Source organism: Chamaea fasciata, unplaced genomic scaffold, assembly GCF_029207755.1.
Source record: "Chamaea fasciata isolate MVZ Bird 193981 ecotype frontalis unplaced genomic scaffold, bChaFas1.0.hap1 SCAF_8, whole genome shotgun sequence".
NCBI lineage: Eukaryota > Metazoa > Chordata > Aves > Passeriformes > Sylviidae > Chamaea > Chamaea fasciata.
In genome coordinates, this window is record NW_027094093.1 from 6,942,803 (window position 1) to 7,086,981 (window position 144,179).

Here is a 144,179-nt window from a genome sequence, read left to right on the forward strand (position 1 = left end):
CCTGCTCTAATACATCTGTGATTAAATAGTGTTTAGGCACATCTTCCGAATTTGTTAACAGCTTCTCAGGAAGCTTTTCAGAGAGCAAAGGTTAATACACACTTGGAATTACCCCGTTGATTTGTCATCCCATCTTCTTGTGGTTAAGCCCATCACAGGAGCCAATATAAATTAGACACCATTTCAGGAAAAGCTTAACAATATCCTGTGTCACATCGTTTAGAGGAGGTCATGTAAGTTCCAAAGGCAGCCTTTCACATCCACTGCATGGCACTATTAAATCCAAGTGTTTCAAACAAGATCTTATTAAGATTACCCAGCTAGACTGGGGATACACAGTATTTTACCTACAAAGCAGTCTAAAATGTCTTGAAGATATGGCTTCACACTGACACCAATTCCAAAGATTTGCTGTTTGAGGGTCCTAATTAGGCAGCTGTATTCTAATAGACCGTTTAGCCTCCTCTGAACTAATATTTCCTAAGCAGCTTGCCAATTCAAAATACTTTGTTCCTAAGACGTTGTCACTTTTGGCTACTTTGCTCTACTAAATCACCCTCAAATGATTTCTGTCAGCAGAATGTCAGCTGAGTAGACTCTTGAGCTTCAGCTTCCCACTCAGGTGAAAAAGCAAACAGGAAATCTTGTATATTTTGACTATTAAAACTGAAAAAAAAAAAAAAAAAGGATTATTTGTTGTAGAGAATGTAAATATTAAGCATTAGTAAAATGCAAATACATTACCACCTGTAGCAATCTGAGGTTTCCCCATTAGCACCAATCATTAGGCTGTAATCAAGATTATCTTGTTCTCTCTAGAATAAGTACACAAGGAGTTTCCTTCACTGCTTGTCATAATTTATTTATTCATTTGTAGTAGTTTGAAGGCAAAACAAATGAGAGGCTCCAAGTCAGAGATACAATTTAATAGGAAAAAAAGAAAAAAGGAAAGAAAGTAAAATAAAATCGATGCAATAATACAAAAGACCACTGACAGAGTCAGAATACAACCTGAGCGTAGTGATGGAAGCAGTCCAGATGAGGTGGTCTTCCTGAAGCAGTGATCCTGTAGAAAGGTCTGGTAGCTCGGGTCCTCTGGGAATCCAGTGGGTAAGCGCCCCTCTGGTGTTCAGAGTCTCAGCTTATATCCAGGCTGGAATGCTTGGTTTCTCCCTCTGGGCGGAGCATCCCACAATGGGATGGTGAGTCATGTGATAAGGCCTGATGGGCCCATTAACAGGAGGTAGTCCAGGAGTGGGTTATCTGTGAGCTGTGTAGCAAAGGTGCTGATGGCCCATTAACAGAAGATAAGCCAGAGTGGAGGAGGCAGGGAGCACTGCCTCACCTGGTTTCAACAGTTCATGAAGATGGTGATAGAATATACTTCAACCCAGGACATTATCCACCCCTTATTCTATTACCATCTACATCATCCCAAATCAATACCTTCCTTAAACTACACACACACACACACATATATATATAATGAAATCCTACACACGGTTCTCACTTAAAATAAGGTCTCCTTGTGGTACACAGTGGGTGTCCCCATCCTTTTGCATCACCCACCAAGTGTAACCAGGTCCTTGTGCAAAGACAACCCCACGGACGGGTTTGCCTTTGCCTGAGGTGGGATTAATCCAAACAGTCTTTCCTAACATACCTCTCATGTGTACCACAGGGACCCTATCTCCATCCACTGTATGCAAGGATTCAGACTGGGCAGGACCAGCTCGATTGATGGACCCTCGGGTATTGACCATCCAGGTGGCCTTCGCTAAGTTCTGTTCCCAATTTTTGAAGGTCCCTCCACCAAGTGCCTTAAGGGTAGTTTTAAGCAGTCCATTGCAGCGTTCCACCTTCCCAGCAGCTGGTGCATGGTATGGGATATGGTATATCCATTCGATTCCGTGTTCTCTGGCCCAAGTGCTTATGAGGCCATTCTTGAAATGAGTCCGGTTGTCTGACTCAATTCTCTCAGGGGTGCCATGTCTCCACAGGACCTGCTTTTCCAGGCCCAAGATGGTGTTCCGGGCAGTAGCATGAGGCACAGGGTAGGTCTCCAGCCATCCAGTGGTTGCTTCCACCATGGTGAGCACGTAGCGCTTGCCTTGGCGGGTTTGGGGAAGGGTGATGTAGTCAATTTGCCAGGCTTCCCCATACCTATACTTTGACCATCGTCCGCCATACCACAGAGGCTTCACTCGCTTGGCCTGTTTGATCGCAGCACAGGTCTCGCAGTCATGGATAGCCTGGGAGATGCTGTCCATAGTAATGTCCACCCCTCGGTCACGAGCCCATCGATATGTTGCATCTCTCCCTTGATGACCAGAGGCATCATGAGCCCAACGAGCTAGGAATAATTCTCCTTTGTGCTGCCAGTCTAGATCAACCTGAGATACTTTCACCTTGGCAGCTCGATCCACCTGCTCGTTGTTGTGATGTTCTTCATTAGCCCAACTCTTGGGTACGTGCGCATCCACGTGTCGAACCTTCACGGTCAGCCTTTCTACTCGGGTGGCGATGTCCTGCCAAATCTCAGCAGCCCAGATGGGTTTCCCTCTGCGCTGCCAGTTGGCCTTTCTCCAGCGGTCCAGCCATCCCCACAGAGCATTAGCTACCATCCATGAGTCAGTGTAGAGATAGAGCCTCGGCCACTTCTCTCGTTCAGCAATATCCAAAGCCAGCTGGACAGCTTTAAGCTCTGAGACCTGACTCGATCCACCTTCTCCCTCGGTAGCTTGTGCAACTCGTCGTGTGGGGCTCCATACAGCAGCTTTCCACTTCCGGTTAGTACCTACAATTCGGCAGGAACCATCGGTGAAAAGGGCATATCGTCTCTCACTCTCTGGTAGCTCGTTATATGGTGGGGCTTCCTCGGCCCGTGTCACTTGCTCCTCCTCTTCTTCAGAGGATAATCCAAAGGTCTCACCTTCAGGCCAGTTTGTTATAATTTCCAGAATCCCAGGGCGATTCAGGTTTCCAATACGGGCGCGCTGCGTGATCAGGGCGATCCATTTGCTCCACGTGGTGTCGGTGGCGTGATGTGTGGTAGGAACCTTTCCCTTGAACATCCACCCCAGCACCGGTAGTCGAGGTGCCAGAAGCAGCTGTGCTTCAGTACCAATCACCTCTGAGGCAGCTTGGACTCCTTCATAGGCGGCTAAGATTTCCTTCTCTGTGGGAGTGTAGTTGGCTTCGGATCCTCTGTAGCTTCGGCTCCAGAATCCCAGTGGTCGTCCCCGAGTCTCACCCGGCACCTTCTGCCAAAGGCTCCATGACAGACCATGGCTCCCGGCTGCCGAGTAAAGCACATTCTTCACCTCTGATCCCGTCCTGACTGGGCCAAGGGCTACCGCATGAGCGATTTCCTGCTTGATCTGGGCGAAAGCTTGCTGCTGTTCTGGGCCCCAGTGGAAATCGTTCTTCTTGCGGGTAACCAGGTAGAGAGGGCTCACGATTTGGCTATACTCGGGAATGTGCATCCTCCAGAAGCCTATGGCACCTAGGAAAGCTTGTGTTTCCTTCTTGTTGGTCGGTGGAGACATTGCAGTGATCTTATTGATGACTTCAGTGGGAATCTGACGCCGTCCATCTTGCCACTTCACTCCCAGAAACTGGATCTCTCGAGCAGGTCCCTTGACTTTGCTCCTCTTGATGGCGAAGCCGGCCTTCAGGAGAATCTGAATGATCTTCTCTCCCTTCTCAAAGACTTCTGTTGCAGTGTTTCCCCACACGACAATGTCGTCAATGTATTGCAGGTGTTCTGGAGCCTCACCCTTTTCCAGTGCAGCCTGGATCAGTCCATGGCAAATGGTGGGACTGTGCTTCCACCCCTGGGGCAGTCGGTTCCAGGTGTACTGTACGCCCCTCCAGGTGAAGGCAAACTGAGGCCTGCATTCTGCTGCCAGAGGAATGGAGAAAAAGGCATTTGCAATATCAATGGTCGCATACCATTTTGCTGCCTTGGATTCCAGCTCATACTGAAGCTCCAACATGTCTGGTACGGCAGCGCTCAGTGGTGGTGTGACTTCATTCAGGCCACGGTAATCCACTGTCAGTCTCCATTCTCCGCTGGACTTACGCACGGGCCATATAGGGCTATTAAAGGGTGAACGAGTCTTGCTTACCACCCCTTGGCTCTCCAGCTCACGAATCATCTTATGGATGGGGACCACAGAGTCTCTGTCGGTGCGATATTGCCTACGGTGCACTGTTGCTCGGGCGATTGGCACCTGTTGTTCTTCAACTTTCAGTAGTCCCACAGCAGAAGGGTCGTCTGAGAGTCCAGGCAAGGTACTCAGTTGTCTGATGCCTTCTGTCTCTAGAGCAGCTATGCCAAAAACCCAGCGGTATCCTCTTGGGTCTTTGAAATACCCATTTCTGAGATAGTCTATGCCCAAAATGCATGGGGCCTCTGGACCAGTCACAATGGGGTGTTTCTGCCATTCTTTCCCAGTTAGACTTACTTCAGCTTCCAGTACAGTCAGCTCCTGGGATCCTCCTGTCACCCCAGAAATGGAAATGGGTTCTGCTCCCACGTACCTTGATGGCATCAGAGTACACTGAGCACCGGTATCAACCAGAGCCGTATATCTTTGTGGGTCAGATGTTCCAGGCCATCGGATCCACACAGTCCAGTAGATCCGATTGTCCCTTTCCTCTACCTGGCTAGAGGCAGGGCCCCCCTATTCCTGGTCATGGCATACATTGCTCTCTTCTTGTAAATATGTTTCTGAGGTTCCTTCAAGAGGATCAGTCATATCATCATTCCTGTACCGTCTGGAGTTCTGTGCACGAGAGACCGGAGCAACATTGATTCTAGATGGGCTCTTTGTGGTAGGTGTTTCTCTTTTCAGTTCACGTACCCGGGCTGCTAAGGAGGAGGTGGGTTTTCCATCCCACTTCCTCATGTCTTCTCCATGCTCCCGAAGAAAAGACCAGAGGTTACCTCGGGGTGTGTATCCTCTCTCCCTGGCTGGGGAGCGCCTGCTCCTAATGGCAGAGACTCTCATTGGCTCTGGCTGGATATGGTAAATTTCTTCCTTAAGTTCTTTTTTCAGTTTCTGATGGCCTTCTTCAATCAAGTTCCGGACTTGCTCAGCCAGTCTTGTTTCCACAGACGAGACATGGGTACGAACTGGGGCAGTGACAGTGTCCTCGTAAATTCTTAGTTTATTAGCCAAGACACCTACCCTGTCCTCACCTTCCCTCCATTGCAGTGTTGCCAGGTAACGTGAGTACATCTCGGGTCCAAGCCGTGCAAATCTCAACCACATCCGTGATGTGCACTGGACACCATCTGGGTTTTTAGGAAATCTCTCATCTTCTGAAAAAAGGATTTCCAACACAGCCAATTCCCTCAGGCATCGGATACCTTGTTCTATTGTGTTCCATTTTCCTTGGTGCACTTGGAGGTCTTCTTTACAAAGGTACCTATCCTTCACACTTGTTAGCAGTCGCTGCCAGAGGCTGAGAGGTTCTTGGCTTTTCCCAATCCCCTGGTCAATGACCACATCCCGGGACAACGATCCCAGTTGCCTGGCCTCACTTCCATCCAGAATGGTGTCATTGGCTGCAGCGTCCCAGATGCGGAGCAGCCAGGTCAGGATGGACTCGTTGGTCTGGCGGGTGAATTCCCTTCGTAGGTCACGCAGCTCACCCAGAGATAGAGAGCGAGTGATGATTTCTGGCTCTGTCTCTTCTGCTGATTGTGAAGGTCCTGCTGCACTCTCATCAGTCACTATGCGGACTGATTTGGTCTTTGATTTCTTCTTCTGAACGGGGGCAACTGCTACTGGTTTAGGCTGTTCCGGTTCAGTGATGGTTTGTGTGGAGATGCTGATGGCACCCTTAGTCCCTTTCTCCTCTGTGACAGTCTGCATAGATGTGGACACTGTTGCCTCACTTTTGGCTTCTTTCTCCTCTGTGACGGTCTGTGTAGATGAGGACACTGTTGCCTTGCCTTTGGTTCCTTTCACCTCTGTGACACTCTGTGTAGACACTGATATCGTTGCTCTGCTTCTTTTTCCCTCTTCCTCTTCCTTCAGAACACGCTGTATCACACCATGTAGTGTTTTGATTCTAAGCATGGTGCGGGCCGTGCAGAGAAGACAAAGCAGGACTAACAACAACATCATGCTGTCCTTGGCATCCAGAGGGTATTCCATATTTTCAAAAACTGCTGTGTCATGCCTGAAAAGCTGGAAAAAATCATTCTTCACCCCTCCCCACAGGGGCTGGGTGAGATTGTTGAGGCCCCAGATGTAGCATCCTAGACCAGAACAAGAAAACAAAAGTGGGTGTATATTCTGAATAATGTTCATTGCCTCAGAGTTTATCAAGCAATGGACATAATAGACTACTAAAGCAATTTTAGTACCATACCCTGGTCTAAGCAGGAGCATTAAGACTGGCAGATAGTACCCCAGTTGTGGAAAAATATAGAGAGATAGATATAAGACACATGTAAGCATGTTGAGCATCATAGCGAACAGGTGTCTTCTTCAATACAAAATTGTAATTCTGACTTTTCTCAGTGCCTCGTGCCCCACGTTGGGCGCCAAAAATGTAGTAGTTTGAAGGCAAAACAAATGAGAGGCTCCAAGTCAGAGATACAATTTAATAGGAAAAAAAGAAAAAAGGAAAGAAAGTAAAATAAAATCGATGCAATAATACAAAAGACCACTGACAGAGTCAGAATACAACCTGAGCGTAGTGATGGAAGCAGTCCAGATGAGGTGGTCTTCCTGAAGCAGTGATCCTGTAGAAAGGTCTGGTAGCTCGGGTCCTCTGGGAATCCAGTGGGTAAGCGCCCCTCTGGTGTTCAGAGTCTCAGCTTATATCCAGGCTGGAATGCTTGGTTTCTCCCTCTGGGCGGAGCATCCCACAATGGGATGGTGAGTCATGTGATAAGGCCTGATGGGCCCATTAACAGGAGGTAGTCCAGGAGGGGGTTATCTGTGAGCTGTGTAGCAAAGGTGCTGATGGCCCATTAACAGAAGATAAGCCAGAGTGGAGGAGGCAGGGAGCACTGCCTCACCTGGTTTCAACAGTTCATGAAGATGGTGATAGAATATACTTCAACCCAGGACATCATTTTTGTCAGATCTACAATCAACCTTAAGTTCTGGGACAAAGACTAACCCCACTTTCCTAAGTGGGCTAATCCCACATGGGGTTTAAACAAAAAACAAACCCACAAAAAAACCAACCCCACACATTTTCTGTGTAAATCAGATTTCTAGATAGGAGATGAAATAAAAACCAAAATGAGTCAAAACCAGGTGCAACACACCCACAGAACCCTTCTGCTTCTAACTGCAAAGCCAAAGATAGGTGCAGCTTCATTATTTGAAATTAAATTCCTAGTGCTGCACAGCTGAATGAATTAACAGGCACAGGAAAGAGCTTTTCCACTTGAATTTCAGAGTTCATTTTACCAGGGTTCACCGTGAGATCTACAGGAAAGTTCACTCACACATGTTTGCTTGAAAATGTCATCTCACCAAAACCCTAATTTCTAACTGTGCCTTGTTCATCCATCTTAAAAGATTTTGCCAAGATATTTGCTGTTAAACATTTTTGTTGACTCGCAACTTTTGTGACTTGAGCCACCAAAAACACTTAATGCAAAATGCACCAGGTGAGACAGGCAAAGCCAAAGCGTGCCTTTTTAAAAATCCATAACCCTGTGGTTAAGTACTATGTCTTGAAATGAAACTCTCAGAACTTTTGCATCCTCCCAGGGTTTCCATCTGCAAGAGCAATGCTCTGATTTCCATTCCCTACAATACCCTGGTGAGAAGTATTCTCAATGTTGTCTGTTTAGGGTTTTCATGGTTGTCTATTAATCACCAACAGGAATACAGACTGGATCTCAAGGTCCCACTTGGCGAGGACCTACTCCTAGGGCTCCATTTCCCCTCATCAGTGCATCACATTATTAGAATTCTGCCCAACAGAGTGGATATTTGCATTTCTTCTGGAAACCCATGGGGTTAGCAAAGCTTCATTAGAATGGATTAAAAAAATGCTTTTCCTTCTAGCCTAAAGTAGATCAACTCGGAAAAGGAGAACTAATTGCCTACAGAGATGGGCCATGTGGAAGTGGAAATCTTTTTTCCAAGTGGAAAGTGAACAGCTCACTCATACCCCACGTAACTACCACAATTACTCAGTTACTGGAGAAAAGTGTGGAAGGCAGCATAAAAGTCCTCTTGCAGATGTTCTTAGAGCTTAATCTTCCACAGTCCTGGTTTTGATATTAAAAAAAAACCACAAAAACCTAAACAACAAGCAAGACATCCCCCCACCACAACCACTGTTTTCTAATGAAAGAAAGAAACAATTCCACATTATCCTTTTCACAAGAGTAAAAGAACAGAAGATACTAACATGATCATTCCTGCCCTTGGCAGGGGGGTTGCACTGAATGACCTTTGAAGGTCCTTTCTGACCCAAACCATCCTGGGATGCTCTGCTCCATTATCGGAAAGAAACAAGGTCAAAAATAAAGGCAGCTGCATAAGTGACAAAAAACATTACACACAGATTGTAACAAGCTATGAAACTCCTCTTAGAGGGCAAGTTATTTGTGTTCTGTACTGGACAATTAATGTCATTAGAGAACACAGAATTAATAGCCCTCATTAAAAGCATCTAGAGAATTTCACTGCTACAGTGGCTGTGACCAACCCAGAATGCCCAAGAACAAATCAAGGTTGCATCCTTCACTCCTCCATGTAACTTCTGCTGAATATAAATTTATTTATTTTACATATGGCTGCTCTAAATCTCTCTGAGTAGTTATTTTCACTGAAAAAGCGTTGCTTTACTCTTGTTCTAACAACATCCATTGGCTGCTAATACAAGATTTCTATTTTAGCACTGAAGAGGAGCAGGTACCCTGTTCAGAAGCTTTGAAATCTAGAGAGCATTTTAAGCGGACTGATAAGATTTAAATAAAAAAGAATCTCCAATATTAAAAAAGAGCAAGTTTTCAACTCTGGAGAGACACCTTTAAAATGGAAAATCTTTAAAGTAGGAAATCTTTAAAAATAATTCTAAAACAACCAGTAAGCTGCTTCCACATCAAGTCTTTCGTAATCCAGCTTGATAGTGGAACCCAAAAATGGCTCTAAGCAATTTTCAGGACACATATGAAGAATACATATTCAGCTTTCTATGTCTACATATGTGCTACCTGAACCAATTAGGCAAATAACTGATTTCAGAGAGATGATAACAGACAATGAAGATTACCAGAAGACAAAAATCCTACGCTACAGCGAACCACTACAGAATCATCAACTATGACATACCAATTCACAGTATCTCTTCAATGGAATACCAAGATAAATTTAAGGAAACTGAAATTATGAGTCCTTCAGGTAAGGATATGTTGTACCCCACTTGAGTGTGGGTTAAAGCAGTTTTTTGCAAACCACTACTCATGTACCTTAATACCTACTTTTTTTTAACCTAACATTTTGAAGGAGGAATTTCCAGGGGATTTGAAAGAGTCACAGAAATATTAGCAGAGAAACAAACCACTGGGAATAGATACATAACTTTATAAAAAATATATTAAATCGAGATTAATTCTCTAAAATAAGCCTTCATTAATACATGGTAGCACAGTGAATTTTATCATATATTAAGTCATCTGGGAGTCCTGTCTAAAATGTTTCCCCAGGATAACTTCGAGAGAGCCAGAATTGCTTATGGAATTTGCATTATAATTCTTTTATTTAATGCTGTGTTTCAGAGATTATTCTCAGACAGTCTGATAGGAAGGTGCATGATTGATCCCAATTAGCTCTAGTTCATAAGCCATTCCCTTTCCTAAAAACCCTTAGGTGATAGGCAAAGCACAAACTTTGGAGAAAGCCCTGACAAACCTCACTGGACCAGGCAGCTTCTCTATCACAGCTCAAGTGTCTGGAGCAGCAGGATTTGGTCAGAACTGTAGGTCTTAAAAGAGAAAACTTAGAGAAGTACTTGTGTGTTGAGAAATCCCACATAAGTCAGGTTATTTTCAAGTAATTAAATATATCACTATATAAATAACTTATTATATTAAGTTGTATTATTGCTATCATTAACAGTGAAGTTATTCCCTGCTGGAAAACAAGCCCAGCAGCCCACCCGAGGGGCAAAGGTGCCTGTGAGCTCTGCCACAGCTCTGCCACCTTCTCCCAGGTGCCTGAGACACTGCTGAAGGGTGAGACACACCTGGCAAAGAGCAGGCAGAATGAGTACATTAACCAGCAAAAAATGGCAGGCAGAGGTGAGGCTGCGGAGGCCGGGATGGTGTCTCCTGAATCCATAAGGAAAAGGCAGCAGCATGAGAAGGCATAAAACTAATGGGGGGAAATCACCCTGCCAAAGTGGGGTCTCAACCATGAGATTCAGCCAGTTCTGAGAAACACTGTGACCAGCTCCTCCAGGTGACTGACGGCAGCAGTCTGGCAGCAGCTCCCCAGCAGTCTCACTGGGACGGGCAGTGCAGCTGCAGGTTAGTTCCAGCTTTCCACTGTGTGTAGGCAACAAATAATTGCTTTAGGCTTGCAAACATTTCCTGTTTGCAGAACCTCTGTGCACAATGTAGAAGCTGCTTGAGCAAGGCAACCCCCTGAGGAAGGACACTGTGAGCATGAAGCAGGAAAAAGCTTGCCTTTAAAGAATTTTTTTTTTTTTAAACGACAAGGAAAAAGAAAATGCTGCTCCTCTTATATATGATACTGCTGCAATAGTCTGGAGCCTTTCTGTCTATAGCCAGAAGAATGGATGAAGCCACATTGCATACTTTGGAAATAAACTTTCGTATGATGAGTTGCCAAGGGAAGGCCAGCTTTGGATTAAAACAAAAATTCCATGCCGCTATTTCGAAGTGGAGGAGCAGAACTATAACTTAGCCTCAATTAGAACAAAATCCCCAAATATCATGACCTATACACACACCTGACAACCATAACTCCACCACAACCATACTTAACCAAAATCTGTGCACCACCTTCCATCTGTTATCCTGACAGGCCAGTGCTGAGAAATGCCAGGAAAAAGCTAACATGATGCTTCTAACAGCTTCCATTACTGATCCAATAAAGGAACACAAATCTGAACTCCTGGGTTTCGTTTCCACTGCTGGGGAAGTGTCTGGATTTCCTGCCACTCTTCTTGGTGCTTTTCTTTGCCAAATCACTGCCTGCTTTCTCCGGGCCAACAATAACAATTTCCATACTCAACACCAACCAACACACCCATGTTGAAGAAAGGAGGGTGAAGGGGATAGGGAATGCCCATGGGAAGTACCCAGGAAAAGAGCTGCTGAATTGTAAGAAAAACACTCTTTTACTTTAGGCCTTAATGCCATTTAGATCAAGCCTGCAGTTTACAGCACAAATTCAGCTGTTATTACAGCATTTAACTTAGGCCATGACTAACGTAATTAAAAGGGGAGAAGTTGCAATGAGCTCATTTGCTCACTGAGGAATTATCTTTGCAAGAGAGGTCTCCTGATATGAATAACAGGGCACAACTCACTCAGTTCTTCATGACAGTATAGCAGCTGATGTGAACTCAAGCACTGCACTCCCATCACCCCCCACTATGGATTTATGAACAAGTCTTAGGACACTGTTTTCAGTTTAAGAAGCCAAAAGTACACAATGAGTTTAAATCTGAGGCTCCTGGAAGCTCGAGTTGATACATTACACACACTGATCAGAGGGAAGTGCTTGTGAACAGCTGTAACTTTTAGTTACACATTTCAGTTAAAATGGGCCAATTAGGATCTGCAGGATCTGTGTGCTCTTTCTTTCACTCCACTGTACTAATTTATGTCAATTATATCACATTTTGATAGGCTTAAAAAAAAAAAAAGAGCATTCCAAATTACTTATATAAAACCGGTTGTTCTCCAGTTTTAATTTAACTTGCTTCCTGTACCATCAATAAATTTGACAGAAGGTTACATGTATTGGAGCTAGAATTTTGTTGAAAACAAAGCTGCAGCCAGCTTTCCTGGATGTGTTTACATGCATTATTATAGTTTGATCTGCTTCCTAATTTCTGAAGCAATGCATTTTTTTCTCCTCTCTCATTTATTTTGAATGCAGCATGTTCACAAACGCTGATTACTTTTCTGCTAGGGATTTTAGCCATCTGTGCTAACACAGTTGCTGAGAGAGTCACACACAATAGGAATAAGAGATAATAGTCATTAACATGAAACAACAATAAAAGACCTAAATTTGCAAACTCCAACTTTGCCTACAGTTTATGATTAATGAAAACTAGTGCTTACTGAAAGCTGATTATGTGTTTCATTCTGTGTGAAGCCTGAGGGGCTGAAGCTTAGAACACTAAAATCCTTCAAATTCCACCCAATTTAATGAATCTCTTCAATTAACTTTGCAGATTGAATCACCGAGTCAGCACAATCAGTGCAGCAAAACCCATTAGAATAGATTTTCCCCTGTCTTGCTAAAAAAGCATCAGTTGGTGATCACAGCTGATTAAGCAATACAAGACAGCACAGCACACCCAGAAAATTACTTTGCCTTTGAAGTCACAGTTTCACAAGTTTCAGAGTACCGCTTGCCTACTTACCTAAGGTTAGTTTAGAGCTAGAGTTTAGACAAAGGCCGTGTTTCAGCTCAGGGGTAGCGAGGCAACCAAAATATTGTGTGTTCTGTAGCCATTACCGTTATAGGAGGAGTTGTGGTACAGGCAAAGAGTTACTGGGGAACAAAGACTCCAAGAGCTAAGGAAAATATAAACAAAGCAAACCAAGAAACCACAGTTCGTATTTTTTTCTCAATATTTTCCTCAACTATGTTTTTCTTTTCTTGAATTATCAGTGAGCCAAGATTAATGCCAGATAAATTATCAGATGAAACTGAAACACTACTGGTCATTCTGTCAAGGCCACAAGTGAGATAGCACCCTGTTTTAAAATATCCTGTGTAATATTCTCGTTATTATAGTGGCATCAGCCCAGCCTGGCTCCTTGCAGCTCACCTAAAAGGCTCATGGGGAGGTTGGCGTGTTCCTTTGTTCAAACAAAGTAAAAAATGCACATTGTCTAAATTCCTACTTATCTACCAGGTCCTTAAGGAAGGGCTGATGACAAGTGTGTGACTGGCAATCCCACTGGCAACCCCACAGAAGATCCATTTCTCAGTAATTTATGCAAATACATACGCTTTCTCCTTCCTCCAGTATTCCACAGAACAGAAGAAAGTACTTTTGAGATGTCTATTCTAAGGAAAAACTTACTAATCCTGAAAGATATTCCTTTGCTGATACTCTGCAAGAAATGACAGACTATAATCCCCAACAATAAAGGGATCTAAATTGGAGTTAAAATAAAACCTCTATGTTATTTAGTGATTAGGGCATTTAATTTACTTATTTTCAAACTGCAGAAAGAATCAGAATGTTCAAAACTATCTATAAAGTTAATTACATCACATGTAATTAAATTATTAAATGCACGAATTATATCACATAAATTTAATTAAATATCAGAGTACAATCACAGTTGTGCAACAACTATATTTGGAGACAACAGAAAAAAGACAAAAAAGTCTGTTTTTGTGAAGTCCTATCACCCCTCCTCTTTAAACCAAACAAACAAATTGTCTGCTTCTGATTAACTAGAATAGGCATAGAACAAATACTCTACGAAAGAAAAATGTTTGATCTCCACTTTTTCTTGCTTGATGGTGTTTAATGAAAAGTTGCTTTTTAAAAATCATTCCCCTGTATCCTACCCATCAACAGTCAGTGCATTCATATGGTCCTTCTCCACACCTCATCTGTATCCTAAGAGAACACAAACCATCTACTATGTATGCAAACTCCCTGCTTTCCACAATGTTTTTTTTTTTTTAAAAAAAAACACAGTCTTGGCTTAAGTTATACAGCCAGACGCTTCAATTCTAGTGATGTTCCGCATAAGCACTGAAGGGGAGTCTGATACTCCTCTCTTGCCTGACAAAAGAAAACCTGAGCTATTAAAACCAGTGTGTGTTCTGTTTTATTTATTACCCTATTTTACCTGAAATGCATTCTCAGATCAACTCAGGTGGTTTTGTGGACGAGGTTAATTCCATCAGTTCCGTCACAGTGAGAGACGAATTTTTAGTGTCTGTAAGCAAAAAAAAAAAAAAAAAAAAGTCACAATGAGAGACTGTTTTATCTCCTCTGTATAAACCTCCAGGAGTGCTTTACCACTGTCCAGCAATAGCAAAGCAAATATTCGTGTTTGAAAGACTCAGGTGTAATTCAGTTGAGGGTTCTACAACCCATGGACTGCTCTGACACAAGTCCTACAATTTTCTACTTCCCAAGTATTGGGAATTCTATATTGCATCAGTGCGGGACCAAGTTTTTCACTAATTCTCAAGGAATGACTCAAATTCAAACTATTACATCATTGTCCCAGAATTCCTGATGCTTCATTAAAAAAAAAAACCCACTCCTGCAGATAAAAAAGAAATTCAGATTTTGAGGAACCCATTGCCCACTTAAAGGTCAGGAAACAGCAAACAAACTACTGTGGGTTTTTGGTAAGAAAAGTTAACATTCTGAGAAAATTTAATTTGTAGTAGAAGTATTTACACTATATATTTTGAAGTCTTTAGTTAAAAAAGTAATCACACACACCAAACAGTTTTGTTTATTTGGTTTTAGTGTCCCATAAAAACCACATACAGACCATTCAAAAGTCAGTTGGTTCTCAGAGCAAGACAAGGTCAAATCTGTGTTTCATCATTTGCTTTTAGATTGGGGTTTTTTAAAGCTTTTTTCTGGGGTGAGGGGGATGTGCTGGATTTTTGGTTGGTTGAGGGTTTTTTTAACAGTTCATTCACTGTTGCACAGCACTACCTGCAACAGCTCCTAACTATTTAACCAACACATGGAAGGGAAAAAAGATAATATATATATACTGTCCATCACAGTGCCTTCAGTTTTGTTACTGCAGTTCCCATTGTGCCACTATCACTATTTGCTTTACAGCATACTGTCAGATTAATGCAATTTTATTAAAAACTAATGCAGCTGTGAGGCTGCAATTATTAAAATTTTAAATATGGAGCAGTGTTTTGCTCTGATAAGTTTTTATTCCAGAAATTAAATAAAATCAATCCTCTTACCTTCCTTAAAACGTACGCTAACATTCAAGCACAATATCATCTCATTTATTTCTATCAATTGGAAAACTGTTCTTGGTAATAATATTTTTTACAATTTGATTCTCAAATGTGCAGTGGTGTTGAAGCAGCACGAGCAGGGGGTGCAGGGGACGGGGAGGGCTTCTCTGCAGTGGTTTTTTGATGTGTGTGGGTTTGGGGTGGCTTCTCTCAAACCTAAGGAACCCATGAACTAAAGTTTGCAGAATACATTCTCCTGTAAATTTTGGGAGATACCAACAGGCTGTGTGACAGACAGGTCTTGATGTTAAGCTAGTTTCATATCTGAAGGTCACAATTTTGAACATAATCTGTTTTTATTTAAAAAAAGCTCGCTGGTACGAAAAGGAATTGAGATTTCCAAGTTGCAAAATGGAAGCACTTAGTTTTTACTGTTTGCCTGGCTTCTACTTAGACACAGATTTTTATGAAAAGTGGGGAGAAAAGACAACCAGAATAGCATGTAAGAATCAAAAATACGAGATCCAAGATACCCCAGGACCAACCTCTGATAAAAATGTCTGCCAAACAACAATAATAATAGTACATAAGGACATGTCTACAATCTTATTAGGAGGAGCTAACAGCCAAAAGTGTTTCTAGCTTGCATTTGGAAAAGAAATGAAAAAGACTAATCATACCACAAGGCTGATACAACCCTTTCTCTCTCCTATCCTGAATTAGAAAGCTCTTATTAAAACAAAATCTTTAGGGTACAAATTAAGAGAGTCATCTGAAGAGACAGAACTGATGTTCAATAATTCCTCTGAGCCTGGATGGACTCCAAAAAGCTGTGGCTATGTTTAAAACCAGTAAGTGAGATGAATCAAGCAACCTCTGCCCCACCAGTCTGAGTTCCAAATAAAGTAATGGGACTCTGCCATTCAGAAAGCTTTTAGTGAGATTGTATAAATCAGGTATAATATAACATATATATCACATAACATAAGATAACATAACATATATATAACATAACATACATATAACATATATATAACATAACATAAACATAACATAATATAACATATGTATAACATAACATATATATAACATATATAGCATAACATATATATAACATAACATATAACATATCCTACATATACATAACATAGCATAACACAACATAGCATAACACAACATAGCATAATGTGTAATATAATATATTATAAATATATTTTTGATTGGTTGAGGTTTTTTAACAGTTCATTCACTGTTGCACAGCACAACTTGCAAGAGCTCTTGACCATTCAAACCAACACACAGTGGGGAAAAAAAGATAATTTAATATATATACTGTCCATCACAGTGCCTTCAGGTTTTTTACTCCAGTTCCATTGTGCTGCTATCACTATTTATATTATTACAAATTATTAGATAATATCATTACATTATTATCAATATTATAATATAGAGTATTATTATAATTAAATATAAATATAAATATAAATATAAATATAAATATAAATATAAATATAAATATAAATATAAATATAAATATAAATATAAATATAAATATAAATATAAATATAAATATAAATATTTATTTGGACTACACAAACGGTTTTAAAACTTACGACTAGCATACCTAGGGTCAGACGTGGATTCCAAGGTTTTGCACAGAAAGGGGCAGAGCTGCATTAATTAGAAATACAGAAGAAAGCCATGTTAAAGGAGTTTCAGGTAATTACTCATCAGGCGGACCAACCTGGTCCAAGCCATACCCAACACCTTCAGACTGCAGCCACAGGAACTGAAGATGTTCAGCAGGTCAGTAAGACCTCTCAGGGTGTGCTCCAAATTATGTATACTGGGACACTCCTGAAATGGCCAAGGAAGTTTAAAGTTGTCATTTGAGATGGGCTCAACTTAATTTCCCCCAGTTCCTCATTTGAGGTTGCAATATTTTACTGCAAATTCTGCACCAAACCTCATTACAACAAGAAGCAAAGTTGATATGTTCTTCTGTTATGCCTCAAAGTGCTAAGCAGTCACATCGAAGAAAAGCCACTTTTCCAAGAGCTACTCTGTTGAAGATACACCAAGTAAGAAAAACAGTTGTTGTAGGATTTTTAAGTGCCATTTTCCAGCTTCTCTCTTTCTGTTTTTGTCAGAAACGCTGACAAGCACTTCTGAACTTGCCCCGAAAGAAGAGTTAATCAGAAATTTTCAAACAGCATTAAGGTTCCACTAAAGTAATTTCAGCTTCAGTTTAAGGAGGGTTCACTCATCATTAATCTAATATGTCAAGGAGCTGTTTGGCCGAATGGTTCCGCATACGAAAAGGCACAATGCTTGCACAGTGAGTCCAGAGCAGGCAAACATTTCCAACAGCCTCACAGTCAGGAGACCAGACTGAATTCTTTAGTGAATGGCTGTAGCAGGCTGTCCTTGTCATAATCATATTTATTAGGATGCAGTTTGGAGAGGAGGTCGGCCTCCCCACACCACAGCCCTGTGTCAGCTCAGGAGGCCCCAGAGCTGCGCCCGACAGAGGAAAAGCAGTGCAGGGAACACCCGGAGAAGGGCTGTGGATTAGTGTCTTCATCCCTCCGGCCTGATCAGAGTTTGGCTCAGGATTTACACATCCACAGCTGCACACCCACCCTCGCCTGTGTGACCCCGGGGGAGATCTCCGTGCCCTGCCCCTCCTGCCCGCTCGAACCCCGGAGCACACAGCTTGCCCTCCCCGCCACCTTCCCTCTTGGAACACCACCCCGCACACGCCCCACAGAACAGGGATCTATCTCCCACCAAATCTTCCATCAAAGCCCACATCTTCCTCTAATCAGTACAGTTGGGGGCTCACAAGTCAGGTGATGAATCTGTCTTTTCCACCAGAGCTGGTTTTCATCCCAGTGCAGGAATCCAGACTCTTAAGCTAGATTTGATGAGGATGGTGTGACTGTGGCACCTTTTCTCATCATCAGCTACTCAACATTCTTACTGATGCTAGCAAATACACCTGTCCTTGTGGACAACCACTCTGGTACTATTTTTACCCCAATCTTCAGGCACCGTGAAGGTGACTGAGCTTGCTGCAAGACTGGCAATGGCAGGGGAAGGCAGGCAGGAGGAAGGCAGCAAGGCTCCAGGAATCAGCTTTCCAACAATAAAGGAGCGAATGCCATTTTAAACAGAGTCTCAGCAACTTCAGGATGAAGATTTGCAAAGTCTCACTCACGTTTTTAACAAAGGGAAAGCAGGTCCAATGCACCAGCTTCACTTTGCTTTCTAAAACAGGCATTATTTGTGTAAACAGATGAAAAGGCAGATTAGAAATACAAGTGCATTTGTACTTAGGACCCTCAATCTGCAATTAAAAAAAAAAAACTATAGACCTTCATTCCATTTAAACTCAGGTCAGAGGAAAACACAGATGAAGAAAAACAGTTAAACATGCAAATTTTGAGAACCCAAGGTGACAGAGTATCTAGGTATTATCTTTAAAAAATGAAGATAAATATGGTCTACCTGGGGAAACTGTATCTTCATAGATTATGTCAAAGCTTAAGACATGCATAATTGATTTATCTAGCCCAAGACAAATGAGACACATGGAAAGCCAAGCCAGTAATAGTTTTAAGGAACATTCATTAAGCTTAACGAAGTGAAATACAGTTTGTAACATGCAGAGGATCTTCCATAATTTATATGTATTCCGGTTTTTTGCATTTTTATTAATGTATACATTTAAGACCCTACTGACAAATGAAAAGTTCTAGTATAAGAAAATGAATCCACAGGATAAATACAGTCTACAAGGCCAGATCAATATGAGCACAGGGACCTGCTCACAATAAAATATTGCTGATGAATGTAAATTTGGTTCTTTGCTTAAAGCATGGAACTTCAGATCTCTGAAAAAGAGTAAAACGAGTCAGATAAAATCAGATCTGTCTCTGGGCTCACAGTTTGGAAGGCATAGGGCTGGGTTTTGCTTTGTTAAAAAGGAAAGAATAAGCATTTTTGTTACAGCAGATAAGGGTCAGCTGGAAGACAGTGATTCTCCCACAATTTACACAGCCCACCACTATGTGTGTTCACATTCTTAAAAACCTCTCCACCTCCCTCGCTTTTTTTTTTTTTTTCCCTCATAAACTAATAACCTTTCCTTCTATTACAGCTGTAGAAACTTTTAAAAAGTTTGTTGACTGGGATTATGGTGATACTCACTCCTTGCCGGCCCAGTTTCACAGTTTAGTTCTGACTCACTCATCGTACACTGATAATTCAAGGAGGAGGAAAGATCTTTGGGTGGCACGAACTTTTCCCTGCCATTACCTGCACTCATTCAAGCACTCACTGTTTAGTGAAAAACATAACTCAGGCACTGGAACAGAACAAAAGACACCCAGCAACAGACCTACCCCGTGTCCCAAACTAGAAAGAAACATCCCAAGTTTGGGCATTTCCAAACTACAATCATACAGGTTGCAGGGAACTTGAAGAGAGGAACAGAGACGTTGTCACACTCAGCATTATTATGAAGTTGCAACAAAACCAGGTGGAGATGAATTCTGTTATTTCTCCAGTGGTTTTTACTCTAAGCTTATGTGGTGGTTTTGCCAGGAAGTGACTTTTCTAGAAAGTTATAGCAAGTTCAGCATTACCTGAATTAAAAACCTTAGGCTGAGGGTGTGGACAGATTTCCCTTAGCCTTGACTTTAGTGACAGACACAAGGACTCTGAAGCTCCTGCACGAAGTTTATTGTGCAACAGAGAGCTGAATAAGTGATTTCTGAATATTGCATTAAGAGAAATGTGATCTGCTCACAATTAACAGATATAATTTTTCATGGCAGTGCACAGCTCCTGTATTTTGAAATATACAGCACATTTGGGCCGGTGGTTTTCTTCTCGTATTTTTCATTTAGATGCATTTTTATTTCAATGAATTCTGATGGTTTCTGTACATTTTTAGAAGGGAAGTAAGATACAGAGTGATTTTTGGAAGAATGTAAGGTAAGATAAGAATAAGTTTTGTAAAGATGTGACACAGCACTGTCACAAACTCAGACTGACTGCTGATCCCAGTGAGGTCAAGAAAATAACCCTGTGACTGAGCCTCATAATCTGAGTTATCTGGGTTCAAGGTAGTTAACTTAATGACTTTAATGAAAGCAAGCGGAGATGCACTGCCCCATGAATTTTTTCTAAAAAATGCTGGAGAAGAGTACCAGCATGTTTCAAGCCTCCCAGCTTGCTGCATTCAGTGGTGCAGAGGGGAGATTTCTTCAGTTCAATCTGCATGGGAAAGGGTGGGGAAGGAAAAAAGCTGCAATTCAGGTACAATATAATGCTTGGGAAGAGATTATAGACTCAGTCAGGACCAACAGGAGCCTTAAAAAGTAACATTTTTGCTGAGTACTACAATTGCGTGTTCTAACACCATTTTTCTAATTCCCAGGCAGGATCGAATCCTAAACAGGATGAGTTTTCTTCTACAGTTCTGCTCTATTGAAAGCTATCAAATAAATTTTATTCCTGAGAAATTTAATCTAATTATTGTGGCTACTGGCCACACGTTATTAATAACATTAATTAGCTTAAGCACTACTATATCAGTCAGATCTTGTCCCAGCCTCCCCATGAAACAGTAAATGATCATTCAGAACAGAGATTTTAGACTTCCCTTCAGGCAGAACTAGCCATAGCAGTTGGAAAACTCTTCAAGGATCTCTTTTCTTCCTTTACCAGCATAATGTTAAAATGACCAACAAAAAAGTGGCTCACATACTGTGTTCAGAGGGCTTGCTAAATACCAATTTAGGAGCAAGACAAATGTCTTCTGTCCTGCAAGACAACCTTACTTTACTTAGACATAATTATTTAGCCTGTTTTCCTCAAAATGTTCTTTACCCAAACAAATATTTTCATATAAAATACCTAATTTAGTAGCTGCATAAGAAGAGAGCTTAAAAAAAAAAAAAAGTGAAGTACTTATTGGATTTGAAATAATTCTTCATTTTGCTCAGCATGACAATTTACTTCATGTTTTCTAAATTAGAAGCTCAGTGTTCACTCAGTTCCACTCAGTTTCATGGAATACAACCTTTTTTTCTGTACAAGTGGTTTTGTTCCTCAAGATGATCTAACAAAGCCAAAGAGCGTGCTGCACGAACACACACAGAGGCAAAGTATGTAAACAGCTCTCCCAAATCCTGAAGTGATAAATTTCCACTTCATTAAAATACTGTAAATAACAGAGAAAGCAAGTGGTATTCACAGATGAGCAGTTTAATACCTGAGCACCCTCTAAATTTCTATAAACAACTCAGAGCAAATGTGATGCTGCAGACACTGATGCACCAATCCTACCTGTCTCACCTTCAGGACATTTTCTGGTCCACTCACAACCAACAGATTCAGTCAATCAAGCCAAGAAATTATTTATCTTGAGCCTCCGACTGATGGGAAATATGTATTTGTGATCATATTACAAAATATGATTCTACTTCCCCTGGATCTAACAGATCAACAGGTCTGGTCAGCTCATCTGTGCAAGTTTTTTATCACATGAGCAGTGTTATCACTCCCCTCAAGTCATGCAAACCCTCACTCATCCAACTTTCCAAGAGTTCTTGCTCTCAGACCTCAACCTGGAAAACATTCGGAACACCCCATCATCTTATCTTGAACTGAACCAGCAAGTTAAATTCATGGATTTAATGACAGAATGGTCAAGTGTCCCTGCTTTTCCTAGCTCCATTTTTCTACTGTGATAAATGCAGAAAATTTGAAAAGTTTGGTTGGTTTTAAATACAGGGGTGTTTGGCACATTGTTGGGTTTTGGTTTTTTTAATAAGATTTTTTTCAGATTTTTAATTTTTTTTAAAAAAAATCTTTTTAAAGCCCAGGGAATACCAAAGAGATATTTTCCATTTAAGTATTGAAATATTTTAAAAGAAAGAAAACACTATAGGAAATCAATTTGACAGAATCCATATCTGTTTCAGCAGAAACACACTATTGGGCACTATAGAAAACTATTTTAAAAGCTGATAGATCCTTAGCACAGCTCCAAACCATTCCACCAGCACAAAAGGAAATGTACAACAGTATCAAGTCACCTGTCAAATTATAACCTCAAATCCTCTGGCAACATTCCCACAAGATGGTGGGTACACAGGAAATCAAGACTTGAGGTACTTTAATGCTTGTTAAATCAGATATTTCTTTGCTTAACAAATCTGAATGCAAATCACGCTTTGGTTTCCTGATTCTTTTTGTTCACAGCATGGTTTTTTGGAAGCTGTTCACACAAATATACTTGTTTGTTTTCGTAAGGCAAACTGTTTTAATATTAATGGTATTTTACAACCAAAATGTCCTTTAGGGTGTTTGAAACAGAATAATCAAAGCCAGGTACCTAAAACGTACACCATTTAGTGACCACAGAATCATACTTTGGTCAAACTTTTAAATATTTCCTCTTAAGAAAACCAAAAAACCCAAAACCCCAAAAGTTTCAGACTTGCATTTTTACCAGTGGGATGTGAGGCACTGTCACCTCCTCTTTACTGCACCTACCTATGTCCAAATTGAACTAGGCTTTAATTTGAGTTTGTGAAGCTAGTGTCTTGTCTATGACAAGCTGGCTCCTAAGAAAATTCATCCCAGAATTATTTTGGTTGCATTTAAAACCAGTTTTATTAAACATTGTTTAAAACCCTGTTGCTCAGTTATAATCTTAATATGGAGAACCTCTGACTTCATTCATTATAAATTACTCTAATTAGTTTCATATAGACACACTGTTCTAAACTGCAACTAAAGACATTTATAACTGGGTGTGGGGGAGAAAACACCACAAAATAGGGGAAAAAGTATTAAAAGCATATTCCTTAATTTAGTAAAACCTAAGGGAGGCAAGTCACTGATTCAAAAGAATAACTCCACATTCAAAGTTTACGTTATACTTCATGAGGAATGATTCATTATATTAGATAAACTTCCTTCATGTAAATGAAAATAAGAGTCTGCATTAATTGAAGGCATTATTTAAAGGAAAAAAACAAACCACTCAACATCAAAAAACAATCCCAATCCCGAATTCTGTATTTCTAGGGATTTTTAACACCTAAAAATCTCTTCTGGGCTGGTATTGCATAGTGCTGGTCATGCCAGTTTTCCCTTACCAGACTGAGGTAACAGGTAGGGAAAGGCACTCTCTCTTTTCATTAGGGAAGCAGTCTAGCAGCACGAATTAGCACAGGCTCTATTGTACATCAAGCTGCAAAATTATTCTGAGATCCAAGAGCCCCTGGCTGATGGCCCAGCAAGTACAGATTTTTCAAACTAGATGGAAGTGACAGTCTCATTTGCTATCAATTTTTATGCTAATAAAGACACGCAAGACCTGTCTTCAGCAGCGTCTTCTGAGTTTTTAATCAGTTTTTGGCCATCCCTGTGCATAACCTAGAGGGAGCATTTCACACAACAGTGACCTCTGGATCCAGTGGGTCTCTGGAAAAGGCTCAGGAACAGCAAGGGATTGGGCAGCACATTGACAGCTGAGATTGACAGCACCATTGATCTTTCTGTGGCTTTGGGGAAGTGAACCACCCCTGCCACCACCTCCTGCACTTGAGGGAACACTTCCCAAGAATTCCCTCAGATCCTCGCCCTCCAAACAGTCAGGAAATTGAATACAAGAAGGAGATGGAAGACACAGGAAGATTGTCAGAAGCTGTTTACAGCCCTACACTGCACAAAACGCCCACACTGCTTCCATCCCTCCCCATGCCGATCAGTGATCCACTGTCACTTTATTTCAGAACTCCTGTGTTTGACCTGGAGCCTCTCAGCCTCATCAGCCCTGCTCCCAGGGGCACTTGGGTTTCAGTTTTTAAACTATTAGGACACAAGCCACATGCCAGAAATTGTCAAAATGGGGAAATGTCATTACAACTCAGAGAACTGATGATACATCCGTTAGTCATGGGATCACCTGCATGTTTACTCTCCTTCTACACACTTTGTAGAAAAGTACAAAGGGAGTACAGACAATGTGATTTCGTAGAGGGAATGGTCAATAGTATTCATAGAAAATTGTTGTAGCAAAACACTGGATTTAATTTGCCCCTAAAGATTCTCTTTTCCTTGTATTATATTTAACATTCACAAACGCATTAAATTAAATTTCAAAGAATGGGTATTTCCATGTTCCAAAGTCAGATCTTACTAAACACGTTGTCAAGTTCCAAAATATTAGGTTTTCTATTATTCTTCCCCAATTTTTCTTTTGTTTAGTATATAACCCACAACTTGTGTCTAAAAGGCTGCAGGCTGCTATTAAAAGGGGAGTTTAGCAGCCTGTAACAACAGGAGCTTCCCATCAGCAGATGACAATAAAGACTACAGAAGAAGGATTTTATTGCTGCCTGATCACTGCACTGACAACACAGAAGCAGGGCAATTGCCACTTGCTGTTTTGCTTTTTTCTAAGGAAGTTTTTTATATGAAGAGTAACTATACAGTTCACCCTTTCTGACTTTTTTCTTTAGGCAAGGAGAAAACACAGCCAAGTGAAAATCATAAAATAAATTCTCCCTCAGCAGAGAAGCTTTTTTTTTTTCCTTTTCTTTTTTTTCCACCAAAACCTTAGATCCCTTGGAGTGCTGGGCTAGTCATCAGCTCACAGAGGAATGTTCCTTCACTGGTTATTTCTCAAAATATTCAACTCTGCCTCATCTTCCCCTCAAAAATTAAAGTCCTCAGCAAATTTAATACTTTCCAGCAGGAAGTAACTTCTGGGACTGCTGTAGAGAATTCCAGAGCTGTCTTCCACAATGAAGTGACCAGAGAACATGGAGACAAATGAAAACATATAGAATATATCATAACACAAGGAAATAAGAACAACTGTATTATCACATAGAACGTGTTAACTGCTGACCTGCAGATTTGGGGTTATAATAAATGAGCAATGGACTGCTTCCTTCATAGGAACCTCAGCATTTCAAGGTATGATTAAGGAATGGAACTATTGCCAGGAGCTAAGCTGAGAAAATAGAACCTCAGTCCTCAAGAAGAATTGAAAGGTCTCCTGCAAGTATTCTGCAGCATGCTGTACATAAAATGGACGGATGCATTTGAATACATACATTTATTGCCTAGATTCTTCACTGGAAGCACCCCAAAAATGTAACCATCCATTAAAAGAGCCAAAACAAATACTGCACCTTGTAGTCTCCCTTAATGCCTTCTTTAACAAAAAGAATTTCCTAAAACGCACTCGGTGCACTTTAACTAAGAAATTCTCTTCTCCTCTAAACAAAACTGAAAGAACATTAAGTTGTGCCAGAGAGACAATATCAAAGAAACTCACAGACACAAAACGTGCCATATGTCTCACTGTAAAATGAGAGTGTCTGTGAACGAGCTCATCAGTTTTGTGAGACACGTGCCAAAACCCTGAAAGGAATTGCTGCAGTTCCCTGTTGGAAGCTGAGAGTTATTGACCAAACCAGACTTGGAGATCTTCCATCTCGTTAAAGGTGCTAATGAGTCATGTATGCAATTTCTGAAGAAAGAAATGGTCTTCAGCAGTGAGTTTGATTTTTCCTGTCAGGAAGTCAAACTGCACTTGAAGTTTTGCAGTGCTGTTATCTTAGTGAACGTGATGAGACACTTCAGAGAAAAATTATAATTTGATATATTCCCTAAACATCTTGCCTTCAGTAAAGACAGATACATATGAGGTTTCTGCCTTCTGTACACCCAACTTTTTAGACCAAGTACTTTCATTAATGTGCTCACCACCACTGAGCCACAACACTGGAAGCACCTCTAAAAAAGCACTTGCAAGGTTTAACACTGTCAAAGTTTAATACTAAAAGCCTTTCCAAGCAGGTAGGCAAGGGATCACTTGTGTTCAGTGATTCTGTATTTATGCATTTGGTATGCAAAGCCATGGAAAAGCTGTGCTGCAGTTGTTTGTTTGTCATATTTCCTGTCATGCTGGAAAAATAAACAGCTTGGAAAAGTATTTTCTGTTTGTTTGCAGAAGTTTCCATTAGAACCAGGGAAAGCAGAGAGGGAGATGGCTGTATCTTATGCAGGGAAACTCAGTATTGTTAAGCAGACACAGGAGGATTAGAACTTTTTGCCTCTGTATGGATCATGACTCTACATTTTAAAAAGATTTTCCTCAATATCATTCATTTTCTGGAGTTTCTAGTTAAGTCACAACAATCAATAATGCTTTCAAAAAGACATACTCAAAGTGGAGAAGATGAAGATGGGAAATTGAGTAAATTACTGGGTGAGGGAAGGGGAAGAGTGAGAAGCAAAAAAATCACCTCTGGGCTGGGATTCAGAATACGGGAATAATCTCAGAAATGCCTCTGGTTTCCAATTCTACAGCTGGAAATTCTCTCTTAGTATCCTGTCTTAAATCACAATCTTGACCTCACACAGGAAAACCTAACATGACCAGCAGTCATCATCAGGAACAATGGATCAGTTAGATTAGCTTAGTCAAGATGAAGTAGTCCCAAAACATAACTTTCTATTCTAAAGCAGAACTACTTTTCAAGAAATAGTTCCACATAGCATACTTTGTGAATTGCAGAAACATGAAAAAAATCAAGAAAGAAATCAGGTTTGCTGTGAAAATTCCTCTTGCAAATCTGGTAGGTGGTTGGTCTAGGCAAACTCTATTTAAAGAAAACAAAATGCATGGAAGATATGCTTTGATCTCAGATACCCTAGCTGGGCATAAATAAAATATGTAAATCATTGCCATGAAGAGAGTACACAGCAAGTGAAGCCTGTTCAAAGATCATACATGTGTAGTCAAAGGAAAATATATTCCTCAAAGAAAGATTTTTTAAATTGACTCCGACAGTAAGCCAAGGTTTAAATCAGGAAGCATTAATTCATGTATTGGACATGCTGGATTTTTCATTTTTCCTGGGCTTTTTGTTTCTCTTTTTCAAACCATACTTCATTGTATAGCCGTGCCCCGGACAGACTAACAGGCTTTTTCATGGTAAAGACACAGAAAATTGCAGAATTATGTTTGATGCAACTGCTACACTGCTAAATTCCGAAAACCTCTTTACCCCACTTAGCCAACCCACCGAATTTATTAGTTCAACCTCTGTCCCACAAAACTTCCTTCAAACTTGAAATGACACGATCCCACTATAAATTCACCAATACAGGGGGGACAGCTACAGCATAAGACTAAGAACAAAACATTGTAATTGAAAACATGAAACCCTGGTGTGCTATGAAAAAACCACAGCAAGAGGCAATGATGCTTGACCTGACCTTCCCACAGTGGCATGCTGCTGTTATGAAACACCAACATTCAAACTCCTGGCAGAATTTTTAAGTAAACCAGGTGCATGTTAAGTTTTGCAAAGGAAATGCTGGAGGCACAGCCAGAACACCACATCAAACCTAAACTGAGCGATGCCACACGAACACATCTCGGGTTTGCCATAAGGAATTCTTGACTACAACCAGCTGCTGACTGTTCCCATGATGGTGCAGCTCCTGAGGAAACACCACAAATTGCTCAGTCCCTGACTGTGAGCAGCACCTGGTTGTAGGGCAGGGGGGAGCAAGTGCACCTCAGGCTGGGCAGCAACAACAGAGTGGTTCTCTCAGTGCACGCACACGCACAGAGCAAAACAGCTGCAGAGCAATTGCAATTAGCAAAAAAATTTTTAATTTCCAAATTATAAAAAAACCCCCCACAAAACAAAAAACAACCAACAACAACAAAAAACCCAATAAAACAAACAAACAAAAAACCCAATAAAACAAACAAACAAAAAACCCAATAAAACAAACAAAAAACCCCAACCCCCCCAAAAACAAACAAAATCCCCCCAAAAACCAACCAACCAAAAACTAAAAAACAAACAAACAAAAACCAAACAAAAATTCCCCCAAAACCCCCAAACAAGCAAAAAAAAAAGCAGCCCAACCAAAAAACAAACCAACCATACCCCCTCTCCCCCCCAAAAAAAAACCCCAACAATCCAACAACTAAAATATTTCATTGGGAAAAAAATTAAAAAGAGAAAAAAGTCACTAAATTAGTAGGACTTATTGATACCCTTCCTGATAATGTGAATGGCATATGTGGGGGGTTTTTTTTCAGCCGTAGCTCTGCTAAGCAAATGGAGAGAAGTTAGTTTTAAATTCACACACTTAAATGAAAAATCCAGTGCCAGTTTGGACTTCTTCATAGGAAAGAAGCACAGCAAGATTTCTATGAAGTCCAAGACACCCTTCTGTTTGTTTTTGAAAGGGAATTTCCAGCCAGATGAATGAGCTAGAGATCCACACGATGAGGCTGTTTCAAAGCAATCACACAATCTAATTAAGTGCCCTGCTGGCAGAGGCTCCAGCATCTCCACGCCTCAAGCCAGTGACACAGGAAAGCCACAGCATTCACAGAGCCATGGAGATTGGGAAAGTCCTCCGAGATCATCCAGTCCAGTCAGCCCCCCAGCATTGCTGTGTTCACTGCTAAACCCCACAGCCACATGATTTGGAACACTTCCAGGGATTGCTGATACCTTTTTCCAAACATTGCTGTGCCCAACTTTACACCAGCAGCACGCTAAGTGCCACTGCTGAATTAAATTCCGTGGTATGGGTTTAATTCCAGCTGCTAATTCCAGCTGACATGAGCTCTGCCACACCCAATCACTTGTGAGAGACCAAGCTTCCACACCTGTTTGACACGTTTCTCCTGATGCAGCACAAAGCGCTCAGATCTGCTGCTATTTCTGATATTCTCTGATTTCTTTCCAAGATGAGTAGGACTTGCATATCCTGAAGCTTAAGGATGCATCAGCCACAGGCATTTAATTAAAGCCAGAAAGAAAGAAAGAGAGGAAGAGAAGATGGGAGAGGAAAAGAAGGGAAAAAGGAGAAAAGAAAGAGGGTGAGGGAGGGGGAAAGAGGGAGAAAGAGGGGAAAGAGAAAAGAAAGAAAAACTGGAGAATGTTGTGGATGTCCCAGCACTCTCCAGCTCCTCTGCTGCTCTCCTCCTCTGCTTGGGAAAGGCAGGAGAAACTGCAGAGGCTTCAGCAAGTGGAATGCACCAGATCAAAGCTGGGAAAAAGCTGAAGTCCCTCTTTTGCAGTGCCTGCTCCTCCCACTGCTCCAGCTTCCCCTGGTGCCCAGGAGCACACCCTGCTCTTCAGGACACCTGCTGAGCTCCCTCCTGTCTGCCTTTGAAAGCTTTCCATCTAGCCTGCTTCAGATAAATGCCCAGGGAAAGACACAGAAAGACAAATGGAAAAGAAAAATCGCGAGCTTCTTTTTAGTAGGAAAGGAGCTCCCTGAGCCACACTGACACCCTTCACAGAAATACAGCTCTTCTGGGGAAACTCCTCTGTTAAGAGCCTTCATCCAGGGAAACAAAATACTTCCAATAAGCTTTGAAGTGGCATTTGTTAATTCTAATCAGGCGGAAGCAATCACTCCGTGGAACTGCCCTGTGCTAGGCTTTGGGGCTCTGAGGGATTTCTGAACACCACACATTATCTGCAATGAAACTTAGAAAACGCCCTCAGAGTAGAAGTCAGAATTCTCAGAAAACAAGGAAAGCACCTCAAGAAGGTTATCTGGAATTAGTGGATTCTCTATGCTAAATAAGAGACCTGTAAAGGATTTAAATTCAGAAACTAATAACTTGCAAAGTATTGGCTGCTTTGAACGATTCCATTTAATCAGGCAAAGCACCTTATCTGTGAGGAATATCTTTGGATGAGTACAGGAGCTACTGAAGTCTGCTGATTTCATGTAAAGCAGAACACACCATACATGTTTGCTTTTAGCATTTTTCAAGAGGAAGAAAAGTATGCAGCAGAACCAGACAAATACGTGCAGCACCTAAAAATGAACAGAGATGAAAATTCTGCTCTCAAGAAATGGTGTAACTAGGAAAAATTTTAATGCAACGATGCATCCATTTAGAGCACAAGTTTGAAGAGGTAATTGATGTTTTTGTTTCAACAGACAAAGAAGAAGCAACCAAGATCCTTCACAATAGTGAAAGATTTAGGCAAATATTTACCTAATCTACTTTTCTAAAGTTGCCATAGTTTTAAATGTTATAAATTGAGATTAAGCCATATTTTAAAGAGAATAATTTCTACTTTGTTCACATAGGAAACATGCTCAGAAATGTTGCAGACTAAAATGAGAAAGCCTCTCTCTAACTCACCTGAGTCAATCTAGGCAGCTGCAGTAAGAACAATAGGGAAGTGCTTCTTTCCTTTTTTTCCACCAGGACACACAAAGTTGGAGCCTAGAAGTTTTCTGTATTTTCATGGTAGGACAAAAATTGAGCTCAATATTTGAACAGCAGAGATGGCTCTGCCATTTGTAGAAGGAGATAAAAAGTACCATGTTGCTCTATAAAAGGCCAGTGCTGTGGGACCACAAATTGCCCTGAGAATAGGAGTGGGTTTATGCAGACATTGTTCTTTTGGTGAATGCCCTTTATCTCCTCTCAGAGTGATGAAGAGATTTTTTTTATCTGGCAGGAGCCGCTTTTGAATAAAAAGGGCTTTCCTATATGTACTGAAATATAGGCCAACACAGTTAACATTTTAAATCTGGAGATGCTGGGCAAGACAAATAAATGAGAAACAAGGATCCATAAACAACTTGGCCTGTCCGGTATTCTTCTCGTTTCCACTGAATTAAACCAAACTCTGCCTAGTCCCTTCTCACTCCTGGCAGACTCATTCCATCACCCCCTTGCAGAGTCCTAATTTGCTCTTGCAAATCATTCAAATCCCTCGTGGACTCCAGAATGGTCTTTCCCTGGCTGTGCTCAGTGGATCCCCAAGGAAAGAAAAAATACCCTCCACTGCTCTTTCCCATGAGCTTTCTCTGCTCCAGCCACCTCTTAGCAGAACTTAGGCTACAATCAGAGCATGTGGGTCCTTCAGAACTAGCATCAACTGAAACTTAGATAAAAAACCTGACACAGAAACTCAGTGAGGGCTGATGGTCATAGAGACACAGACCTAAAAGAGACACAGTTATAGTTTTCTAGAGAAGGATATGATTTGTAAACTGAATATATACCTGGGAGAGATTTGGAGCTGGCAGGCACACCCTTTAGACCATTTCATTAAAATAGATGAAATTAGATCCAGAGCTGATTTAAAGACAACATAACTACCCAGTTTCACATGAAATATAGATGTATAGATTATGATTTCCAGGAATACTTCCAAGGAAATTAATTTTACCTCTTAAAACAGAGCACCCAAGCCTCACATTTCCAGCCTGTTTAAACAATTTGAAGTGACTCAGGAAAGGAGAGGCTTGTGGCATAAACAGAAAAAAATACAAGCTAAGTGGAAGTGCTGGTGCTGGCACAAGAAAAATTAACCCCCAAAGCAGAGAGATTTGTTTCTGTATGTTTGGAACGAACAAACAAAGTCAGTTCTGCACATCACAATTCTCAATCCCACTTCCCTGAAATTCTTTTTGAGGGGATACTTGGCCAAGCATACAATTGCATAGATTTGTTTCCAGTAGGCATACTGTAACTGGAATGAACATCTCTGGCAATAGACTAGAATTTAATGGAAATGGATTTAAGGAATGTTTAATTTCTTATGAGTAACATCACTGTCTCATCAATCTAAGTTCCCAGATGACAGCCATATAGAAATTAATATGGAACTTAAACTGCAGAATTATTTCAGGACAAGCTCGTTTTTTTCATCAGAAAACAAGAAATAAGAATACCTGGATTATTAAGGAACTGATGTCGGAGTTGTTGTTTACTTGCAGGTTCATAAGGCAGAACTAGCACTACCTTGCTTCTTAAAAGTGCTGCTGAGCACATCACAAAGGGGAAAGCACAGCTTTGTGGGGTTTTGTGCCAGGTTGAGCCCCGCATGGCTGTGGGGTCTGGAGCCAGGAAAAAGGCTAGATTTCACAGAAATATGTTGTTTTACCTCCTGGCCACTTGCTAAGTTGAATTCATGTGACATAGAGGCAGGTGGGTTTATCTGAGAATGCAAAGCAGCACAAGCCATCTTTCATGCACTCTCATCCACACATGGGGCTGAGGATTTTCATTTACTGTGCACGCCCTCAAAATAACTTTGCTGAAAGTAACTCAGAATCAATCAATAAATAAATGAGCAAGTCACTTCTGGCCAAAGATGACTTCCTGTAGGTGGAAACTGAGTAATTGTTGGCGCTTTCTGTCAAAAACTTTACAAAGGCTCATCAAAGAGATGGCGCTAAACAGAAGGATGAGAGAAGAAAGACTGGATTCCAGCATGTCGTGACGGAACTCAGCAGGAGCCCCTACAGGAAGAGCTACAAAGCATATATCATTTGAGGCAGTGAACTTTAATAGGAATTTCATTTTACACATGAATGTACCCTGTGTGATAATCTCCAGTCTGTTTATTCATCAGCTGGAGCTCCGGATGTGAATGTGAAGGTGACAGGAGCTTTATGTTCCCCAGTTTTTAGAAAAGGTATTAACCTTTTGGTGGCTCTTCATTCAAACCCAACTTTCCCAGGGAAAAGTAAACCAATCTGTTTTATTTCCTCTGTGATATTAAGCATGAAAGGAAATTCTAGCTCGTAGCTGGAGAAATAGGGAACAGGAAAGATTTTATGCTGTTTACATCAGTTCAGGGGTTGTCTAAGTGACACACAAACAGTGGGATCATCAATGTAGCAAAACAAACCCATATACAGTGATTGAAAATTTAGCCCAAAGGCCTCTCTATTGGTCCTGATCCAGACAAACATCTTCCAAAAGCATCTTTTTTCAAAGTATCTGGGATAGCCTAATTCCAATCGAAAGTAAATGTACTGTGAATTTTTTTAATGTGATTTACTGGGGGGTTGGACAGGCTCAGAGAACTGGTAATGGATGTTATGGAGAAAAACTGTGTGAATTTCTTTTAAATGAAGGGCAAACCAAGGATTTGTCATTTCTTCTAATTTCAGTTTCCTGGGACATGAACCACAGGTAGTTTAAAAACAGAAAATCATTGTGCATAATCCACATGAGACAATTTTTTTACAGTACTTAATTTTAAACCAAAAATCTCAATAGAAAACAGGTAAAAAGTCCTTGAAAATTATTTCTAAAACTTCTAAGGGCTACATCCAAATACGAGTTTTCTACTACCCAGAGAAACATACTGGCAGGCATAGCAAGATATTTTTTCCTGCATTCCACATGCATTTAACAGGGATAATAAATTTATTTCCAGAGAAATATTATTTTGCCAGAGAAAGAATTATATAGATTATCCACCCAAGGCTTTTCCTGCAGCTTGTATTTTCACTGGACTAGTAACATAAAAATTAAGACTCATATCCTTGTATCGCTTGGACTCAACGACCTTAAGGATCTTTTCCAATCTATATGATTCTGTAATTCTGTCTCCTTGGTGGTTAGGTCTCAGCATTGTCTTCCAGAGTGTGGATATTTAAAAACCTTTGCAGATGTGCCTTGTTTGTGCCCATGCACTGACTGCACAGCAGGACAGAATTTGCTGGGATGCTGCAGCACTTCCTGGCCTTACAAGTGAGACTCCCACTGCAGCTGAGCTGACTTCAGTGCAGTTCAGATAAAATTTCAGCTGGTCAGGGATGTCTGAACAGAATCAAAGCAGCCTTTCCATCCTTCCCTGTGGGATTAATGGAAGTACAGGCCCCCTCATCCAGCTCTTGCACAACACCCGTAAAGGGAAATCAAATAACAACACCATTTCCCTGTAGTGCAGAAAGACCTTGTCTTCCTCCTTTACTCTTTTTGATACTAATTAACATTTCTCCTCTTAAAAGCTGCTCTGTAGATCTTGGGAGTAGCAAAGGATGTCACGTTATGCATCAGTTGCTATGGTAACTAATCCTTTCTAAAGGGAAGAAACAGAACAAATTTGTAGGACTCCATATCTTGCTATGAACAAGGGCTGTCACTAAATAGTCTTTATTTTGCAACCCATTGCTTTCTTTTGTTTTACTCTTGTTTCTAAATTATCACAACTGACTTAGCTAGACTTAGACTGTGCATTCTTTTTCTAACGGTCTGAATATTCTGAGCTTCCTGTTTTCATGGAGTGGCAGAAAAGGAAGCTCATTCTAGATCTTGGATTGACGTTTTAAAAAATGTATATTTTTGTGCAGGTGTAATATTACTGAGCAGTCTTGAAGAGACATATTTGGGGTCGGAAACGGTTACATTTCCCAGAAAAATTACATGTACTGAAGAACTTCAGGGAAATTTTAACTTTTTTGTCTATTTCTGGAACCAGAGAGGTTCAACAGGATTGGAGAGGTCCTTCATGTCTCAGTCACTCAGATCCCACTGTAAGCCTCCACCCTGCAGTGGGATGTCAGTGTACTCCTTCCACAATTAGTTTCTGAGAATGTCTTTTACAGGGGTCCCAGGATTTCTGAAATTCTTTCTTCAAAGAAAAGTATAAGCATCCCTTTCCTGGAAGAGACATTTCCTTCTACCTGATCTCTATCAGCCAGTAATCTCCGGGACTTTTGCCCAGAGAGGTGGTAGCAATAGTCTTCATAAAAATACAATAATAAAATAAAATGACAGCAGAGCTACTGCAAGGGGCATCCTCCAAGCACAAAGATAATACAAATATTCTAACTGAGACAGGGCCATTGCCAAGGTTGAAAAATGAGAAAATGTGATGGGGGTGCCTAAATCATCTCAAAAGATTTCTCATTTGCTTTTCTCAGCCCTTTTGCTCTCCTCATCGCTGCTGGACCCCACAAGACAAGAATCATGAAGGGAACAACCTGATTCAAAGAGCTGTGTAACAAAAATATGCTTCATGTTGTTCAGACATACAGGAGAAAAAGCAAACAATTTAGCAGCTTTATTAATTGGGGTTTTTATCAATGTACTGTCAAAGAAAGCTTGTACATTGCCAGGTTTAAAAACACAGAATAAAGTAGTTCCTGCACTCTGCAGCCATTTAATAAGTGGCTCCACTCGGCGTAGCTTTGAGCAATGGATTTACTTTATCAGATTCACCAAATTACTCATCTGCCTCCAGCAGTGACAGGCAGGAGGGAAATGTAGCTCAGCTGTAGCAACACTTTCAAATGGTAGCAAGTCAGAATTAGTGCATTGCAAGGGACAGGAGATTTCTTAACCCTTCTAGTTGCTGACCCTGAGAACTGGAAACAAAAACGAGAAACCTAAAGAAAAATGAGGACCTAAAGTATTCTGTGGACTGCATCATTAAGTCTCTGGATTTAGAACAAATTATGGAACAAACGTGTTTATTTCAGAAAACAGTTCTGTGACCATGACTTCTTTTCCAATATCTATATCAAGAGCTGGATGAAACAGTTTATTCCCTAAGCAAAAATCCTCCATATCCCAAGAGATGCTGCAATGGGGACCAGATTTCTCTGGAGAAGCTCTAATTCTTCCTTGTGGAAGAGAAAAAACTATCATAAGAAGTTTTTTTTTTTTTTAATGTTTGAAAGCTGCAGTGTCAGCAGAGCAGCTTCAAGGGGAGAAGAAAACCAGGTAGAAACTAGCCTTGAAGTGTATTTGACAGGAAATCACCTAAAAGCTGTACATCACTGAAAAAAGTGGCACGGAGAGACCTTAAGGGAAAGGGGAGAGCTGCAAAAAACTTCTAGAAGTTTTGGGGGTTATTTGAGACCAGCTAATTACACAGCTGAGGGAGCTGAGCTCAGGCAAGGCAGGGGACAGGAGCAGAGCAGCTTGATGTAGGTCACAGAACTGCCACGGCTCAGGTTTTTCTGTCTGAGGAGCTTTTATAGCTCCCATCTGCACACTATCTGAGAGCCTTACACAGCTTTAATGTGTTTGTTCTCAAAATGGACCTGTGAGGCAGGAAAGCACTAATTTTGACATTTCACTGATGGTACACTGAAACTGGAGGGTTTAGGGAAGATCCTTAGTTGGCATAAATTTCCAAGGCTCTGTAAAAACCAGGTGTGTCCACTGACTGTCCAGTCAGGGGAGTGGAACTTAGATTATTTAAACCACCTGAGGTTTTTCCCCCTTGGATGATTTGTTCAAGATCACACAGGCACATGACAGTATTAGGAAATGAAACCAGTATTTTGAGGAGCACCAACAACTGGCCCATTGTTTTGTTTTTCATGTCTGATGCAGGCATATGTGACTGAAGAAGAAACCTGAGCCTCGGGACCGTAAAATGCATGAGGGAACAAGTGCTCAGATTTCATTTACTTGGGCCTTTTCCTGGTCCTTTCCAATTGTTTAACATTTGTTGGGTCTGTTGGTTTGTTTGGGGTATTTTTTGGTGTGAATTTTTCGAGGGGGCTTGGCAAACTGCTATTCTACCAGCAGCAGAAAGTACCAGAACTCAATGGAAGATGCTTGCTAGTCATGGAAATGAAGTTGGGATATAAGTATGCAGACCTGAGCTTTTCCCCCCCCCGCCAAAATAATAGTTCTTTTAAAAGTACTTTCACTGGCTTTATAGCAGTTTGAATTTCACAGTCAAACATATGAAATATTTTGCATGGGTTTTTTATGCTTTAGCAGCAAGAGGATAAAACTAAAAAATTCCCTTCCTGTGAGTTGCTGTGCATAGCAACAGCTTTTCTATGACCCATCGTATCTGTTGTTGGTAGCATCAACATCTGGCAGCCTTGAACAACATCCATTACATTTGAATTTTTCAGACAGAGGATTTGAAACAATGAGCAGGGATGACAGATGTCAGTCACCGCCTCTGACAGGTCAAATGCAAATTTCTTCTTGAATGGCTCAGCTTTTGCAGGATTTAAAGCAAAACGAGAATTATTACTACAGTATAAAGTGAATTAAGGCGCACACACTAAATGCCAAAGACAGATATATATCCCAATAATATAAAATTACTGCCAGTCAAGCAAAGTACCAACTAGGGGCAGCACAGGGTGTGTACAACTGTCTGTCAAGGCAAGAGAAGATTTGTGCTCTTCATTGGAAATACTTTTCCAGCAGGCAAAAGAGAAATCTTGAACTTGACAAAGAAGGTCTGCTCTGACTTTGATCCTATCAATCAGGAGTCCAATAGGTCCTAACTCAAATAAGCTATATCTTAGTTTCATCTTTGGACAAATATCAGGTCTTTTTCCCTCCACCATTCTGAAGACTGATTGATTTATGCCCTTTTTTTTTTTTTTTTTTAAGGGCTATAAAAAATGATCTTTGGAAAGTAACTGATACGTTCAGGGTTATTGACAACTGCCTCCCCAAAAAAATATTAAGGTGACAAATGCATTTGAAAATTACTATTTTTAACGCTGGATGGTGTGGCAGAAAACTAATTAAAGATGTCATTTATGTTTTATTTGTGCTAGGAAGACACTGCCAGCACCTCAATAATAGAACAGAGCAGGCCAGATAAATTCTGCTCTCACACTGCACAGAACCCACAGTGAGTCCACCTGAAATGAAAGCTACAGCAGGAGAAAGCCGAAGTCCTGCAATCCGTTGGTAAGCTGTCACACTGCCCATAAGAATTGTCCTTTCTGGCAAACAGGTTTGAGTCTGAATCTCCATCTCCTCTCCTTTCATACTCAAGCCAGGATTTAGAAAGAAGGAAACAGACACAGGATAAAAATACATCAGAAGTACACAAGGCCAGCTGGGAGGAATGAAAGGTGGGAAAAATGCAAGAAATTTTTCTGCAACATTCACTCCAATTTGTCTGTCATCAACTTCACTTCAGTCCATCTTTACTCTTGTGTCGTACCTTAATTCTGTTGATTACCACATTTACCTGAACAGAATAATTTATAAAGTGTCAGACTCCACACCTCAGTTGTAAATCCCAGGAGTAGAGATCTGCAGACAGGTTTGGAGTTTATAATACATCTATATATATATATAGTACACATGACATACCTCCTACTTCTTGATAAATAAAACCCAGAACATTACTGCTCTGGAGTTCTCTTGCTTAAGCAATATGAAAGTCAGTATTATGTTAACAAGAGAGAATAAAAAAGAATGCACAAATCAATTTCTTGGGATTAAGGACAAAAACAAGTAGGAATCCTTTCTAAGTCCAGTTCAGAAGCCTCCTCCAAGACTTAGAAATAAATCACATGGATTAATGACAGTTTAGCGCTTTTTCCCCCCTTTAATTTCTTGCAGAGTTTAATAACGAGGCAATTCCCTATCACAGGAGCAACTGACAGACTTGGAGAAACAGATAAGCTTCCTGTCACAAACTTTTTTTCATATCTCTTCTGCTGCTTAAACCCACAGAATTCTCTCGCTTACATCTATTCAGCACCTTCATTGCAGCCACGTTGGTACCACTTTTCCTTGCCCTTACGTGACAATCTCTATTCAACACCAGTATGAACCCTGCAAACAGCACAAATCCTCCAAATCCTGACTGTCCCTCCCTATTGGGAAGTATCTCCTCATCACCATCAGGTAGATTTTTGCACACTGTTTACCAGCAGCAGAAGAGGAGATGCTAAGAAGTTACATGCTACCCTTGAGCTGAAACACAACTAAGCCCATATGTTTTTGCTACCCCAGCCAGATTTCCAGGATTATTTGGATACATATACTCTGGTCCTTGCAGCCGGACACGCTGGGATTTCACTTGCTGGCTTTTTTTTCCCCTCTTTCCTTTTTTTATGTCTCCACCATCTGTTTTATGAATCCTTGAATTGATAATATAAAGGTCATTGTTTCAGCATGCAGGGAATGGGATTTTATTAATAGGGCAGAAGTTGGCAAGAATGAAATGGATATACACATTTTAACAAATGTATGCATGCATCCATAAGTGCTTTGGACCACATAACTTTTAAAGTATTTGACAAATGGCTGGGAGGGTTCTCAGAGGAAAGTTTTGAATGACTGGCCCTAAAGAAGAGCTTCTAATTAGATCTTGGGGTCTTGGTGTGGATTCTTCCCATGTAAAACAGACACAATTAATCACATTCCTGATTCCCTGTTTGCTGAGTCCCTTGGGTTTAAAATGGAAAGGGGGACACAGACATTCCTGATAATTCCCTTGAGTTCCTTGTGCTAGGATAATGTCTTCCTTCCTCCACTCAAAAAATAGTCTGAGAGCAAGTCAAGCAAAAGGAAAGTTACATGTCATGTCACATTCAGTAATTGATTTTAACAACTGCTTTTGAAATGGGATTATTTTAGAACTGAAAAAGCAACCTTTTTCCTGTTGTATTATGGTCACTACTTCTGGGCATAATTTATCATTGCCTTAACTAGACAATTGAAAAATAAACTTTTAAACAGCATTTGTGATGTGAAAGCTGAAGCTCTGGATAGATATTTCAATAGGGATTGATGGGTTTGGAGTTTTTTGTTACCAACTTTACAGAATGCATACATCGTGCTACATGAAAATGAGGTCACATTTTATGATCCCCTACTCTGACACCTGCAAACAGCTAAGAATCAGTCAGAAGCTCAAGTGTTTCCAGCCACTGACCTTCCACAGAAAAGAGACCGGGCTGGGTTTTAGAAAGACTTTCTTTCCATAATATATGGCATATTCCATCTAAATTAGGCATGGGACTTACAGGATAAACACAAGGTAAAAAACTCCCAAAGATCTCAATTAACAGCATAAAATCCTGGGCATGCTTAATGAATATTCAAACATTTTCTGTGCACACACAGCAGACCATGCACTTTTCTTTGAGCTGTGGTTTCCCCGCCCAGCCTCATTCTGTGTTTGCAGGTCAGACAGGTTCATGTATCCCCACAGCAGCACTGTGCAGCTCCCAAGGAGGGAAGGGCCCCTGTGGCATTGTGGCTGTCTGTCACACTGAGGTGATTAAAATAAAATTTTGCTTTCCCTGGCAGTGATGAGGCTCTGCCAGCCTGGTCCAGCTCCCCACTGAGTGTTGCAGCCAGAGCTGGTGTCTTGGGTTGCAATGCAAGATAGAACCAAAAGTGTTTATTCTATTGCCACCTGCTAAAACCAGGCGGGGCAGTGTTTCTTTATCTCTTCCATGACCCACCCTCCCTCCAGGGGATATCTGCTGTTCATGGGCCATGGAGGCTCATTGCATGGCTGATACAATTACATCATCCCATTGGGAGATGCCCCACCCAGGGGGAGGAGCCAAGCATTCCTACCTGGATAAAAATCTGAGATTCAGAACACCAGGGCAGCCTGTTTGAGCTAGTTTCCCAGAGGAAAACTGGACCCATCTCACCACCACTGGACCTTCAGAGGAAAACTACACCCTTCTACAGGATCATTGCTTCAACAGAACAACATCTGTCATTCCAGGAGGACTTACTTTGGACTTACTTGACCAACAGGCTGTCAGGTTGTATTCTGACTCTGTCAATGTTCTTAGGATATTTTTTTGTTTACTTGCGTTTTTTTGTACTACTACATTTGTATTTTTAATATTCCTAGTAAATAACTGTGATTCCTACACCCATATCTTCACCTGAAAGCCCCCTTAATTGCAAAATTATAATAATTTGGAGGGAGAGGGTTTACATTTTCCATTCCAAGGGAAACTCCAGTTTTTCCCTGGCAGACGCCTGTCTTCCTAAACTAAGACACCCTGATACTGAGGCGATTAGACAAAATCTTGCTTTCCCTGGCAGTAATGAGGCTCTGCCAGCCTGGTCCAGCTCCCCACTGAGTGTTCCAGCCAGAGCTGGGAATTTAGGGATTGCTGTCATCCCTGACAGCATCCGTCAGGTGCTGCCTGTCAGCTCGGAGCAGCTCTGACCCCAGCACTGAGTCAGTCTCTCCAGCTTCCCCGCCTTGCCTGGCTGCATATGGGGATGACAGGAGGATCAAAGGATTGGCCTCTGAAAACTGATTTTTTTTTTCCTCGCTCTGTCTTTGCCATTCAGTATTCCTGAAATAATTTTCAAGAGCGCTAACATCAATCTGCTCCGATGCAATAAAGTCCCAAATCCAGTTATGAAGACATGCAGTCATTAAAATGAAGTGCTCCAGACAGTAACCCCAGTTCCAGCTGGGGAGGTCTGGGGTTATGAATCCTGATCTGTCAGCTATAAACAGGCAGTCACATATTCACTCACAAGAACAATTCTCACTGCTATCAGTGTGAAGCATGTTGTGGGCAAAGGGCAACATTTAACTTTTTTTTGGGAACTTTTCACAGTTGGTATTATGCCTCTGAACTCTTGGGCACTTCATCAAACAGAAACTTCAGCTTAAGCAGAGTCCTTAGGAGACCCTGAAGCTTTAGAATGGGAAAAGAGCAATGCAATCTGATTTAATTTTTGAGATACTTTGAAACTATAAGTAGCAAAAGAGTATTTTTTTTCTCCTTTTATCATTCCCCATCACAACTACTGCTGTTGCCATGAAAAAGCCTTTTTCTTCTTTTTCTTTTTTTCTTTTTCTTTGGTAGCAGAACACTCTTTATGAGTCAGCAGCAGTTTATTGAGTTTATGACTCAAGAAAAAATTTTGACAGGACCTTAAATTAGGTTGGGTCTTCACTCATGTCAGTCAGAGAGTGTTCATTAATTTCACTGTCTACAGCCTGGTGAAGAACAAGCCGTCATTCCCCACTATTTTTGCTTCCCCATCAATATTTTGGTAAAGCACATTTGAAAAGTTTCACTAAACTTCCAAAGATGTGGCAGGCAGTGCCATTAACATCACTGATTTTATTTGCCCTTCTGCATCTTTATCCTTATCTTTGAGAACTGATAGAGAGCTTAATGCCGCAAAACAGCGTTTGCTTTCTTATCATAAATGTGATAATCTCTCCTATGAAACAGGTAGAATTTTAAAGCTGAGATAAACAGATCTTACACCCCAGAGGACACATGATCTTGAAGTACAAAACAGTAAAAAATATTAATATGAGTAGAGGGGAAACCAAAAAGCTTCAGTAGAGACATATCCTGCTGCTGTCCACTACACCTGAAAGGTGTGAGTTACACCTCAATAGACAGCAAAAGAGTTTTCCCCACGAGGTTCAATGTGCATGTGAGGGAACACGTGTGGGACCTCCAGAAACACATACAATTTAAATACGCAGGGACAACATAAACCAACATAACGTTTTTCCAATTCGTAGTCCAATAAAACCATCCAAAATAGTCAACAGTACAAAGGCAGTGCAGGGACAAGAGGCACAGCTGTACACAAGACACTCTCTTTGCTTTCCTAACATAATTTAATACAAAAATAATACTGAAACAGAACTTTTAAAAAAACCTTGAAACTCAGGCAAAAAAAAAAAAAAGGCCCAGAAAGTGTGGACTTTCTGTATTCCTTCAAGTTTTTGACATTAAAAAACCCCCCTGTGAACAAACAACATAGTTTCGGTTTGAGCAGTGCCCAAGGGAAAAGTGGGTGATAAGAACACTTACGGGAGAAGGCTACTGAATGATTGATGATTAGACTTCAATCAGCAAATAGATAAGGGACAACATGCAGCATTACTGGATTTTTAAAACACAGACACACAGTATCTTCCCACATATACACAGCCTAGATCATGACTGCTTAAATACCATGTAAGTCCAGACCAGAGCCAGATTAAAAGGAAATCTTTCCCAGACCTGATGCAGTCATGAATACTCATGGATCAGAAAGCCTGAATATGCAGCTGGGTAAAATAAAGGTACAGCTAACCTGGACTTAAAACACAACCAATAATTAGCTAATGGATGGAATTAATGGAAAATTTCTCCCTGGAGCTCATGAGGATTTGGGCTCGGTGTCACATTGCAACCAAGAAAGTTACAATAATGTATTTAAACAGAGAAATATTCCATACAAGCTGAAATAATACTTAGTTTGACAGATTGACTGCACACTAGAATTCTGAATTTGCATCAGACATCTAAAGATTATTGGGGTGGCTGCAGAAGTCAGATGAAAGTTTCATTTAGCCCAGTATTTGGCATTTAACAATAGCAACTCAGAGGCACAGAAGTATTTTAGCCTTGATGGAGCAATACCTTCCCTGCCTCTGAGCTCCCAGCAGTTCCCAAACTGACAGTTGCCTCAATGCTATCAGCATTATTCAACACTCCATCATTTATTTAATCATTTTGAACCAATCAAAACTTGCAGCAACTTAAAAAAATCAGTGGGTGTGAGTTTCTCAACTTAATTATGCATATAACAAAAAAGTCCCCTTCATTCAATCTCAGCTGTCTACTTGATCATTTCATTTTGTGTGCCTTAGTCTATGTCCTTTGGACTGTGAATAATCATTCCCTCAAGACTTGCCCTGTGTCAGTCAGGATGGTAGAAACCTGTATAATAACCATGTGCACTCATTTAATTTCTAAGCTGTGGAGCCCTTGTTATTTCACTTCCTCTGCATACAGGAGGTATTCTGTACCACTAATTAACATTCTCCGTGTTCTTCTAGGTTATAATACCCTTTTCTAGAGTGAGGTGAGCAGACTTGTACAATATTTTGAAATGTCAGATCCCCCTAACTACATGGAGCTGTCTAGGGATGCTTCATCTCTTCTTTTTCAGTATTTCCTAGCACCTTCACTTTCCTGCCCACCAACTAAGACCAAGCTTAACATTTACAGAAAACTACAGATAAGCTTAAAATTCTCTTTCAGTAACGGCATATTTAGAACTACCATGATATATATGAAGGTGGGTTTTTTTGTTTGTTTGCCTTCCCCTGTGTGCATGGCTTTTTATTGATCAACACTGAACTTCAGCTGCCCCTTGCTTGGCACTGTGAGATGGCAGAACAATGGTCTATGCCTTCCTCAGTTTTGATGCTCTCCATCATCAGAAAGCTTTCTGTTCATCTCTTTTCCATCACGCAGAAATATGTTAAATAGCAATCATTCTGGCATCTAATTTCATTGCAAAAATACATCATTCCTTCTGACCATTTTCTAACCATAAAGTAGCTCTCAGTTTCAGGGAATGCAGCTTCTTTTGTCCTGTGACAGGTCAGTTTCATTTGCAACCATTGGCTAGATCCTTGTCACACCCTTCAGTGTGTTTCAGGGACAGAAAATGCAGCTGGTGCAGAGCGGAGCTATGGAATTAATGAAGAGATATAAATGCCTATAACACTGTAGTGATGGTCAAAATACCCCTAGGATCATGTTAAAAGATGAGATTATTAAAATTAAGTGTACCTTCTTATTGAAAAATATCTTGTAAAAGTGATTACTTAATCTGAAAGAAGCTGTGCTGAAAATTGAAACATGATTTAGACTAGAAATAGAGTGCAGTAGTTTTAAATGTCGAAGGAAATCAATCATTCAAACAAATAACCAGCAGCAGTGGATTCCATAAAAGTATCTTTCCATTAAAATTATTTCTTGCAAGTTCTATGTTTTCTATTATGAAGAAAATTAGATTAGTCTGTTCTAATGGTCTTTTATAAGTTGAAGCTGGAGTCTACTTAATGATGTGCAGCTTTATTAATTCCTTTTTTGGTCCAGTTCCTGGAAAATGTACTAACAATCCACTTTTGTACCAGTGCAGCCTGGAAATCTTACATAGATATTAGTTAATTAGAAATAGCAAGTTAATAGTTTTCCCTCTCTAATCTCAGCTGAACAAATGTGCTCTATTAATAAGCTTTCCCACGGTGGTATTTACAAACACGGTGCCACTCTGTTACAGACTCTTCTTATATGATGACCTGGGCTTAAAATATTCAACTGTTACCAAATCTCCTCCTGCATCCTTTGTGTGATAACCTGCACAGCTGACATCCAGAGGCAGATAGTAGCTGGGCACTTCCTGATTTAAATTTCAAGCTGAAGTGCCATATCCATTTCATATCCATCTAGAGATCCACTGATGGATATGGAATACAACAGCTGCTTAAAGGAGCAATGGATGTCTGCTCTCATCTCCTTGAGTGATGCTGATGTATATAATGCCTTCATTCTCAAATTGCTCTGAGGATCTCCCGTGTGGCCAAGGCAGGCCGCACAGGCAGTGAGAGGGTTTACTGCTTTCGCCTTACGATTATACAATTATCTCTGTCTGATATACTGCTCCAGAATCATCTGAGCTGACAGCCATAAGTCTGTTCAATGCTCTATCAATTTGTGTAATATTTCTCCCTGTAATCAAATGTCATATTTCTGATCTAGCCAACCTGGGCTTATGCTGAGACCACTGGCTCCAGCTTTTCCATGAGCCATGTGATCTCAGTGCCTACAGAGGGAGATTGTCCTTGCTCTGAGCTCCACGAAAAAGAGCAAATGTGTTTATTTAGAAGGCATTGGCTGGATTTTTTTTTCCTGCATTCCTTATATATCTTAAATTCCCAAGCACATCTCAAGCCATGGCTGTAATCTGTAGTTTGCTGCCTACACCGCTGACAGTTTAGAGATCAAACAAGGCCATGTGAGAGGTGTGCTGATCACTGCAGACCTGGTTATCTTACATTTCCAGAGAAGTGCAGCAGACTCCCAGGCATCCAGCACCACTCAGCAGCTCATTAATCAGCAGCCTGCTGCTCTGGTGTCTTTGCTATTCCACACTGTCAGGAGCTGTGTTTACATGAGAGCTCTCAGTGAAGTCGTTCCTGGGAACGACACAAATACCTGTCTGGCTCCTTTCCTGACTGCAGAATGTGCTCATTGACAAGAGCCCACACAGAGCTCTCTGGATAAATGGATGTCACTTCCCTCAAAACCAAAAAAAAACTGTACATGGAAAAGGACATGAACAGATCTCTCTCACAAGTTCACCTGGAGTTCAGCATGATCACTGCAAAAGAAGGAAACAAAACACAGAGGGGCATTTCCAATGTTTCCTAAGATAAGCTTCTTTTTTTTTTTTTTTTGTCTTTTTCCCAAACAAGAAGAAAAAGAAGTTATATTTATATTCAGGGGGAAAAAAGTAAGCAGTCCAAGACCTAGGGTAAACCCTGCTAAAGAGAGGGACAAGAAAATTTGCTTCTAAATAGGGCAGTAATGAATGTGTATCTCTCATGATCTAACTTTGAAAAATAGGTAAGTGACCTCCTGGCTGTTGGAGGAGCACTGTCTGGGGCTTGCTTCTGCAGGCTGCAAATTGGGAAGAACAGAATGAAGAGTGGGAGGCTTTGCCAGGAATGTATGGGGGAAATAAAAATGGGACGACAAAGCAAAGACTCCTGCAAAAAGAGATCAGGGTGGGTAAATGTGATTTGCTTGATAAAGACTTAGTTATGATCCAAGGACTTAGCCTATTGTGTTTATGGAAAACATTGTTCTCCATTAGGACTTTTTGTTAATGAAGCACGGGCACGATGCTGAACTGAATTATGAACTGAAGAGACACCAGTAATTAGCTCTAATTGAATGCAAGGAACAAGATGAGAGAGACCATCCATGAGCATAGAATAGGGGTCTCTTATTAAAAATTCCTCAGCTAAATTTCTTTTGGGCATCTCATATTCTGGCGTTTCCTGCTATGATTTGACATTCTTTAAATAGTTATTTAAGAAAAAAAACCCCAAACCACTCATTTCCATAGAAAGCATCCAGAAGAGTCTTTGTCCATACCTTCAAGAATGCTCATACTGTGAGGTTATGTATATCAGGGTACTACTAACCCAAGAACTGTGGGGGAAAAAAAACACCCCGCATTATAGTGAGAATGAAAAATCACAGCATGAAGAGTTTGTGAGCCACAATGCAGCACACTCCTGAGAACAACAGCACAGAGGTCAGCAACATCACCTTCAGGAGAGCAGCTGTCCCACATGGAACACCTGACCTGCTGTTAACCCTTCCACTCTCAACATTCTGTTAAATTCTCAAGGAAAAGGCATTTTTTCAAGGAAAGCCTCCGGTGTATCATCTGTTTCAAGAGAGAGAAGATGTAGGATGTGGTGGGATGATGGAACAGCTGAGAAGATGCAGGAATTTCACTGTGAAAAATATCATTGACCAAGCAATGTGACAGGGAGCCATATCCAACCTGTTGGTTTTTTTAAACATTACACTTAATTACTTATTTTGCACACTTGATTACATATTTCAGTTAAGGAAAAAAAAAAAGGAATCTTCTATTTTAGAGTTGGAAGAAAAGCGATTATTATCTTGCCTTGCTAAATCTACTGGTGTATAAATGGAAATACTTCAGTGGGTGGCAGTTCATTTGTTAAATGTGGCACAAACAGGGTGGTATACAAAGGAAATAAATTATTTCACTCTGATAGCTTTTTAACATAGTATTTTTAGAACATCTGTGCCCAGAAATCTTAAGTCAAAGTCTGCCATTTCAGATACTGCAAAGTAGTACAAATAACAACCAAAAAAAAAAAAAAAAAAAAAAAGACAAACTTTTAGGATTCTTTTATGTTACATGAGTTTTCAGACTAGTGATGGAAAACACTAGATTAACTCCAGAGAGTAAATGGACAGAACTCTTAGCTCTTATTCGAATTCAGTCAATGGATTATTTTTTTTCTTTCACAATTACTATCTGATTGTCTTTCTAAGACATTTTAATCTCTTTCTTTCACTTCTCAGTGTAGGTCATTGGCAGCTTTATCATTCCGTGCCGGCTGATGTAATAAGAATTTGGATGCTCAATGTTAAATTAACAACATTTCCAAGGTACTCCTGCAGGAAACATCAACAAAGTATCAAAATCTGTTTACTCAGCTAATTGTTTTCTTCTCATTTGTCCTTTGACTAGTGACCAAAACACATTTTATCTTGTGTTTATCCTGTGTTTCCTATAAATTAATGAGTAGCCTCCGTGTTTTGTTTCCTCTTTGGTCAACAACAGTGAGACACACAAAGCCCACCAGACAATCCTGTGCATTTGCCTACATCCACAAAATCTGCTCCCAAAAATCCTGAGAGCCATTTCCAGGCTTGTGCCTTGCAACTCTGTTCTCCTTGCAGGAAAACTACTCAATTCTAAATTCTCATAATCTTCCCGCTGTTACGTATGGACACTCGGAACACACAAAAAAGAGCATTTGCTTCTTCTAAAATTGCATCTGTAGCACCTCTGAGATTTTCAGTGATAACTGGATGCTCTTTTCAGTCTGAAGTCCAGCCACCACAAATCTCAGCTATGGGGGAAGAGAGGGGAGGAGTTTAAGCAGCTCCTCACACTGGTTATTATTACCTGGAGAGTGCAAAGTCCATGTTAAGAAAAGGGGCCACAAGGAACAAGCTGTGATGCAGCTGAGGGCAGGAGAAATTCACTCGCTTCCCAACTCTGAAGAGAGCATCACCTTTATCCTGTCTCATCTGCTGTGCCAGATTGGATTATTTAGTTTTCCACTGCTTTGCTTTTGGGACGTAGAAGGGGTGGAAGAGGCCACACAGATTCAATATGGATTGCTGAAACAGAATTTTTTTTTTATTTTTTTTTTTTTTTTTTTTTTACAAGTTGCTCAAAAGATTGCAATTCCAAGAGGAAATTTTAAAATAAAAATTTAGTCTGTCGGAATATCATTGTCCAAAATGTGAACTAATATTTGGAACACACCTCTACAAAGGACATCAGTTTGTCTGGCACTGATGAGAGGGAAACAAACAAGAGCTTTGATTTCCCTTGGCAGCATCCCAAAGCCTGAATGTGCTGCCAGTGAATGTCCTGGGAGGTCCCCATCTCTGTAACACCTTTGAGGTGATTATCATTGGTAAATATTGCTCAGGTAATACCTGGCAAGGCAGATGCCTGATTTTAACGTGGTACACAAAACTCAGCATGGACATGCACCACATATTTTCTCAAGACAGTGTTAAGCAAACAAAAGAATACTAAATAGAAATATTTTGATTTTGAAGCATTTAAACTCATTGCTGGGTAAAGTGATGCAGCCATGTCATGGCACATACTGCTTCAAACAAAAAACCACAAATCCCTCAGGAAGGCAGAGGATTGCAGAGATTCCAAATTATCATCCCATGACTCTTAGCGCAACGTGTTATGACAGAACATGCAGTTTAGGCAGCAGAATGCTGCTATTTTCAGCAGGCTTGATCAAAAGTCATGAAGCTTCATTTCAACACGAAACATCATCTGTCAGTTCAGAAAGGAGAATGAATGATAATCTTTGTTTAAAAACTGCCAAGGAATGATTCAACGTTCAACAACTCCCTCCATTCTCATTAGCAAAATCTAAATATCCAATTTAGCAACCTTTCACTTTTCCTTTTTAGATGATGGTGTGTTACCAAACTTATTTCACAGAGAATAATTGGTAATAAAACTCCCCTTCTTTCTGTGAAATCCTGAGATGGTTCATGAAATAATTTCCATTTCATCTGGAGCATTTTCCCTTCTGCAGTACCTGTGAATCAACCCAATTGTCTGCCTTTTTGAGGAATCATTACTCTCTAGTGCAAACCACCTCTCAGATGCTTTCATTACTTCTGAAAGCCTTCACCTCCTGATGGATGGAGTGCAATTGAGCACAGATGCTATTTGGAATGAAGAGACAATACAAACTTCCAAACAATTGCACAGTGTTGGGTTCTTCCAAGCGCACAAACAAGCCTCTCACTGCTTTTAATTTTTATCCACTGGACTTGAAAATCGCAACCACGTGAAAACATTACCTGGATTAGGAAAGCAGAGAGAGAGCACTGAATGCCCTGGAACTGCAAAGATGTGATGGTCTTGATTTTACCTGCTTTGAAAATCCTCCTGCTTGGGGAATCCCTTGGGGTTTGGAACGGACCTTCTGCGAGGTACAGAAATAAGATCCACTTTGTGTACACTTGGCATGAGCTGTCTAAACAGAAACTAATTAAAATTTTGACATTTCGGCGTAGTAGTTGGTATTTAAACAGAAATATTTCCAGAGATCATTGCACTTGATATTGAACAATGCAATTACTGACATCAGAAATATGTCATTTCCATTGTGTGGATTAGTGTGCTCAGAGCCATGCACGAGGCATATCAGCACTACTAAAGAGCAAAGGAAAAATCAAACCACGTACAAAAATTCTGCAAATATCAAATACATCCAAAAGGATGACCTTTTATGGACATCCAATAACTTAGATACTTATTCTAAGTTTATCTGAAACAACAAGAAATCAAATTTGGAAGGAAGCAAGCCTGAGGGCAGGATTCTTCTTGGCATTTCTGAATTCTGTTTTTTCTTCTCCTAGAGAATAGAGAGTGGCTCTCTGATTAATTTGCATCCCAACAGAAATTTCCTGCATTTTTCAATTGACCCTCAAAAACTTACTGTTTAAGATTTCAACTCTGCTGTTTTGAGCATTTTTATAAGGAATTACTTGTGGAAAAGATGACTTTCACCAAAGTCAATGGATTTGTGCCGATATTAAACAAGAGTTTCACAGGTGAAGCATCCCTTGCAAGGCCGTTGGTGGGATGTAGATGTAATAACTGACAAACTGCCTCAGAAACGTTCGGCTTCTGACACCTTTTGGCTTTTGCAAAAAATCTTTAAAACAAATAATGTTAAAGCACTTAATTCATTAATTAATTCCTTTCTTCTAGACACTGCAGTGAGAATTCAAATGGAAAAGCAGGACCTGCTAATTGGCTAATACTTGTTAAAATATTGTCACTAATCTACTGGGGGTTTTTTTCCTTAACTTGAGTGTGTCAGAAGAATTTCAGCTGGACTACGAATGCTCATCCTGGGGTTACAAATTTCATCGAACTAACCATTTTTAATCTGCAATTAAAAAGCCTCTGCACAAATGCAAACAATAATCAGTGTTTCTTTTCAAGTTTTAGGTTTCCTCCTCTGTGAGCTGGGATACAAGTCCCAACTCTGAGCTTCTCTTGCTGTCCCTTGCCTACAGAATCACAGCCAAGCCACACTGGTACCTTGTGTGTGCCTCCTCTAGGAAAAATCACACAGGAAATAAAAAAGAAAATTACATAGCATAAGTAAACAATGCCTGTCTGTTCAGAATAAGAGTTTTTAGGTGGGTTTTGCTTTTTTTTTTTTTGCCTTTGCTACTTCTCTTTTAAGAAGGGAAAGAAGAAAAACGTAACTGGCAAGGCTGCCTATAAATCACTTCAAAGAGGTATGGCAACATTTGGAATACATATGCTTTGCAGTTTTAATGTATTCTGCATATTTTAGGTACAGGCAAATAACTTTTTTAAACATAATATAGGGTGCAAAACTAGACTTCTGTGCCCTTCTGAAACTACCATTTTTATCACATTTTTTGTCCTTTTTAAAAAAGCCACGTGATGAGTGAAAGAAAATTAATACACACTGAAGCAACAGTGCTTTATCAGGCAAGAAATACAACTGTGTTATTAACTCTGCTTCTGTCTCCCCACAAACTCAACAGCTGCTCTTAGATTCTGCTTTAGGTAATTTTTGCAGCCCTTCCCCATATCCTTTTCCTTGTGACAAACATTTGACAGTATGTGACCGTCCTCTAGCTATCAGTCAGAAGTCTTGTTCCTCGGGAGACTGACAGCACGTCACATCACTGGAAAGCAATCTGTCTGGCCAGACAAGTATTTTCTCAGGGGTTTTTTCAGGAAATCCTATCAGAACCTTGCATGCAAAACTGCCTGTTAATGTAGGCAAGTTATTCATGTTTGGGGAAAAAAACCTGACAAAACCTCAATTACTGAATGCTGCAGTATCGTGCAATAACCTTTTAACAAGGCACATTTATCATGCAACGGTTTAATGTTTAGATATGGTGGTGAACACGTTTCTGGATGGAGATTTATTTCATTCCAAGTTCATCCCCAAACATCATACTTGGATTTTTCACCCTTTGATAAACCTGTTAGGTCTGACTTTATTCCAGCTGAGTATCATGTATCCACATGTATCTCAGCACCAGCATTAAAAGGTCATTTCCAAATGTTCCTGTGTGAAGTGCCAATCTTTTATTGCCACAAAATGTACACACTCTCACATTTTTTTGGAAGCATAGGGATGCTGTTTGGTGGGCCACAAGCCCTTGGGGCCAGATATTTGAAGGCAGAGATACACGTTTGAGTTTTAGTACTTCCTGATCTTCCTGTAACACTTTCTTTCGCAACAGAAGGTAAGAGCTCAGGCACCTCTGTGCATCTGTAAACAGAATTAGAAGAGCTGCCGAGGCCTTAAAGCAGAATGATTAACAGCAACACTGTAAGCACTGAATGACTTAAGGTTTGCACCCACATAGCAAGAACAGCTCAAAGGAATGAAAATGCAGAAGCATAATAGAGCGGGTCCTGGTTCCTAATGTGTGCTTCTGTCACAGGAGAGTTAACATCTAATCAGTAATTTAAATTAAAATGTCTCAGCATCAAATAAACTAAATGCCTCAAGCAAGGGTATTTAGCCACAAAATGCTAAAATACACATCAAAGAATATTTCAAGCTAAAGGGTATGAACTCAAGGCCCTAAAGGTGAAAAAAAAGCTCTGAGCATTTTAGGTTTCAAAGCTGAAACACACAGAGGAGTTGATACATGCCCGATGCTAAAGGGGTGTAAGGTTGGCTCTTGCCTGTGGCAGAGGCATGATGGATACAGGGACAGAAGCTTCAGCTGCGGCGTGATTAAGCTACACATGGAAAGCACTCGGTGGATGAATTGAGAAGAATTTGCAAACTCAGGACTGATTCATTGATTAAGTCATGTCTTCCCTCTGGTAAACCTTACACCCCAGGAGCAAAAAGAAAAAAAAATCCTTAGCAAAAATGCAAAACCACAAGGAAGTTTGGATCTGAGTTCCGTACAAAACACACATTCAAGAGCTCCTCTATGTGTATTCAGCTCTGCTGAACAAGGGCTGAGGGCATAACGTGAATATGAGGAGTCTTATGGAGAAGGAAGTCTAGCGAAAACACCTGAAATCAGAATTATTACCTCAGAGGGAATTGACTGGGATAAGCAGTCCAGAAAAAGACAAGTTTTTTATACACATGCAAATTTACTGCATACCAGCAAGCCAAGTTAGAGAAGAAGTGAATGACATGGAGGGCTGTAAGGAAAGGGCTGTACGATCACTAGACTGTCATTAACCTCTGGGATTTCTTTACACAGCCATGGAAAACATTCCCATCCAGGCTGCTGCAGTGAGGACTGACAATGGTCTCAACCAGAAGCGATGCTGAATATCTGCCATCATAAGACGGAAAACCAAAGGTAGGTAGAACTCAGTGTCAGAAAAGGGTGCTCCACTGGGGCTAAAGCACAGAGTTAGGCTACAGGACCAAGGAAAAGATTGAGCTGGTTTCCATAAAAGACAAGCTTATGGCATCTGAATAAATCTCAGTCACATGGAACACAGTTCGGCATGTATAAATCCGGGGAAAGCATGAATCTTGTCCCGTTCATCCTGTGTAGCCAGGAGAGTTTTGTAGTATAAAATAAAAAATAGCAAAAAATGGGTATGTTTTCACCTGTCTATCTTCTTTTCTGTCTCAAAGGCAGCAGCACGTGCTGTGAGCTCCTGGGGCAAGGGCAGGAGCACCAGAGCAGCTCTGTGACACCAACAGGGGCTGCAGGGCACTGCAGTCATCTTTAACTCTGCAGACAAGATGAGTTATCTGCACTTCAGCGACGTGGCTTTGTGTGTGTGGAAGCCACAGCTGATAAGCGCATAGGGCTGGAGAAAGCAGCATGTGCAGGGTTAGATATGGCAGAGTTTAATCCTGGTGACCCTTTGTTCTCATGAATGCCAGAGTTTTGCCACCAGATAGACTCTGCATGTCTGCATTAGTGGCAGCTGCATGTTCCAGGGGATTAGAGCGACACAGAAAGGACCTGACAACACACCAATCTCCAACAGAGAGCTCAGACAAATCTTTCTTAAATATGTTCTTCTGGAGGGTCAGTCACAGGCAATACCCAGACTCTAAAGCTCCCCTGAAATAAGAATGGAACAAAATATTATCAAACATCTGTGTTTCATCCAGATTTTTTAGGAGTGAGGTGAATAAATAGTTAAAAACAGTCTGGACAAGTCAATTCCTTTTTTAGATGCTTTCTAGCTCTATGAGCTCTGACAAGAGCAGACCTTCTCCAGTTTTGAGTGGAAAGGATGACAAGAACTCATTCAGATTTAATCTTAAGCCAAGATGGTGAGAGAGCTGTAAAATAAGCTTTTCAAAATCAGCTTGTGTATATCACTCCAAAGAAAGAGTTAAGCCAAAAGAACCTGGCTTGCATCAGTTGTTTCATGAGCTATCTGCTCTCTCCAGCCGACCGTGTATCATTCTCGGGGAAACTGGATCCTTGTTATCCGAAGAGCATTACTCTAAGGAAATGCCAGGACAGGGTTTGCTCATGGAGTGACACAGAGTTCAAGAGTCCCTTACTTTTACTAATGATGTTCTGAAGGAAGTCAGGAGGATTTCAGCCTGCTTGCAACTCCAGACACTGGGAGAAGCAGCAGAACTGAGAGACTCAGTAATGTTAAAGGTAATGTAGAAGAAAGCAACTTCTATTATCTGAAATTAAAAATTAAAATCTTCATAAATATATTTTTCTTCACAAGCTAGGAATGAGACAGGGGTCAACAGGGAGTCAGCCAGTTGCCCAAAGAGATAAGGGACAGAGCTGCTTTCCTCCCTGTCTCTTGTTTCCTGTCTGTTCTGTGGAACTTTCCCTTCATCCTCTTTGTTCTGTGATTAATATAAAGCTGCATGTTTCCTGCAGTAAGTAAGTAGATTAGTTTCTTGTGAACAGAACAGCTGCTTTAAAAAGGCCCTGTATCACTCCTGAAAACAGGAGTTAGGCACCTAAGCAACTTCCTAATCTCTGCTGAAAATTTCACCCTTAGCATACCACACGCTTCTTTTCCCCATCTGCAGACTGGAGATAAGAGCTTTTGAATGTGGCTGCTGCTGTCATCTTGGGAATAAGAGAGGTAAAGGGAAAGAAACCAGCACCCTCAGCAGCGGCGAGCACTCAAGCTGCTATAATGGCAGTGCTGCACTGATAGCATCCTCTTTGCTACACTGTGGAGAAATGTTACTGCTCCTCTTATCAGCTCAAGTACACTGATTCTCACCAGTGCACAGTTTGACCTCCTGTGGCTTGTCTGAACCTTGTGGAAACCTATATATCAAATCATACAAATTAACTGGAGCACATTCCTGCTCCTATCAGTCTTCCTGCGTGCCAATGGAAATGAGAATTTACTTACATGGAAAACAGGCAACCCTGTATCCTACAGGATCTGTCATAAGACAGTCTAAGAAAGAGCTGAGGTCCAAGTTCAGTTCCCTGCTAGGCAGAGCTGATGTTGAGTGCTGTGTTTACCTTTCAAACTTTATCCGTGCAAAGGAAAACAAAAGCAGCAGGCTAAAGTGTCATGCTGAACCTGAAAGTAAGAGTTTCTTTCATGTGCTGAATGAAACACCGAGTCAGCTCTAATTTGGGATGAACTAATGTAAAGCTCTAATAACATTTAGAATTTATGAGCATTTTCTAATCAGTTGTGGTTATTTCAAACTACGCTGAAAGATTTATTTTGTCTGCTGCTAGGTGAAAACTGAACCTCAGAGGCTTGGAGGTCTCAGTACCTGAATTGTGAGGTGAGCCTTGTGGTCTCGTGGTGATGCACAAGTGAAACATTTCATTGTGAAATCTGAAAATACACTTGGCTTTACAAATTTCAAATTGCACTCCTTAATCCTTTATTGTGGAAACCGAGAGAATTTAAAATGCCCTTTTCTTTTAAATTAAATTTTTAATGGGCTTTGTGCTGCAAGAAAAATAAGAGTGCCAAGGTGTTTCCTGTCTAACACTGAACCTACTGGATGAGAACCCCTACTGGGATGGGAGAATTTGGCACCTGTTCCTTGCTTTCAATTTCACACCACCTCAGGTAAAAGTTGTGTCCCTCGAGTTGTAAAACAGACTTTCTACATCTGCGCCGTGCCAATGAGTAAACCCCAGTTTATGAGGGAAAGCAGATTTTTTTTGAAATTTATCTGAAATATAAGTGACCAGCGGATGGATGACCCCGTCATCCATGGCATCCCCTTGGATTTTGCCCTTCATCTTGCTTTGGAGAAGGAACTCCACTGCCTGCACAGCACTTCCCTTATGAGTTTTTACAGCTCCCATGAGGGCACCAGCTGCAGAAAACCTCAAGCTGCTGATCCTTCCTAAAGTGTTTGCATACTGCTTAGCCATACCCCTTGTGACAACACCAAATGTTGTGATGCTGACACCAAACTCCAGCCCTGCAGGGAAGCCGCGCTGCCCTACCCCAATCAATCAAATCCAGAGGCAGCAAGGCTCCCAGCTGCTGGAGGGCACCAGCACTGCAGCCTGAAAGACAGCAGAGACAAAGGGATGATTGTGAGCAGTTCCTAACGAGCAGAGCAAGCAGAAATGCACGGAGCCACTCAAGCTGAAGCTGCAGGAGCAGAGCAGCAGACACACTAATGGGAGTTTGTTTGTTCCCTGTTTCTAAACAAGGAAACTGAGACAGTACTTTAGATCTGATCTTTTAAGCTCAGACTTTCATGCTGAGCAAACCACAAGCATCCGGAGTTGGACTTGAGGAGTTCTGGAATTTTAAAACTCAGGTGTTTGAACGTCAGCGATGCAAATCACACGCCAATATCTCATCTGGGTGAGTATGCACATGCTACCTTCATTTCCCCACAGCTCAACATTTCCACGCTCCGAAGTTCAGCGAGGAATCAGAATTTCTGCCCCAGTGCCATTCCCTGGAGACAATCAGTCCAAGTCCACACATGCTGGGTTTGGCAGAGACAAAGTTCATTTTGTTCACAGTAGACATTATGGGGCTCTGTTGACTTCGCACTGGAAATGATGAACAAAACCAAGCCTATCCCAGCCCCAACCAGCCCACTGCAGATGAGTTAAATGACAAAAATATGGGTACAGGAATAATACCTACCTGGGAATGAGAGGAAGCACCGTTGTTCAGACAGGGTGTTCCCATCTTCTGCCGTGGGAGAATGCAAATGGTGGTTTAATCAGTGCAAGGCCACATTCCATCTGTGGAGCCTCCCTGTATCCTTGTGGCAGTGAAGTTTGCACAGCTGGCAAATTTAGGGGAAAAAAAAAAGGCATTACAAGAGGCATTTTGAAAGTTTGGGAAACTCTGAACAGTATTAAAGGCTAAACATTAATTACAACAAGTATCATTCAAACAACTTATAGGACTCTGAGCTGCTAATGAATTCTGTTAAGAGCAATAATCAGGTTACAAATTAAACTGCTGGATTATATATTAGGCAAGCTTGAGTTTGTTGAAGCTTTCTGTGTAATGAGGTTATTTTTGCCTCTTGATACAATAAATCTAATTTTACATGTTTATTGTGACATTTTATTAAACTGCTTTGTAGGAAAAACTTATATTAGAGACACATTTTGGAACTCCTCAATGTCCAAGCTAATTTTAAAAAGAACATCAAGTGCTCCTTTATAACATCATAATTTTTAAACCATTTGTTAGCAAAAAATATATTAAAAAATTAAAAGGGGAAAAAGGAGAAGTGGAAGTTTATGCTTCATCTACAATAAATTTATACATATTCATGTTAATATTAAGACTTAAAGCCTGAATTCTTTATTTCATATACATATATTTTAAAGTCCTAAAGTCTTTAATATTAGCAAGTCACAAAAAAACACTGATTTTCCTTTTGCTTGTGTGTCTGGCAGTGCTACCCAGAGAAGCTGCTAAACTATTTTGGAACACTTTGATTTAAAGTGAAATGAAAACTGTAAGTGAAAATAAGGACTGTGAACAGTGGGATGAGATGGTTTAGAAGAAGAAAGGAGAAAGGAAAAGAAGCTTTCTATGTAAACACCAGGTAGGGACAATCCACGTGCTGCTCTTGAACAAAACAAATGAAGGCTGAAAAGCATCAAGATGTAGAGTTTTCAGCCAGTAGTAAACACACAGAATGCGACACGTTAAACTCCCTTACTTGAAGTATAAACAAACCAAAAATTGGGGGAAAAAAAAACCCAACCAACAAAACCCCACCCCTAAAAAACCAAACCCAAACACTTGCCCCCCACCAAAAAACCCAAGTTCTATCCTCCAATTAAAAATTGTAAAAGCCTAATCTCAGTGTACAACCAACACAGAAACAATGTTCCATTCTTAGCATGGTTTTCTCTAATGCCATTGATACATTTAGTGTCCAGGTGTCATATGAAACATATAACTTCTTTTCCCACTCCAAGATAAAACAACTTTATTTTGCCAAGTATCAAATAACCAACAGAAATTTTGCCCTCAGTATCTAGTTCTGATTCTTCATGATTCGTGTTGCAGATGATACAAACTCCTGTATCTGCAAGAGGAACTATAAAAAGTTCCCTGTTAAGTAAACACTATGAAATGGTCAATCTGCCTGACTAACTCAGAATAAGTGACATGTTTTCGTATTGTAGGCACTGATTAGTCACTTGAAGTGTTAGGGAGTTTTTTCAGTGTTCGTCCCTTAGAAAAAAAACAAAACAAAACAAAACCAAAAAAAAACCAAAACAAAACAAAACAAAAAAACCAAAAAGTGCTCCATTTGCAATTTTCCAATTTTCCATAAAGAATCTTGCTGTTTGCATAAAGCAGTTTCCAGCAACTGTCATGTCTAAAGCAGCAACATTCCATTTTTACCTTTCATTAACTGAAGTTTAATAGAAAGTAATGCAATATATTATTTTTTTTTTTGCAGTTTAAAATTTATGGATATGAAGTGCTGGGTTTTCTACTCAGAAAATGAACACATTAAAACACAGATAGTGGCATGTGCATAAAACCACATAATTCTGCACAAGCCCTGATGTTCTTTTGTCAAATGAGCTTCAGAGCCTACCTAAAAGCAAAAACACTAAATGAAATACGACCAAAAGGTTAAGTTGTGAAAAATTATCACTATTCTACTTTAAATACAATTGTATATGCAATTTTAAGTTATTTGAGCATCCAAAACAGGAAAAAGGCCCTGAAAATGTTTTTTAGTGGCAGAACACCTGTATTGACAAGCAGAACTCGAACCGTGGGTTGATTTCCTATGTTCCCACCGGCTGTAACAGCAGGTGCATTTCCTTGTAGCCCCCCCAGAATGTCACCTCACATATAAAATCAAATGCTACTCCAAACAAAGTTTTCAGTGGCAAGACTGAATGCTAAAGCATTAATGATAACTGTAACCATGCAAACACCAAAGGATTGGGTGCAGCTTTTGATCTCTCATTTTTCCAGGTACTTATAAAATATATTTAAACGACTGTTAGGCAATCTCAGAAAAATATCCTGTGGATCAAAAGGCTCGCCCAGCTGATGCTGCTGCTGCCAGTGACCTATGGAGCAGCCAGGCACAGCAGCCAGCAAGCTGCCAGCTCCTTTTCCCAGGAGGAGAGGCAGCTCTAGGCTCAGAGGTGTGGGAAGCATGGCCAAAAGGTATCGAGATGTGCTTGGAAATTATCCTTCCATAGCTCTGGGTCATTTCCTTCCCACCTTCCTCCCTTAAAATGCAGTTGAGCAGCTCTGCTGCACACCATGGCCATATGGAAGGATCACTCTACCTCCCACTTTCCCCAGCCTTTCTGATAGAGTGAGGAAATTGCTTGGCATTTGTATTCCAGCTCGGATTCATTAAAACAGAGAGAGTGATGGTGGACAGCTGCTGGAAACAAAGGTTGATCCTCCCTTGCTGCCATTTGTCCTGGCAAACCCTCTGCACCAAAAGATAAAGCACAGATCAGTACACTTTAATTCCCCTCCCTCTTCCTGGGGAGGAGTCACCCAGCACCCACAAACTTCACAAGATATATTCCTGATCCTGGAAGTCTATTACGAGCTTAGGGTTTTTTTGGTTGGTTGGTTTGTTTCTGGTTTTGGGGTTTGGGGCTTTTTGTTTGTTTGTTTTTGTTTTGGGAGTTTTTGTGGGTTTTTCGGTTGGTTGGTTGGTTTTTTTGGTTTCTTTTGTTGTTGTTGGGGTTTTTTTGGTGGTTTTGGGGGGTTTGTGTTGGAGTTTTTTGCAATTATAAAGCATTTTTCAAGGTGCAAAACCATCACCTATAAGGCAGGTGAGGCCTCAGGAAAACCAACCTCCATAACTTCTCCATCCAAATGAACTTTGGACATTCCCGAGCATCTCATCTCAGAACCCCAAACCCACCTAGGCAATACAATGGCAAGAGGACATTTACCCTAAAACATTCCCCTAAGAAGCAGAGAAAAAAAAAATGCGTTTCAAGTGACAATCAACAGAGCTGCAGAGTTCCCTGTTCTTTGTCATTTCTACAAATGACAGATCCTTGAGGGTTTGGGGTTTTTTTTCTGTACCATTTGATTTATTCATTCTATTTCTGTGTGTCATGTTTCTACAAGCCTCATTACATGGCTGTGGAGAAAACACTGCAGAGGGGGAAAACGCTGAAGATGAATTTTTGTTATCTGAAAAATGAGAATGCTTCCCATGCTAAATGGTTCAAGGTTTGTTAGGTAGGGAAGTCATTATGTAAAAAGAACTCTCTTGCAAGAAACTCCAGCTTTTTGACAGCAGGCTCTTGAACTTCTACATCTAATGAAGGACTCTACATAATGATACCGGGTCTGCACATTCTTTTGGTAAAATATAAATAAGCAAGAAAAGGACATGTAAGGAAATTTTCCTTGAAATAGAAATGCATAAAAGTAATTGAATTATTTGACCTTTGAATTTCTTATATTTTTTTTTCCTTCCTCAAAGGATTGCCTTAAAATTAAATCTTTAATGCTGACTGAAGTAAGGATGACTACAGTTTTATAACCCCGAGTGCTCTTGTATATCTGTTTTGAAGCGCTTATGAAGGCCACACCCAGGGTGAAATTTATGGAATGTCCACATGTTATTTCATAGGTGCATTCTCAGATCCTTGCAGCCAGTCTTTGTGTCTGAGGAAATGAGTAAAATTAACTTCTACTTTTGGCTAATTCTGAACATCAAGCAGAGCATACGAAGCACCACACATAACTATTTGCACTCACACAGGCACAGAGACCTGCTTCTATCCCTGCTGCGCCAGTGCACATGCACACACACGCACATGAATATTAACTATTGGCCATTTTAAGCCATTTTAATTTCTACTTTGGCTCTGGAAACAGATTAAAGTTTTCTTTCCAGGAGAAAAACCTCCCCAAATCACCAAAGTTCCTCACTGGTGACCCTTGAGCCAGAGTTGTCAGTACCAAGGGAGGATGAGGACTGAGTCCTGCTCTTGCCTTTTCATCCATGTTACACCTTCTGGTTATTTGGAGAAGTCCTGGATATTTTGGGGCCTACTTAGCTTTTTTTGTATTGCTTCCTGTATTAACAGAGACAAATGTTTTAGTTAAATAAACGTGCACGTGGAAGAAGTTTATCTGAGAACTCCATACATTATTCTGTTATATATGCACGTTTCATTAGAACTTACATTCCTGCTATTCAAGAAGCTATTGCTGGTTTTATTCTGCCTTTGCTTAGTGAGTAGATGTTCTATTAAAATGTTCTTTTTTCACATTCTGCAGATATGACCTTGGTTGTGTCTAATGACTGAGATCTTGCAGGTTAAGAAAAGCCTTTCATTTCAAAACACCGTGTGAAATCTCCTTACCTACAAGGAGAAAATGTTCTGTATTTCTGTATGACAAAAATAACTTCACATCTGAGCTTTGTGAAGCATTAGGAGAGATGAAGTTAGTCAAAATCCCGTATTCAGAGTTCTCCTCAACCTTTCTGAGTCAGAGAGAATGAAAGAGAGATACCCAGGAAGCCAAACCTGGAAATCTGTGCTAGAAATCTGTCACCAGGACTGCAGGCTTTGCTGCAAACAGCACAGCAGCGTGGGCAGCCAAAAGAGCAAGGCAGGTCACTCAAGGAGCTGCCACCACAGACCAAAAGGCTGCTAGGAAAAGACAGAAATTGTAGCAAGCACATTTAAATAACACAGAGGTCACAATGTGCACTGCTACACAGCACCAGGACTGCCACTCCATCAGGGCTCAGTTTAGTCACTGCCCAAGGACTTCAGGAGATTGGTGCATTTGCTTCTTTGCAGATGCAGAGGCTGCTCGTTCACCTGAATGTTAAAAAGTTGAGTTTTATTTTACACTGAGGTCAGCAGGCCATGATTTTAGCCACCACAAAAAAAAAAAAAAAAAAAAAAAAAAAAAAAAAAAAAAAACACAAAACCCAACCAAAAAAAAAAAAAAACCAAACCCACAAAACAAACCCAAAAAAACAAAGCAGTTATTTCTCGTGTCATCTTTATCTTGCCCATAAAAGCAGTGCCTCCTTTGAGAGTGACTTATGGTTGGACTTGGGAGAAAATGAGCAACTGGATCCCTCAGAGAGAAACAGCAGAATGTGAGATGTGGTGACAAAGTTCTTTGTTTTCAGTCCTGCGCATGTTCTGCAGACAAAAGTAAAGGCCATGTGGATGAGGTGGTTTTCTTCCACGACATAAATCCAGCAGTGCCAGGAGAACTGGCAACTCTCCCAGCCACAAGAGATGAATGCAAGCAATTCAACAGATGTGCTTCCTGAAGGACTGTGCATTTCCCTGTTTTGCTTAGACAATTTGATCTCAAAAATCACATCAGCAAAGACCTGCTCCTCACTGATGTACAGAGAACATCAGTTCAGCAGTGGCTCATCCATCTTAGATTAGTTGTTTGAGACTGGAGCTGTAATTAACTTGTTAAAAATGTGGGTTTATTGGACAAAAGAGCTGATTTGAAAGCTCTGTATGATTGATTCTACTGAGGCAGTAATTGTGTTCATTACTCCCTATTCATGAAGAATCTTAAATTCTCTTCCTTACTTGGAAATCACTTTTCCTGGAATTCATTCAGATACCAGGTCCTCACCTACCTATGAGGACAGAGCAACTGAGCAGAGCAGTGGTTGTGAGACCACATTAACTAAAGATAAAGATACTTCAAGATTCTAAGTTGGTAAATGAGAGCTGTCTGATTTGAGATGAACATCTTTTTTTTTTTCCTGAACAGATGGTAATGCCAAAAATCTTTGTAATTTTATTTTTTCTTTAATTTTTAAGTAGCTCTGGAGTCATGAGAGAGAAAGGATCAGAAAAATAGAAAAAAGCTGCAACAAAAGCTAATTTTAATACAGAGGCTCATGACCATCACACTCTCAATCAGTCTTTTCATGACCATTAATAATCAAGTACTAATTGTCTAGATTTTTGCTAATGAAACAGATGTCCAATGGTTTAATCAGATATTACCTGAAATATTTGCTTGCTTTCCTTTCTCAATCATTGACAGAGACACTGAGCTGACAGCTGCTGATAAACCTGCCTGTCAATTTGAATTAATCAAATTTTCACACAGATAACTGAAGGCTACCATACCACAAGGCTGATCAAAAGAGTTTTCAAAACAGAAAACTAGGTTATTTTAATTTGTATAATTCCAGCGAATAATTGCAGTCATGCAGCATTTTTTAAATTTTGATGTTGTGTTCTGATAATAATAACATATTTTCTCTATTTATTGAGCATACATATTTCCTTCAAGTAACTCATCCAGTTTAATGCACTGATATTATATTACCTGTGTATACTTGAATTAATTTACATAGTTTTACTTTGCTGTTTACTGACATTAATTCAGTGTAAGAGATATATTTCAGACAGACTTTTTTAAAAAATGTAACATCATGGTTTTAGTTTAGAGACACAAGAAAAAAAAAAGAGCCATGAAGAAACTGGGGTTTTTTTTCCCCTAAACTCAGAACCTGAAAAAAAAATTAAAATAAAATGTTTTCATTCATAGCATTAAAAAACCAAAAATTCTTTTATTACTTCTGTCACCTCTAAGGCATAATTTGTGCTTTGCACTCTGTCTCTGCTTCAAAATCCTTTCTATCTGACAAGTATTTCAGACAAGTTTAGCTTCTGATTTCTGATCTTGAAATACTTAATACAAATACTCACAAAACCCTGTCTGCAAAGAAGAAAGAATCACTGGAACTGCAAGACCAGAGATTAAAATTTTTGATATTTTAGATCCATTTTCAGATACTGGCCTACCAAGAGGTATTGGCATAACAAATGGTCTGGCAGTTCTGAGATGCAATTTCTTTGCCACAGACCTAGAAGCTGAAACTATTTTTACAAGCTGATACGGGGGATCCTTCTTGGGTGGCACTATTAAATCAGGACACAACTGGAAGAACACTGTGCCTTGTTTTTTTATCTCAACATGTCTCACTGTATAGCTCACTGCTTGAGAAGTAGCTTGGAAACTTTTTCTGCCTCTGGAAAAGTGACCTTCCTTACTACTTCCTTACACTTCCCATTCCTTTAAGCTCATGCCTGAAAAGCCAAATAATCTACTAAAGACAAGAAATTTGGGCCTTTAGCATTTAGTGCTTTTATTTTTTCTTGAGATGCATTCTAAAATCCTACAAGAGGTTTCCTTGCACCCATTCCATTACATCCTGGATGGATCTTGAAGCCTAATTTTGACACTAAACCAGAACAGAATGCATGCTAGCTAGCAGAATTAACACATTCAGTTTCACGTAACAGTTTTGGTCAGATATGACTTTTCTGTGTGAGCAGATGTGTTCACTGGTGTGGTCTAGAAGATGCTGGTGCGGTCAGACATTTCACTGCTCACCAGAAGTATGATTAAGCCTAGTTGCAGTGGGACAACGTACACAATGCTTGTCTAAGGCTCCTGGAAATATTCCCCAGTGACCAAGAGTGCCATGGTGGTGTCACCTGCGTGTGACAGGCAGGACAGTGCCATCAGCATGGGCAGTCGTGGTCAACCTACCAACCCGAGTGGTTGTACAGCTCCACAAAATCAGGGTCTGCTGTTCCAAGGATCCCAACAATGTAATCCAAAAGGAGTACCAACAAAAGTGCTCCATAAAATGGTCCTTAAGTTCTGCCATTCATTTGGTGTGCAGAAAGTTGCACCTTAAATCAACCCATTTAGGGCTAATTGTCATCACGTGTCTTTATGTTAATTTTAAAATAATGGTTTGAGCACAGTGAGTGTGGCCCTCAGCAGAAAGGAGGCTCAGGAGCACAGGAGAGACAAGACCAGTGATAAAAAATCACTGGGTGCTATGACAAGGCTGTCTGAGAGTCTCTGCTTGGTGTGAGAAGAGAGTGATGATACTCCAGAATGTGTCAGAAAACAAGCAAAGAATATAAAAGCAACATTATGGCATTAACTGGTGTTAAATCCAGGGAAACACATGATGGAGAGCAGAGCTCCTCTCTTGATAAAAACATGTTTTGTACAGGTTTTACTCTACCCTATAAGAAAAGGCAAAGATATTGGTAATTTCCTTGACTCAGAACAATATCTTGCCCATTTCCTCATTTCATTTCAGCAACAGATTCTCTTTTTCTCCACCAGCGCCATTATCTCCCTACAGCAGAGATAAAAACATGCAACAAGCAAGTGTACACAAAGTAGCATTACAGCAGCCTGTGTCTGAAGTGGAGCAAATAAAAAAGATGCTTTCAGAACTCAACTGATTTAAGAGACACATGGTATGGAGAGCAGGCTTCAAAAGACAGGGGTTTGCTTTAGAAAAACATCTCACATCTCTGGGTTAGAGAACCAGCTCTGGAGAATTTCAGTCTCCTAAAGATCCAAGCACCATAACTTATCACAAGAAAGTTGGGTTGGATTTTTTCCCTTCTTAACACAGCAACAATCATAACTCAAACAGAACCATTCAATTTTTTCCAATGTCAGCTTGCCAGGTTGGCTTAGAGATTTAGCTTAGTTTTCAAATTAACTATTTCTGTAGCAGAGGTGAATGAATAAGAAGGCAATAATGTCTTTATGTAGCTTATAAGTTGGAAAAAAATAATTGCGGCTTAGCTTTGACTCTTAATTTTTGCATCTGTTGCCATAGCTGGGATAAGAAACAGTGAGGAGGTGTTAAACTATTGCAAAAATTCTTAGCCAAAACAGTTAGGTATCTGATTCCATCATTTTTCTTGTTCATTTGTGCATATTTCCCTGAATGATTTATTTAGCAGGAATAAAGCTTTGGTAATAACTAAATTTTGAATGTTCACCTGAAAGGCACCAGCTGTAATGCACACTGATGTCCTGATCCAAGAGACCACTAATTGGGAAAGCATTTTGGCTACCGCATTTTTCCCCTATATAACTTGCACATTACTTGTTCAAAACCTGTGATTCTGCAGCAAGTGATAAAGCAATATCTTTATATATATATATATATGATATTTATATTTGTATTTATATATTTATATTTATATTCATAATATACACTGACAAGCAATAGGGAAAGCTACCTCACCTGAGCTCTCCCTCCCATGGGAATAGCCAGCCTTCTCCCCAGCAGAATCCTCACAGCTCAGACTCTCCCCTCTGCCAGCACAGATTTTAAGCAAGGACATGAAGTTATGGGTTATGTGGAGATGTAACTTCAAATTTCAGGAGTGAAAGGTCCAAGTTGCTTATGAGATAGTGCTGCAAACAAAAATAGCAACCCTGAATTGTAGCACATACATTAGAGGCATTATTTTCTCTTGAATTTTTAAAATGTCCCGTTTCAGACAAGACCACCCCCAAATGTAAATAAGTTCGTACCATGTATTTTATACTTTCCCACTTGACGAGCACAAATTAAATAAACCAAATTTCTGTTCCAATTTCAGTCAATCTACAGTTATTCCAGTATAAGTAAAACCTGTCAGAAGAATGCTTTTGAGGATATGCACACTGTTAATCTTGAATCAAACTAAAATGTTGTCAGACAACTTCGTTCAGTATTTTATTCCTTCTAGGTCATATTCAGGAAGAATTGTCTTTCGAACAAATGGCAGAATGTGCACTGTACATAGGTAAGATGATCTGGGGATCTGTATCTGTGGACATTTTTCAATATTTTAAAGTTAGAAATGTGCTTTAATTACATATTTTCTTTTCAGGCTGTACACATTTTAAAAGTCCTCTAAAAGAAGATTACACAAAATGAAAAGAACTTTTTGGAAGAAGTCAACACTAAACTGTCCTCAGATTTTTTAAAAAAATAAGTTTATCTACCTTCTTCAGTAAAACATACCATAAATATCCCAATAACATAAATTAGCCATGTAAGTCACACAATTTAGCCCCTAAAGCTCAGTGCTATTCCTGCAACTTCAGAGACATGAGCTACAAAGGCCAAAATGAAACACATTAATGAAGTATAACATGTGTGAACAAAAATACTTGGTTCAAAACTCATTTAGCAGTTGAAGGGAAAATAAGTCACAGATTTCTGCGTGCCTTTGACACTTCTGAGAACAACTCTGGAATTATTTTCAGCCATTTCGGCAGTATGATCAAAAACATCTGGGCCAGCTAAAGGCTACCCCACACGTTTGCATCCACTTGTAATGGCAGCACAATTGCAGGCAGGTGCAGAAACCAAATCCTGCCCCTGGATTTTCAGACAGGATCACTGTGTAATTTTTATTGCACCAACACTTTGTCCAGTCTGTATGGAAAATGCCTCAAAGCGGCCCCTGAGGAGTCAAAAAGTTTAGCCCCAGTTCCCAAAGGCATCTGAACATGTGAATGACTTCCTCAGAGTTTTGCGTTTGCCTTCAGAGGATGTTTCGCCACACTCGTGCCTTTATAGCTCCCTAGTTTTACAAACTTGCTTATTCTAGTGGAACATCAGGGAAAACAGCAGTTTAATTTAACATCTCTGTTTATCACAGACTTTGCTGTGTTACAAGACCTTTCCAATTTCAAACTGAGTGAAACAAATAAAACATAGGTGCCAGGTTCATTAGCATTTAATGAATAACAAATTAACTTGCCTCTGCTAGTAATCTGAACTTGTCTTACTCCTGAGTTTTTCAATTATGTTATCTTCTTTCATGCAAATTAAAGGACTACACAAGCACAATTAGATGTGGCAGCTACAAACAACTGGAAAAGAGCTCAACAAAATAAATTACAAAACTCCTTTTTATTCCAGTCGAGCGTGTATCAATTCAGATAACTGGCAGCTCTCCTCAGCTTTTATCTATTGCAACCCAGACAGGAAACAGGCATTAAGTTTGTCTTTCTATGAAAATAAGCCAGGACTTGTTCCTCCCCTGTTACATTCCCTCCCCTTTCCCACTTCCTATGAATTCAATTTCTTGCTGTTAAACTGAGGCATAGCCTAGTTCCTCTGTTTGACCCAGATCTGCTCACTAGCATCCATAAATATACATCCCTTTGCTGATCTTAATGAATTCTCCTTTTATGACATTATTTGTCTAAAGACATTCAACATTTTTCTTGAATTCCAGTCATGTTTGCCTTTAGCATCTCAAGCTCCCGCTCTTTTCCCAGAAGCCAGGGCAGCAAAAAGCTTCACTATAAAGAAGCTTTAAACTTAGATGTTTTTCCATCCCCCAAAATTTTTAACTGCATTTTTCTCTATAACCTTGTCCTACCATTTCAGACATGTACTGTTGCATAATTTTGGCTGTCATTTTTGAATGATGTTTTAATTATAAATGTCATATTCAAAACAGTTTCCTTGTTCTTAAGAAGCCAGTGAGTATTCTTCACATTTAACTCCCTCTGATAAAGGGAGAAAACAAAATGTCCTGATTTAACAATAAGCATTGCTTCAAAATGACAGTTTTAAAACATTTTAATAATAAAATGCTCATTTAGATTTATCAGCAAACTTTTTCAAAAAAACCAAAGTGATTTAGTCAAAATTCACTGCTTTGCAGGGGAGGTAAAGCATTCGAACCCCCGTCATAAAATTATGCTGCTCATGGATGCTGCTGTTTGGCACCTCTGAAAAGCAGAGTATCCAATAAGCTGAAACCATTAAACACACTAAGGAGCCACCTACTGAACTGACGCTTCTTTTGGTCTTTGTATTTCTTTCCTAGGCAATTCTGCCTATAGAGCTCACGAAAATTTTGTGGGGCAAGGTTTGCCTGACAATATTTGGCAGCTGACACCTACAAAGTTTACATACACAGGAGAACAGCGCAAAGTGGAAGCTCTGAAAAATACCCAGATTTTTATATCAAAAAGCTCAGCTGTTGCACCCCATGACTAACAAAGGCACAGCTGATAAAACACTCCCCCTGAGCAGAAAACGGGAGGTGAAATATGTTAATACGTTGAAATATGTTAATAAGAACAAGGTAGAATAATTCACAGAATTTAGTTGTGGGTGAAAGTATCAGAAAACAGAACAAAGGCCATGAAGTTTCTGGCAGATAGGAGGATCTAAAAGTTTTCTTTGGCAGTTCCATGTTGTGGTAAGAGAGTACACCTTTACTTTGGGGTTAAAAATTAGAATAATCTATCCGACAGATTCAAGAAACTACCCTCAATCCCACCTATTTCACTCTAGTAAACTTTGCCTTTAAAAGGTTGCAAAAATACTTTTGACAGTGCAAAAACTACGCCCAGATACCCTAAAAATAATTTGGGTTCATAGTGTATTCTTTCAAGGAGACTGGTGATTATTCCTAGGCTCTTCTGAGAGCGAGATCTGCAGAGAAGCTGCATATGTCCATATGACCATATGTCCAGCAGGTCTTTGTAATTTTAGGGGATTAATTAGACTTCCAGAACCAAGTAACTTTGGAAGCAAAAGTCAAGATATTTGGTGTCTGGAGTTTAACAGTTTCATATTGAGGCAGTGCTGACCCTCTCCCAAGGCCTTAAAACAGGCCACAGATGAAATGAATGTCTCAGAGAACACTGCAGGCCCCTTCCTTCACCACAGGAATCAAGGAAAATTAATAAATTTGTTTCATAAATTCCTGGAGTATGTCCTAGCTAGGTCAATGACAGACACCGACAGAGCAAGGAAAGCAGGTTGATTCAACACAGAATTAATTCAACATGGAATTATTCTTTAAAAGAAGGGGATATGGAAGTTTTTTCCTTTCCAGGCACCACTTGCCAGCAGCAGCCATTGGTATAACCAGGGGTAACCAGGCCATAAAGAAGCTGTGACTTCTTTGGGAAAGCATTTTTTGCAGACAATCTTCTCAGCAGTTTGTGTCTGCCTTGTACTTAAATACACATTTAGGGCAGTGCTACATCCGTTATAATTTCTAAGCCAGTATGGAAAGTGATTTCACAGCAGGAAGAAAACTGTAGAATCTGCAATCCAGTGCAGCAGCACATTGAGCTGTTGGTTTGGTTTTTGTTTTGTTTTGTTTTTTTCCCCCTGTAATATCTCATTCCCTTTCATGCTCTAAGGTTCAACAAGAACAGATGTGAGATGTTGTGATCACTGCTTTTTCTGCAAGGAGAATAGTTTAATGGTTCTGTATCGCAGGCAACAGCTTCCCACGCTTATTTCTCTGATCTTATCAAGGTTGCAAACTATCTAAGCAGAGGAAAAAAAATAAAAAGCATTTTGATGTTTGCAGCCCTCTTCACAGTTTTTTGTTTTGTGCTGATTAGCAAAAGCAGACAGTTTTTATCTTGATTTTTAAGTGTAAATTGGAGCATTGGTAGCATAGGAAACCATGGGCAGAGAAGTAAGCTATGGGAATTTTTAATATTTATAAAGAAGCCTGCAAGAAGTTGGAGACACCACACAGGATGTAGAAGATTGAAAGTACATTTCATTCAAGGACAATAAGAGAATAAACTCCAAAACTAAGAGAATAAATTAAAACAAATCCTGGAGTGTGTGTGTATGTGGAGGGATGTCTTTTAACCTGTGACTGGAAGGAATCTCTGAAAAGGGAACACAGAGGCATGACACAGAACCAATCAGCACTTTCCTGACGTCATTCACATCAGCTGTGCTGTTTATTGGTTTTCAGAGAGTGAGAACCAGCTCTAAGGACATTCCCCCATGTGTTTGTTAGGAGTTACACGTGTCTTAGCCCACCTTCAGAGACCGGATGACACTCATGGTTCCGAGTATTAAAGTCTCTGGCCCTGCCCACTTCTATAGACAGTACCCAGCACTTTCTAATGTGCTCATAACAACATTAGCTTGAATGTGGAGCCCTTGCACTGTGTCTTGTTTCACCTGGAAAAGCACAAAAGCTCAAATCTAGATTTACGTGTCACATGCCCACTTAAAAATTTGTTTAATTGAGCTTTGGACACATGGATGCAAACAGGAGCCGTGCGCTCACCGAGATGCCCCATGCAGGTAAATTTGTGCGTCCAACAAGGGCAGGAACAGAGATTTCATTTGTTGTAACTCTGCGCAGAAAACATCAAATCTGGGAGTGCAGTGTTACTGCTCAGTGCCTCATTTCAGAGCTGAATTGGGTCAATGACCATCTGTCACATACAAAGCACAAGAGCAGAATAAACTTGGATTTTTTTGCCCTCTTCCTAGTGATGGTTTGTATCACATGTACCTGATTATGGCTCTGCTCATTCCCAAACTGTTATCCTGTTATTTGCACACAGGAATCACACCTACGTGACTGCCTGCTTTATTTTTAAATGTATTTGTCGTTCTCAACAATCAGAACAAAATGGTGAATTATGAAATGTTTCTAACAGCATATTTCAGTTTCAATTTAGTTGATCATGTTGATTTAGCTTTAATTCAGTGCAATTGAAGTTACATTTCAGATTTTCTCTCAGTGACTGAAGCCACACTCTTTTTGCTCTGATTGCCCACCCCTATTCTCTATCACGGCTCTAAGCATTTAGTACATTCTCTTCCCCGTGTCACATTGATTTACAGCTTACTCTGGGAAATGTTCATACTTCAACACTGTGATTAAATTATGGGGTCAATTCAGATGTATTCCTCACCTAGAAATTCTCGTGGCTTCAGTAGGAATTTGCATGTGCAAGGAATGCAAGAGTACACCACGTTCACAGCCAACACAAACAAAGAAATCACAGCTCTTCTACTGGGCACTTCCCTGATTTTCATCCCATTCCAACAGAATAAATTGATAGATAGATAGATAGATATTATTTTTTACCATTTCACTTAAATTCTATTAAGTGCAATCTTGCATATTTGAATAGTTCCATTAACTATTTTGAGAAATGTCATACAAATTTCTTGGGGGGGGGAGGGAAATGTAATCATGGGATGATCTTTCCTGTTTCACTGTTTAGAATTATGATGCATTTCATTTGACTTTTCAGTTCAATGTCATCTCTTGGTTCTCTCTGTGTTCTTTTGAGAAACGTTTCTTCAATTCTGTACTTTTGATTTTTGTATGTAATGAATTTGGTTTATATGTACATTCTTGGCGAACCTTTGGCCTTCATCACTTAGCCTTGAATTTGATGCAGTTTAGTTTTCCTTGGAGACAGATAAAACACAGTCTTTCAGCCAATAATTAGTAAGAAAATTAAAGGCAAGAATAAATAAAAGCTTGCATGAAAATAATTAATGTATTAAAATTGACAGTTAAAATATTAACTATCAAATACTAATAAAGTACTACTCTTAAAAGTCGTATGTTTTCTGGATTTTCTGCATACCAAAAGCACTTTGGAAGCATTTTATCCAAAGAGACACCGGCAGTTAGTCTCCATTCCTTGTACTAAGAAAGATTTAAAAATTCAGTTGGCTATGACCACCATCATTTTGATGAGCAGAATTCGGCTTTGAGGTAGAAATTCCACAAATATTTATGCAACTTATCTGTTTTCTTCTTTTATCTTTCTGTGAAGAATTTGATTCTATTTTCTATTTTTCTACACAATTCCACAGAAAATACTCTGTAATATATCAGCAAAAGCCTCAGAAACACAGAGATTTTAATCACAAAGCCTTAAGAATTATTCCTAAAAAAACCCCATTTCAAAACAGAGTGGGGTTTTTTTAATGTAAAATAATGCAAAAACGGTAAAGCCTATTACATTCCTCTCCTTCCTTTCATCCATTGTACTAGCTGGAGTAATTTACTCAGGGAATTAAGGCAGTGTAAAGTTCAGATGGGAAAAGACCAGACTCAGCTTCTTAGCCTGACTTAAGTTTGTGGTTTGGTGAACAAAGTGGCACCACTTACTACAGTCCAACCCTCCGAGCTGCTCAGGGCTCATTTCGAAGATGGTTTTTTTCTTTCCTTCCAATTGTTTCAAAATTTATTTCCCCATTCATTCCTTGCTGATGAAAGGCTCTGCAAAGCAACAGCACTAAAATGCCTCTGAAATACTCACAGGGTTTTATATATAAACAGCTGGAAAATGAGCTAAAAGGAGAATTGCATATGCACTCTGCAGAGACTGAAATTTTAAAGTGACAACTGATGCAGTTCAGGGAAAACAGGAAAGTAGCCATGGATAATGGAATTAGATGAGATACAGTCAAACCTCTCATTCAATTTCTATCTTTAAATCACTAAAATTATTTCTAGCAGTAATAGTATAGGAAGTCATATGCTGTTTCAGCAATCCATTTGTATTTAATTAAACTTATAAAGTATAAGTCCCAAGTTATCATTTTTGCCTTTTTGATTCATGCTATGGCTCATTTATTCTAATGCCTTTGGGAGTTTTGCCAGTTAATAATGGAAGAGGTCGTTTTGTTATGAATTGCTTCTTGCTTTTCCATCCCATGTATGTATTTATTTAGCTCACAGTGAAGGGAATTTTCAGATTTCAGAAGGGCTACCAGTAGGCAGAGCCACTGCCAGCTCTGGGTTGCAGCAGACAGGGAGGTTCAGATTTCATTGTGTCAAACACAGGGAGACAATTCTCAGATCGTTGGGGTGTCTGTGTGCTGATCTTTGATTTGTTTGCTAAAATGTGCTTCTGCAACTGATGTGCCATAACCTATCAACATCTGCAGGCAAGTTCTCACTGGCAAGGCACCATCCCTGCAGGATCTGCAGTCAGCAAGTGAAGCTCACTCATGCTCTCTGCTCATAAAATATTTTCCCCCCTTGGGGGTTTCTAAAACAATGCATTTCTAAACCAATGCCCTTAATAGCAAGTTGCAGCAAAACTGATGTTTTCCTTGTTTTTTTTTTTCCCTAGACAAACTAAATCAATGTTCACCAGAACAAATATCGTGCTACCAAAAAAAAAAAGTCCCCACAGATATTTTTTCAAAGACGGGACAGGGGAGGGAGAGGAGGAAACAAATGGTCTCTATCTTAATTAACTACATAATACCTTCTGATAGTAGGAAATGTGTTGGGAGAAATCCTCTAAGTACATTCAACACCTAGAAGATAATACGGGTCACCTGTTTTCCCCCACCTAAGAACCAGGGACCACACTGATAACTTTCGCAGCCAAATCAGAGCTTCCTGCTGTGCTTCCTGTTACTGTAAAATGGGATTTATATGGCCCAGTAATGTGTCCAGTAGATACATTTTCTCAGCAATATCAATAAAACCACAGCTTTAGTTGTGTTCCAGAGAGGCCTCTGATTTGGCTTAGCGGACATTTCTCATTTCCATCTTTGGACATCCATGCTTCAACATCTGATTTTTAACATGCCAGTAAAGAATATTGAAAAATGCATCGTGACACATCTCACTTGGCAATAAATGTGAATAAATTGATACAACGTAGAAACCCTTATTATTCAGAGGACCTGAGGATAATTTGACTTTCCCTGCATTCCACTCTGTGTTATTCAGGACTTCTGATACCTCATGATTTTTTTCCTAAGGCTTCCAGTTCAAACTGACATTCTGCCTTATTGACGTTTAAATAATACCAAAAAAAAATTGTTTAGACCCTCCAAACCCATGTTTTCCTTTCACCAAAACATTCATGAACACTAAATATTAGAAAATAACCCAGCAGCAAAGTACACATACAGAATGATCACTGGTGCCTACATACACTTCATTTTCCCTTTAATGACATAAAAGTATTCTTTTTTTTATTATTATTATTCTTTTGCTTTCTGTCAAGCACAATGGCTTTTGACTGTCTTTCCATCTCCAACAGTCACACAGAGACCTGCCAGACCTGAACCTTTGATTTGGACAAAACATTTGTACACCTCTGCCAGTGGCACTTTAACCAGAGTCACCATCAGCTGCGTCCTGTGGCACCAACATGTGGAAGAGCAAAAAAGCTTGGGGAAACTGACAAGAGACAATTGCCTCCAAAAAATGATCCTACAGACTTCTTTGTAGGGGTTTCTGACAGGATGAGGTCAGATATTCTCCATGGCCTTTGATGGGCTTACACCCAATTACCTGCACATCCACTGGCACCCACTGTGGATCCTGGAATGACAGCACCAGGGAGCTCTGACAGCTGAGCAGATCCAGGAGATCCCAATGCTTTGGATTTGCAAACACCATCTGCAGCCAAAACAAAGAGTTGAAGAACCTCTAAATCCGTTTAAGATGCCAGGCTCCTGTCCCTGTGCAAGCCCAGCATCCATGTAAATGCCTTGTGCACAGCAATCCATGGGCACACACAGACACCCCAACACGGCTTTGAGTGTTACAGACCAATTCAGATGCAGTTCCCACCCAAACTTTGCAACCCATGGCCTTTGACTCTTTACAGAGGTGAACTCTGGGGTTTATCTAACATCCTTTTGGAGCAGCCACAGACAATCTAGCTTTCTTGGAATGTATTAGTCTATGCTGCTGCAATAAAGGCTCCAAATTAAATTCCCTACAGGGATTTTTAACTGCCACACTAAAATGTACAAGGGATTGTTTCCCCCCTAGTAGCAGTGACTACCATAATGACTGTTGAGTTTGGTTTTGATAATGACAGATGTTACAAAGACAAAATAGGAATGCTTAATGAGATTTTTGCATGCCATATATCAATTTCATGTACTTATTTTGAAATTCGTGAGCAATAAAACTGTTTTCTGCAACATAAGATACAACGTCTCTTATTATATTAGATAAACTTTCTATATGGCATCAGATTCTGTCTATAAGTTGCTCCAATTCAGTGTCTTTTGGTTGAAGCATTGCAAAAAACTCTTCAACTTCTTGTGGTGAAATATAATCCTAATACATGGAGAAGCAGATGAATATAAAATCAGAAGAAGAGAATTTATACAAATCCCTGGCTGGGTACAATTTGTTCTCTCTCTGTTGCTATTTTATGTGTGGTTATAGAAATGTGGTTGAATAAAATGACAAAGCATTCTATTTTGATACAATGATGGATAAAAACACTTTTTTTTTTTTTTTTTTTTTTTCACTTATAAGTGCAGTTTCCTTTTTAGAAAAAGTGCAACACCTACATGGTGTAGGAAGAAAGATTACAAAGTTCCAAAAAGAAGAATACTGAACAGACTGAATAAAATAATCAAATAAATAGTTAAGTAATTTTGGATTCTGATTATATTTAGAAATATAACAATGAAGATATGGGTAACTAGGCTATTTTTTTTTAATAGTTGAATTCTTTTAAAAACCTGTTCCTTACCTTTTACCCCTCCTTGCCCATTTCCATCTTTTTTACTAGAATTGAAATACTCTGATTTAGAAGGAGCTTAAGAAACTCTGTTCATGTAATAGATTTTGGAAGTTACTGAAGTAGGCAGCGAGTCTGAACGCTCCCTGAAGTATTCGCAAATTTGTAAAGCAAATGCTGAAAGTGCCATGTAGGTTTTAATTACAATATATTATTAGACTTCTACATAATTTAATTTGCCACATCCAATCTGAACTGTGCTATCTATATCTTCAGAACACAGCCCACTTCTAGCTCTTGCTTGCCAAGGAGGGGCATCTGAGTCACCTCAGGGCCACAGATGTCAGCCCTCAAAAGTACTGAGCTGCACTCAAAAATAGAAGTGGGAGTGCTTCCACGTACATGCACAGAGCTAATACGCAGGAATAAGAAGTTACCAAGTCTAAAGACCCTTATGTTTCTTCAGAGCACTGGATTCCCTCCACTCTTTTTGAATCTCTAGGTTTCTAGCTGAAGGAAGCGATCTATTGCGTTCCTCTCCTGAAATGCCAGCAGTGAAATAATTTTCCAAAAGAGCATTTTTAAAACCAATTGCTGAGTTCTATCCATGCCCTCAAGTGATATTTTCACTACCCAGCAGCTACGGTATATAACACAGGGAGTAGGATGAGCTGGCAAACTAATGGCAGCCATTTGAGTGTCCTCTGAATTATTAATAAATTAGATCTATGGAAACCATTTAGAATGTCTCATTAAGCCGATTAACTCCCTATTTCATGAGCAAACACTGGGTGTTCTAACAGAACGGAAGGTAGGAACTAGTAGATAAATAACCATTATTAGAAGAGCTGGGATTTCTTTCTTTTTTGGCACAATTGCCAAGCTAGGGAGAAAGTGTTACTTGAAAGTCTCAGGGAATACTTTCAAAAAATTGGTGTGACAGAAAATTAGCATGAACTATTTAAAAAAAAAAAAAAGGATAATCTGATTACCTAAAAAGCGTTTGTGACAATGGAGCTAATAAAGAATGCTATCTAATTTGTACAGGCCATAAGATAGAGCAACTGTAAATTAAAGCTACAGGTATATCTCTGGTTGTGCTGAGGATTTAGTGGCTAGGCTTAGGCACAGCAGATTAAGGTGTGGCCCCTCAGGAATAAAACCAGTGCATCCAAACTGAGAAGAGCAGGGGATGTTTCACGTGGTATTTTATCATCTGTGTCTGCCTGCGTGTAATTTCAGCACTCTTACCATAGTGTTTATTGCATTTTAATTGATTAAAGAAATAAACTTCACAGACAGAAAATAAACTATATCTTTGAGCGCTTAATGAGACTTTCTAAACTACGTTCGTCTCTTTTATCAACGTAAATGTGGACTGGCTGCAGAGGAATTAGACATTTTATGATGTGCTGGAATTAAATTAATGATGATTATTTGGTGATGCAAAATTAATGCATTTTAATCAGCCATTATTAGCGCATCCATTTGCATGTTATTCTTTTCCTAAAGTATTAAACACAGAATGAGGATGTAGCAGATAAAAATTTTGCAAGTAATTGACAGTCTATTACCAAATATGTTTTCATCTACACTTGGAAAATTTCAAGAGTACAGCTGTTTATTTTCTTGGTGCACAAAAGAGGATTACAGGAGAACCTATAAAGAACATTAGTGCCTGAATGCAGTCATGCTCTGTGGCCCTATTCACTTAGCAGCTTTTCCCAGGATAACTGAAATTCACATTAAGTTTTCTAGACATGGTCAACAAAAGCCCCTTAAAATCCTTCCAAAACCCGCACCATCATGCTGAGGATGTCCTAAAATGCTTTGCAGACACCTAAAACCTTGGAAACAACACAAAAGCAGTCTCATATCAAGGATGCTGATATGTAGATTACAAATACGATCTTTCCTAGCAGTTAGAACTATTCCTAAGAATTTGGAACCCTTAGTGACATTTTCAATAATTAGATATTCAATTAGTATAAAATTAGCCAATAATTATCATATAATTGTATTCAACTTTGGTGTGTATATATAGAGTGTGTTTATATATATATACTTCTAATATATAAGTACAAATATTTGCTCTTTATTAGCCTTTAAAGCTCCAGAAGTAAATATAAATTATTCTGAATCATTATATTATATGTCCGAATATTATATGTCTGAATTATAAAGACACGTAATTTCCCACTTAGTCATAAGGTAAGCTGTCCAAGCTGTCCAGGGAAGTTGTGGAATCACCTGGAAGTGTTCAGATGTGTGTACGTGGCACTTGGGAACATGATTTAGTGTTGGGCACAGTGATGCTGGGGTAGCAGCTGGACTCGAGCCTCCTTAGAGGTCTTTTCCAACCTTCTTGACTCTGGGAATCTTTGATCTTAGCTCAGCTCTCTTAGCTGCTCAGCGGTAAAAAGGATTTTCAAATACAGGGTTGGGATTTTTGGCTCCTTCAAATAGGTCTCCAAATTTATACTGTTTGGATAAATAAAAAGCTGCACCTATTTTCAGCAGGCATTAGTACAAGGAAAGTTTGTCTCTTCCAGGAAACCAAACTCCGCAATCATGACGGATCGCCTCCAGCCGTACTTATGAATGAATCTCCAAATTATTACTTTTATTATCCCTGATGAGTGCTACTTTGCATTCCAGTTTCTGTTATTTATAGAACAAAGCCTCAGGGAGTGAGTACAAACAACATATGGAAGATCTACCAACTCATGCATGCTACTTCAGCTTGACTTGTGCTTCCACAGGGATTTGGGTACTAATACTGAATTACTTCCTTATTGGTCTGGAACCCTCTGAAGGCAATCCCCATTTTTCAAACCATGTGATCTTTATCCGATAAGGGAGGAAGAAAAAGAATGCAGCACAAGCTCAAGTCATCCTTTTTTAGTTAGTTAAGAAGCTACGCAGCACTAATATTTTCCTAATATGCTTAGGAAGGTTCTCATGTTATATCAACTAGCACATAGTGTGAATTTGATGTAGTTTTGGGCCCAGGCTGCAGTCCCTGTTCAGCTGATTAGCACTGGTCTGATGGCATAAAGCAGACAAAAAGCCATTTTTTCAGGGCTAGAGAAACACTCAGAACGACAACAGAGTGCGTCTTTTCTCTCCTTTAGAAAAAGCACCTGGAATAAAGATCACAGTGAGGATGTTCCTGCCCTTTTGCAATTTCTCCCAAGTCACTTGATCCATTAAACACAGAGTTACACATAACACCGGTGTCTCAAAAGGTACAGGAAACATTTTGCACTTGCACCTGGGGGCTGCCCCATTTGGGAAGGAAGGAGAAGGGGTGAGCAGGAAAGCAGGAAGAGGCCAGCTGAACTCAGGGGGAGATGACGTGCTAGGTTTGAACCTCGAAGTTTCTCTTGTCCTGCCTGGGCAGCCCTGACCCAGCACAGGGCTTGCTGGCAATGCTGAGGCAGGACATCAAGATGGGTTATTGCTCGTGGCTCTTGAGAAGAAACACTGGCAAGACTACAAACTGTAAGCCAAAAAATCTCTTCTCTCATTCTCAGTAAAAAGAGAATAAATGCTCTCAGCTGAAGACATGAAATATGTTCTGTCAAAAGGAATATACTTTATTGTACGTTCCTTTAACAGCTGAAAGTGTTCGCCAAGATACTTCAAACATCAAATCTGCTTGAATTAAAGTGTGGTCTTTACTGAAATGACATTTCAGAAAGGTATTAATCACTCTTGCTTTAAGTTGTTCCTTAGATGTCTATGAATATTCTGCATTTGTAAATAAGTCTCAAATCCCACATTTGATTTCTATTGTTTTCCAAAGAGAAAATGGAAATAACTTTGAAAACTCCTCCCCATCCCTTGAAAGAGATTAACAACCGTATTCTGTCATACTGTGATATTTCCCCTCTGTCTTCCCATAAGTATTACATGACCAATACTTGATGCTACCTCACACCCAAAGGCTAATCTTTCCTCTAGGGCACAATAACACTGCCGTGGCTCATTTATAAAAAGGAAGCTGTACTCAGAAACTGTACAAATGCAATGTGCTTAACCTCTTGCTCTTTCCCTCCTCCCCTCTCTCTCTTCCCTCAAAACTTGATCATGGGCAACAGTTCAATATATTTTTGAGCCATTTTTACTGAGGTCACTGGAGCCTTTGTTCCTTCTTAGCAATCATATTTCACAACTTGTCAACCATTTTTACTCCCTTCAGGATGGGAACTTTTATTTGTTCACTTAAGAACAAACTCTGGCAGATAAATACAGAGGTTAATGTTCTGCTCCTAAGTACAGCTTTGCTAAAAAAGGGGTTTTTCAAGCTTAGACAATGCCCTGGTCCTGATGAAATGAATATTTGCACGTTTGTCCTTATGCTTCACCATATGTCATTGCCTGCAATGATGTTGAGTAATACAGCTGTCAGATTAGCTGATATGGCAGCTACTCTAATAGATTGAACAAGTAGAACCTGATCACCTTAAATTAAATATGGGCATTTTTGCCATATGGTATTTTTCGGGGCTGTAACACCGATTGCAAATACAGTCTCTGTCATAAAATAAACTAAAAATCCTAGAGAGACTATGTACATAGACATCACAATATTGTCTCTGACAAATGAAGTGGAATTTCAGGTAAGGGAACTTTGGAATCAGATTTCAGTGTCTGGGGAGAACTCATTTTGCAATTTGTTGTACGGCTGTAAAAACAACAAATAAAGCATTTTATTACTTGAAAACTCCATTTCTTGAAATTACAGCTTCATTTTTATGATGAATATATCTGAATAGGAAATGTATATCAAAATATATGAGGTATGAAAATACAAGCTTTGTTTCTAAAGTACGAAAGTCCTTCCCTCGTTATATAAACAACTGAGTAGTTACGTTGCAATTTTTTTTTCCTTTATTTTGTTTATTAATTTGTGGAATTCATTGCCCCAAGTTGCTTTGGATACCAGGAGCATAAATGAAAGAAAATCCCTCGGGGGTTAAGCTGTTCATATATACAAACTGGTGCACGGAGTCCCAGATGAGAACACATACCAGCTAAAATATCACTCCCATCCTTGCTCCAGCACTATTTTCCTTCCCCGAGTACCAGCTATGGTCTAGTGTCAAAGAAGGAGTAACTGATCATTTTCTCACCTTCTTCAGTACCTTCATTTTTCTGTTCCTCATACTAATTGGCTAAAAACAGGAGGTGGGAGCTAAAGGAGACAGCTTCTGCCTCTCCAACACAAAGGCAGCAAAAGGAAAGTGTCCATAACATTTTCACGTTGTGACAGACTTTGATTAAAACTATCACTCAGGTATACTTTAAAGTATAAAAAAATCATCCCGTACTTCAAGTTAGACATTAATTTTCCATGAAGATTATTTAAATGAGTAGGGGCTGTATGTCAATACTGCCAGTTGAAATGATACGAACGAATTTTTCTTTACACCTGAGTTTGTTGCTATGAAACATGAAACTTAGTGACAATACAGCCTGCTTTGACAAAAGCAGTTGTATACACACCTTAAATATCCACATTTCTTTGCAAATTTCTTTTTTCTCCAGTGCTGCTCAGATTTAAATCTCTATAATGTCTTCTATGATATAATAACTTACTTGAAGCTTCCAAAAATATTTGTTAAAATTCCTATTTCTTTTTATTAATAATCCTACTGTTAGTACATAAAATTTTCTGTTATATGGACACACTGCAAATAAGAACGCAATTTTTAATCAAAACTGTAAGGGTAGAACATTAGGGATAGTGAATTTTAAGCCAAATTTTCAAATCTGATAAATTGTCTAAATTATAATGATGGTTAATTGTGTTCTTCCTTTTAGAGACAAGACTAAGAGGCAAAGGGGAACTGCAACTTGGTTTTAGCACACAACCCTCAGCCCCCGGTCTTTGAAATGCAATGAGCAGTGGAAAAAAATTTGGTGTAGTCCTACATTGAGACAGTGATTCAATTTTCCAAAGAAAAATTGCTCTTCTGTGAAACCTGGATGCCAATAGTCCCGAGTGCATAAGGGTTTAAAGGCCAGAAGGAATACAGTGCATCACACCAGGCCATTAATAACACTTCACCAGAGAGAACTATTTTGTCCAACACTAAGGAAAATTTTTTTGCTGGTATTGATCCGAACATTGGCTCTTTATCATCAGTCAAGTCACATCAGAATCGGGACCCATTTGAGGGGAAAGCAAAGTCAAAAAAGGGGGAAAGAGAAAAAGGCTATGGGACTTGACTGCAATGTAAGCATGATGCTCATTAATTTAAGATTAATTGATTCAGAAAGCTGTCCTGATCAGGATAGGAAGCTGGAAATCATATCTTTAAGCAAGTATTTTCTAGAAAATTATTTCAAATAATAGTATTAATTATCGGTTCAGAAATTGGCAGGAAATTTGTGAGATGGCAAGACTTCATTGATGACATTTCCTGTAGAGGATTTAGTTAGCGCTCAGAATCCAGACCAATACAAGAGGTTATTGATTTAAGGTGTGGAAGAAGATTTCTTTATACAGTATTGTCATCCTCTCTCTTTCTAACCCTTCCCACTCTCAAAGACAAAATGCAGCAATAGGCTCCTATTTCCAAAAGCTGTCTTAGAGACAAATTAATATGATCCTCTGCAGCTGCATTAAATTAATACACTGTTTAGCCATTTACAGTTTTAGATTTTTTTAAATAATTTTTTACTTTTTTTGTTTTATCAAAACAAAAATGAAAAAAAAAATTGTTCCTCTCTTTCAGCCAGAAATATTTTGCTTTTTTATCCACCCACTTTGAAACACAATATTCTCTGTCAGCTCATGGATACACTGCTCAAAGATGTGTAAAGCTTTGTTGACATTTTTAGTGCCATAAAAACTTCTAACTACAAATCTGATCACAGTTTATAGGAAATCTGAGAAGAACTAGACAGACACTCAAGATAGGGGAGTGGGACTATGAAAGAAGAGCTTGAAGAACTGTATTTTGGGTTTTTTCTGGCATTTTCAAGGCTGGGATCAATCACAGCCTCATAGGTCCTTACGGTGCTGTTTAATTTTGGGGAGATAAAAACTGTGTCCTCATCACTGCATTAATATCAGTAATAATATCAGAGTATACTAAATCCCCTCCCTTTTTTTTTAATATATATGAGAACTTAATTTGGAAAATCAACCAGGCTTTTGACTGTTTTCAGCTCACAGTACTGAACCCAGCACCCTTCAGTCCAAATAATAATCGAGTTCTGTTCACAGCTACTCCCTGACAAAAGTGGAAGCACTTAAGGATTTTGTAGCTCAGCCTGCCATTGTCAGGCCATTGTTCTTGTTTCCAAAGGGAGATGGGCCTATGAGAGGTATAAATTAAGTAACCTGAGCTGTATGAAAGGAAAAACATAAATGCAAGCACTTCTTGAAAGCTGCACCGTGAAACAGTTGTTTAACTCAAGTAGTTATTTCATCTTTTTCCAGTTAAACAGAGGAACAACACAGAACCGAGGTCTAAATTTCAGATACATCAGGGTGGTACAAGATTCTGGTTTTAAAGAACAAATGCACAAGACACCCTTCTGATACACGTAATACTCTAAGTTTTGAGCCAAGACTCCTTTTGGAGCGTGTGAAGACTAAAGGAAGGCCAGGAATCCCAGTCACGACTCTACAACAGTAAGAGGTGTCCAGGTTTGGAGGTGAAAGGAAGGAAAGTAATTAGCTCACACAGGTCAGTGTCCAAGTAACATGCCAGATGAAAGGAGCTTTCAAACCTCTCCCTCCCCATCGACTCTGATTCCTTTGTACTCCAGCAGTTCATAGAGAGCCTTACAAGGAGAGCTGGATACCTATTGACAGCTGAGAGGGATTATTAAGGTGAACTGGAATGAAATGCCCTTGTTTCCTGCACCAATGAACATCCCAAATGTGGCATCTCTTTTATTAGAGATGAAACCACTCTGTTATTCTCTCCATTCCACCGTTTTCTGAATGTTCAAGATAGCAATTTCAATGGCAGTCAAGGACACCCAATACAATGTATTTCAGAGACAACAGGCCCAGTGTGATCGTTCACTGGTATTTCTACCCTGGATAATTAGAATGACGCAACCCATGCTAAAATTAATAAATATGTAGAAGCATATATCGGTATTATAATCATAATTTTTTAAATCTCATCTACAGCAGTGAAATATAAGAAGATACAGGATAAAAAAAAATCTCAGGACACTCACTAATCAAACCAATAAAATTAATTTAAAAATAAGTAAACTAGCAGTGAAGGGAATATGATTCTAATCTACTGTCTCCCTCAAAAAAAATATTTAAAAATCAGTCCTAAGATTTTTTTTTTCCCAAACACTTTCTCTGCTAAGAAACCTCCCCCAAATTTGCCATTGTGTCTGTGGCATGAATATATTATGAGTGTCTTGGTTTGTATGTATTCTGTTGCCTGAACAGAACTTTCAATTGTTTTTGTCCCTAATAAGTGAGGGTGGGAGTGTGTGTATGTGGATCTGTATTGTCATGCAAAAAAAACCCCCACACCAATCCAAAATCTTTATGAATTCACTGTATCCCACCAAAGTCAGAGGTATTAGAACAGATCAACAGCCCAATTTTCTAGGGATTAGCTAACACAGAAAAAAAGCCAAAAACACAGGGGGGGAAAAAAAAAAGCATTTTTCCCATTATGCAATTGGAAAATAAATTCCTGTTTGGAAACTGTATGAGGCAATGATGGACAGCAAACTTAACATCCTACTGTAGAGTTCAGCACACTGTACTACAGTAAGTTAAAGTGCATTACCAGTCTGTTCAGTAATTTTTTCTACCGCATTCTAGTCCATAAAACTGACTGATTTTTTCAGTTCCAACTGACTGAAACTATTTGCTGGCCTCTGGAAAGTGCCTCTCCTATATTCTGATAACATTTGCGGAGCACTTATCTTCAACAATTAGGGATTTTAGGGGAGAAAAAGAGCAAGAAGCCAGCCAGGAATTCCAAATGCACTGCTTTAGTGCTTCACAGCACCCAAATGTGTTTTAAATGATAATTCCAAATACAGCACTTCATATGCTCAATATTAATGCAATTTGTACTGGTGACCAGTTTACGCTCTGTCATGCAGAAATCAGCTTCTTTTAAAGCTTGTGGCCAAGTCATAAATTACACAGTCCTCTCTAAAACAAACTTATCATCCACATTTTTCTCCAACACCTGTTAAGACAGGAGCCCCAGAAGCCACTGTAACATGCCAGATGCAACTTCAAAGAGTGCTCATTTTCTAAAATCAGCAAGCCAGAGATAAATTTTACATTTTCCTTTCACAGTAGTCGAACATTGGTTGTACTCTTTCAAAATAGAAAAAAAAAAAAAAAAAGGAATTCAAGACATTCCAGAAAACCTAAAGCTGCTGAGTCATGAGAAAAGATTCCATCTTCTATCACTAACAAATATGCCATAAATAAGCAATTAATTAATTTAAAATGCCTTTTCTTGGGAACATAGAGAGCTTGACAACATCTGAAAAAGATGCTGGATTCTCTAGTGGTCTGGGCTTTTAGGCTTTTAAATTTTCTTCTCTTGGGACTTTCAAAATCTTACATTTATGAAAATAAAAGTGCACATAAAACATTCATAAAAGTATTATATACTTATAGTTCCAAAAATTTATTTCTCTCTTTTAAGCTAGCATCTCTTAGCAAGAAGCAGAGGTATATCAAACATGGTCAAGGTCAGAAACAAAACCAGAATCAATTCTCAGCAAGTGAGCAATTTCATTCTTCATATTTCAGCTAAACATCAGTTAGGTGAAACATTATAACAAGCCAAGTGCTGTAATGGAAGAAAATAGCTTTTTACATTCTTGATCATTTCTGTCTTTCACAAAAAGCACCTGTGATCCTCTCAGAGTCCCAAAGGGGGCTTCTGACTGACACAGCAGTGAAGAGCAATCAGGTATTGACACACCTTAAAAGGAGGCTTTAACGTGATCAAAAGCGGGGCAGGCTGCCAGTTTTCCTGGCAAATCCCAAATGGACAGAATTCCGTCCCACACACCTCCCTCAGCCCTGACTCACACTGAGCCTTGGCTGTGAAAATGGCAAGCAGCCACTCACTCCAGGGAGACTGGATCAAAGAAAACAGGATAAGGGACAGAGCTGACTACACCACTGCCCTCTCTAAGCTGTTTGATGCACCAGCAGCTCGCTGTGTGTGATACCTCAAAAACCTCTTTCAAACTGTTTTTAAGAATCCATCCCCACTTAGGCCCCATCTTGCAAGCCCTTGATGCATTTGCTGCTGGAAACATGACCCACTGTGGCAGTAAAACCCCAGTTGTATTACACATAAGGGGTTTAGCCAAAATGTTGCTTTTATAGAAATTAAATTTATGCACAGTGACTTGATAGTGAAACTATTCTGTAAATATATTTTTTTATTGGAAATCCTTTGTTACGAGTAATAAGTACCCTAAACTGGTCCCAGCAGAAATTAGAACAAATTATTTGTTAGTTCTTACAGATTTAAAGTACGCCAGGCTTTGCCTGCAATTACTCAGACGCACCAAAGAGGTTATATTTTCCATATATATTCCATATTTTCCATGCATCCAGCAGCTCCAGTGTCACACAGTCACTTTTTCCCAAGAGCTCAGCTTCCCTAATACTATTTGAAAAATGCAGTCTGCATGCTTCTTTAGGAGCGGTATTTCCTGCATTTTATTTAACACACAGAAATGTTTTTCTTGGGACTCTTGGGTTTTGTCAGAGGAGGCCTTGACTGACTGTTAATTAAGATTCAGCAGAACCACCATAAGAAGCAACAAAAGGATGACTTTGGGCACTTCTCCACAAGAAAGAAAAGCCCCCCAAAATCCAGTCCAAATATAATTACAAAGAAATAAAAGGCATTGTTAAGAAGAAGGCCTTTGAAAGCCTCCGACTCCATTTGTATTTTCTAGGTCCTTGACATCACCCTACTGTTTTGACACTCATTCAACATGCTGGTACCTTCCTTGACTGATTATTCTATTTAGAACAGCAGCACATAAGGTCAAGATTTGAGCAGGCAGTTAACTTTTCAAAACACTTGTTTTGTACCTACCTCTCAGAAACTATTCTTAAAACTCCTTTTCTTTCATTTTTGAAAGAAGCGTTTAATTTAAAACATTTCTTCCCTCCAAATTCTTGCAAAAACATTAGGTGAAAGCAGAACTATTACCTTTTATCATTACATTCAATGAGAATTCTAGTTGCAATAGAAACATTTTATGTCCCCTGACTTTCTCATAAAACAGTATTTATAGAGCTTATTCACACAGTACCATTGCTTTTTCCATTCACATTCCTGTATCTTCTACATTATTATGATTTCTAAATCCTTAACATGCTAGAATACAACAAAATTTTGCTGCACCTAGAAAAGAGAAAGGGATCATTTATTCACCACAAAATTCAATTCATGCCTGTCTTTTTTTATCTGCTTCTAGCAACTCCTTATTCTCACAGAGCCATCTCACAGGAAGTTCTATTTCAACAGACAAGAAAATAGAAATTGTTACATTTAAAAATTGTCTTCCTGCATCTTTCTGGACAGTGCCTTGCAGGACTAACAAAGCTCTTCCCCTTATAACACAATATAGGAATTTAAGGAAAACTGACTGGAAAGAGAAGGATCCCAGGAATTACTCACTGCTGCCAGTCTATACATTTTGAAAGCCATAACTTTTCAAACTACTCTGGCCAGCTTATTGTCCTCAAACCACCATAGCTCCAACAACATCACTACATAAATTATATGTGACACTTGGCTTTGTTTTCTGCTGGATAAATGCTGTTAGATGGATGCATCCAAATAAATTTGTTTTAACGGAGACACCTTTTTAGCATTTGAGGTTTGAAGAGAAAATGAATGCAATATTATGTTTCCTGTGGAAAGGCAATTCATTGGCAAATACAGAGCTTCATAAAATGAGCAGAAAATGTAAGACCAATTTGACTCTCTTCTTCACCTAAAGCTCATAATAGCGCAGAAAGCATTCTGTTCTGTCTCTCCTCATCGAAACATTATTGAGACAAGCCCACTTAATTGGAGCAGAAAACGTTTTTTTCCCCTGAAAAACCTTCAGCCTCGGTGCAATGTTAATCTGCCTTCATTCCAATTTTCTGTCAGCAAGAGTCATTGGATTTATTTCACTGAATTGCAGTAGTTCACTAGTGAATTATACTATCGTTTTAAACTGATTGTATTTTCTAGGCAGATAATAGCACAATCATTAGATAAGTCCAACTCCTCATTTATCAACATCTCATTCAGGTAACTCTGAAAAGAAGAAGGTATCTTAAGACACGAGGAAAAATTAAGACACTTAAATTTTACAGAGAAAATAAATTCCTGTCACGCCCTTGACACGAATATCATAATACTTTTGTTTCACACATCTATCTAAGAACATTTACAAAGCACTGGGAAATTCTGAAATCTTCAAAGCTCGGCTGGCTTCAGGTTCTTAGGACAGAAGGAGAATACTCAAGTTTAAATTCTTCTGCTCCACCTAGTAGCAGAGAAATCAAAGAGGAGAACGTTGCTCAAGGGGGACAGGATGTCTCAACACCTGCACAAGACTGTGCCTTGTTCGCAGGGGCTGCTGCTCCATGCCACCAGCTGATAGAAATCTCACAAATTACCACAGAATTCATGATGGGCTGGTGGGCAGGAAGCGGGAGAGAACACTTAATTACTCCCCGGAGTAATGAAATAGCAAAGCAATGAAATAGTCCTTGTTATTTTTCTTTCTGCCTTTTCCACCACTGCTGCCACAATTGCTATCATATTTTTTACAGCTGCTTCAAACAAATGCGGAGTTGCACTTCAGTTCACATCAACTTCTCTCCCTGCCACAGAACTCCCACTAACTTGGGCATTTTCTACTCTCCTGAATGCAGCACACCTGGCAAGACTGCTTACTTCACTGAGTCCAGAAAGGCAGATGTAACAATCTGTAAGAGCCATGTTAAGCCAGCACCTTAGCCTGGCTCTCAGGCTTCTGCAAGGGCAATCAGGACAAGGAAATCAAGGAATAACTGTTTTAAAACATTTCTTAAAAAAATTTTACTTTAAAAAATGTACGATGGACAGCAAGAGAGTGAAGGAAAAAGCATGGCTTAGCACAAAGTAGAAATAACAGTTTTCTTACTCAAAACTGAGAACTTTGTAGTAGGTTTGCATACCTAACTACTTAAAAGTATTAATTTGTAAAAAATAATTTAATCACATATAGCCCTACCACAGCTGTAAATATTCCAAGTTAGCAACAACAAAATTACTTTTTAGAGTAATTCCATGTTTTTAGTGGTCCATATAAGTGTGTAAACTGAGTATTTTGATATTCAAGTGGAAAATGGCCATTCACACTTCTATTTGTTTCTGTGTATCATCCTATTCAGAGGCAGACCAAACATATTTCAAAACCAGCATCCTTTTTATCCTTACTGCTACTGAGTTTGAAAAAGTCTGTCATAGGAGTAGGGGGCAGCTTTCACCACCGCAAACTATAAAATCTTAAGTCCCAAGTCCTTCTCCCTGACAGCATTCTGAAAAGCTGCTTCAAAGGATGCATTTTGGGTTTAGTTCTGGATCATGGAGGAAACAGCCCATACTCATCCCTTTCCAGTTAAATCTCAAATTGTTCTTGTGTTAAATGAACTCAGAAATCAAGTTTCAGTCACTAGAGAAAGAGTAATCGTTTATTTATCGGCTTTTAAGAAAATGGTGACGTTTTTGGTGTTAAAAAGATTGCTTTTTAATAGCAGTTAGTGTTTATTTTGCTCACTAGATGCTAAAGGTTAGAAGATCCAATGTTTTGTTTTTCACACAGCAATTAAAACCGAGGGCAGTTTTTCAGTGGGACATGTCCCCACAGACATTAGAAATCAGGAATTTGATTTTGTTACATTTACTCTCCTAATGCAGTAAAAAAGGAAAAGATGAAAAAGTAAAGGCAAATTCATCAAATGCTTACAAATCCATCTGAAAAAAAAAATGCAATTTTCTTTGTCACTTATTATCCATCAGTCAATCTGAGCATCTTTTTTTTCATTTTTAAGCTGTCAAGTCAAACTCCATTTGACTAAAATGAACCTTTAGCGTCAAATGTTGATATATAGTATGATATTTTCTGGTACATATACATCATTTGGCTATTTGACTACAGTTCCCTTCTCGTTCGAATGAGCTTTCTGACATGTGCCTGCCAGCCACCTTTCCTGATGGTTATTGATATTAATGCAGCAGAATACTAATAAACATGATTCAAAACATAAGCAAAGAGAGGCTCAAGCCATATGAGTCTACCTGTGATCCTGGTAAATAGTCCATAAGCCCGACTGCTCTGTTTTCAGCACAGTTCAAATGCAGTTAAGGCAAAATAAAACCATATTTGACTGCTTTCCTTTTGCATACACCTTATATCCAAGTACTTCCAGCCCAGAAGATCTCCTTTTAATTATTAATTATCATTTTTAATTCTTAATTTAATGCTTAATTGTTATTAAAAATTTTAATAGTTAATTAAGTATGACTTAGCCTGTTAACTCTTGTTTGTAATTCATATTTTATAAATAATCCTTACTCCCACTTCTCATCAATATTTAGTAGCAGATTCTTTATAAGGTCAAATACCTGGCATTTTAAATTATTTTCAAATATAAAACATTCAGTTCTATTGATTAGTGCAGTGTCTTCCACAAGAATTCAGAACTGAGTTTTCATTTCATTTGGAATTCATGTTGAAGGCTCCAGACAGAACTACATATATAGAAATACTTGCTGCCACAACAGTCATTTTAAATGTAAAATTTCAAATAAATAATGAAAAAAAACCCCCAACAACCAAATACATTTGTAAAGTATTTGCATTCAGAGCAAGAAACTATCTTCTTTCTTATGCAAAAAAAATCTTGGACCCTCATTTCTCCTGGAATTAGAATATTTCAGACTCAGTTTCAGTAGTAGATTTAGCTTATCTCTACAGTTTAGTTATGCAGTTTAATCCACGCCTTAAGCCAACTATCTAATTCTAGTGTAAACATGCAAGATATTCAACTTCATTTGTTCTGCCCAGACAGAAAAGAAACCCTCAATATTTACTAGGAATGAAAGGAAACAAAAATTATGTACCTCCTAAAAAAAATGCATGTTTGTGAAACAAAGATATTTGTCTTTTGCCTTTGATTGTGAATGGTTTATTTTCACCTTAAACCATGTTTCCTGACTCCATCATGTAATTTTTTATCATTGTCTAGATAATACCTACCAAAGAACTGCTAAAGACAAAGAATAAACATGCAATCACTTCTAATTATTACAGTAGGACATGGTAAGTACACAAAGGTTGACAAAAGTTAAACAAACAAAACCCTAAAAGCAAAACCCACTTAGAACCATTTTCTTTGATCAAGAGGCTTCCCAGGACTGCACCGCAAAAAAAGCACAGAAATCAAAACCAGAAGAAAACCCAAAAGCTGCTTAGGCCATTCTCATTTCATTTATGTGAGATATTTCTTCAAGTGCTAAAATACGTAGAACATAGTTTGGTTTGTTTTGGTTTCCGTTTTTTTTGGGGTTTTTTTTGCTTTTAATTTTGTGTTAGGGGTTTTTAAATATTAAAATCACATTTTCCATACAAAGCTGTAGAGTAGGTTGGTTAATAATCCCTTCTTGCCACTCTAAATATGGATTTCTGTCAAGGGCACATAGATGAGTTTTGTGAAGTTACAGGTCTGGTGCTCGGATTAATGGTTCCTGTCTGTCTGTCACCCGGAATGAAGACTTTCAATAAATGCTTGTGGCATGACTATAATTGGCTCTTTTTGGTTTCAGTTATTTTACAAATATTTTATTGGCAACTCTTTGTAAATGAAGCTGCTTAACCGTGATTCAAGGTAAATGGAAACCATCCAGACCTCATGGGAAAATAAATATTCTCAGAGAACAAAAAAACCTCTCGATTTGTAGTTGAGCCTACAGATGAATCAGTTTACTTTCCTTTGACAGATTTTTTGCCTGCAGCTGCTTTGCTCCTGGCATTTAACCATTCCTGCTGGGAGAACCCTTGAGGAGCCAAGGTCACCGTGTGGCTGCTGACCCAAGCCTTGCACAGAGGGTGCTGATGCTGATACCTGAAGTCTAGATTGTGATCTGGTTATGATGCAGCACTGGCACAGTGTTGGATTCAGACAGAAACCTTCCACAACACCCTGGTACCCTTCAGATCCTCCTCAGCTGCATCAGCTGTGAGTCGGTGACCGAAAAGGAAAACGCTTCAAGCCCGTGTCCAATTGCATGAGCTTCCAGCCTTCCAGAACTGTTAGCACTCACCTTTAGAGACAGCAGATCAGGCTCACTTTTAGTGCCTTTACCATCTGGCACTGCATCACTTAATGGGTGAGCTTTCCATTCTGCTTTGATCAAAATAAAACAGAAGATAAAATTCCTCACAAACTGTACACGTACCATCCAAAAAATCTGATTGGAAAAACACACTTGGTGCATATGTTGCATGAACAGTTTGGTGTCTGAAGAAGTTGTTACACACATTTTGCCAGCAAAAGTCACTCAAGTACTAGAAAGACACACAAGTAATCAAAATCTAAGAAGTTATAATCGCTACAGAAAGCAATTACTTCAGAAAATGATCATTCCTTTCCTCAGTAGTATTATCATCTAAAATCCTATTTATCCATGACTAGCCAATAGTAAACTCAGCATAAATTCTAATGACTCTAGAAAGCAGTATTATTATACAGTAAAAATAATTTAAATCAATCCCTACTAAATAAAAAAAAAATACAGGTCTTTGACAGTACCTCCCCAGGGTAGGTGAAAACTACTTTCTCTATTTACAACCTCCTTTTCAAAGTAGTTTATTTTTGTGTTTATAATTAACTGTAACTAATGGATCAGCTGTACTGTTGATCAAAGTATCAAGAATATAGCACAATAATATTCTAGAATTGTGCAGGGTTAAATGAAACCAGGTCACAGTTGTGATACCAGACCAGGCATCGTTTTGTTTCTCCTTGCTTTCAGAGTAACTTTAAAAAATTATTATAACTACTACCTTTGCAGAGTAGTGATGACATCTAGCAAAAAATGCTGACTTACTTTTTAAAACTTATTTTAAGTGTATGCTCACATGTAAGATATGATTTTCCTCCAGAGAATAATTTTCAGAGAGGCAGAGAGAGAAAAGGAGTTGGCTGATAGCAAGGACTTTGTTATTTGCCCAAGTTAAAAAAAAAAATAAATAAATTAAAGATGTTCAGCATGTCAGCATGTACAGTTTTATGGGAGATGGTCTTTGTTCACTCTGTTTTCAAAAAAAGGGCAGTTATTTACAGTAATTCTGTATTTTTAAGAGCTTGATACTGCCAAGAGAGAGATGCTGAGAGGTTGTTCATCCACACTCACTTATTTCATGCAATGTTCGAACTGTATGCAAGCAAAACATAGGAAACAATAAAAGATGAAATATTCCTTTACTCACTGCATCGAAGCAAGAGTTTTCCTAGACACAGATTGTGTCTGACAAGGACCAGAACAAAGTCTGCTTTGCTGTCCCCTGTAAGCAGTTTCTCACTACTAGATGAGAGGCAGACCTCAGCTTTAATGCTCCATAGGAGACAGGAACCTCATTTTGTAGAAGCCCAGCAGGGTCAGACTCACAAAGATCATGGAGATTCACAGGACAGAGCCGAACACACACAGAGGTGAGAACATCAGGGCCCAGATAAATGGCTCTGCAGCTCTGTGTTCTGACAGCAAGCTGGACAGGGGATGTTGGGTGAGAGCAGAACACAACAGCCTCATCAGGTGTTTGTCTTAAGTTGTAAACTTGTGAAAAAGCTGCAAACTGGCACATCTTCAGTGGGGTTTATTTGCTGGATAAAGCCCAAAAATATGAATCAAAGCCGAGCAAATTTCAAACTGCCAAGCTCCTCTACTTCTTGGGCAAACGACAATGAACAGACAGCAGCTGTTCTCCTTTAGATGGAGAACTGCAAATAATGATGGGCTTCAAGGTGCCCTAACTCATAATTCTCTTTCTATTCCCAAGACAGAACATACTGGGCAAAGGCAGAAGCATAAACCATAGAATCTCCTGAGCTGGAAGGGACCCACAAGGATCATCCAGTCCAACTCCTGGCCCTGCACAGACATCCCAACAATCCCACCCTGTGCCTGAGAGCAGAGTCCAAACAGTCCTGGAGCTGTGGCAGCCTTGGGGCAGTGACCATTCCCTGGGGAGCCTGTCCAGTGCACCACCATCCTCTGGAGCAGAGAATCTTCTGCTAATATCCAACGTAAACCTCCCCTGGCACAGCTCCAGCTGTTCCCTCTGCTGCTGACACTGGTCACCAGAGAGCAGAGATCAGTACCTGCCCCTCTGCTTCCTGTCCTGGGCAATCTGCAACCAACAACAAAGTCTCCCCTCAGCCTCCTCTTCTCTAGGCTGGAAAAGCCAAGGACCCTCAAAAGGCTTCTCCTCTGGATCCTTCACAGCCTCCTTTGGAAAATCTCCACATACCTCTTTTATATTGTGGCGCCCAAACCTGCACACAGTGCTCAAGGCTGCACCAAACAAAAGGTTTGCTCCAAGTCAGCCCCCAAGACTCACTGAAGGCTAAAGGATTGCCCCTCAGAGCAAAGAGCATCAGGGTGAATTGGAACTGACCTCCTTGTGTGAGGAGCTGCCTTCAGAGGCCGTGCCCATCTACCAAACACCAGGCATCCAGACAAAGTAAAATATCCTACTCAATCCACCCCATCAGATTTTGCTCTTAATGTAGCTGCTTCAAGGAAGAATTTTTTTTTTATAGTATTCATCTTTTACATGCTACAGAAGGAAAACCTGAAAACCTGTCCCTCTCTAAAACCAAACCGAAACAAGAGAGTTTGTAATGATACAGTTCCCTGATACAATTCCTTCCTGAGAGCATTCTCTCACCCTTTATCTGCATCAGCCTACACTCTGTCTCCCTAATCTCCTCAAGTCTTGATAAAACCCACTTGACATAAAATACATCTTAGAAAAATGAACTTGCATTCAAATGCCCTTAAAATTTAAATAGAACAACACACTCAGATTGCAAGTACTCAGTATTAAGACTGTGATATTATATAATCACCGTTTATTAAAAAATTACGTTTTGTATGTTGCACAGAGTACAACACAAGTGCTACACTTTGTATAACAATGTTCAAACTGTATGCAAGCAAAAAATAGGAAACAATAGGTTTCCTGGTTTCGAATCCAGGTTTTTTTCTTCATCTCAAAGTGGATTCATTTCTGGGTTTTGAAAATAGTCCCATCTTACAAGCGACATGAAAATATATTGCTTTTTTGAACAGCTGGCCTCTCCCTCCCTCACAATCAGTGATTTGGCTACAGTTTGGTGCATTTCATAACACACCTGTGTTATTGCTAATAACTCTCAAGAACATCAGATGTGTGCAGGAATTGTCCAACACATTAACTAAGAGCATCTCTACACAGTCATTTTCACAACAGGCTGTACTTCAGAACAAACTCCCAATACACCAACTCAGAGAAGACATCTTCTCAAATTATTTGTGTTCATCACAGCACTGACTGTAGTTCTTGGAAATGAACCATTTCTTGTTACCTCCAAGTAACCTTATGCATCCTACCTTTTCACCCGTTTTGCACTGGATAATTTTTCCTGTCGTAAGCGAATTGGCCATCATGCCTAATGGCACTGCACCTCAAGAATGAAACATTGGTTCTTGCTTTCATTGCCTGATATTTGTTAGTAATTTGAGTTTCTGAGAGTTTCTGGCATTCATTTATACACTTCATAAATTCTGGTTATTAATAATTAGAGAATAATGTAGATCATAGAAACAGAAAGGAAGAAGCTGTGTCTCCCAGCCCCAGGGGAAACGCTTTTTCTGCTTCTGCCTTTCCTGGCAGATATTCTAGTCAGTCCAGACACTGCTCAGTGGCCTCTCATGAGGAAGACTTAACACTTCTCTGATCAGTTTGTCGGGCAGGCACGCCATTAAAACATTTTTCCTAATTCTCAAATAAACGTTTCTTTACTCTACAGCCATGGGAAAAACTTTGCACCTTGCTACTTTACAACAGCTTTACAAGCTGTTACACACACAAAAGTGCTCCACACTTGATGTTTTAAGTTAAACACTGCGAGTTATTCCTCGTAGTAAGACTGTAGGAATAAATCATTCCCATTTCTTTTCTGTGGAGTGGTTACTGACTGCCATGCCCTGGCTGAAAGGTATGCCACAGTAGAGAGGCTGTTGAGACTGCTTCACTGGGATATTTGTTAGGTTTTGGTTGGGGGTTTTTTGTTCTAGTTCGGTTTGTTTGGGGTTTTGTTTGGTTTTTTTTAAATTGTTATTCACTATAACATACATAGTGATATGCTACCTATGTAAACTATTTTACTTGGTGAGGCAAACCTACTTGGAAGTCAGCCAGGGCCACAGTTTGAGGCAGGTCAGACTAGACAAAGCACAAGCACTGGGCTGAGTGCCATCCCCTGTGCTGGGGTGCTGGATTTGCCTGTGGTTTGGTTTTTATCTGTCCTTGGAGCCAGATAAGCTGCTCTCTGTCAAAGGTTCAGTGTGCAGCACTGGCACATCTCAGGCTGGCTGAAGGGGAGCATTGGCCTCATTTGGTTGCTGTGTGCAAACCTCACCAGAACCTGGCTGTGACAACTGCTGAGCTGGTCAAGCAGGGACAGAAGCTGCAGCAACCCCATCTCTACGGCTTTATATGCCAACCACATAGTAATTTGTAAAAAACAGCAATATATTGCCATGGAATTCAACTTTTTCATATTATTATTATTATTATTATGAACAAAACAAATCTTACTATCTTCTCACTCCTCACACTATGGCAGATGTCACGCTGCCACAACAAAATGATGATAAGAAACTGATGAGTCTAAAGGACAATGACATTAGAGCTGGCCCACAGCTTTTTACTGGTTTTTGATGGAAACAAAGATCTGTTGAGAAAAACAGGCTTCCGTAACTTAGAGCAGAAGGAAAAAGAGTTTATAAGTCTTGAAATATAGTACGACAACTCAGTAGGCAGCACTAGCACAAAAAACTCAGCCCAAGATGGACAGGTCACCCACCACCTGTCGTCACTAAAACCGAAACAAAAAGTTGATAACACAAAGACTTAGCAACACGCTTCCTGAATTTTTAGCACCTATGCAAATTATTAAGCATTAAATTTCCATAATTTTTCAGGTTTATAATCTGCAAGATAATGCAACAAGGAGATAGGGTCTGTCCAAAAAGTAGAAATACCACTACTCCCTTTGTGTGAAAGCTAAGTCCTGCAAATTAATGTTGTTCTGCTGAAAACACACTTGGTTTTGAAGCTTTGCAAGGTTTTATATTCCAGTTGAAAATCAGAGCTCTCTTTTAAAGGATTTACCAAAGTTTCTAGTGAATTTAAGTCAACGGCTTTATAAAGGGCATCTGAGCCCTGAAAAGCAAATTTATTTGGATGTAGTCAACAGAGCCTCAAGTGAACCATTAAATTTTGTTCATTAGACTCACTGACATAATTTAAAACACTTCATCCAGATAAATTTTATGTCAAGCACGGTTTGATTTGTCCCCATGTGAAAAGTCCAGTCAGCAGAAGTTCAAATGGGATTTAACAGAATGAGTAAAGTTCTTTAATGATGGCTAGCAAGAAAACATATAAAACCTTCAGCAAAGCGTATTTCTTAACCTAAAAAAGGGATCCCTATGCATCAGTAGGAAAACAGATATCCCTCTTTTCAGTCTGCACGGATACAGTAACCACACAAACCTTTAGTGGGCTTTCAGGGAGGATCCTGTTCCCCATTAAAATAAAGCTTAAAGCCCCTTTAGAGGCTTTGCTCCAGTGGGTTGCTTATTGCCCTCAATAAACCAGAAAGAGGGAAACACAGAAAGGGTCCTGCCTGATCTGTTAAAAGCCTGCTTTTCTGCTCCTCATATCTGAGGAGGGGGATCTTTGTAGACTTAAGTTCAGGGTTTCTCAGCAACATAAGCAAAATTTACTTTGTTTGTTTGTTTCGGGGATGTTGTCCATGCTTTGAAGAAGACAAAAATTCAGTCTTGCAGAAATTGCAGAACAGATACTACAGAATATTAGAGTACCTGGATCAGTAGGCTGCTGGAAGACTGTGAGGGTTGAGAAGGGTTAAGGGGATTCCAAAATGTGTTTGGTGGAAAAGAGCATCTCCGCTCTCTCACACCCCCACTCAGCCCAGCAGGACCATTTTTGCTCTGCTTTCTCTGCCCTCTGTGCTGTTAGTGGGTGATCACCCCAGTGCCACAAACTTTATCACCCTGCTATGGTGCTTTTACACACTGCCTCATGCATGTGGGGCCTTTATGCACCTTTGAACTGAGAAATCATTGATATTTCAGGTGCAGCACTTGATCCTTAATCCTGTCTTGTCATTTCCAGGTTCTGCTGAAAATCTAACAGACCTACCAGCAGAGGGATGGACATGTTCAAAAGTAAATATCTTGGTCACTGGAGGGAACATACTACTGCCATTTTTTTCTTTTTTTCCTTTTTTTTGTTTTCCCAAGAAGCTATTAACTAACACTGCCCAAATGATCTGGGAGAGATCTGCAGTCTGCTCCTCCTGGGCTCACACACTGCACAAAGACAAGGAATGGGACATTTTTTTCATTCTCTGTTCTCAGTGATAAACAGTGAAAAGTAGGGACAGAAGGCATAGGCAGGGTGGAATATTTACTTTCCCAGGTACAGAGAGAACTCCCAAGTGAAACACAGAAGGCCCTAAAAATTATTTTAGAAAGCTCTCTTATCTCTTGTCCTCTGTCATTGTATTGAAAGCACTGACAGTTTTAATAATTTTGGGCAAACCTTATCTTTTCCCACACACTCCTTTTCCCATGTGCTCTCTGAAGAGCGGATGGGCAAGTTCTGGGGAACTTTTATTATTAAAACTTCATTAAATCATGCAAGTGTTTGTGATGACCACTTCACTAAGCAGCTGGGGCTTTGGAGTGTCTGTGCTGACACTCAGGCTGGAGGACTCTGCCTGAGGCAGGTGCAGTACCCAGCAGTTTAACACAATTTTAGCTTTCAGAGAGGCCTGGCAGTGCTGGAAGGAGTGGGGCTCTGGGATGCATTCTTGGGAAGAGGCCATTTAACCTGCCTTAATTATTGAGGCTGTTTTACTTCTTCTCTCCAGGAACCCCATGGCAGAGCTCAGAAGAGGTAGAACTGCCCACTATAAAACTTACACGTTTCTGTGAATAGCTTCCCTTTAGGGAAGCACAGGTTTCTGTGCTAGAACAATATTCCTAGCAATTGGGTACAAAGACACACGGACATCGTTTGCTCCAAAGTTGACTAATTGTAACAAACCAAACCCTTTTATGTTCTACACTTAACCCAAAGAAGCCCTCACTGGCTGTCAGGCAGGTACAAGATGAGGTACCAGATAAGGTTTGTCCAAAATTATCAAAACTGACAATTATTCTAAAATAATTTTCAAGCATTCTATGTTTCAATTGGGAGTTCTGTCTGTGCCTGGGAAAGTAAATATTCCACCCTGCCTATGCCTTCTGTCCCTACTTTTCACTGTTTATCACTGGGAACAGGCAATGAAAAAATGTGACATTCCTTGTCTTTGTGCAGTGTGTGAGCCCAGGAGGAGCGGACTCCAGCCTTTCCCAGAGTGTTTCTGGTGAGCTGGAGTGAGGGGATTTTTTGTCTCCCACAAGTGTTTGAGAGAAAGGAAACACATTTAACATGTGCCCTTTCCTATTCTATTGGGCCATAACACTTCCATATCTTACACATGCTTTTCTGCCAAAACTAAAAGAATCTAAAAGCTAAAAGTGAGCACCTGTGAACTTTCCCAACTAAAAACTACTTCAAAAACCAAGAGCAATTTTCAGGAGAGGTTAAGACTACCTAAAGGCTCTTCTAGGGGAAACGTTGAGCTTCTTAAGCCTCAAGATCAGTTTGAAATAAAAAATTCATGGTCAAAAGACAGACTTTACCCTGATTTTGAAGCCTGAAAATTTTGTAGGCTTCATGTGAATACATGAAAGACACAGCTTAGTCAGCTCCCAGTTAAGATATAGAAAAAGTTTCCACGTCTCAGGTCATGATCATACATACAATTCTATCTGTATGAGCACTTTGAAAATTAATTTTTGTGCTCTCATTCAGCTTCATATTTAAAGTCTGGCAAGAAAATGAACTTTTCACTCTTCATTTTACTCCTCCAGGATCTAGCTAGTCTGGAATTCTTTGACAGTCAGGCATCTAGAGATTAATTAGGAAGAAAAACACTCTTCCATATTGAATCCAAAACAGAAATACACACACAAAACCCTCCTTCTAAAAAAATACGATTTGAAGCACTGTAATGTTTTCTACACAACCAGCCAATTGGAATCAGTGAAATTCTTTCCTCTCCATTTGCTGTGAGTCTCCACATTCCCAGGCAGGCAGACAACAGACTTGTCTGTCTCAGAAATAATCACTGCGCCATTTGAGCCTCAATATTCCCCTTCTTTCAACCTGCTGACAGATTTCAGACCACAAACTAAATGTAAATCTCTCAGTACAGCAACTCTTCTGAGAAGAATGGGCAGTACAAAATATTTATGTATTCTGTACCAAAGAAAAAAAAATTGGTACTACCTCACTTTTTTTTTTCCCCCCAATATAAACATAAAACAAAGTTTAAGAAGCCTGTAGAGCTGGGAGGTCCAACAGAAATCTGTGTTAGCAGGCAATATGAAGCAAAAACACTATTGATAAATGTGGCATTATATTTTAAATACACAATTGATTCAGATCCTTGGATATCTCCAATTAAATAAACACTTAGAAAACAATGTCCTCGCTATTAGCATCACAGTGACAATTACAATACACCTTATAGAGAAAATGATTTGGTTTACAATAAAACTCAGAAATTTATGTAGGTAAAGAGAGCTGGAAATGTATGCATATGGATTTTTGTTTTTCTCTCTCCAACTCAGAGTGGAAATGGGGATTAAAAGGGAAAAATATTTAGAAAAGGGGCATGAAAAAGGAAAAGGTTTATCTGTTTTGAGTAAACCAAATTATTACACTGTACCCAGAGGTCACCCCCATGTTCTTTACCTTTTCTTACAAAAACACAAAAAAAAGTAAAAATTAAAATATAAACCAAAAAAAAAATTTCAAATTTTAAGTATGCTGCACAATCCCTGGAGTTTCATAGACAGTGAGAAGGCCAATCATGCAACAGCTTTGAAAATTACCCTACATTTACACATGCATACAGCATTGTGTGTTTGAAGTATCCAAGGAAACTCTAGGTTAAACATAAAATATAAGGAATTAAAATTTTCATGCTTCATGTGCATTAGACTTGTACTAATTGCTGTGATTAGGAAGAAAGTAGACCCAGGTGGCAGAAACTGGATTCAGTCCATTACACAGTTTATAGGCCTTTCTCTCTGAGTTGTCTGACACTGGACCAGTTGTAAGAGTATATAAACCAGGAGTCTGCTGCAATGTAAAGCTTATGTTCCTATAAAAAAATGAGTTTGGAAGAATCTTGACACTTGACTTGTTCCTATCAGCTATTCATCTGCGTTCAAATGAGAGAAAATTGTTCTGCATTGCATTTTAATAGAAAATTATATCTGTCAATATAATAGAACCACCACAAGTTATGTAACATCTGCCATTAGCCCACCTGAAAAGAATAGTAATAATAATAAAAATAACAACAACAATAATAAATAAACCTTAGAACCAACTGAAGAGCCACAAATCTTTGGGACAATTGAGGCCACTCAAATAAAGATTCTGAAATTTTTGAAAAATATTTCTGTTCAGTTAGATCGGTGTGGAATTTTTTGGTGGGTAAATAACTCACCCAAAGTGTTTCTCTAGTGAAATGAAACTAAAAAAAAATGTACACTGATCTAAAAGCCACATTAGAGCTACTGTGTCATGGAGACAGGAATAAAGCATATTTAAATAACCATGTACAATAATATGAAGTACAGACTTGAAAGAAGGAAGAAATATTTTGCTAATTTTTAGGTTGTCACTTTTCTCCAATTCCCTTCAAGGAGCTGCTTGTCTACAGTTGTGTGTTTCCATACAAATCCCTACAATGTCATTTTTTCCAGTCATCTCCATCACATCTCCTCACAGCATTTCTGTTACACAGCTGCTACTCCTGCTGAAGTTTTGGGATGAGATCCTGGACCTTGAAGTCCAGAAGAATTTCAACAATTTGCTGTGGTCCAGATCTCAGCTCTTACAGAGACAACTCTCCTGCACTTGGAAGAGCTTTTATTTACTCAATCCATACCTTTTTTTATTATTTTTTGCTTCTCCAAAGTCCTGTTAACACTATCAGAATTATTTTACTTGTATTACGCACATCCCTGATTAGATGAGAGATATGAAAATATCCTTAGAGAAGCCATCCTAAATAAGACCTCAAGAGCCCTGAAATGCATGATGCTTATTGTCACTTAGCAAAGTATAGCAGGAAAATGAAACTTAAGCCTTGAAAGTAAGAAAAACATCTTTTACATCTCCTCCTCCCCCATTCAGTATTTTTTTCCTGAAAGAACAATACAAATATTGTAATCTAACCAAAACTTCCAGGACCAGCTGAGTGACACACACTCTCTGCAGAGAGACAGCCTGCTCCTGCAGGTATTATTTTCATCATCATCATCATCATTATTATTATTATTACATGAAAAAGTTGAACTCCATGGCAAAAGTTACCTTCAAGTAACATTTTACACCCGAGTTGCAAACACCACAAAATAACAAAGGGAACAAAAATTAAAACTCTAATAAATCTTCAACAATAACGACAAGAAAATGAGCCTATAATTATTTCTGCCACTCACAATACATTTTTAATTCACTTCTGTGTGGTGAGCTCCATCAATTCTTATTTAGATTATGAGAAACAAACCAAATTATCTCTTAATCTGACATTATATACAACTGTAAGGACTTTGTGAAGTTTGGACTCACTCAGAACGTGATTTTCCATCATTTTACCGGACTTGAAATCCCAAATTCTCACCTCGCCTGCCACAACACCAGACCTGAGCCCTGAACAAAAACAAGCCAGAAAAACTGGGACAAGAATTTAATGACACAATATTTTAAATATTTAAGAGTCATTTGAATAAGTACTAGTCATCTTAATAGCACAATTTATAAATGCTCACCAGGAGCAGACACTTTCTCATGATAAATTCTTCTATTAGAATTCAGCATCTATTAATTTTTTAATAAGACAATGATATTGTTGGCATTAAAGGTGACTTCCCCTCTTTTTTCACACTAAAAAAAATGCTCAAAGTGGTTAACCTCTAGTTGCTGGACATAAAGAAAGATGATTTTTCACACATTCTAAAGCATGGCTGACATACCAAGAAAATAAAGAAAACACATCATTTAATGGTGCACATAGGGCTCAACCCAGTAGAATGAGTTATCTTAGAAATGTATTTCAACTGAGAAACAAATCTTAGTTTTTGTATTAAGTTCAAAATACAGTTACTTTTTAAGGTATTTTCATAACTGTTGTTTATTGTTTTATAATTTTTGAAGCATTTTTAATAGTCTGCATTTTAAAGGTTTCATAAATATGTTGCTGTATGTGTGATAAATATATTTAAATACTACACCAATTTATTACTCATTTAAATTATTAATTTTTCCTCATGGCCAAAATTATTGTTTATAATGGTCATGCTGGTATGATAATGCAACAACAATATTATCTTCCAGTTTTGCAGTCTACCTTTCCTAAATAATTCTAAGTTTAAAAAATCCAAAGTCATAGATTAATGAAAATTTGGATTATTAAGGAATTATGTGAGAACAAAAAAGGAAATTCTCTCTCCAAAACGGGGAAGATTGAAGCATATTAGTGTTGGCAAGAATCAGAAGAAGTGGGACTCACACAGGGATGGTAGATTTTTGACACTGTGTAGCATAGCTTGCTATATATTTCAAAAAACATTCCCTCTGAATGGAGAAATTAGTTCATGAACATTTACTGCTCCTAAATTGACAGAAGTACACTCAATAGTGCAATATAAAACAAGAAATCCAGGCCAAAATATTTTAGGAATATGCACAGATTCTTATTTCGTATTATTTGAGGAATATAATAGGGATGTAGAGAAAGCAGAGCTTGTCAAAGGCTCCCCTCTCCCTCCTCCCCACCTTAAAAATACAGAAACCATTTTTGGACATAAAACATTGATCAGGGAATAGACTAATCATCATAAAATCACTCCAAGACAGAGCTTTAAAGCATTTTCATGAGGCCTTCATTTAGAAGAGAGTAAAATATCACTGGGAGAACTTGGGGATGTCAAATTTTAGAGGTATACAGGTATTGAATTTATTAGCCTGCATATAAATAACTCAAGAAGAATTGGCACATGCTATTAAATACCTTCTAAATTATACATATGTGCAGACATAAAGCGTGTGCACACAGAAAGTGGAGGTGTTCTGACCTTTATCACATTATTATATACATGTAGATCTTTAACAAATACACACAATTAAGCTGAGCCTCAAGGGAAGAAAGCATTGAGAATTGAACTGACATTGGCAGAGTAATAAAACGTCTGCTTTCTATTTTGAGCTCTTTTCCTTCAAAAACCTTCAAAAACTAGTGAAAATGTAGGTGCTGTATTTAAGCACACAGAGTCCTCAGTCTGAATAAATGAAAACAGGGGGAAAGTGGGAAGCCAGGACACACACAAACTGGGGTTTATAAATTTCCTAGGATTTAATTTTCGAAGTTGATCCTAAATTAGATTGCCACGTGTGGGACGTTGCCCCGGGTCCCTTGGCTGAGGATTTCGGTGGTTGAGCACTCCTGGCATCCAGGAGGGAATGGGACCCCAGGCCCCAGCCCAAACGGGGTCTGTTCTGCGGATGTACACAGATGGCCCCACTCAAGAGCCCTTGTACCAAACAACTCACTTTTAAAAGACATGCTGCTGCTCCCAGCTGTAACTGCACTTCTGCCAGATTCACTGTTCCATCATTTCCATGATAAGGAAAAATGAATTATCATTTTTTTCATTATCATGTTTCTAAGTTGAGGACTGATAGGTCTAAGCTGTTTTATTTATTATGAGCAGCTAAATTTATTGGGGTTTCTTGTTTGCTTTTTATTAGTCATGTATTATTTTCTCTATTTTTAAAATAAATTCTATGGTGCTAGTCTTGCTTTTACAGTCAGTCCTGTGAGTTACATGGCATTTTACTGCCTTTGGACAAATCTTTCACAGTAATTGGGCTTTTCCTCCTGGTAAGTTATATGAAAATCTTCATTGAAGTATAGAGTTCTTTAAGGATGCTTCCTATATAATAAAATATATACGTTATTGATAATGTCTGTGTTCACCATTATAGTATGTTTTAACTTTTATTGATATTTATTCAATTAAAAAATGTACTCAGTGGAGGAAACCATGTAAACAAAATAAGTAACATACATGGTCATACAAGGTTTGTGGCCTTTTTCCTACCAGTCTCCCAACCCATTACTTGGACCTGAAGAAAATTAGGCTTTGATTTATAAATACAATGCTAGTGTATACATAATAAATAAACCTGAGGTATTTATCTGGAGCTGAGAGCCAACATTTTCAAAATTCATTTAATACAAAAGAAAAATCCTTTATTAATGCGAATGGGACACAGCAACCTCACTTGTGACAGGAAACAACAGCATGAGCATCAAATTAATGCACAGCACTTGGTGAATTCTAACTTGTTAAACTGTCATGTTTGATTTGAAGGCAGTAAAGCAAGGAGAGATGAAAGCAGCTCAGGACCTGGCCTAGTAAGTAAGTACAGAAAATCCCTGTCCTTACAAAGGGCATTGAGAAAATGCTGATGGTTCCCACCACAGAGCTTGTGGAGCTAAACCCAAAGTCTCATCTGTTAGTCTGGCCAACAGATTTCTTTATTTTTTAACTTTTATTTCATAGTGTGGTGGATTGACACTGGCCAGGCACCCGCAGAAGTCCCTCACTTGCCCTCCCTGCCACAGCTGGGCAGAGGAGAGAAAAAAATTAACAGTTTTCATGAGCTGAGATAAGGACTGGGAGAAAACACTTCAAGGGCAAAACAGGCGCAGCTGAGAGGTACAAAGGGAATTTACTACTAACGTAGTCAGAGGAAGATGATGAGAAGTAAAATAAGCCCTTAAAAAAGATCCTTTTTTCCCCCATCCCCTCTCTCCTTCCCACCGACAGCACAGGGAGACAGGGCATGGGGCGTTTGGTCAGTTTGTCAGCCAGGGGTTTCTTCTGCTGCTCTGGGAGAGAATTCCTTCCTCTTTGAGACCGTGGGGTCCCTTCCCATGGGAGACAGTTCCCTGTGAACTTCTCCAGCATGGATCCACTCCCATGAGCAGCAGTCCTGCCAAAACTGCTGCAGTGTGAGTCCCTCCCTAAGGCAGACAGTCCTCCCCAAACTGCTGTGGTGTGGGTCACTCTTCCAGGGGTGCAGCCTCCAAGGACAGGCTGCTCCAGCCTGGAAGCACAGGGTCCCTCTCTCCACAGGATCTCCCACTGGAGCACAGCCTCCTGCAGGCATCACCTGCTCTGGCATGGGCACCTCTCCATGGGCTGTGGGTGGATCTCTGCATCCCCCATGGATCCCCATGGGCTGTGGGTGGATCTCTGCATCCCCTGTGGATCCCCAAGGGCTGTGGGTGGATCTCTGCATCCCCCGTGGATCCCCAAGGGCTGTGCATGGATCTCTGCATCCCCCGTGGATCCCCATGGGCTGTGGGTGGATCTCTGCATCCCCCATGGATCCCCAGGGGCTGTGGGTGGATCTCTGCATCCCCCGTGGATCCCCAGGGGCTGTGGGTGGATCTCTGCATCCCCCATGGATCCCCAGGGGCTGTGGTTGGATCTCTGCATCCCCCGTGGATCCCCAAGGGCTGTGGGTGGATCTCTGCATCCCCCGTGGATCCCCAAGGGTTGCGGGTGGATCTCTGCATCCCCCATGGATTCCCAAGGGCTGTGGGTGGATCTCTGCATCCCCCATGGATCCCCAAGGGCTGTGGGTGGATCTCTGCATCCCCCGTGGATCCCCATGGGCTGTGGGTGGATCTCTGCATCCCCCATGGATCCCCAGGGGCCGTGGGTGGATCTCTGCATCCCCCGTGGATCCCCAAGGGCTGCGGGTGGATCTCTGCATCCCCCATGGATCCCCAGGGGCCATGGGTGGATCTCTGCATCCCCCATGGATCCCCATGGGCTGTGGGTGGATCTCTGCATCCCCCATGGATCCCCATGGGCTGTGGGTGGATCTCTGCATCCCCCATGGATCCCCAAGGGCTGTGGGTGGATCTCTCCATCCCCAAGGGCTGCAGGAGCACAGCTCTTTCACCATGGTCCCACCATGCAGAGGAATCTTGGCTCTGGCACCTGGAGCACCTCCTCTCCCTCCTTCTCCACTGACCTTGGTGTCTCCATGTTGTTTCCCTCACATGTTCTCACTGCCTCCTCTTCTCTGACTGGAAGAAAAAACTACTTTGCCCTACTTTGTTTTGATTTTCTTCTTAAATCTGTTACCACAGAGGTGTTACCAACCTCTCCCACTGGCCCAGCTTTGGCCAGCAGCACGTTCATCTTCAGAGCCATCAGGGACTGGCTCTGCTGGACATGGTGGAAGCTTCCAGCAGCTTCTCACAGAAGCCACCTCTGTGGCCCCCTGCTACCAAAAACCAGGCCATGAAACCAAAAAAAAAAAAAAAAAAAAAAAAAAAACCCACACCACAAAACCCCCCCTTATTTTTAGCTCCTCTTTCTTTGCATATTAAGATATTTTCAAATTATGGGGGAAGAGAATCTCTTGTTTGCTTATCCCAAGCCCTTTTACATCTTCCACTCCAGTGTTTTACACCATGTTTCAAATTGACAGAAAATGAAATTCGATGATAAGAAAGCACAAAGCAAGAACAAATGTTTGAACAAAGTGATAAATGCTGGAGAAATAGAAATGTGGACATTTAAATGTATGTCAAGCTTTCCATCCCTGCTTTACAGCATAAATAACATGGGAGGATGTGGCTTCACTACTTGAGAAGACATACATCACAACATTTTGACACATTCAATAAGCTGTTGAACACGACTAAAATGCTAAAGAAATAGATGAGCTGTAAGGAGGAAATATGCCAACGTGTCAGGAGAGATGAACTGGATTATGTAAGAAAGGGACAACCCCTTGTTCCTGTTTTTCTTTTTCTGTGGAGAAGTAGCAGACCCAGTATAAACGTGGGATGATGGAAGTTTAATTTTACAAACCAAACTCCTTGTCTAAAGCAGGACAGAGACACCCCTTCCTACTACCAATAAAACTGTAACAATGCTGGAGAAAATTTACTTTTCTTCTAAAGGACAAAGCAGTGCACCTACTGGGCCAGGTGTAGGAATCTGCACATACACTACACTGCATAACTCCAACTGTGCACTTTTTTCCTAAATACTCATTCACACATTCATTGAAGGTATCGTCTTCCAGAAGGATAAATACTAGCATTGCTTTTATCCCTTTTTCCTCTCAAAGCACTAGTTTCTAAATATATATACACACTTACAAAAAAAAAAGGAAATTTCAAGCAGAGCTGCTTCACCAAAGTAGTGAGTGATTTACCTGTTCTGCCTCAAATGTCATTACTATTCCTTTTGTAATATCAGCTATCATACAGCACATTTTACCTGTATCCATTTTTTATCTTTTTACCAGGTTAATGCCTTTCAGGTGCCTTTAAAGACACACATAACAATTTCTTTTAAAGACTGCCTCCTTTGATTTGAAGCCCTGTGAAGGAACTGCAGTTTGACTTGTCAAGAAACAATATTGTTTCTTAACAATTTGCAGAAAAATGTTTATCCCAACACAAGAAGCACACAGCTATAACTCTTCTGCCAGAAAGAGTGCTATACAAATATGTTTTCTTAGATGAAAGCAAGAGAAGCTGGATGAGAAAACTGGAAAAATAAAAGAAGAAAATAACAACCAGAGTAAAAGATGAAATCTCTGGTGTGTTGACCTCGATGCAGTCCAAAGTGACTCCAACGTGCCTGACCTTATTGGAACCATCCACCCGGGCTAAATCTCCACCCTCGCACCACTACTGCTCACCTGCTGAAACATTTCTAGATCCATGCTGCTTCAATTCAATAATAGGAAACATTTCTAAGTCCCATTTGCATCAATGTAAATGCTTTTAAACTGCCTGGCTAAATCACAGCAGAGGTTGGATAAATAGAGTTCTGAAGATGGGGTAAAAATTAAAGGAGGAGGAAAAAAACTCTCTTTTAGATGAAGCAAGCCCCTGATGGTCATTTTAAATTAAGTACAATCATCAGGAAATTGATTGGTGGGTAAATGTGAAAATGTTGAAATGATCACTTTAGTTTAGAGTAACAAAAATAATGGCAAACAAGGCACTAATTCATGCCAGAATAGGGAAAGAACAACTAATTTAATTTATCAATATCATGCAAGGCACCCTTTATAAACCTGAAATTCCTAGGAAAACATGAACTAACGTGTTGCAGGAAGATACTGACTTACAGAACCAGAAAACGAGAATTTTTGAACAGTGAACTATTCTGAACTGCAGAAGTACTGCACAGTGAAAAAATGCAGATGGTTATAAAGAAATGTACTGAGTATGGAATGATAAATATTGTCCTAGCTTGAGTACATTTTTAGTACATGAATAAAACACATCAATTAAAATCACATCATAAGAAATAATATCAAATAGAAAAAATACATCCTATAACACAAAAGAATGGATTACATATTTATAGAAGGAGATGTTGCTGAATTTCTTTGCCCTCAATCTCCCCCACAGCTACACAGACCATGTGCTGGCTGCTCCTGAGAGCACGCATGGCTTGTCATCTTCACTGATTAATGGAAATTACAGTGACAAATCCAGGATCCAAACCTTACCTAAAGGTGACATGTAATCAATATATTTGCATTCCCTCACACAAGCAAGGATAAGGAAGAATATGATACCCTGAACTTATACAAGAATAAATAATCTTGGCTATAACTATAAGAGCTATCCATCACTCCCACTTATTTGCCCTGTCAGCTGCCTGGCAGCAATTTTTCAAGCTGGGACCAGGATCCTGGACATGGAGCACTGCTGGGATTGCAGCAAGAATGTGAACAGGTGTCAGGTTATAAATTGCTGCTCTGGTCCTGTATGGCACATAATCCTCCTGCAAGGCCAAAACAAGGAACCACTGGATTTCACATGGTGGTTTTATGAGGCAACAGAATCAGCAAGTTTGAAACAAGCAGTTCCCAGAGACATCAAGCGAAGCAAACTCAGCAGAAGGGAGCTCTAATATAACTCTCTGATTGCAGCCTGCTACTCAATCCCGAGTTCATCTTTGCCTCAAAATTGCCACTAAAGCTGAAATAACCAACAACAAGGACCTTTCCAGTACTGCTGGAACTTGAACCATAAAACTCACACACACACACACACACACACACAAAAAAAAAAAAAAAAAATTCACTGCCCCACTTGGTATGACTAATGGAGCCACTGCATCATCTTCTGCATGTAATAAGGGGCAAAAATTGACATGAGGGACAATTTAAGATCAGGCCTCTGTGCTTGAAAAAAACCCTTGAGGCAAACATTCTTCCAAGCACCATCAGTAAGGAAGAGGGGATCTCTGATTTCAAAGTTGGGTGAGCATCATCTGCAGCTCGTGGTTAGCGCTTGCTATCAAGGCTGCGAGCAGCACTCACCGTGCCATCCCTCAGCCCTGGCATATCCATCTCCCACTAAGCCATATGGAAGAGACAATGGAGCATGAAGATCTCCAAGACTGAAAGGGATTAGGAGACTTTCTGATTAGATGCACTGCACTTCCTAAAAAATATGCTTTCCCTCTTTCAAAAAAGAAACTTTCCACCCAATAATCCCTGTCACTGAGGCAGAACACAAAGCTGTAGAAAATGTTATGTACATTTACCCCAGTTTAATGCACAAAGTTGCCTTAAAAATATAGGATACACATGAAAGGGAAAAGGACACAACTGACTACACCAGGAATTCCTTCCCTCACTCAATCCTGATCACAATAATTAAACACCACTATGGTAATTCAGGATTCAAACCTGAACTTCTAAAGTCATTCTTCATCCTGAATTGACAACAAATTTTTTACCCCCTGAGAGTGTCAATCAGTGATATAAAAATTGAGCACAGAGCATCCCAGAGATATTAACTTGACAGTAACCAATGTCACTTCTCCGTGTGTCCCAGCAACACCTGCAACTCCTGACACAAGTGCTCAGCCAGTGTCATTTCCACAGTCACAGGTGTGGGGGTACCTGGGTTATCTTTGGCAAGATGGAAATCCTCAATCCACTTCTCAACTGTCCACCAAAAGACCAGGTTGTCTGTGCATTGATTTACTTCAATTTCACATAGAAATATTAAAAATGCTTAACTAAAAAAAAATCGAAACACATGCATCCCATTACAGGGGTGAGCAAGAACATCTCATTCCTTGGTTCCTGTCACTCAGGCACCACTTCCAACCTTACTGAAGGTTGCTAGGCAAAGCCAAATATTTGGACACAACTTGCAAATATACAATGCAAACAGAAGCAACAACAAACTTTAATTTGCTTTTCCACTGCATGAATTTTATGGCTATCACAGGACAGGAACAAATAACGAGGTGCAGATTTAACTGATTCCTAAAAACACATTTCACTACTTTCTAGCAGAAAACCACTTTTAGCTGGTCATCATAAGAAGGGCATTTTCAACACAGCTGTCCCCAGCATGGTGTAAAGGGTCTGCAATTCTTTTGTTTCCAATTGAAAATATCCTTAACCCATCCAAGTGAAACAGCATCCTGGAACTGCTGCTGGCACATCTGTTCAGTGGGAGCCTGAATAATAAACGTGAGTAGGAACTCATGCGAGTGACTCCAAGTCTAAAATCAAGTGCTGCCCAACAGTTGTGGTGGCTCTCAGCATTCCCCTGTGGCTGAGGTGGTTTGAGGCACTGTAATAAATGTCTTTTCTTCATACTGGTAGTTAATCTTCAGCTTCCCTTGGGAAGGACAATGTCTGGAAGTGCCTCTGTTGGAGCATGTGACAGTAACCAGCTGGAATGTCTGAGGGATTACTGAACATGCACAGAGGTCCTCCCAACCTGAGACATATGGTGTATTATCCACTTGGCAATCCTAAACAGTTGTACTGTCTCCCTGTAACATTTAACATGTTCACAAGCTTGAATAAATAATCTGTTGTCAAAAACAGACAAAAAAAAATAAAAGCAAATTTATAGTTTAGCAGGAGAACTGGGGGTCATTGCTACAACTGAAGCAACCATATATTTTTCTTGATTTCTGAAGTCTTATGTGAGACCTGAATGATCTTGACAAATACCTAATGAAAAAATTCAATATATTTTCCTTAGGCAGTATGTACATTTATTGGCTCTTACTTCTGAAGAGTGCAGTACATATAGCTGCCTTTCTCAAATAATTAATCACCATTTTTATCAGCCAGAGGTAGCTCAGTTCAGGTTTAAATGGTGATTACTTTCCCTACACTGCTACTCGTTTTAAATTATTTATAAGATTGAGGACATTTCTATTAAAAGATTTGATGTTTCCATGTAAATTTTCTAAACATGAAATAGGTTATTGATCATTGCTCAACACTTTTCAGTGGCCAAGTATAGCGGAGAAAAGCTATTACAAAAAGCAATGCTGTGCTTGTCCTCTAATTCCAAGTAATGGACAGATGGAATGATGGGAAACTGCTGACAGAACTGAGGGATTTAAATACAATAAAGCTGCTTTTACTGGACAGAAAGCTGCATTCCAAAACTACATTTTTCAAAAGAGGAAAGACAGGTGAAACTGGAGATCTTGCATTACTTAGGATATTACGGGGGAAAAAAAACTCAGAAAAGGAGGTTTTGTTTATTTTTTTTTTTAATTTTTCAGGATTCCTTTTATATGCTCTCAAAATTCAGCATGCAATTTTCTTTAGCAGTGATATAGAGTAATATTTTTTTTAACACAAGAGGAAGAGCTCCATGTGCTTCTTTGCTGGATATGACCAGAAAAGGCAACTGGGAACTCCAGGTTTCTTTTGAGCTGGCAGTTTCCACACATGCAGTGATTCTGATTTCAGTGGGAAAAGATACTACCTTTTTTTTTTTCCCCCCCCACTCTTTTGGCCAGCATTTAATCATCTGTTTTTCTTCAAGTCACTGAAATGTCAGTCAATTAAGTTAATTTAAAACTTGCCTAGCTGACAGGATGCAATAAAACCACTGCACCTGCAGAATCTGCATATTCTAATTAGATGTTAGGAACTTGAAGCTGTGATGGACCGTCCCCTCATACTAAATAAAGTCACAAATTGTGCCAGAGCTTGTTCATGTCCCTTTTGAGAGGTCTGCACAAACACAGGGCTTTGGACAAATGCATGTGATACAGTCTGGAGTTCACAGATTTAAATAAAGATTGCAGGATCACATCCAAAGTAAACTTGCAGCTGATTTATTACCTGATTTCTTTAGACCTATTCCGATTTGTTTGCTATTGGTCTCAGTGGCTGGGTCTGGGATCTCCCCAGACAGAAGAGGAAGGGAAAACCATTATCATAAGAAATAACACTGAATATCAAAGCCAATAAGGATTTCTAAATATAAAACCCATCTCAAAAAACTCACTTTTCCCCAAAACCATTCTCTGTCTTAGCCATGTTCCTATTTAAGTAGGTGCTTAATAAATGTCTTCCTCCTGGCTTTCAGGCTGAGAATTTCATTTAAACACCTTTACCAGAATCCTTAATTGTTAATTAAAATTTTACTTTAATACATCTTTAGGTTAAAAGTCCCTTCTTTTTCCACCAGGCGTTGGCCTGACTTCTCTTTAGCCTCCTTATCCTCAAATCCACCACCAGGATGGCTTACAAGCAGATGAGTCCAACCAAGGTGATTCTCCTAATGTGTCATTGTTTCCACAGCTTCACAGGCAAGCAGTTCTCTTTGTGCTATAAAGCTTTGTCCTCCCAAACAGAATGATTATTCTTCACTGTGAGCATGGAAAGCAAGAAAATGTGCACCTTTAACAGAGAGGAACCAACTACACAGTTCTAACTGAAGAGCCCTATGTTCATCCTGTGTTCAGATTGGCAGCTCCTTATCAGAGTGCAATTATTTGGAGAACACAAAAAATCTGCCTGAAATAATGCAAGTCTTTCCACCACTATACCCTTTCACTTATTTGCTTATGTTTTGGGGTTTTTAGGGTAACTGCCTTTATATAAAATTAGTCACAAAATAAATATAAGTATTTCCTTAATAATAACTAAAATAGCTTGACCTAATGCACAGTGCAGAACATAGTTCCAAACCGTTTCCTACTAGAAAATATTATTTAAGGACTTATGTATCCATTTTTTTATATGAAAGATGGGGTCATTTAATGCAGAATGCTCAGACTAAAGTACCTTTCTCTTGCCATTTGGCCTATAGAGAAGCACATCAAGATTCCTTTGCACTGAGGAGTGCAAATTTGATATCAAGACACCTCCTATAGAAAATAAATCACAGTTGTTTTCTGAAACCTTCAATCACTTGAAAACCTAAATCACCTTCACGTTGTCTACAAAGCTCAAACATTGTGTTTACCTGCAAGCAACGTGTGCTCAAATGTCTTTTTTATATACAGTAATTTTATTATGGGGATTTATTTTCAGAGGAAATTGAACAAGGCAATTTAAAGGCTCTCAAAGGAATAATAAGCAGTAGTCAGCCTCGGTGGATGGAGCAGTTATTTCCTATTTATTTTTCTATTATATGTTCATATCAGAAATACGCCTATAAATGATCAAATGGGAAACAACCTCAACCTCCAGGATAAAATGGCAAAAAATAATTTTCACAGAGAACCACAACCTACTAATAGGTTTTTTGGTAAGGCAATCAAAGTAGAGTTGAATCGGTACAATTTAAGAAATGTACTGTGTCTATTTAAGAAATGGAAGAAAAGAGCAGGACGTCTGAAAAAAATACTGACTATGTAGATGATACTCAAAGGTGGGATATCTTAAATAATTTTGGGGGGAAAAAAGTGACAAAAAGATTATATCAAAAGGAGGCTCAGAGAACACATTTGAGGTGAAAAGCAAAAAGTGAAAAAAAATTATTTGTTCCTTAGAAGTGGTGTCTGCAGCAGTAAATTAAGGAGAAACTACTTACAACTGGTGTTATATCCATGCTTCCCCTTCAGAACTGGAGAAATGCAAGGACCAGAATGTAAAAAAGCCAAATTACTGAAGTAAAGTACTAGCTTGTGAATATAATAAAGTAATAGAATAAAGAAAAATTCTGGAAACAATGGAAAATATCACAAACAATATTCAAAAACAAGTTGTGCATTCCTTTAGTGTTAAGGTGGGGAAAACAAAACCAAACAATGCCCTGTGAGAAGACAGAAACCTAAAACAAAGCTCTGCATTTGGCAAACAGAAACAAACAAGATTATCTATTGCAGATTTCCTAGGGAAAAAAAAAGAGATAGGAAAAGAAATGTTATTGATGGCACTAAAAGGAACTAAAGTAAAAATAAAAAGGATTTTTTTTCTAGGTGCCAAGAGAAAGGCAGAATTTTAAAATTAATCAATGACTGCTAAGGGCTAAACTTCAGAGGTATTGCACATGGATCAGGAAAGATGGCACTGAAGTATTCACACCCTCAGAAAAATAAATACAAATGTGCAGATGAGGAGGTCAGATCAGCGAATCTGATATGTTCTATTAAATCTGTTTTTAGATACAAGTGGGCAGAAGCATGATTTCACGCATTAGGCAGTGGAGAAGTTATCTAAACCAACAAGAATGGCAGAAAAGCCTCCAAATATTGCATGTATTTGTTACAGCAGTTGCTAAGGAAATACATAGAAATGTTGAACTGGACCTAAACACCATTAAAAAAAAAAAAACTAATCAAAACACCAAATTATTTATTCCACCATCTGCTCTACACAAAGCAAAAGTTATGAAAATTTCAAGAGGCTTTCAAGAATAAAGAAGAGCGAAAGGATTGTTAATTAAAATCAGCAGGGGATGATCTCCTCATTCTCTGAATCTCCTTTGATCTTCCTTAAAAAGTGGCAAAATATCTAGAGACCCAAACATCTGGAAGGAAGTCAGAGGCCACAGCATTTTATTCATGTTTCTGCTACAAGCCCCTTCAGGTATATTCCCCTTCTCCTATTTGATAGATTTAAAAACAAACAAACAAACAAACCCACCCGAATGGAAATATTATTCTTTGTGATACATCCATTTAACTTTCCAAGAGTTCAAAAAGAGTCTCAGGATCGTTTAAATTCTGAAGCAAATAAATAGGTGGTTCCACAAAATGCACTGTTTAGTGGTCCTTTCAATCTTATGATTTCAGAGGATAGCACAAAAAAGAAGCCAGTGAAAATGATCTGAAGGGGTCCATCAAGATAGAAAGAACTGTGAAGGCTCTGGGTGATTTCAGGTTCTGCTTCAGGAAACGGAAAGCAACACCTAGAGAACATTTCTGAATTTCTGTTTTCCAGTAAACCAGCCTATTTTCACTTTCTTTCCATTTCAAATTACTCCAAAAAGGTTTGCTCAGCCGTTGTAAACACTGTGACTTTAAGTGTTTAATTGTTCAGTGTAGAGAGTCAGTGCAAAAAGCAAGTGAAGCATGTAATCAAGCAGGAGTTCTGTCACAGTAATATTGCTGGCTCAGAGGAGGGGGACTGACAAAGTCTGGATAGCCATGGAATTCTGAATGTGCTGCCTGAAACAGTCCTACTGTGTTGAGCTGAAGTAGGTGCTCCTGTGGAAGAGAAAAAGCTAAAGACACCTTTAAGCCACATTAATGCGTGAAGTAAATGCTGAAATAAAACAGAGCTCTGAGAAACCCCACTGATATGGCCACGTAACTCATGCCCATGCTCAGTGCGTACCATGGCAATTATCTTGCAAAAGGCCAGGGCAAGATACATAAAAACCTTTTTCTGCTAAGTTTTCACGTTTTACATTTAACAGCTTAAGCCTGTGTAGAGGCTGCAACACAAGTTGTGTGTTTGTTTGTAGGAAGTGAGTGGAGCTCCCAAGAACCACTTGTTTAATTCCAATATTATTTCTGCACAAGTATAGATTTCATCAGAAAACAAAGTTACATGAGGAAAGTTTAATATTTCATTCTGGTTTTTTCTATTTTCATTTCTTTCAGAGCTGAAAGCGTAATTAACGGTAGAATTTGGTCAGGTAATTGCAAGCAGTCCAGGGCACTTCATGAAGTTTCTGCCCTTGACAGCTCATTCTGCGCAGACCTGTCAGCCGATACATGACAAAATGAAATGATTTTACATATGTTTCTCTCAGGGAAAGACTACTGGATCCATCCTCTGCAGCCATGAGCTGAATATAGTGAAATATTTCCTCAGTTTTCCAGCCTTTAAGCACAGTGCATCCCATATGGAGGCATAAGCACATCATTACCGTATTATTAATAATAAGGCCGATCCTATAACAGTTATTTGTTCCCACAGAAGTTGTGGCAGCTTTTCCTCTTCCACAGGAGCACCTACTCCAGCTCAACACAGTAGGACTGTTACAGAAAGCACGTTCAGAGTTCCATGCTTATCTGGAATTTGTGAGTCCCCCTTCTCTGAGCAAGCAATATTGCTGTTACAGAACTCCTGCCTGACTACATACTGCATTTGAGCTGAGAAACTAAGCACTGATGGCAAATTAAACGTTTGATCTGGGAAATGAAACACAGTTACTCACTCAGCTGGCTCTTTTGGAAAGGTTCTAAGAGAATGGCCCAATGAAAACAGGAGTAAGGCATTAAGAGACACAATATTGAGAGGAGAAAGAAAAACTGTGTGAATTGAACAGCATTTTTTCAAGAAATAATGGTCTTTTCTTCTCCTCTTATGTTGCTAGAGAAAAATCTCCCTGAAAAGACATAAGCTGACATGCCTCTGGAATTGGTATGACCCAGCAAGGTGAACTCCAGACTTCCATCCAAACCTGGCACAGATCTTTTCCTGGATAAACAGCAAATCTCTGCTTCCCTTTCCTGCATTCATTTCTGAGCGGAACTCAAGAATTATTAATGGTGACATCTTAAAATAAAACACTTAAAATGACACATCTCCAAAGCACATCTGACAACTCTAAAGTCACCCAAGTAACTCCCTGCTGAGAAAAGCAGCTTTTGAATAGACACCTAGAAGATCTTTTACCATGACCATTGTCCTGTGCAGCCAGGAACGTAAAATTCTGTGCTAATGTTTGAGCTGAAGTGATATTAACTTGAGATTCATTTTAAGGTATTAAATACTTACGAATAAAACAGCAAGGAAATCGAGTTCAAGATATACATGAAATTTACTGGGTCTGACTCTCACTTTTACCTAACATTATAGCAGTTATTGCAATCAAATTATTGCTTATTTACTCCGGAGAATCCTGTTCCCCATTACACTGGATTCCAGCCACTCCAAATCTGATGAACGACGGGCACATTTTGGTGAGAGCTTTTATTTTAACTCCTATTTCATTTCCTGCTCTAAATGCTATTTCCAAAGGTTCCCCTCCAAGTTACTAGACAATGCTATACTTTTTAATCTTGCTGTATTTGGCCTATAATCTATACAAACCTATTTAATATTTTGTTTCTAGGTCAAGCTTTCAAGTAAGCTTTTGTTTCCCAGGTGTGGGAACATCCTTCAGTTATTAATGCCCTCATGGGCATCAATAAATTTAAATAGTAAAGCAGGCTAACTTAAAGAATAAATAGGGGTTTGGATGATACATGATTAAAAAAATAAAATGTACATTTATTTGGCTTTTCTCCGGAGGAAAATATTTACAAATATATCCAATTCTATTAAAAAGTTTCAATTTTTAGAGACGTACTTGTTTTTTGGTTTTATTTTTGTTTGTTTGTTGTTTTGCTTTGTTTTGTTTTTGTTGTTGTTTGGGGCTTTTTTAATGAGAAAGGGTGGAGGAAAACTGCTCAGCTTTTGTCTGTGTTGAGTTCTGGTTAAGACTTTCCAAGCAATGGAAAATAATTCAACTCCACATTTTACAGGCAATGTGAAAGAAAATTCTGCTTTCTTGCTCTCTATTAAGAATGTCTTCTAGTTACTAAATTATATCTCAGTAAACCCAAAGCTCCCTTTTGTGTCTGGAGCTCACTGAGGACAGTGCTGAACACAGAGTGCCCATCCCAGGACATTTTCCACAGACATTACACAGGGATTCAGACTCAGTCCTATCTCAGTGTCTCCTTCAGCCAAAGGTTTTGTGCACACACCTGGTAAACCTGTTCATCTTGGATCTCAAATTCTTTCAACAGTCTGGCCACCTTTGTCTGAGTTACTCATGACAGAAACTTACAGACATGCCTGACACAACAGGATTTTCTACCATTTTTGTCTTTTTCCCCCCTCCACCTGTTCCAAAGCTTATGGCCCCTCTTACTTCTTCTGGTTTTGCAGCTTCACTGTGGATTCAGAGAGAATCAGGATGTTAGAGAACAACGAAAATCTGTGTGCAATGGCCCTCAAAGTCAGTTTCACACTGTGATCATTCATCCCCTGACCACCGCAAACCTCCTTCCTTCTCCTGTGAGGGAAACTGTGGTCAGGAAAACAAGGGTCCACACGATAACTTCTCTTAGAGTCTACCCCCTTTTCTTTGAAAAGTATGTCTGTTAAATTTTTAAAAATGACTTTTTTTTATATATAATAGGATACAGAAGCACTTCACATTCAAAGCCTGCTGATTTAAAGGTTACTATCAAGTAGAAATACAAAGCATGAACCAGCACTGATTTTAAAAAGATGCTAAAAAACCTCCTTTCAAAGAAAATTCAATTCCATTTACAGTGAACATCACAAAACCATAATCACTTTACTTTTTTCTCTAGCCCCCATACGTCAACATTTCTTACCTCAACAACATAACCAAAAAATACTGGAAAGTTGAGAAAAATCAAGATTAAGCCAGCTAAGCCTCAGACTTGTCCTTCAAATGTTATTTTAGCTTGTGCTTTGGTTCTGCTGGGATTCTGACCTAAATCAGGACTGCAGAATGGGATCTGAAACCGAGCGCAGTGATTGATAATTAGTGCAGTGGAGATCAGGGAGAAGAAATTTCTCCAGCAAACATTATTGTTCCACTTCCTTACAGTTACCACCTTAGTCAAGAACTGTGTTATTTTTGCTAACTGGGTTTTCCATTGTTAACGGGTTCATGTCAGAACTTAAAGGTCATTGATGACTGTGTCTCACTGATTTCCCCAGTGAGAAAAAGCAAATTTCTCCAAGTGCCAGAGCCCTGGAACTGAACCTACCTCTGGATCCCATGGAGTGCAGCAGGGCTTGATCCGGCTCCTTGCACCACCTGCCTCCCAGCCCAGTGGATGAAGTCCAAAGTAAAGAGGAGACTTAAGAAATCTCTCTTCTTCCCTCATCCTGAAAACTGAATGCCCTAAAGTGGGCCTAGGGCCCAAAGTTCACCCTGTTCACAACTACTCTAACAGCCAATGTAGGGGAGAATTCTTTAATTAAAAATGTTAGTGCTTAGCAAACTTTGGCTCTAAAAACTTGTGTCCCACTAATGTGAAAAATTCTGCCACACTAAACCAACCAATCCATTGCACCAACCCAGCTGTGCACAAAGCCTCGAAACAGAAGTTTTAAGAGCTCAAGAGAAAACCCTGAAGCCTCCTTTCAGTGAGGCACAAGAAATTTTCCTCCTGTTGTTTAAATCCTCCAGTACTTTCTCATAAAGATTTCATAAGATGTGATTATTTGTTCACATAGTGTAGACAGTGAATTAGCATTCCAGTAATACTTTCAAATTAAAATGGATTACCTTTGATTTCTGTAGTTAAAGTATTCATTAAATGCCATTTTACCAACTAGAAATTAGAAGCAATTATGCATATTCAAGAAGTCACAGAGTAGGGACATTTCTCCATTTAAAACAGACAGAATTACTTACTGCAGGCATGGAACAATGAACAAATAAACATGGAACAATCTTTCTGTGCTCTAGGAGTGTCCCTGGCACCACCAGCAAATACAACAGCTATTTCTAATTCTTTTAGCACATCATCTCCTGTGAATGAAGTTTCAGCACATGAGAGGACTTCTTAGAATAGGTAACACTACACAAAGCTAAGACACTCAGCCTTAAGAAGCACATAACCCCTTGTCTAACTTTATTTTTATTAGCAGAGCCACTGATGTCAATGTGGATAACTCCTTTGGTTAGTGAGGCATGTACTGAAGTGCTTTGTCCAAAGGTCACCCTGGTGACAAAGGTTAAAATGTGTGTGTGTGTGTCTGTGTGTGTGTGCGTGTGTATCTCTGCAGTCATGAAGAAGGGAAATAATTTGTAGTCAATAACTGCACTGAGTTAATGAAACCACTTGTGCACACAAGATGTGGATCAGTTACTGGAATCCTTAGGCTCCAGCGTTTCCCACATTCCCAGGTACACTGGTGGCCATAGAGAACCAAAAGCTGACGCGGCATTGCTTCACGTGGAGCAGGCTTATCACACATTTCTCTGATCCAATTTAGACCTGGTTTTAACAACCGCTGCAATTATTTTAATGTCTCATACTCCACAGGTTACAGACGTACCACACAGAACCCTAGGGTCCAAGGCTCTGAAGTCAAGGGAATTACAGGGGCTAAATTGCTTCAGATTTCTTCTGGAACTGTCAGAGAGCAGCAGTGTTACCATCAGTTTGCTGCTCACTTAAACAAGTCTCACATTTGCAATTTAATAAATAACAAAATATATACAATACTAAGTGGATTGCTGTAAAGACACTGATTTTATTACAGTGAAATACTAAGATGCCAGCCTGCTATGTTAATCAATATGGTTGCCTTGGTTGCACAAAGATAATTAAATTTTAATTGAAATTCACTAAGGGTAAGATTACCTATAAATATTTCAACAAAGAGGATAAAAGGAGAATATTAATATTTTATTTATCATGGATAACACTTAAAACACCTTACAGAAAACAAAACAAACAGAAAAAAAAATGAAAACTAAATACATCTTTTTATAGAGTAATAACAAATGTATGAATCTGAATTCTTTCCCTAGATACTCAGTTTCTACTTCATGCTCAGCAAGACTTTTTTACCACTATAGATGACCTTTGGCAGTCCAAACTGAGCAGAGGAGATGATGACCTCTCAGTATTAAGGTTTGTTTCAGGCGGGCATGTGGCTCCCATAAGAAGGAGATGGAAACAGAACTTAGAATCAGAAAAAAACAGAATAAAACAGGTTCTTTTCCTCATTCACTTAAAAAAAATGGATTTAGTCCATTTTATATTAACATAAAACACTGGGTTTGGACTGCACTGCTTGCCCTGGGAGATCACCTTAGATGATCACCTTGGAAGTGGGTGAAGAGCACCCAATTTCTCAGCAAATTCCAGTGCAAATTTCCCAGCAAATCAGAGACACACAGGGTGTCTGAAAGAAATCACCAAGAGACTCCAAAATTCAGGCTGGACATGGCACTCACTCAGTCTCCATCTACCCCCAGGCCAAATTCCCCCTTGAATCGCCCTGAAACACTGGTTCATAAGCCACAGGAGTTGTTGCTAAAACCTGGTTTTCCAAATTCGGTGTAGATGTTGCTACCTGGTGCTGTTACTGTCACTGTGAGTACCTGACAGCAACGCTCTGGGGAGGAAGAAGATGAAAAACACAAGGAGGAAGACATGTCGACTACCATGCATAGGATCAAATTCCACACTTGGGTGGCTTGAACGACTTCAACAGGTATGAATAGCCCCTTAAGGCTTCATTTAGTAATTTTTTGAGGTAACGACCTTGGGTATGAGAGTGTAGATAGAGAAGAAGGGTGTCAGTTTTAAGTGATGTTCACAAATCAACACAATTTCTACATGGAGCAGTAGGCAAAGCACTCTCGAGCACAATTTCTGCCACAGAAGGAAATACATAGTATTTTTATATATATGTAATACAATATAATTCATATAATACGATTTATATAATAAAATATTTGTGTAATATAATTCCTGTACCTGGAATTATATACATGCGACCAAATCTCACACTAGGCTTGGAAAATTTACCCTCAAGGGCTCATAGTGAGAAGAAACTATTGATTATAGTGCTTCAGTTCATCCAAAAGTCAGCAAGGGAAGGTGGATTTTAAATCACTTGCATTAAGGGTCCTTTAAGTTCTGGATTCTGTTACAACTACACCAACTGATTCCCAGAAATGCTAAGGCAAAAAATATTGCCACCTGCAAAAAGATCAAAATAGCTCTCAATAATGTTTTAAAATATTGACTGGCTTTGAAACTGTAAAAGGAAAATAGATCCCTACCTATGCTGGTGTTCAGATGGTAAGGAACAATACAGCAGAGCAAATTATCGTGGCACACATCTGGGATGCTCCATCCCTGGAAGGGCCAGGAACAGATGTTTGACGTTTGCAACAGCAACTGCTATTCCCATACCGGTACCTGGTGCAATCATGCCTGGCCTGATAATGTACTCCACATGCTTCAGTGCTGCATGTGCCAAATCAGCAATAGAGAATGAGCAAAACAAGAGACAGAAGGGAGGGAATGCACAACAGCAGCTTGCTGTCTCTTTTTCCTGCTGGGATTTGCTTCCACCACCCCTCTGCCTTGAAGTTGAAGCACATCAGGGAGAGCACAGCCGTGGCAGCCGCCCGTGAAGAGGGTTCCAGCCCTGTCCTTGACACCAGGTGATACCTTATGTTTTAGCTTCCATGTTTTCCACATTCTGCACTGCCTAGGGGTGCAGTTCTGAGCCTTATATTAAGTGTCAGTAAGCTCTCTTCACAGAGCAGGTAACAAACAAAACAAATCCTATTCCTGCTGAAGACCAAGGAGAATGGTTACAACTTTCAGGCCCAAAAGCACAAACAATGGTGGACTGAAGAGAGAAAACAAGAAGGATGGGACTTCACAACCTGAAGCTGTAATTGGACAATTAAACCCTAATGTGCAAATGGACCAAAACTTATAAAAGTGTGAGACCTCGTGACTGGCCGTCCATTTTGTGTCCACCTTGAGTGTAGCCCTGGCCAGGCTCTTGTCCTGCCCAAGGTGTACCTTAAAGGCCTTTTAATAAATATCCACTTTATTCTCAAGCTCTGTCCAGTCTCTGTTCCAGGCCTCACAGGCACTGCCAGGGTGGGGACATGAGCAACCCTGAGGGGAACACACTCCCACATCCCAGGTATCCCCAAGGCCATGGAAAGGTCCCCCTTGGCAGTCACTGAGCCATGGCCCTGGGGTGCCCTGCATCTTAAAGACACAAATATTTTGCACTAGGCACTTGGAGTACATCTCATTAAGAACATCCCAATTTCTGCAGGATATGGGCAGAAGCAGCTGTCATCTCCTTTTCAGCAGCAAAGGTTTCATGAAAAAAAAATTAATAAAATCAGAGCTACATAACGCCATTTAAGAGATTAAAAAATGGCTGCAAAAAAAGAACAATGTATTACACTTCAGGAATCTTTCCTGAGGTACATTTAAATCCTTCATACTGAGATATTACATAAAATGTCTTATTTCCAGTATTTTGATATCTGATCAGTGTCTGTTTTGAATTAAAGAAATGAAAGAGTGTGTGTGTGTGAATAACAATCATCAGGTGGGAAACCCTAGAAAGCAGATTTCAGTATATCACATATAATTCAAGGAAAACTCCAGTACATGGATTGAAAAGCTTATGGTTGCTTTTCAGAAATCAGATTATAAGCATTGCTCCGGGTTTTATTTTCCTTGTCGATTCTGTGCTGTTGCAGAATCCATTACATGATATTTTTGGAGGTGCTAATGGACACCAGCAACAGAAAACTACTCCTACCTATAGCAATTTTACCTCATCCACATGGAAGGTAGCCAGTTTATTTCAAGATAATTTTCACAAAATGTGCCAAATGAAAGCCGTGGAAAACACAAAGAAAACATACACTTCAGTGAGCAGAAAATCCAGCTAAAATAAGAAGCTTAATATTAATGAAGAATTCAAAGCTATTTCGTCAGTTTTCAGCATGTTTAGACTCTAAGATCTATGGATGCAGCCAAGCACCCCTTCCAACCCAACATTGCAGGGTTTTTTTAATGAGACCACAAAAAACTCTATTTCCTTCTTATTTTTACATATTTGCTTTTCAATTTAGAATGCTTTATTAATTTCATCATTAAATTGATGCTGTTAATGTATTTCAGATTTATGCTATTGATTTTGCAGCAAGAAGAAAAAAATCAGTACTATTAAAAAGAAAAAAGGCATATTTAAAAGCTGTCAAGGATATTGAAATGATTGAAAACAATTGAGCCCCTTTCAACCAGTTCAGTTTCCAAGAACTAAAGGTCCTCAGCAAGAAAACCACAACCAAATTCTGCAAGAAAACTTTAAAAAGTTTCTTCTGAGTTGCTGATCACTTGAATTATTTGTTTCAAATATTTAAGAGTATTTGACAATATCATTGTCAAAAGAAACTTTAAAAAGGAAAATATAATTTACAACTTTCGCTAACAGTGTACCAAAAACAGTTTTTCCATTTCTTCCCCCAATTCCCTAGACCATAAAATTACAAATCACAAAGAAACCTTAATGAGTGATGTCCATTCACTTCTTTTGGTCTTGTTACACCCAAGCTGTACACAAGGATAAGGATTATTGCATCCCTTGAATATGCATTTCCACTAATACTTTTGCCTGACTTTTTACATCTGAAGAGCTGGAATATTTTCATTTATGATCACACTAATTACATCTAGGGTATTAGTCCCTTAGCTCTTCAGTTCTAGGAAAATTCGAAATTGTGCTAAGTCTCCCGTTTGAGTAATTCCTGTAGGGAGCATTATCTTTTAATTCTAGCCCATGCAGATGTGATGGGCACTTGTTTAATCAAGTAAAGTTGCAAACTCTTCCAGTGTACAATATTCACATCCCTAGTAGGTAGCTTTATCCCAGCTGCAATCTACTCCTTAATTATAAAGTCATATTTAGAAGTATCCCTAATACACAGAATGTGACAATCTAAAAAATAAAATTATACAGCAGCATTATGGTTAAAAAAAAAAGCATGGGCTTTAATCTAAATATTTTCTATATTTATGCAGGAAATGCCAAATTACATTAAAAAAAAAAACCCACAAAAAACCAAAAACAAACCCAAGCAACCAAAAAACAAACAAACAAAAAAAAAAAAAACCCAAACCAAAACCAGAATAAACAGATTCTCAGGTGAAGTTCCTGGCCACATTATGAGATACCAGAAGCAAAGAAACACTTGCCAGTGCAGTTAATCAATACTACCAGATTTAAAGGAATTGAAAACTTTGCATTTGAAAATACACAAGTCTGCCTGAAATTAAGGGCTTTTTTTTAAAGAAGCAGATCATTTTTTGCCCAGTAAGTGAAGAAATATCACAAAATCTTTATGTTAAATGCATGACCAAAAGGATGCAAAGGAATTTTGACAAACAGATATGAACCAGATGTCTGATTTGTTACATTTCTTTTGCTTTTTTTTGTGGAGTTTAAGGAACTTAATACAAATTACTTAGCTTGATCCCTATCTTTGGCTCCAAAAATTTCCAGGAAACCTAAACAAGAGTTTTTTTCCTGTGTGATTTCCAAATAATTAGACTGTTGTTCCAGTAAAGAGAAAAATGTCTGTTTCTATTCTCTCTGGCACTTCCCGTTGCTCTGTGTCAAATTCCCAGTGACACCTAGTGATGACTCCACTCACAGGGAGCATTTGGCTTTTCTAGTTCATCAGTCTTTTGAGTAATTATTACCATCTCTAGGCCTGATTGCCTCAATACAATTGCTTCATGCTTCTATTTCACATATCTAGAAAAACAGGAAAATGTGAACCTCTTAACAAAAAATAGGACCTAAGGAAAATATTTAGAGCTTTAGCACAACTTGGGTAAAACTGATCAGAATAAAATTTAGATTTAATCTAGAAAAACTAGACAACTAGGATTGTCAACAAAAAATTACTATGCTTATCAGATGGAGACATAATAAGATTTTCATTTGCAGAAATCTAAACAAAAGTGCCCCCAGATTGCCATTGAGTATGAGGACAGCATTCCTAACATACATCATGTGCTTCATATACTGTGCTAGCACTATCTAATATGTCACTGAAATTGTCAGCTTCCTGAATTTTGGAGTATTACTCAAGCTTTCTGGTACAATCGTATGGCTCACTAAAGCCTTAAAGCACTCTAAAGCCCTTGATCATTGTAATTCACCTGAAGCTCAGCCTTTATTTCAAAATTAGCTGACTTATTAGACAGCAAGGCAACCTTTGATAAGAAAACGTATGAAGTTCTACACAGAAATGCAAAATAGATTTCAAATGAATTATTTCTGTCTCTTGTGAGTTAATATTGTATATGATTTATTTTAAAGCTGGCAAAGGCAGCATTTCATCTGCATTTTTAAACTAATTTTCTACTGAATAACAATATCTGGCGCTGGCAGCTGAGGGAACTGTCACTTTTAACTCACTCCACCTGGCAAAGCCGATGACAATCTCTCTTTCGCAGGTAAGCTGCTTGTCAGTTCTCCTGTCAAGACACCCTGAGATGCTTACACGGGGAAACAATCACTAATGAATCATTTGAAAAGAAAATTGCCCCTTGTTTCTCCCTCTCTGCTGAGCTCAGCCAGTTCTGCTCCTTTTACAGCACATAAAAAAACTGAGCCAGGGAGTGCAAGGAGCCATTGTGGGGAGAGCCAGGGGCACCTCCAGCAGCTGGGGATGCACCGTGGATGGACAGGACACATGGCTGCAGACTTTAAACCAACTCATCTCCCATGTCAGGTGTGAGTTGCTCAAAATCAACCTTGAGGACACACAGACACTGTTCCTGTTGATGACAGCACAGGCAAATTTTGGTGGGCAAGGATTCACTGCTAAACGCTGCAAAATAGCTGCCAACCAGGTAGATTGGAAGCCATTCTCTGTTTGCAAGGTACACCCAACCTCAGTACAAGATTAATAAATATTATTCTTTCCTTACTGCAAGCACACTGTGTTTGGATTCTAATTGCTGTGCACAACGTAAAAAAAAACCCAGTTGCACTACATGTGTCACATGCCAAAAGAATAGTTCTGCAGGGGAAAGGCAAAACCAGTTTGGCATGTTTTCTGCATCCCACTGAAGTTCGATTCTCCCAGGCACTGCCTGAGGCAACAATCACCAACAAAGCTCTGAGAGGACGCTGAAAATGAGAAAATCACAAACGAAAAATTAATGGTCACATCCACTTTATCAACATCACACAGACTGACTAAGTGAGTTGGCTTAGCAAACCTGACTTGCTCACTTTCCTTACTTACTTTCTCATTTTGCTTTGACCCAGTGATTTAGAATTCACGTCAAGGAACATGGCTTGAAATAAATAACTTGTTATTTTTCCTCTAATATTTATTTGACCCATAAAGTAATTTTTTTTTTTTTTTTAGGAGACAGACATGAGAATTTCAAATGTTCCTTAGGAAAAAAGCTTTTTCATGCCCTTAAGTTTTTAAAATACCATAGCTGTAATGAATTTTGGTAGACAAACCCTGGTTCCATCACCAAGACAATGATATAACTACCACTTGCTGTCAAGTCCTAACCACCTGCACATGTGGAAGCCATTATAAAGTCAGCTAAGTGGCTGGCTACAGATACATGATTTTATTTCAGGTTTCTAAGTAATTCTTGACTCAAGGTTTCCATCTTACATTGATTTGTAGAGCCAGATGCAGATGCATTTTGTGCTAATCCATGTAAGTTGTTTTCACTACCTTTTCACTAGTCCAGCTCATAGCTGGGTAGCACAAATTGAACTGCTTTTGTGCTCAGACATTTGGTCACTATTTCAGAAATCTCTGGGGGATTTGGTTATTTGGTGTAGTATTTGGAGGTTTTTTTAAACTAATTTACGTATACTAAAAGAGTTAAGAATTTTAACCGGAAGTAATAAAAACATTGGGAAGCACAAAACCACAAGAAGGTTTTATACAAATTAAAAGGATTAGAAATAAGGGAAACCAAACAACTTTTAATCATCCCAATAATATTTTAAATTTTAAAATACAAATGCTAATAAAATTTCTTTCCATTTTCTTCTGTTCAGCAATTATTTCCTTGCAACTTCACTCCATTAGGATGAGAGAATTTGAGTTAATGGAGTTTCTACAGATGCTTTCTGTCTTAATTCCTTAACTCCAACTCCCTGCCATGCTCCCAGTGACATTCCTACCACTCAAGAGATACCAAAATTATGACCCATCTGCATATGCATATTGATTATCTAAGTGGTGGCTGCTTAACAGAATTTAAAATGGCTGAGACTTGCTTGTCTGGTCAGTGGTGGGAATGCTCATTTCCTCTGCACAGCTGCTGAAGGTCACAAAACTCATGGGAAGCAACACCACAGACTTTTTTGCCTCCCTATAGTTAGATTTACTGACAGTTTGTTTAAAAAGCAGAATTAGCACAGGTGGGTTTCATTACTTATTCTTCAAGTCCTTTAAAAATAAATCAAACAAGAAATGCATTTCCTTTTCCCAAACTTGCTAAGACCAAACTCTACCACACACCTGTAAGCTCCAGAAATTTGTACTTCGAGTATTTAAATTAGAATCACTCATTTCACTATCAGACAGAACTTTGTGACAAGGAAATTAAAGTTTCTTCAAAAGTAAGGAAAGGTGTCAAAATTCAGAACTGAAATATCCAGTACTCTTAGAAATGAAAAATTCAGCAGCCTGTTCATGTTTTGTATTCTACCCCTGTTGTAGAAAAGAGGAATCTAAGCTTAACAGGAAAAGCTCAGAAACAACAGTGTTTTCTTCAGATGTCCCAAAATTAGCACCTTTAAGATAAGATCCACTTGATATTTAGTTTCCCCTCAACACTTTGAAAATGCTAGCAAAATTTTATTAACATTTATTGAATGTAATACATATTTTAATTAAGAGAAAGTTCTTATCATATTTTGTAATCAACCAAGCCAGAGTTGTAGGCTCCCTTAGGTACGATGTTAGGAACAGATGGTCATCCATTCACCTCAACAGAAAATTGGTGTTTTGATAATGAAATCTTGATCACCTGCCATCTGCCTGCTAATGATTAGGAGCAACAGGATCATTTGTCTGAGGACAAGCGCATCTTGGACAGCTTTGAGGGTTCTGATGATCTTGGTTCACAAAGTAAATTAGACACCAAATATTAGAAAAGTTATCAGTGAATGCAAGGTCTTCATTTCTCCTGTCAGATTTTGACTTTTTGCTGAGATCCTAGCTGGAAATTTTTTGTTTATTAAACTATTCCATTTTCTGAAATAACCCCCAAGCCGCCATTTTGCAAAGTCTTGGCTTCCCAAAACAAAGACATAAGGTGAAACTTGAACTCTGCAGCAATAACCAAAGTAATAAATCCTGTTGGTTTCCAAGCTGGTATTTATATTGGTTTCCAAGCTAGTATTTGCGAACTCCAAGTCCAGCAGCAGAGGGAAAGACAGTAGCTGACCCTCAGCCATGCATTTGCTGAGGAAGGGGGTGACTCCCTGCCAGCTCTTTCTTTGAGGCAACTCCTGCTTGCAGTTGGTACAGGAAGGTTTTTATTGAGCACAAAAATAACCAACTGCAGCGTGTAACTGCACATAGAGAAAAATTGCTTCTCTCGGGGAAAACAGAACACGGTTCAAAACCAAAGATCTTACACCCACTGTGCCTATGAAGGGTAGGACGTTTTCCTCAGGTTTTCCTTTGTACTTCAGGAACTTTCAGACTGCCTGAGCTTAGCAGACAGAAAAATTATTTCTGTGGGTGTGCAGGACTTAACGTCTTCACTTCTGAGGCTGGCTAGCACAGCATCATCCTCTGACCCTCTCTGAAATCTCCTGCCTTGATCTCCTTCCATCTGTGTTCAGCTCTCTCCAAGTTAACATCCTGCCCCTCTCCCAGCCCAGGGCTCCGGGAAGCCCAGACGTGGCACAGCCAGACCATGGCAGAGGAGCAGTTCTCCCCTTCACCCTTCTCCTGGGACATGGTGTTAACACAGCACACACAGGGCTGACAGCAAACACATGGTCAGGTTCTGCAGTCTGGCATACATCACTGCTCCCCACAGGAACCCGAGAGGGATTCCCCCCAGATATGACACAGCGCTGTGTTTGTGCCCTAAGGGGAAGTTCCTGGACAGTCAGAAGCATCAGTACTCTTGCTTGTCATGTTTCTACTTACACACCATATGTTTGACAAGAACAAATTTAACCTCATACATTTTGAATTCTTTTTCTTCGCAGTACCTTCTTATTTTAGAAGTGCATCTATAATAGAAAGCTTGCCTTACAAACAAGGCAGAACAAGGCAGCAGTTTCTCAAGAGATTGCACAATTGCTACATTTCCTCTTTACTGGATACAGAAAGGGATGCTTTCTCTGAAATGAGTGCTACAGCATGTAATATATCTCTCTATTTCTCTCAATGCACCACAGCAAATTGTGATATATCTGCGGGCACAGCAGAAGACTTTCTGGGTTGGTTTGGGGTGTAAAGTCACGTGTCCATTTCACCTCATCTGATGTGAATTTTCCATACTGCAGTTCTAGAATTTTCTTCTGCTACAGTTTTAACATTTAGCAGATCTTATTTATGGTGTTATTTTTGTTTGCGTCTTGGAAGCTTCATCAGTATAAATAACTCTATCTTTTTCTATTATTTTCCAGCAACACAGAAACTAAAATCCGTCCATTACTTTTTTTAAATCACCTTGTGCTATATTCCAAAGAGAAGCATGGTTTCTGTCCTCAAGGTCTGGGACAATAGTTCATTTGTCTACTCACTTCTGAATCATCTAATCAATATTCTCCACATAATCTTCTCCAATAATACTGATATTCTCCAATAACGCCATTCTCCCACAGGAAGTAAAACTGGCCTCTCTTTCTACCCTCTCTGGGTATTTATATTTTTTGAGAGCATGCACAGTGTTTCTCTTTCAGTGCCCTTCTTTGAACTCTTCCCACAAGCCTTGCTTTCTATAATCAAGTGGTACACTAGTGTTATCCTTCCATTCCTCCTGCCTTAAGTTGAGAACACATTTTGCCACGTGCCTTTTCTTAGTGCAGAAGGAACACTCCTCTCCCACCCCACAAAACGCCATTCTGTGTATTGACAGGGTGACTCGGTTTGAGGCCCTTTAGGCTTCAAACCTTCTCATTATAGCCTTTTTCTTTTTTTCCCCTCTTCAGGCTCTGTTCCTCTTGGCCCACCCCATGTTTCCCAACAGATTCCACAATAGTGGACTGTCAGGTTCCATATTACTTGGTTACACAGAGATAACTGACCTGCAGCAAATCCTGTCTCACACGCTCATTTACCATGTGTCTTCCAACACCACAGCTATTAATGCCTATGGAATTGCAGGTTATGTTCTTACTAATATAAATGCCAACCTTTAGAGAAAAGGCATATAAAGGTGTTTATGGCTCCTTACCAGCCCCCACCTGAAAGTTACTCAAGGTTTTAATACTCAAAGACAAATGGTGATATATCAATAAACAATAAAACAAGCAAAAATAGATTGAAATACCATATTTTACTACTATTCTAGAAGTTCAGTGATTTAAAAGAACTATCACAAGTTATAGAGCAAATTTCCAAGGACTAAGAGAGAGTTAAATTCTCCACTACGTCAGTCTTTTTTTTCTTTTTTTTTTGTGCATTAATTCCCATTTACAGAAATCATTTGCCCTTTCACCTACTTTTAGAATGTCTTTTAATGAGTACATGAATCATCTTACCATCTTGAACAATTCAAATATAGCATATTAGGTGACAAACTAATTATTATTATTATTCTGCATTTTCTTCTCCAAGTCATGGTCACCAGCTTTATGTGACAGATGGCGCATGACCTCTCACTTCTACTTCTTACGGTTGTGTAAAAAACTGTAAGTGCAAGAAATTACAGGCATTTACTAGATTTCAAAACACTTTCCCACATATCTTCAAATCCTTTTGGTTGTAAGGCGCTCCTTAATTCTGTGTTACAGAAGCACAAAATATTTTATGTAAAACTGCCTTTAATGGCAAAGCATTACAGTTGCTTAACTTCAGAGGTTTAAGGACACAAGGTTTAAAAGGAGCATTAAAAATCTATTAGGCTCAACAGAGTAGTTAAAAACAACAGATTGCTGGGTACAGAAGCATTCTTTCAAGTCCAAAATGCAAGCAGCAGCTCTCATACTGACTACAATTAATTTCAGGGTTTTTTTTCAGCTGTAAACTTTCCCTCTGTCTGCAGCATGAATGTCCTGACATTCAGTCTCCACGAGCTGCCTTCCCATCCACCCAGGACTGCTCCAGGTTTTATCCTCCCCAGACACTTGCTAAACATGATCCAGATCAGCAAGGATTATTACCTTAGATGAGAGAAACATGCGAAGATTGTCGTGCTGTGTTTGATTCAATGTTTGTTGGCTCTACAGCTTTTAGATCAAGCACCCTCACTTCCTTTTCCTTCTTTCTGCCCTGGGTGAAGTTTTGAACCTGACACTAACCAAAACATTAAAAAAGATGGCAACAGCAAAGTCTTCCTGATTCTTTTTTTTTCATTTTTCTCACCAATATCAGCTGCAAATCTATGTATCTAGCAAAGTGGAAATAATTCCCCTTTAAATTGATGAAAAAACCCCCAAACCACAAAAATCAAAAAAAACCAAAAAGGGTAATTATAGCTATGATGATTATTTGCAATCTTTGATGTGAACACACATCCCTTCTCACAGTAATGAAAAGGTTCAGACTCTCCATGGTCAGAAGAGAGATGAAATGCTTAACAGCTCATTTCATCACTGGCCATTATATTGTAGATTTTATTAAATACCACAGAACTAAATAGTAAAGGTAAATAATCAATACAGTCAATATTGTTTTACTCATTTAGTTCATTAATCCATAGATAGCTAAGTGTCAATTTAATTGCATTTTAATAAAGATACACCAACATATTGAATGCAGCTTCAGAAAATGTAGAATTATCTTTCAATGTAAACTTTTGGAAAAGGACATATTTACTATCTTTCCCTCAAGTTATTTGTTTTGAAAACAGACTAGAACCAAAAATTCAGGCCTATATCTCTTGCACCAGTATTTTACTTTCAATGATAAATAATTCCCAAGAAATCAAAGCCAGACATAAGCTGATGGCCCAAAATACCCATCTGTATCTGTTTAGCAAGACAGACCCTGAGCCTCATCTCCAGGCAACAGCATGTGGCAAGAATATATATATCTCAGGAGCCCCCCAAATATCCTTGTGAAGATTAATTAGTTTATCAATTACTGTTTATATAAAATAATGCAAAATTAGGCGTATGGACTGCATTTCCCAAAATATATAGGATTGCAGTGAATAGATTTCCTTATTCCTTGAGTCCTACTGGTTACTTGGCTTTTGAATGTCAGCAGGGATAGAGACTTGTGTTACTCAATGTTGGGTTGTTCATGGCAAGGGTGGTATTCTCCACCACGTGGTTCCATGAGCCCTGGATGCCCTGTGGGAACAGTGCACAGCTCATGCGCCTCACATCCACAGAGAGCTGGGGACACTCACACAGTTCTGCCACTAAACAGGTGGTGGGAAAGATAAACACAGCCCAAGGCACAGGCAACTTCCTAAAGTCATTACTAATGAAAATATCCCTGCATATGCCCTATCACGCACACAAACCTAATGCCTTTCAGGCACTCAGTTTTTATTTTGTTTAGGGTTTTTTTTATGCACCAAGTGAAATTCCAAAGGTGGGAGGGCAAGAGAAAAATGTAACAGAGCACAGGAAAAGGGACGTTGGAATTTATTCATTTGCATATGGAGTTGCTTCCTCCTTCTGTTAGCCCCTGGGCAGCCAGGACTTCCCTACTTTGCCAATCAAACCCGTGAGGAAACACCAAGTGAACTGGCTGCAGCCTATCAGCAGTGCTCTGCATGGATCAATCACTCAAAATACTGCACTGCAGTGTGAAAAGACAAGCTGGAAAGACGGCAAGAATCAGCATTCCCTCTCCTTTCTGTCAAGTATGGCTAATGCTGTCATAAAAATGGAGATCCTCCCAGCAGATCCACAGGCCAGAAGTGCTGCCCCAAGCACAGAACCATCAGGACAGACAGCACTGTACCTGTTCTGTTACCGTGGGGGCTGCAGGCACAGAGAACACGCCAGAGCTGGTAAAGGACAGCACGTGGAAAGCACAGTGTTAACACAAAGTTACCCACAGCAAGTCTGACAATGGTATATGATCTAGAGCACAGTTCTGCTTTGGCACTAACACCGGACAAACAGACCTGTCTGCTGAAACACTGAACAAGGTGGCAGATTGAGCACGTAAAGCAGCTACCTGAAGACAGATGAACTGAGCAAAAATTAATGCTGTTTACAGCAAATTATTCTCTTATACTCTTAAAGAAAGACAGTAAATTGTCTGAGACATTTTAATTATATTGAACACACTGACATAATTTCACATTACCTTATCAGAAAAGCAACCAAGTCTTTATCCATATTTGGTAATAAACACAACCACAATCTTCAAGGGAAGACTGCTTTAGGCTTGACTACAGCCCCATTTCCAGTTCTGGTTTTGATGCTCATTTCCATTCCATTCCATTTCCATGCCTTTTGCAGTCAGTATTTTTGACTTCAACTCAGCTTTTTCAAGGTATCTCAATCCTTATCAACCCAAAACCACTCCTGCTCGTTTCACTTATCTCCGGCAGTTGTTTCGGTCTGGCAGCACTAAAATTTAACAATGTCCAGAAACGAGCTGTGGTGTTGTTTACTGAGGTGGTCAGGCATGTTCAAGAATGCGCCTGCCCATCAGTACCAAGAAAAGGAGTTGGACTATATCACCTTAATTCTAGGGCAGACCTAACCACAAAAAAACTCCAGCATAGGCAATTGGCATGGGAATTACAGACAGCTGGCTGTCTCAGCAAGGGTGAGCACACGGCTGGAAGAGGAGGGCTGATTCCAGGGATAAGTGAGCATCACTGAAGTGGTGGGGAAGGAGAAAAAAAGATGTATCATGCAAACCACTGCTCCCACCTTCCCACAAGTAGGAAAGTTTGAAAAAGGCCCAAAGCATCCTGGCCTCTGAGACCTGTTTTCTCACATCCAGCTAATGAGAGTCACAGTTTTTACTTCTCTGTATGTTCCCTTTTGCAGGAAGTCATAATTTTACATGCAGCATACTAAAACCCAACGAAAACAAAACAACAAACTCACAAAAATAAAACCCCGACAAAACACCTGGAACAACTGATGAGCACAAAGCACCATGACAGAAGACACAATCTAAATACACTGATGCAAAAGTTTGGATCACATGTTTAATCTTTGTCACCTCTGTCTTACTATTTGAGAAATATCATTTGTCACATTTGATGAGTAATTGCCATTAATAATTAATTTTGCTTATTAATTTGCTCATTAATTCTCTTTTTCTTTTCCTCAGGACTTAACTTTCCCCTTCCTCCTACTCCACAAAGTCAGTTTCTTAGCCTCAATGAAGCAGCATGCAAAGAAAGGGCTGTATGGGGTGGTATAAACACCAGTGGGATATTTGAATTTATTTAACTGAACTTGACACCAGCTCAGATGAACTTCAGAAGGTTACCCCCACACATTCTACATGGGCCAACACAAAGAATTGAAAGCAGCAGCATGAAAACCAAAAGCAACATGCCTGAGAGCTGGAAAACAGAGGGAGGTAAGGGAGGAGACTGCAGCTGCACAAATGGAAGGAGCAATGTGGAGCAGCAGCCCTCACTGTGTGTAAATCCATGCAGTCACCTCCTCACCAGCCACGCTGGGGACTGGGGAAATCCCATTCCACAGGATGGCTGTTAGTGCAGGATCAGTAGGAGTTGTTTGGTGTGCCAAAAGAGACCTCAGAAAAGCCTGGAATGCTAATATAAATTGATTTTCTTTCTATATGCTTCCCAACTCTAAAATCTCAGCACATTAAAAGGCTTATTACTGAAGAAGAGTGAAATCCATTCATCGGAATGGCTGAGTACAGGAACACCAGCTGTGTTTGAATACTAGGGCATTAAAATTAACTTTACAACTGCTTTTGAATCTCCTTGTTATAATAGCATAAAAGTACACACTGTAGCCTATTTTAGTCCTAATCTTAAAAGTAAGCAGTACCTCTGTGATTTGACATTTAGTTATGAAAGATATAGAGATAAAAAATAAAAGCATGTGCTTTGTGCATATGCTTGAGCTCCCTACTGAGAGGAGAGCTCTACCCACATCTTCATGAGATATTTCCTCCCATAAACTTGAAGCCATTTACTTATTGAGTGCACAGTCTTTAATAGTGATTACACAATTTAGTATCTTCCCTGAAAGCTGAATTACCACGCTGTTTATGATGTATGCTTAGACTCCCTGGTGAAAGGTTTATGGATTGTTATTTATAACTCTTCTCCATCTTTCAGAAAAGCTTAGAGCAGCATTATGAAGGATGAAGTGCCACTCTGAAGAGGACAAAAACTGAGCACAGGAAAAGAGCAAAATTAATTAGATGGCAGTGCCTAATCAATGGAATTGCTAGTTTTCCTTGGGAGATATCTATTGTAGAAGAAAGTTTCATTTCAGAAACATTTTACTATCACACAATTTTTATTTTTGAAATTTTAGACTTAAACTAAGACATTTATTTATCTTGCAAATTATTGCAAGAGGTTTTGCTTAATAATCTGTTCATGCTTTTGTTCTCTGAATTGCCAGGCTCTTTGGCATCTTGTTAATTACTCCCTGATGATCTAGCAGATAAAATGGAATAAGCAACAGGAGCACATGCATACGTGTGTGTCTGATACATTGCACAAAGGGCAGTAGAAGAAGGAAGATAGAAATCAATGTAGGGGTAAGGAGGAGAGGGCAAGATAAAAACACCAACGTCAAAGAACAAGAAAAAAAAAGCAGAGGAAAAAAATACCAGTCAAGAAAAAAGAATGAAAGAAGGAATAAATGTAAAAATAATTTGGTCAAAAATGACATGGGAAAGTTGTAAAAATATTCCAGATAAATGTAAAGGAAACAAAACACAATTAATCAAAGCAACTAAGACAAAATACAAGGAACAACATGAAAACAGTCCAAAATAAAACACAGGTATTTCAAATGGCATGGTTTTGACACAGATGTGTCAAAAAGTGACATAATGCAAACATGTGTCTCATGAGGTATTGAGTTTCTATTGTGTTTTAAAAGCATCTAGACCAGGGCATGCTTCTGAACTGGATACCTGAACTTCTACCAGAAATGAATCTGAAGGTAGGGCCAAGTCCACACTTTTATTACGTGTCACATGTTTAATCTTAAAGGCTTCTGAGCACTGGAAAAGAATTCACCCTTACTGGATAACCAGTGCCCCCAGCTTCAGGGGAGCAATTGCAGACAGGCATTTTACAGGATGCCTTGGAAAAATCTGGGCTCTGTAGTGCCAAGCTCATACAAAAGGCTGAGAAAATAAGAAAGCATTACAGACTTAAGAGCTGGTGGCCTTCAAGATCCCATTTAGACATAATACACGCTGATTACTGACCCCACACTTCTGAAATGCCAGGAGCACCGGGGAGCAACGATGAAGAAAAGAAGAAATAAAGATTTCACTTCTCTGGGAAGCCACAGCTCCATTTGAGTGCTTTGTTAATTACACAAGGATATTTCTGTGTTATTAAGGAAAGAGGCCTGGCTGTCTGACTGGTATGTTCGGGGATGTGGCGCTCCATCCCCACATTCTGTGGAGTGTAGCCTTCAGCAGAGATTCCTAACTGCTACCTTATGCCTTTTGGTCCATTTCTGGATCAAACCCAGGCCCTCTTATTTACCTTGAATTAGCTTGCTACTTCAGGCAGAGCTAATGGCATCGGAGGTGATCCATCATCCCCACCGTGCTCCGCGAGTGGGAGGCAACATCTGAACCACTGAATGCTTGTTCTCCTGCTCCTCTTCATCACAGCACACACCAAATGGGAGCAATTCTGTTTATAGCTGGAAAATTGCAGCCTCTGATATTGTTAGGAGATTATTTATGGCAGATTTCCCTCCACCTGTGATGCTAATTGTGAACGTTTAGAGCCATCATTCAGTGCAGCTACGCGGGATCACCGAGTAATGAGGTAAAATGCAGACAGGCACTTGGGCACCCACACTGATACCTGCGTGTTTCTCATCCTCAGACTCTTTGCTTACAAGGACAGAACAAAAAAAATAAACGTTTTAGAATCAGCCTACTGAAGTGAGTATGGTTTGAATCCAAAGTATGTGGTACCTTTAATGCTGAGAATCCAAATATAAACATGATCTTTAGAAAGATTGCTAAATATTACATCTTCCTTGACTCATGATTATCGTTTGTGCCTCAATCTCAAGCCATCTGCTTCTATAAAATTTAACTTCTTTATCTTTTCTAATAATTTACCTTTGAACACAGACAGGTAGTCACACGGAGTGCATTTATTCTGTTTTCGTGTTTAGTTTCAAACTCCAGTACAGGAAAGTATTAAATATGAGCTTTTATTTTTAGAGGCATCACATTACCAAGACCACATGGTGATTGTGATACTTTTTTTTTTTTTTTTAAGGAGCACAGAAGGCATCTGGGAAATTATCCTTCCAGCATCTGAAATGGTTTATCTGTGGTTCTACCTATGACAGTGAAGTTTCAAATACACTGAATCTTATAGATGATACAGGCAAACAGAACACTGAATAGCTTTAGCTCTTTCCTCAGTAATATAAGTTTTTTATTATTTTGCTTATTTTAATTATTTTTTTAATCTAAGAAAGTTGCTTGCAGAATTAAGATAAATATTAATTCTTGAATAATATTTTATTAATTATTTAATTATTAATTAATTCAGGGCATCAGTATTTCATAGGCCCCCCACAGAAGAGAATGCAGAATTTTGGAATCACACAGCTCAGTCTTGAACACAGGTATAACAAAGCACAAGAAAAAATAAAGCAAGTAGAGATAAAATACGACAAACACATGTTAAAAAGAAACCTTCCTGCCTGACTCCTTAGACATACTTTGTGCTCTCACAGTGAGATAGTCAAGGATTTGGTTAGAAAGCTCAGCCACAGGCTGGTTCTGACAGCACAGTGTGCCACAGGCCACCACTGTCACCTGAAAAGAGCCCTTTAAATGAAATAAAAGCAATACCCCTCATCCTCTCAGGTTTTTTTGGTCACAATGGCTTTTCTCCATCATGCCTTAATTTCTGTGCACACATTTACAAATACGGGCATTAGCTGTGCCACACAGAGAAAAGCTGTGCCTCGACAGTTCCTCAGATATTTGAGCCCGTAAGCCTACCAAAAATAGGGCAGAAATCTACCTGAACATTCCCAGCATGTGCAACTGGCTGGAAGGCAGCTGGGGGCAATCCTGGAAGCACCACTTAACCTACTGCGCACTGGATCCTGCTGCAAGCAGCACGTGCAACAGAAAGTGAAATATTGACTATCAATTCAGAACAGCAGAAAAAAAGGCTTATTTCCATTTATTAGTCTAGAAGACTATACCCCTAATACCTCTGAATCACAAGAGAGGAGGTCTGTTTTCCCATCAAAGAATAAACAGCTTCATTTACCTTGAACTGTTAATGTAAGACAAAGTATAACACCATTGTATATTAGTGAAATACACATAGAAGCTCTGAGAATCAGCATGACTAATATAATATGTTGCAGCACTGAGGGCACAGTTGTATTATAAATATTCATTCAAATGGTAATTTATTATAGTAACATTGCACCTGCAGGAAAAACATACTCAGAAAACCTAAAATCTTTTAATGAATAATGAAGACAAACAGCTTAAGCACTGCATAAATGTATTGGATGCATTAACTTTGTTACTTACCGATAAACAAATTTAAACAGAATATTCCCGTGTTTTAAAAACTAATTCTCAATGACCGCTAATAGTCACAGGGCAATGATCTGGTTTACTCTGTACTCATTCCAGTCTGATCCCCTTCTTGGAAAACACAGGGATTCTACATCCCATTCCAGCTATTGCTTGCCACAGCTCCTACACAAGTTACCTTTACTCTGCCCTGCTCAGCCAACCCCAGCTGATGAGAAAATTAGAGATGGCCTAACTGGGTTTATGATCTCCCACTCCATAGTTGTGAATTTCTCTTCTTTATGCTCCTCCCCATTCAGATCATTCGGATTTTCCCTGCACAGTATTTGAACCCTATTCCATTGTGATTATTCCCTGAGGACTTTAAATGGACATTTTGATTAGCATAAACTTGTTTTATGGTTTAAGGTCAGTAATGAAAATCAGATAAAGCAAGCTGTAAAAGAGCACACTGAGGTAATCCAGCAGTAACATTCCCCCTGTCTCTTACATTCCTTTCTGGCACTATTTTAGAGTTCTACCATGCTCTTCATGCACTTCACTCTTTTGTATTAAACAAGTCTTCTGTACTGCCCCTTTCTCCAGAACAATGACTCAATGTTCTCCTCAAGGCCATGGGCAGCCAACTAAAAGGCTGAATTCCTGCTCAAATTGTAATTTTTCAATGACTCTGTTGAATCAGAGATCATTGAGATTTACACAAAAAAATTAATGACCACTATTTCCTCACGGGACAATTCAACAGAAGCTCAATTAGACTTTTCATTAACATAAAGCTTATGAATTAAAATCTCATACCAAGTTGTATCACTAAGTCTGCCCTTTTTTTCAGCAATATTTTCCTGCAATTCTGGATGTTTAAAGAGGCAAGATACCAAATGATCATCTTGTCCTGCTTGCAGATTTTTAGCATTAATATTCATCCTGCTAAGAGAACATTGTCCCAGTAGACTTGCCAGGCACACTCACTTCCAGCCCCAGATTTGAAGGGTGCGCGAATCCCAGTAAGCATCAAAAAAGTTATTGCACCACAGTCTCAACCACAAACAAGGCCAGGACAGTGGAAGGATGTCCTTTCCACTAACTGCAAAACCAACCCAAATCCATACCAAAACCAGTGGGTACAAAAGAACTACACCAAGAATTACCTTTATCTTGTCCTTTTCCACTTGTCAACTTTGTGCTCATTAAGTGACTGCTCCAGAAACTTGTAAAGAGTTTCCACGCATGCAGAACCCCCATCTGCAAAAGGAGATGAAATTTGCACACCTGGAACAGCTGGCCAGATGTGCTACACACACACATTGACTGTGCCAGGTGTGTGTACTCTGTCTGAAACACTAGGGAACAATTGTACCAGCACACCAGCCCAGCCCTGCCCAGCTCAGGCACTTCAGACCAAGAAAACAGCAAATTACAGTTTGGTAATTCACCCTTACTGCTCCATTTATCCCCCCTTTTGAACACGCTTGGAGCCAGCATCAAAACCCCTCAAAAACAACCCATAGTATTTGAAAGGCTTTGCCTCCCTACCTAATTGAGACCTCAGTAGTTTTCTCTTTCTCCTCTCCACAGCCAAAGTAATTCTAATTCATCTAGCATCTAAATATAAGGACAGTAATTGATAATACTGCAACCTTGCTTCCAAGTCATCTTTCCAGCTCGGCTCTGATAGGAGAAATAGCCCATATGGATGTCCAAGGAAGTGGCTGTAGTCGGGCAGGAATGGGCATGTCAGAAGCCAACCCAGCTGGGTTGTGTGTTCCACTCACTGATCTCACCACTTGACATGCCTGGAGGAAAACACATAGCTCAGGAAATGCCAGGGGGATTTTGATTTCTGCTTTATTTCTTTTACGTCTCGCAGGTGTGGAAACTGGAAAATTTCATTTTCAATTCCATCGTCCCTTTCCCAGGACTTTGTGCATGCATGGTCAGGAAAATAAAGCCCAGCAAATCTCTGCTTCTCAGCAGTGGGGCAACTTCCTGGCAAATCTGTGCAGAAGCTCAGGCTCTGTTCTGTTCCCTCTTCTCTTGCTTGTCCCCCACAGTTGCTGAGGTCCTGTTACACTGCATTAGAGGTATTTTTGTTTAAGAGGTGAGCAAGGTTTTAGTCTTGGTGGGGAAAAAAAGCTGTATTCTAAATTTTCATGAAGGTGTTGCCAGGCACAAGCTTTCTCTGTTTTAACCTCTCCAGCTAGAGCTAGGTCACGACACAAAAACATTTCTAGGAAACTGTTTGCACTTCCTGGGCTGTAAGAAAACGCTGTTCCATGCTGTTTGGAACCACCTTTCTTCACAGGATCAAATTGAATAAATTGCACTAATAGATGTAAAAAAAGCAGCAGCAGCCTCACTGAGAAAGATATCTTGCAAGGCTTAAAATGTGCAGCAGCTGCTGAGCTGCTCTAGCATTAGCTGCTGCCACGTCTAACCTTGGAAGAGATTAAAGATTGTAAAAGAAAGTAAAGTAGATGGTAAAACAGGTTTAGAAATACGAAGAGGTTACATTACTTTTTCCGCT

At 39.5% G+C, this 144,179-nt stretch overlaps 1 long non-coding RNA gene across 2 annotated transcripts; it reads right to left on the minus strand.

The window, feature by feature from the left end:
* Positions 1–13,604: 13,604 nt before the first annotated feature.
* On the minus strand, positions 13,605–75,337 carry LOC136292946 (uncharacterized). 2 transcript variants are annotated; one of them, XR_010722008.1, is made up of 5 exons: positions 75,231–75,337; positions 66,404–66,576; positions 56,992–57,136; positions 16,789–16,835; positions 13,605–14,158 (listed from the first exon to the last, which is right to left on the minus strand). It is a non-coding gene; the product is annotated as an uncharacterized lncRNA (long non-coding RNA). The 2 variants fall into 2 exon arrangements; XR_010722007.1 differs by lacking the exon at positions 16,789–16,835.
* Between the last annotated feature and the right edge of the window lie 68,842 nt (positions 75,338–144,179).